General features: G+C 38.3%; 1 protein-coding gene and 1 long non-coding RNA gene across 5 annotated transcripts; one reads left to right on the top strand and one right to left on the bottom strand.

The window, feature by feature from the left end:
• Positions 1-19,624: 19,624 nt before the first annotated feature.
• On the bottom strand, positions 19,625-22,684 carry LOC135413491 (uncharacterized). The gene is made up of 3 exons (XR_010430258.1): positions 22,188-22,684; positions 20,156-20,239; positions 19,625-19,645 (listed from the first exon to the last, which is right to left on the bottom strand). It is a non-coding gene; the product is annotated as an uncharacterized LOC135413491 (long non-coding RNA).
• Positions 22,685-25,905: 3,221 nt separating this feature from the next.
• Positions 25,906-101,581, top strand: EVC2 (EvC ciliary complex subunit 2). 4 transcript variants are annotated; one of them, XM_064653254.1, is made up of 22 exons: positions 25,906-26,226; positions 29,417-29,471; positions 36,570-36,727; positions 37,273-37,338; positions 42,135-42,321; positions 44,293-44,402; positions 45,140-45,202; positions 48,685-48,819; positions 50,301-50,452; positions 59,632-59,956; positions 62,180-62,419; positions 63,967-64,142; positions 75,603-75,762; positions 77,034-77,498; positions 80,453-80,653; positions 82,162-82,281; positions 87,872-88,099; positions 90,278-90,486; positions 91,917-92,004; positions 98,559-98,752; positions 99,499-99,600; positions 100,083-101,581. In XM_064653254.1, the coding sequence occupies exons 1-22, from the start codon at positions 26,029-26,031 to the stop codon at positions 100,354-100,356; spliced, it is 3,906 nt and encodes a 1,301-aa protein (XP_064509324.1). In that variant the 5' UTR covers positions 25,906-26,028; the 3' UTR covers positions 100,357-101,581. The 4 variants fall into 4 exon arrangements, with proteins under 4 accessions (XP_064509324.1, XP_064509323.1, XP_064509322.1 ...); XM_064653253.1 differs by having other exon boundaries at positions 25,907-26,226; positions 77,037-77,498; positions 82,159-82,281; XM_064653252.1 differs by having other exon boundaries at positions 25,907-26,226; positions 82,159-82,281.
• The last annotated feature ends 22,874 nt before the right edge of the window (positions 101,582-124,455 follow it).

Here is a 124,455-nt window from a genome sequence, read left to right as displayed (position 1 = left end):
CATTTTTTCACCCTTTTATTAACAAAGGAAAAAATCAAATACTTTCTTCAACCTCACATTCATGTGTACCCATTCATAGAATATTTATTGCCTTCCCCATTGATAACTTAATAGCTTTTAATCTAAATTCCTGTGCCTTTCATTCCTGTGTCAAGTCAAATGAAACAACATTCTGGTGAACTGCTATCAGCAAAGGGGAATTACAAATGACAATAAATTGTGGTTTTATGGGTTTGAAGCTAAGACTGAGGAAAAAGAACTATCTTACCATGCACTATGTAAATCCTAGCTGTTAATTGATTTCCTTTGTGCAATCTGCATGTCTGTTTTCTTAATAATGAGCTGTTAACCACCAACCTCTTTTCATTTCTCCTTTCCTTACTGAAATATGTGGATATTTCACAAAAAAAAAAAAATGAAGAGGGAAAAGATTAAAGGTTGGTGAATATCTGGTGTGCTAAACTTGAGACAGACTTGCAAGGAGATAGCCATTATTCTTTTCAAGAGATCATGAGAAACAGAACAGGATATAATGGGGCAGGGGTGGGTGCTGTCTTTTGGCTGCTATGTAAAAGAAAGTTCTGGTAAAAACTTTGCAATCGAAAAGTTACCCAAGCCGGTATAAAACTGTTACTGCAGCACAACATCCCTTGTATGTGGGATAACTCTGCAGACTGTGTTCATGAAAATATTAGGCTGAGCCATTCAATTAGCTCTTCACAATTCTTCCTTCAGTTATGACATACTATGATAATCAAAATCATTCCTCAACATGCACTTCAAAAATTGGTTATGGAACCTGTGTCGAGACAGACTATTCACCCACTGCACGCTATTCCAATCCACTAGTGTGGCTGAAAAGTCCTACACTATCCTCCAAATATAACTCATTCATTCACTTCAGGCATCAGCAGCTTCCATTGACCTTGGTTAAATCATTTTAATTGATTTATTCATGTGTACACAAAACAAACCTACTCAATTATTCTGTGCAAACACAGTCAGCTTCCAGATCATTGAATTTTTACATATTTATTCACCAATTTGGATAATTCTTTGATGCACTGTAGCACTACAGTCTTTCATAGTGCTAGAGGGTTATATTAATCTATCTTGATGAACTCACAATCTGTTCAAAAAGGAAAAAAATATAAAAATTAAAAAGGCATAGAAATTTGAGAAGGGCTTATAAGAACATCGTGAGAGTAAGGTTAGGATCTTCTTTCACAAAGGAGTGCCACTTAAAGATGACATCTTCTCTTCTATCCTCAGGATATTCATTGGTTTCCTATTCGGTCACATCATGACCTTTTACATATATTTGAACATCACCTCTTGCATCGAGATCATCTTTCAATTTACTCATGAAACTAAGTGTGTTAGGCTAGCTGCCCTGCTTGCTTATACCAGGACAAACCAAGGTAGCTGTGGAAATGTCAAGTTGTTCTAGTGCACAACTGACAGAGGAACTCTTTATCACATAGAAGCCTTTATTGCACAGAGGACCTTGCCAGGTCCTTTTTCTTGAAGAAAACCCCAGTGCAATAGCCTTCAAATATAGCAGCCAAGGACCATGAACTAAGGGTGATGGCAAGGCACTTGGGCTTCTGTGCTTGGTTGAGTGAGTTTTTAAGGAGTGCAACCCTTGGGAATTTTGTACTGGCTGTCTTCCTAGAGGATTTATTCTGCTCTGTCTACAGTGCAAGCTTTGATACAATACTTAAATGTGGGTGGATGGTCTTGAAAGCTGATATAGAATGGAGGCACCTGTATGCTCCAAGACAGTTGCTTTGAAAGCTGCTCTTAGCAGAAGGCGTGCCTGAGAATGGGACCTTGTTCTGTAAGACCTAACTTCAGCTCACTGGATATCACACATTTCTCTAACACTGTGCTGTTACAGTACATGAACTTACTGGATATTACTCAAAATGGTCATCTGTCTGATTCAACATGGCTGTTTTTTACTTGGATATTGGTGTTTATCTTATAAATTGCAATACTGACGGACGAAATTCTTGACCATGGAAAAAACACCACCACGTTGAATTCCCCATCTGGTTTGGGTTCTGCTGCCATTAATCTGAAAAGTGTGTTGTGATCTACTCCAGTTCTGGGGGTTTCCAAGCAGAGTCAAGATGGCAATGGGTACAGAAGCAGGAACTTGTCGGGAACCAAAAATCCTGTGAGTACTGGACAATACTAGATTGTTCAGCCCAGAAGAAATATGTTATTTCTTTAATCCTTGGCCAATAGAGAGTATGAGCTACTTGGAAGAGGGGGCATATAAGATGCTATTGCTAGATCTTGGTTATGGAGAAATTGGGATTGAGATAACACTTTGCTTCCTCTCGAATTTAGGTAATTAGCTCCTACTAAACATCTCAGTTTTATTTCCCTTAAATGCAACAGCTATTTGACCTTTGTGTGTATGAAAGAATAAGTACGTTGTGCAGTTTTCCAAGGCTAATTTTCATTTGCAACAAAATAAAAAATGGACTGAACTCTTAAATCTTTAATTACTTCTAGTTCTTTCCACTCTTACTGTGTTTACAAACGTATGAATGCATCTTTTTAAAATTTCTTAAGTCTATCTTTGGATGTCTTATGGACCACAAGCTGAGGAATATTCATCCAAGTATCTGTGGAGTATGCCAGGGTGACTTCAGAGAGTTTCACTCAGTGTTTTCAGTAATATTGCTAAGCTTCCATTTCTACTGGAATAATAAAAAAGCAATAGAATAGACCACTACTACTACTGGTGAATTTGTTTTCTTGCTTTCTAACTTATTTAGTAACACACACTTGCACTCAGGCAATACGGAGATTAAGCAAACAATAGAATGTTTAACCGAATCTTTAATTTAACCTTTTCCTTGCTTGCGGTAGAACAGAAACAGCAGAGCCCAAGCCTTCCAAATGTGAGCAAGCCAAATGACTATCAGTTAAGCTTCAGGAAGCGCAGACCTTCTGGAATGACACCACTGAGCTTTGCAGTGTTTGCAGAAGCGCCCAAACCAGCTGGTTCTACAAAGACCCTGGTTCAAACCCAATGGGGACATAGGTCTTGTAGCACAGAGCTGACTTTTGCCATGTGAGGCTCGCTGGTACCTGGATGTTAGTCTAATGTCTGCTTGTTTAGGTCTCCCTGATCTGCAGTCACACCACTGCACTGCGGAGTATCTCAAATCCCTGTTGCCTTCTCACACGTATTTTGCCATCTCCACTGGTAGCAGTACCTTCTCTTTAGCAGAAACCTGGGGCAACTAAGTGAAGGGATAAAGTCCTGCTGCCCAGGGAAAGGGATCTGTTTGTCCAAGCTGCACTTCTGCTCTGAAAGTGTGATGGAGCAGAGAGAAGTAAAGGCTTTGTGTTTGTGAGATGCACCTCCTTCCCTTAACAGCAAAACTACTTCTGCTTTTATGCCCCAGGTAACAGAAAACAAGTGTAACTACTGCACTTTCCTCAGCTGTAGAAGTCAGAACAGTCCCATTTACCTAAAGTGTGGATATGCTCATCTGTATTTTCTCTTCTTTCTAGCTTCCAAGGTATATTCAAAACCAGCCTCCTCTCTTAAAATAGTCTGTAGTATTCTGTATTTAGTGCTAAGGGGAGAAATTGCAGTTGTTTTTTATGTTCAATATCACAGTAAAAATATTTTATTACAGGAAGAAAGGTGGAAATTAAGATTTGTGGACCCTCATTCAACAGATGCCAGTTGGATCACAGTACTTGCAGTTTTTCATGTCTGGCAATATTTGTTTGGGTCTAGTCATAAGAGAGCAGTTTTAATATGGAATGTAATGGTTCAGACCTGGGTGAATTGGCAGAGTTCAAGTTTGTGCAGTTCTCCTGGCAACCTGGCAATTCTAAAAAAACATAATTTACCCAAACCAATTTTTCTTTAACAGGAAAAGCGGGAAAGTAAACTTAGCTAACAGTGATGAAAGGAATAGGATTTTCAATCTGATCTTTCTGCCACTAAGACAGAATACACAATGAAGGAAACCAATACAATTTCACAAACGAGGTGGAACTGCACAGAGTAAAAAAAAGTTTGGTGTCCAGAGATTTCATGTGAATAGAGGAAGGGAGTGGAGAAGTTAGTAACTGGACAATGAACTGTGTGCAGTAATATCAGCATATGTGTTGACTTTTCTTATATTAAATAACTTTGCACAATTAATCTACTCTGATTCACTGGCATATCATTCCAAGAATACTTTTCTCTAAAGCAGTAGTTTTTTTCATATATTCTGTTTTTTGCACTATTACATAAAACAGTGTCCAAACTATTTGTTCTAAATACAGTGCCTTTTTTTTTTTAATCAATTGAATTTGAAAAAGTGCATGTGGATGAGTGCTAATTAACACTGCATGCGTATATTATCATTAGGTGATAAGGACCACAAATTTCCACAACATCCTGATCTGGTCATAATTAATCGTGACAAGGATCCTGTTGAGCTGAAAGTGATTAGTTCCAGCCTAATTAAAGGTCACTGCTGACTGCAGTTTTGGGCTTCATCAGATAGATCATGCTATCTTATTTCTTCATTACAGACAGAAAATAATTAAAGATGACGCAAAAGCATAAAGCATCATATTCTCCACATCCGTAGCAAAAAGAAGTGTTACGCTATTACTTACACTAAAGATCTATTTCAGGGAACTAACTAGAGTAAAAAATAATTCTCTGAGAGGAAAAGAGATGAAAAGACTATTTTTGGAGATGTAGTGAAGTTTACTAAGAATAGTATCATCCTACCATGATGTAGGAGAGATAATTATACTACACAAATGAAGTCTCCCTCCTGATAGTAATACCAGATGTTGTATGCCCTCAACATTATTGTAGCCTTGTCAGCCACCCAGGCAGCATGTTTTGGCAGACAATGCAGGCATTTTCTGACTAATACGAGGTTAAGAAACATGCTACTGTGGAAGATTGTCCATCTTCTGGTTTGCCAACCTAGACTCCTGGAGCTACCATGATCTTTCCTGCAATTCCCCAATCATCTCCAAGGCCTGACACTGTGTAGGGGGGTTAGAGGGTCTTCAAAATTAATTTAACAAATGACATTTATCACCAGAAGTGGCACCTTGTAGAAACTGGCAACAGCCTCGGTGCTCTCACAGTCATCCTCCTCCTCCAGTTCCCACTGTGCTCGCTGATGTTTTTCTATCAGCTCATGGTAAGCCTAAAAGAAACATAATAGGTATATTTAAATCTCTGAAAAGGTTTGCATAGCTTCTTGTGATCCTTCCCTTTCCTTCCTTGACACCCTTCCCATATATCCTGCAACAGTAATTGTTTATCTGGAACAGTGACTCAGAGGGAAACAAAACTTGCCTTACCACCTTAATTTGAGCATTCCAGTCTTGAGTATAAAACTCCTCAGCCTCAGCAATTTGGGGTTAAATAATATGGACCTATTACTGCAAAACATGTAAAATTATCTGATTGGAAACCTGCTTTACGGCGTATGAGAATCACATCACAGCTGGTACTACGAGGTGCAGAACAGCCATCAGATGTCACCATCAGACACCTGGGTTACGGCTGTATCACTGTACAGGACTTTTGCACTGGGGTTGGTCACCATGCCCCATGGTGGTTACTGAAAGGATGATCTTGGTCCTGACTTGGTCCTTGAGGGGAGTAATTTTTTTCTTCAAGTGAGGAGTGTTACTGTGAATGTGTTGGCAGGCCCATGGAAGACTGAATTTCACAGACACAGACTACCTCAACTTGTAGACTAATGAGTAGTCACGTACATAAATATTTCATATTTTGATTTAAACTGCCAAGTGTTCTCTTACACTCCCATGGTAAATATGGCTTTCTTCATTAGGTGTATCAGTAGAGCTCTTCTAAAGAGCACCACAGTGCTCACAAAGTCTTCATGCACAGATCATTCTTGCAGAGGTAGACTCGAAAATTCACACTTCTCATGGAATCGCAGTTTACGAGAGAATTTGACAAGTTAACTGCAATAACATGTATCTCCACTGTGGGTAGGCTGAGCCGGACTGGGTTACTGTAACTGGCACTTTATAGTTTGTGTGCTTCACCTCATCATTTCTGTATTCTCTGCCAGTAAAAGACAAAATTAAAATGCTCCTTTTCCAGTGGAAACATAGATGAAGCAGACAGGGACTCTAACCTTTACTGTATTATAAAAAAACCACAGCTGCAGCAATTAAATCAATACCATCCAACTTGTGTTCAGAAGAAACGGATGTGAAGAAAGTTCATTGCAAAATCCACCTTCATAATTGCCAACCACTTAAAATTCAGCAGAAAGGTCAGTTACTTCCAAGGCTGCTACCACAGTGGTGTGAGCCCCTTGATGAGGTGTGGAGGGAAAGGCAGAGAAGAAAAGTATTTTTGATGGTTAAAACTCTGGGTTTATGGTCAGGCTTTGGGATCAACTCCTTCACTGCTGAGCTGGCTGTGAAACCATGAAACACGTTTAAAATAGCTCTTCAATGCTGAGGGGATAGTTCTCACAAAATAACTAATGGACTATTTAAGTCAAACCATGGGATCTGCACGTACATACAAATTTTTCTTATTCTTTAAAGAGGTCTCTGCACTCAAGATCCCATCTGTTCTAGGACAAAAGACTCTCCCACCATGGCAGCAGAAAGGCTTACATCTTTGACTTTTATAATTTGCACACAGACATTTCATAATACTAAGACTCAACTGTGTTCTGTCCTGCACCATGAAGTGCAAATTGCCCCAACTTGCTCAGCTTGTCATAAGCAGACTGTTAGTCTACAGTTTAACTAAGTGCACTCGTTAGCTTTCTAAGGTGTACAGAACACAGCATGTCATTGTAGGGAAGAGGTCTTAATACAAAATTTCTAAGCTTTGTTGAATGAACCTGGATGTGTCTGAGACCTGTGACGTGTACAAGGAAAATACACTCACAAGGGCTCAGTGGCTACAAAAACGTGTGCTAGAATTATTTCTCTCAAGTTATAAAAAGCCAAAGATATAAAAAGTGCTCTACTGTTTTAAAGTGCCTGAAACATTTTGTTTTGAAGTGAGGTGTTGCCAGGCAGGTGTGCATACAAAACCAGTAACTGCATTATCCAATTCATACAATATAATTAAAGAACGTGGCCCTGCAGTACAAAATTGTGGTGTTAAGACAATAAATTTTGAGTTTGCTACAGCTGGAATCTGGGTCTTCTCATACAGTAATTTTATCTAAGTTATTAAATTTCACCAATATTTTAGTGCTTCTGGATGTAACCACTTTCACCTTAAATTATTTCTTTCCATGAAAATTGAGGATTGATTTGTTTCTTTAATTCTTAATAGCTTGGGTCTGCAGTTCTCAGTAGTTATAGAAGTTTTGCACTCTCAGCATTTATAGCTAAGAACTCTGATTTTGTACATTCATTCTGAACAATAACAATAGATCTCTATAGAAAATACAACCAAGAAAAGATTACACTAGCCATTGCACACCATATTAAATTATCAATTGCAAAACTTCTCTAAGGCATCTTGCCAGAGATCATAACGAGTTTTTCCTCTGCTTCTGTGAAATTTGATAGTCTTTTGAGGCTTGGTAACCTCACTCATAGAAAAGCAATTAGATCAACGCAAACTATTTTCTTCTGTAATGCAGGCTAGATACTTTCCTGCAGAGATTTTCTGTATTGAAGCAAACATATAGTACCTAAGTAAAAGATGTCTTCTACAAAACATGCAATCTTGCATTAACCCCCTTGGCATTCTCTTCCAGTGCAACAAGACCAACACTGGAGGAAAAGTCTCTAGGCAAGCAAGCCTAGGCAACAGGGGTTCTGACCCTGTCCACCTGTGCTACTGCACATAACTCTCATGAAGACTCAGAATTCCCAGTTTTATGGAACTGGGAGAAATTGGTAGTATATTTGGCCTTAAAGAACAGTGAAAACAAGCTTTTACTTGCTCACCTTGAGAAAATTATGAACATCTTCATTAAGAAAAGTTTTACTAAGGAGACTCTCTTGTTCAGCTTCCTGTCTGTGTTTAAACTCTTCCTTCTTCTTTGCACGGCACTCCAGTCGTTTCAAGATCAGGTCTTTACTTTGCTGCATACATTCTGGAACATAAACCATGAACAATTATGTACCACAACTCCACAGGGAGAAAGCAGCATCTGCTGCTGTCACACAACATAAGCTCATGGAAATCTGTTAGTGAGTGAAATAGACAAGTAATTACCATGCAGGGTTTGAAATTTGCTTCTTACCCTGATGGTCTTTTCAGATGTGAATTTTTAAGTCATTACATGGCACTTAAATCTATCAGGTTTTTGGACTGCTATCATCCTGCACTCTCCCTTTCACTGGTGCTGCTGCTTATGCTAAGGCAGCGTGTTAGTTCAAAGAAACAGATTCCCTCCTGCAGCCTCCCAAACCTCCCTCCACTGCTTCAGGAAGGTCCAGAAGTGGCTCATTACTTATTTGCAGATATGCAAATGCTGCTGCAAGGACGGGGCAGTAACATATGGTGGGGAGAAAAGGTCTAAAGCAGTGCTAGTTTAAACTAGCCTGCACTGGCATGCAGCCATACTAGGCTTCCAAAGTGATTTATTCAAGAACCTGCAGCAAAAGTTGTCAAGGTCCCTGTATGAAATACTGAAATATTGAAGTACTGTGAAATATTTGGGACTAAATTCCTTCAACTTTCATCCCCCCTATAGCTCTAAGTGATTTATATATTCATGAGACTATCTGGACCCTGGGCTGCTGAATGGAATTTGTGCTTTTGATGTTCTACCACTACTTCACGTCTCATTGCCTGTCCACCTAAGAAGAATTTTATTCATTTTCTCCACTTGCCCTGCCCCAGAGCAGTACTTCATTCCTGATACATGCAGCTAAAGGGGAATGCAAAAGAATAGTTACCTGTGTCTGCTGTTCTGCCACCACATCAAGTTACTCTGAGAAATTATTTTGTGAGGAAATAAAGGAGCACAGTACTGCAGCACCAAGCATGTTACTTATTCTCCATGCTAAGTTATTGTGCTTATCCACAGACTGAGGATGCACTGACAAAACACTTGAAAGTGCACTGAAAGTACAGGAAAGCCTGTGATAAAAATATCACCTGAATAAGAGTAGCAATGTTTTATTTTTAAACACTACTTGATTCTTTACTACTTCCTGGTTCGTTTCATAGGAGTACAGTCTTGCTGTCTTTGTGCTCTGCTTGAAAATTATAGGTACGATATTTATGAGCTCATAAGAAAAGTCAACAGAAGACTCTATTGGGAAAAATGCTGCACTTCAGATCATTTTTTTTCAAGCACATTTCATTTCTATCTAAAACAAGGAGGTTGATAATGCCCTTCTGCACAGGATGTACTAACTACAATATATAGCTATATGTAACTATAAACACCTACTTTGCATAAAACCAAGGCCCTGACAGAAGTATTTTTGCTTTGGAACAAGAGAAAATTGATAAAAAGGAGCAGAAAGCACCCACAGATTTCTCCTTATGCTTACAGAATGTTAGTGGTTGAACCTATGCAAAGACTATGAAGTAGGCATAATCAGTTTTAGAAGCAAACATCCATGAAATAAAATATATCACGATATACGTGAATTTGTGAGTATCAGCAAACTGTTCACATGGGTAACTGATGTTTTCATAGTGGAGCAGGTTTGTAGCATGGGAATTCCAATCACTTTGTATGACAAAATGACTGGCTCAGTACATGAAGGGAGAGCAGTGGATATTGGCCATCTTGACTTCAGCAAGGTTTTTGACGCAGTCTTTCATCAGATCCTCATACAGAAGAGGATGGGCAAGCAGACAGTGAGATGGACTGAAAAGTCCACCCGGAAGCCAGTGGTGTACCCCAGGTGCCAGTACTGGGTCCAATCATGCTCAGTATCTTCATTTGTGACCTGGATGAAGGAGTGCACCTTCAGCAAGCCTGCAGAGGTCAGAAAAGACAGGAGTAGTGGCTGATACACCACACATGGTTGTGCTTCCATCCACAGGGCCCTTGACAAACTGAAGAAATGGGCTGATACAAATCTCACGGAGTTCAACATGAAATACAAATCCTGCACCCGGGGGGGGGGGAACAACCTCAGGCACCAGCACATGCTGAGGACCACCCATCTGGAAAGCAGCTTGGCAGGAAAGGACCTGGGGGTTCTGGTGGACACCCGGTTGAACATAAGCCAGCAATGTGACCTTCCTGCAAAGAAAGGTCATGGTATTCTGGGCTGTATTATGCAAAACATCACCAGCAGGTGGAGGGAAGTGATCCTTCCTCTCCACTCAGCTCTGGATAAGCCACATCTGGAGTGCTCTGTCCAGTTCTGGCCTTCCCACTAAAAGAGAGACACGGAGATACTGGAGAGAGTTCAACAAAGGGATACTAACATGATGAAGGGGCTGGAGCATTTCTCCTGTGAGAGAAAGTTGAGAGAGCTAGGGCTATACAGCCTGGATAAGAGAAGGCTCAGGGGGGGATCTTAGCATGTATATAAATATTCGGAAAGAGGGTGCGAAGAAGCAGAGCCAGGCTCTTTCCTGTTATTCTCAAAGAAAGGACCAGAGGCCGTTGCCAGAAACTGAAACACAGGAGGTTCCCTCTGAACATCAGGAAACACTCTTTAATGATGAGGGTGACTGAGCACTGGAACAGGTTGCCCAGGTAGGTTGTGGACTCTCCATCCTTGGAAATGGAAGCTGTCTGGACGTGGTCCTGGGCAACCAACTGTAGCTCAGCCTGCCTGAGCAGATGGGGTGGACCACATGACCTCCAGATGTTCCTTCTAACCTGAATCACTCTGTGATGCTGTCAATTGCTGACTGTGAGATATGGCACAATTTATTGACAAGAAGTCCAAAGTGAGCACTGCACCAAGAACATACTGCAACAAGACTGTGCTCATTCTGACAATTCAGTTCACTGAACTATAACCCTAACGCCATTCAGCCACAACAATTTTCTTTAAATATGCCACAAGTAGAAGAAACGGTTCTGGAAATTGTGTGAGAGTAAATTACTTCTCACTATTTTCCTTTTTGCTGAACATTTACTATAATTTTTCATGATGCTGATGGGAGGCAATGAGCCCTGATACAGTACCTATCAGAAAAGCTGGGGGTATGTTTCTCAACATGTTGGGCATTAGGTAATATGCAAAGTGATACAGGGAGAACCTTAAATCAGTGGATCAGTCAGCTTAGATTTTAAAATTATATTTTCAGACAGGTAATGTGAAGGGGTGTAAAAGGAAGAGGAAAAGACTTAATTTTTAAAGTATTTTACTCTAACATAGTAAAAGAGAGATTTATGTGAAGAACATAAGCCTTAAAATTATCTTTTTACAAGAGTGATAGCATATGTGCTTTTTGTATCTTTTGGCTTCACATGTTAGCAGGAGATCATAGGGCAGTGTCTTGTGTTACCCACTATCACCACCAATGTCAAGTGCATAAACAGTAAATAGAGAAATATCACAAATACTTGTTACAAATGTGACTCTTCTTCAATATTCAAATTAATGAAATAAGGTATAGATTATGTGAACTGTAGATAAATTCATACTAGTACCTAGAACAAGACGTAAAAGGCTTAAAGCCAAAGTTCCCATTCCAAGCATACACCCCTCAGAATAAAACTGTTCTCAGTCAATTCATCAATACCTTTTTAAAACAGGGGCATAGGGATAAAGTCAGGATTTTTTACAATTTTTAATACAATAATGAGAACTCATACCCATATTTATTAAGTCATGAGCTCCAGTTTAAGTACTCACCATTACTGAAATGTGCCAGCTGTTCCCAGAAGGCCTTGTGCAGATCTGTTAGAAGTTCTTCCTTTTGTCGGACTGAAAGATTATTCTTTACAGTTAAATGGTCCAGAATATTTGATACAATAATTAATCTACCCTTGCACTCTTCTGGTATATAGGACTTAAGGGAATCGATCATTTTCACCATAAGCTCCCAGTCGAATAACCTTTCCTGAATGTCCTAAAACAAACATAAAGTCCTGTTTAGAAACCAAGAATCTGTCTTTGGCTGTGCTTTCCTTTCACTGAATTATTCATTCCCAAATCACACAGTAAACGGCAGAGGTTTCTCAAGACCATGTGAATAACAATCTTCATGTACTTAAATATTTCTGAATATCTTGATCAGTACAGGATAGCAGTGGGTCTATTGCGTGTTCACTTGCAAGAGCTAATCTAAAACTGTTGGTGTTTTTCATTATTTGTGGCTGTCGAGAAGACATTTAGTCATCAAAAGACAACAAGTTTGCAAAACAAACTTAAATACTCAAGGAGAAAAGGACAGAAGGGCAACATGGAAGTCCTGGACCTCTTTTCAAGGTACTATATGGCACAACAGTACAGGCCTTCATTTTGAAATGAGAGTGAGTCTTCATAATCTGCAATAGCAATTGAGCTTTTTGCAATAAAGCTCAGAGACAACTGTAGTAAGCACTCTATATCCTGAAGCAGGAATGACAGGCTCTGTACACTTACATCATTCTTTCTGTTCAGATTGACTAAATCTCTCTCAACTTTTATTTCTTTTTCTACTTTACCATTGCCCGCAAATCTTGAGATTCACTTAACAAACTTTCTACTGCAATCATCTTCTCGGTCAGATCCATCATTATCTTTGTTGTTTTGGCACTTGAGCATTTTGATTGGTCCAAAAAAGCCTGCTGGGCTTTGTCAGTCTGCTTCCAGAAAGCTTCCATCTGTGGAATATGAATCAAAAAACAACCCATGTTTCCTCATTAATCATCAGGTATTTCATTACAGCAAGAGACACATGAGTCTATGGAGATACAAGTCACTGAGACAACAGACAGCTTTCAGTATTAGTTATAGTGAACAATTTGCAAAGCAAAGAGCTTGTTTACTATATGATAATACACTTGGTGGTGAAATAAAGCCAGTAGGTCAATCCTGCCATTTTAAAATAACCTTTTAACTTGCTAAGAATTTGTTGTTAGTTCTCCACATATTGCATCTACAAAAACCTGTTATGTTTTTAGTATTAAAGAGAAAAACATAAAAGATAAACTGCAGTTTTTTTTTCTGGGAAGTTTATTTAGCTGTAGGAGCAGGCATTCCAGTCAAACAAGATTTTTTACAAAAAAGGAAAACTGAAAATTGTTACTGTTTTTCACCATCAAAGCCCTTCATAGTCAGATGCTACATAAGTACTTTATTGACTGCACTGGAATTAAGTACTTTATGCATTATCAGCAAAGTGTATCTACCCATTTTGATAGATTATTGTATGGGTAGTCTCTAGTTTTAGGCTCTGGTCCCACAAATACTTATGACTGTGGACAATTGTGAATACTCTGTGGTGTTCAACGCAATTACTAGTACACATAAAGATAAGAAAATTCATCCATAGCCAAAATTTTTATTAAGTATCCATGAGTTTTGGAAAAAAAATCACCTATGGCGTTTGTGAGTATGGCAAAAAAAACCCTTTATATTTTCAAGAGAAGACTGGATTAGTTCAAGGTCCCGATCTATACAAATCTGTGCAGAAAGAAATAACTTTCAATATGGATGAAAAGCATGTGCAGGCACAAGAGTGACAGAGCCACTCAGAGGGATGATTGCTGCTGGTGAATAAATGCCATGTTGCTCAGCAAGGTTGCCAGTGATTTTTTTATGTGATTAACTCTGGAGATCTCCGAACAATCAATTTTTCACAGAGTGAAGTTAAATTGCAAAAGAAACTTGATACAGATGTACCAACATTACCAGCACTTCCACTATGAAGTGAAAGGCTTAGAGAATCAAAAGAAAGCTGAGAAAATTCACAGTGAAGCACTTAAACACCAGACATCAAAAAATGTTAAACCCTGTCTGAAAAAGGCTCAAGGCTGAGATGATGGGCTGTTTTGTCCAGGGCTGAAGTGCCAGAGTCAATCAGAGCAGGCAGCTCACAGAGCCATCACTCTCACTAGTCAGTCTCTCATTTTCATCAGCAGTCAATTTGCTCAAACCCCAAAAACAGGAGAGAATATCTTACAGATTACTCAGTTTACTGGAAAATAATACATAGAATATTCTTAACCTCCAGTTTTGTAGGCTGAAACCTATTCCTACACAGCGAATCTACTTTAGAGAAAAAAAAAAACCTTTACTTTGAAGATCAAATGCCTGCTATCAAATGATATTTGTACATAAAAAACATGTAAATGTATTCTAATGTGCTAAGAAAAATGTTTTGCTAAAGTAAATGCATAAAACCTACTAAAACACTGCCCTGTAATTATTTTCTTAGTACTTCTTTCAACTAAAAAAATTTTATTATCTCTTATTACACTCTTAGTTTTGGGGATTGATGAAAATGAGGTGCTAGGATAAGATTCGTAAAAGTCAAGCTACACATACGCTTGAAATAAATCTTACCATCAGACAAGCAATAGACATTTCTCAGCTATAAACCCAGTGTGATAAAACAGTAGTGTTTTACAAAAAACATGAAAATGTTTTTTGTATAAAAACCATTTTTGTATGAAAAACATATTGGGACCCAGAGGGCATAGGAGATACTTTGCTGTTTTCAGTTATCATACACATATAAAATACTAACTGTGGACTAGTCAATAAAACCATTGCACTAAAGCAGTCCCCACCAAAAGAATAACATTAAAATAAAATTTTAGAAAAAAATAGAAAGTTACATTATCTATTACGTGCTCAGAATATTCCCTTTCCTTCCTTTCTAAGTCTTCTAGAGTTTGGTACTCTGAATTATGGGCTCCTGACATCTCAGTATTCTGGAGTCTAGAGTCAAGTTGTTTCTGTAATTCTTCAAAATCCTGGAGAAAATAAGCAAGTGATTTGTTAAACAGAAAAACAGACACAATTTCTAAATTTGGGAGGGAATTTGCTGAACAAGAGCATTCAGGAAGTTCTGTCTTTGGGTAATGTGCCTTCTGTAGCAAGCAGGAAAATCTCCAGATGTATGGCAGCTCTGAACTACACTTACTACACATACATGTATTTCCACCAGTACAATCAAGACTGCTGTTCATTTCCACTGAATTCAAGTTTTTGCACACTAGTCGCACTGGATTTAAGGCAGCACAGTGCTTTAAGGCAAAATGCATTCTGATATAAATTATGAGGTACAACTACAGAGATTCCTTATAGTACCTCACAGATTGTGAGACTGTACAGACAAAGTCAGTCAACAACTAGAGCTGATGAGCTGACAGACTCACGCCTAAATGTAAAATTACATCTGTATGTAAGAAAAAAAAAATCAGTACTGTAATTAGGCTGCTCTCAGCACAAACATTCAAGACTTGGATTGGCAGGGCACTGGATAACCTTACTTAAGGCCAAGCTTCCTACAGAAGGTTGGACCAGACAATCTCCAGATGTGCTTCTCAGTTCAGATTTTTCTATGACTCTAAACCGTAAAATGGAAAGTGGAACCAGTAGCTCTCCTATTTTGTGTAGTTTTGTAACACTTTTTTTCCTTCTAATAACCTTAGAAATAGTACCATGACTCCCTGAAATGCAAATTGACTGGAAGTGTATGTCTCCTAGTTGACAAGTGGCATATGGACTTTGATACAAGTATATGAAAGAAAAAAGAATATATTTTCTCTTGATGAAAGCTTTGAGCTTCATTCTGGTACTTTATTTACTGCTATTTTGTTATCAGTAATGATACATGGGAACAAACAAAGTCCTGATAATTAGAAATTATTAAATCTGAGTGAATAAGGTTCTCAATGTTCTGTTTGCCTAAATGGATTAAACTACAAAATACTTTTATCCTTAACAGATCACACACATCACTGTCCTGAACACTTCATACAACAACAAAGAGGAAATGCATATAAGGTAATGGAGAAAACCAACTAACAAGGGACTTGCTCTGCATTTCTTCAGAAATAGATTACAAATGACATTGCTGTTTAAAAGGAGCGGGTGAGATAGCCTGCTGTGGTAATAAGATTAACTCTTATTTTCTGTGGTCTTAAATATTATCAAACAAACCCACTTACATTTTCCTGAATTAAAAGGATCTTCTTGAACAAATCATCAGTAATCTTCTTCTCACGATAAAAGTCTGTGAGGTATATTTTGAGAACCTGAATAAACATCTATTTAAAAGGAAGCAAACAAAACCCAAGTTAAGTGCCTGTTCAACATTGTAAGGACAACTTTAGGATAAAATTTGTTGATTTAAATCGATCAGGGAGATTATAATGAATCATAAGTGAAATAACAGATACATCACCAGCAACTCTCCAGTATTTCCATTGTGAAAAATTCTTTGGTTTTGGCTTCAGTAAGATACTGGAAGATGGTGTTACATTCTAACAAAGACAAGGACATAATCTCCTACATCCTTGTAACTAAACTGACACATTTGAAATTGTTCTTGACTGAAGAAAATGCAGATCACTTAAAAATGAAAAGTCTATTTTTCTAAAATTTAATGAAAAACTAAACTGAAATATACTAACTATTCTAAAGATAATAAAGATTTGTTACAATGATTTTAACTGTAGTCAGCCACACGAAACATCCATCATTTTTCTATACAACCCAAAAGTAAACATCTCAAGTTCTAGTCGGCTTCTTTTACAAGAAACATATTTATTTTCCAGATGCGCACCTTTTTTTTTTAAGACTGTAATACTAGTGTATTCAAAAAGATGGTTTTGAATTTTATGAACACTGGGAACATTTTTGCTTAACCTTTTCCCCTCTTGTCTTAATCAGAGTTTCAGTGTAAAGACAATTCACTTCATCACTACCTCCTGCAGCATTTTCCAATGTGAAAACCAAAATATGTAAAATTTAACAGCCACCTGCCTGCTGCTCATATATTTGAAAACAGATGATGCAGAACTTGCCCATTTTAAACAGATAAAAACATAAATAAAAACATATTTACATATAAAAACATTTATTGAAGCCAACGTGTTGGCTGAGCAAAATCTGGAAAATATGTCATTATTTGAGCTCAGCAGAAGAGAAAACTATAAAGCAGTCACATTTTGGATCTCACTTGTAAATGTTTTGGATAGGAGTTTGGCAAGTTTTGAACACATCACCAAGATACTACATATTGTAAAAAGAAAAAAAAAAAAGAATTCAGGAAAAGACTGAAAGGATATGTTTCCTTAGACCTAAGGCTAAGAAAGACTGAAATCAGAGAAAATGGAGTGGAAAAAGAAAAAAACTATTCTCTAGACTGATTTATTTTTTCCCCTTTTTCCCTGCTACCAAAAATACAAAGCTATTTAAATATTCAGCTAAATGTCAAAGTCATTTGTGGTGGTGATTTCTAGTGGGCCAAAAAGTGTATTAAATGCTCATTTTATCAGTGTTTCTGTGATTACAGTACTGTGTTGCTACCTTACCTTCATTTACAAATTGATGATTAACTTTGAAATCAAGTTCGACCTTCACTAGTCAAGCTAAACTTCCTTCTGGAATCTGATTGCAAGTTCTCTTTCTCATCTACTGAGATGGGAATAATGCATCAGAGGAGAAACTGCTTTCCAGGTTTACTTTTATGCTTACTCCTTTGGATTGTGTAGAAATTTGTTCAGAAAATCCCACCCTTTCAAATATTCTCAGTGTCTTTAGTAAAATATATCAGAAATGACCAATATATTCAAACAGAAGTCAAGAAAAAAAGGGAGGAGAAAGCTACAGACTTTACATCCAGACTTATATTAACTGAGCTAAAACACAGCAGGAATAATGATTCTATAATTGATCATATCTAGTCACCAAAAACAATTGTCCTGAGTATCCTATGGCTTCAATTGTATATCTTTCTTTTTTTTTCTCCTTTTTTCTTGTCAGCTTTGGATAATGTGACTTGTGTAGGTAGTTATCTATGGTTTAAATAGTACCTTAATGCCTCAGTCCTACAAAATCACAACTATTGTACTTATCACAATGGCACTGATTCAGTTGAACTGAATTTTAAATTTTATTCAAAAAGCTTGAAGTCTCTGGAGTTGCAACACACAAGTATTGTCCTTATGATAAACTGATCTTTAAATAATTTACTGCCTATCTTTATGAACCTCAAATGCTGTATGTTATTCTCTGGAGTAAAGTTTAAAACCAATTTTTTATATTTGCTCTATTGGTATTTCACAGCCCAAATATATTTCATTATACTTTACTCCTTTATGAAGCTCATATATATGCAGAACAGGAGAAAAAAATAAAGACAATAACGTAGAAATGCAACTCTGCTACACTACATCCCAGCTAGCCAGTTGTTTATGCTATTTCCTAAACTGATATTCAACTAAGATATTCAAAACAAAGAGCTGTAAATGAGTTATAAGTACCTACCACATGTTTTTCTTTTCTCAGTTCAGTATCAAGATGCATGAGATCTTTTAAAATTAGACTGCAAAGGCAGAGCTTAACGTCAAAACTAAAACAAAGATTAAAAAAGTGTTAATCCAAATGATGGTTACACAGAAGGGCAACACCATACAATAGTTTCATTTAACCACTAAATTCTCCTGAAACCACCGTCCCAAAAAAGCAGTTAAGTCACTTTATTTCTACATTGTCTTCTCTTTCAGATAAAATTTCTGTATGCAAAAGTAAGCAAAACAAAGTAGTGCTTTTAACAAAGCTGGAGTTGCAGTTTCCTTTAGAAAAAGGCAAGGTAAACATAGGCACGAGTGGCTACAACAAAGGGAGTATGTGGCTTTACATTAAAACAGCTATAATAAGAGTGAACATTTTGAAAATGTTCTTCCTCACCAGTACCTTCCCCAGTCCCTGTGACATAAATATCCTTATCCTTGCTAAGGAGGATACAGACACACATGTGTTCATCCAGGGGTGCAGCTGAAAGAAAATCGGAGCTGACAGTCCATTTCGATTAGCTCTACCTGCTCAACAGTGGCACATCTGAGAAAGGAGCTGATCTCCCACAGTAAGACATGAGTGATTCCCATTAAAAGGGAGAGAACAGACCACTTGGTGCCACTCAAGGCACCTGCTGTGTGACTGGACACTGTACAGCACAGAGGACTCCATGCCCAACTCAGCACACCACCACATGTGTGAATCCAGCATAGGAACCGTAACAAAGTATCTCCTTATCCTAACAGGGATATACCTTTTACAAGACAGCTTTTGCTAAAGTTCTGATTCCCAAAATTTGAAAAAGAACAAGCTGAATTTCAACATACAGCACAATGTATTACCTTAATCTCCCCAACCACTTTTATAGGGTTATAAGCAGACAACCCTGTCTTGATGTGGTGACTGTATGCACTCAAGTTGAGCCTCAGGTTTACATCAAACTTTCAGTGACTGTCCTGAAAACCACTAGGGTATGCTAGGAAATGACCAAACACAAGGGCAAATTTACTGTTTACCTCTCACATGTCAGCACTTCAGGGAAGCTGGTCACCTTAAGGAAGGCTCGAGCCTGAAATCTGTCATCACTTGTTGTGGAATGTATTGTTGTGGAGGAACTACAGTCCTCTTTGTCTCCCTGGCTCAGGGATCCCAGGCTGCCTGATGTAGATGTCTCCACAACCTGATTAGGCAGAACTGCCTGCTTTGGATTCTCATGCAAAGATGGATTGGATGAGCCATCTGCCAAAGGCTAAAAGTCAAAGAAAATTCACAAGGTCAATTAATACAACACAATAAGGAGATAAACATCTCATCAATTTGCAGTGTTTGCTTTCAAGAGAAAAATTAAACAGTATACACAGCAAAAGTGTTTCCATATAAATTAAGATTCATCATACTGACAGATTTTTGCATTGCCCAGAAAAGCAATCTTCTGTTGTATGCTTTCTTCCTTTTAGATCCTTATGGGGGTTTTTTAAAGGCTCCTTGGACAGATCCAATTTCCATTAATGTTATGGGCAGAAAAGTCTCTTAGCTACAGTGGAAATTGACTGGACACCATGTAAAGCACTGCAGGTTTCAGGGGGAGCTGAAAGCAGTTGATGCCTTACAGAATAAATCCTGAGTCAATGGACTATAAACAAAGAAAGATCCCTATTAAGGAAATTGGCAATAAATGTTCTTCTTTGCTTGACTCTGCAATTTACTGTGATACAGAATGATTGTCATTAACTTTTACAAGTAGAATCTAAAACCTTACCCTAAATTTCTGATTGATGGGATAGATCACTTTTGCCTTTAATGCAAATGCCGTGATGTTACTGTCCAGAGGAGACTCACTGTCCTGTATGGAAAAGAACAGAAAACCATTTGGGAACAGCAGTAGATCTGGTATCTGTAAGTATTGCATGCCCCTTTTTGTTACAAAACGTAGTTCTTATTGATAACTACTTATTGATTGTTTTTTCTCTGGCAGGAGAAGTCTTCTCTTAAGACTCATTCAGAGTATGAAAACTCCATAATGGAACACTTGTCATTACCACTGCTACAAAAATGCTTTTAATCCTGAAAGCAAGAATAAGCAATAGCTGGTATTCACATGATATTTTCATTTTGTGTCATGTCTGTGTACCCCCCTTAGCAAAAACTAAAGATTTTGCATGAGACTGAAATTAGCTTAATAATAGGATAAGCTGCACAGATATCGTGGCTGTAAATTCTGTCTTTCAATTTAAATGAAGAAACAATAGATTAAGCAAACCTAGTCATCATCTTTTTCCAGGAAGAACATTTATAGTACAACCCTTAGCTGAAATCAAGAGAAAATACCAATGTTTTTTCAAAAAATTTTTTGTAGATAACAGTCTTTTTATACAATCTGCTATACCACATAGTCTGACTTTCTGCGACTCCCTTGGGATCATCAGCTTTGTATTGAGAGGTTATGTATGGCTTAATAAAAGTCTGTCTATAAGAAACAGATAAGTGAATCCAAGCACTAGGAGATTTCCTATTCTATTTTTTTTTTATTTTTTTTCAAATGAAATGAAAGAATCTGATTTGTCAAAACATAATTTTCTCTATATGGCTTTTTTTAGGAAACATCAAAGCACTAATAGAGTATAGAAATAGAAACGGGAAGAGAGAAAACAAACTATATAATTCATTAATTTTTTATCATTGCACCTTTTCATCTCCATTTCACTTATTTCCAGAAATTTTTGGATTTACTGATACATTCAAAAGCATGAGGGCAGTATGTAAAAGACTTGTTCACACTGAGCAGTCTCAGTGTTGCAGAACATACTCAGGGACAGGAGCTGACAGAGCTATTGCTCTGTGGTGGTTGAAGGCAGAGCAGCCAGACCAAAGCTGGAAAAGCCATATTGTAGAGTGCTAGAACTAATACATCCTGCTTCTCAGCAGGCATAAATAACACACAGTTACTATAATACAGTAATTATAATATTATTGCAATGTGGAAGGTCTCTGAATGAAAATATCTGTTTTTCTGAAGTACTTTAACTTAATTAAAAGCATTTTCCATCTATGCTTCTTAATGAAGTGTCAATTTGATGCTAGTAACAGCAAAAGCCTCTGAAAATTAGAACAAATGAATAGACAAAAAAAAAATGTAACTTCAGTAGTTAAGACAAATAGGTGGGAGAAAGTCCCACAAATAACAAGGTTATTTCTTAATGTGTTACAAATGAGTTAACATGTTTGGGAAATGGATACAGTTGTGAATGATCATCTTTAAAAGACTGTGATCCCATTTCAAAAGCACTGATAATATGCATAAAGATGTATAATTGCGTAAGTTCTCCCACAGGATTTACACTCCAAAGGAGAATTTGCTCACTTTTTATGCTGTACTTTAACTCAAGCAAAATGACCAACCATGGTTTGTTATCATTCCTGATCACATAACTGCAATGAAGATTAATTACCTGTCAGGATTTAAACCAACAGTAAAATGTTAACAATAACATCTATCTCCTCTTTGTTCTGAAATCAGTTTTTGTTACAAGCTAAGCAGCAGGCTCGCTGGCTTTAACTGACATTTTCTGCATGTATTTAATGTATGTATAATAGACTGAGTTAGCTGAACTGCACATTTTTTAAAAAAACCCACAACTTTTAACTTTGCCAAGAGCAGTCGGATCACCTCTGGGTCAAAGGTAGTGATCTAACAATTACATGGTAGGACTGGTTCTCCAGTTATTTTGAGATTATTAAAAAAAAAAAAAAAGTTATTTGATTTTTTCATCGAGGGTGGGTAAAGTTTATACCTTCTACTACTTTTCTTCACAAATTGTTTCTCCAATTGTCCATGAATCCCAGCTCACCACAGTGGTCTTTCAGTACTTGGATTACTTTGTTACTGCAAAAGTTTCTCTAATAGAGCTCTTCATCCAGGAAAGAATCCACTATTAACTATTGGCACTGATTCCAGTACTTAAGAACTTTTTCTTATGTCAATAGTGGTAATTTATTCCATCAGCTTTTTAAAACTAAGGATGACATACAGACAAAACCAAAGAAGCCTCTGTGCAAAAAGAACTCAGGATCTTGATTAAAATATCCAAAGAGTCCCCCAGGTGAAATGGAATTCATAAAGGTGAATGAGTGTTTTAAATGATTGCATTCATAAGCAGCGATCAACTCCTGGTCTCCATCTTATGCTTTTTTCTGAACACTTTTTAAAGTCTCAACTCCAAACCCACTAAAATTAAAGGAGTTTGGATTAGGCCCTGAATGTGCTCATTGCCACACGCAGCAAAATGGACATCCACCACCAAGAGCCAAGCTTTACCTCCAGGACCATTTCCTCTTTTGATGTATAGGGTTCTGCTCTATGTTTTGCAAATGTGTGTTCTTTTTCATCAGAGTTGAAGCTTTCCAGAAGTCTCTGGGAATCATCTTTCTGAAATTCCAAGAGAAAATACATAAAATGTAACACTGAGATCATGCAGATCCATTGGAAACATCTTTGACAGCAGCCTGGATACATTAATATCTCCACTGTGAAAATTATTTCAGTATTAGTTGAAAATTTTTGAAAAATACAATATAAAAATGAAAATTTTACATATTCAGGAAGGAATAATTAAAATTAATGAACTTCGTAATTTTTCATTCCAGAAGTAGAACTTTAATATGAAAAGTTTTCAGAGGTTGTAAACGTGTCAACTCAATCCATCTGCTCTCAAAATGTCTTACTACAGACTGTGGAGTCAACCTCACGGTCTGAGCTCAAACATCTAAATTAAAGCAAGTTAACTAAGATTGTCTATAATTGTCAGCAACGAAGACAACAACAAGTATTTTTGCTCCCCTGCTATGAGAAAAACTTCCTAAATGAAGTTTTATGTGTGAGAAAGTTCCTGTTAGGAAGAAATAATCATCAGAAAACATTCATCATCTTCCTTCCCAAAAACGCAGCCTGTATCACTGCCCTGACTTCCCAAACAAACACAGAAAGCCACTGGTAGGGATACAGACTGTCTGGGAGTTAAACCAGACAGTTTTACACATGATCCTCCCTATGCACTATATAAATCAAAAAATAATACTAATGTTGGTCAATGCCTCCAAACACAGCATTGGAAGGACTATTTTTAGTGAAGGAAAAGATGGCAACCATGCTACCTTGGTTACTTTTAAAATTATTTTCCAGGTTTTCAATGATACAGCTGCAGCTACTATACATGTCACTGTCTTACAGAAAGATTCTCCTTGAATTATTTGGCCACTTGGTATGTAAAGTAGGTCATTTTGTCAGAATACAGAGAAAAGCCCAGCCTTTGAATACATTTAATTCCTTATGACTTGCCTCTATCACCCCTCTGGAATTTAGACTGTGCAATAATTCAGAATTATATTCTTGGGTTAGCCTCTAAGATGTGGTGAACTGCAGATGCTGGTTCCTAAAAATCTCCTTATGACAAAAGAACAGCTACAGTCTCCCTCAGCAACCTTTTAAGTTATTTGTTACCATGGTAAGGTTTCTTCTTAAAAGTATCCCAGTGCATCCTGTGTGCAGATCAACAAACCAATAAGGCACTTAACTGAATGCATCCAAGTCTCACAGATTAAGGCTGAGATCTATAAAATAGTGATTAACTGGGGCTGAGAGACAAATGTTGGTGGCTTATTGTGGTGCTTAAAGCTGCTCTGTACTCCAGGTACTTGCCCTGCTCCCACTCTAAGGATAATTCAGCTGCTTGGGATGGAACATGGCATAGTCAGGCAAGCTATCCCTGCTTCCACTTTGGATAAAGAAGGCTGCAATATGGGCATTTCAGTACCTGCTATACAGCATCGGTGGGGCAGACAGTGTGAAGAAGGAACGTCCTAAGGTAACCCTGTTCAATTTGGGCAATCACACCCACTGGATACAACCTGCCCACCCTGAAATGTGCTCTGTATGCACCAGCAGGCAGTTTATTTTTCTTTCAAAATAAATAACACTCTTACAGCAGAAGCATCGATTTTAATGGCATTTAAACATCTAAATGCATCTGAAGATCCAGGCCAGAGAAAACTGACAGCTTCTATTCCCTATTGACATATATGACATAAAGGATAAAATCGTACAGGGCTGTATTTGAGTTGGTAGTGGCAGTACAATAAAGATACATCTATTAAGGCAGGGAAAATGAGCAATTGAATCAGAGAGGCTTGCACTCACACAGGATGCATTGATCCAGCATTTGAAGTGCCTCCATTAGTAGGCTAAAGTATGGCTTCAAATAGAGTTTCAAACCTCCAACTTAAAAGCAGTTGGGAGCAAGAGAATTTGTCTCCTATGTCATGTTTAATGATGATCAACACTAGCAAATACACACACAGCAGAGCGGCTATAGCTCAAAAAAGGTGTGGTGAAAAAACAAGCCAGTCCAGACCATCCACTGCTGAACCCTCTGCAGGGCTCAGAATTTCCCAGCTATGTCAGCGCCAACCATTGCTACATCCAGTCAATCCACCATGAGCTGGGACTAAATCTGATGGGAGAAAGAAGCATAAATCAATAACAACTCTCAGAAAATATATCTGCCCAGTAGTGGTTCTGTGGGTGTAGGCTGCCACTGCAATCTTTGGGTCCAAACAAACATTTTATGTAATAAAGCAACATGAACCATCCACCACATTACTTAAAACTTTAGAAAAGCAAGTATGTTATTAACAAAATCACATGCTTCAGAAAACTCTGCTGATCTGGCTTTAAACAAACCATCAGCTATGTTAGGGCTCCCTTATTTCTTAGGTATCCAAGGTGTACCCTCAGTGCAAAGTTATTGCTGTGGGTTAGTACTAATACTCCGTGCTGTGTGTAAAAGGAACCTTGGAAAAGGCAGTAAAACGCTTTCGAAATAAGATTACTGGTTCAGGGTGGGAATTACTGTTTGTTTTCAATTATCTCACAAAGCTTCTGCAACCCGGGTACATCTTCCATTACTCCCAAAAGCAACACAGCCTGGTGCACGAAGCGATGGCTGCGAGAGGCAACTTGCGGGTCACCTGTGACGGAGATACAGGCCAGCGGGGCAACACTCAGAACGCGTCAACACTTACACTGGCCTCCTTTTTGAGTCAGCCCGTTTGTTTTACAACGAATAGCAAAACTCTTTCCAGTGCAGGTGTGTCAAGAATTACGGAGCTCCCCACCTACCTAGGCGCTCCCCGGAGCACCGGGCGCAGACCGGGCAGCCCCGCCCGTCCCATGCAGCGGGCAGAGCCCGCCGGCGGCGCCTCCCGCCCTTCAAACCTTCACAAACCACTCCTGATCCTCCCAAGGCGTTCGCCCCGACTCCGGCCGGCGCCCCCTCCCGCGGGCCCCGCGTACCTGTGCCCGCCGGCGCGGCCCGAGCGCGCAGCGGCAGAGCAGGGCGGCGGCGGCGGCGCCCAGCAGCAGCCCCAGCAGCACGGCGGGAGCCAGCAGGGCGGGCAGCGCCGGCAGCGAGCCTGCCCAGAACTGCAGCCCCACGGCCCGCAGGCAGCCCCCGGCCGCCGCCATAGCACCGCGCCCGGCCCGGCCCGCAGCGGGGCGAGGGGAGGTCCCGCCGCTCGGGGCCCTCCACCGCCCGCCCCCCGCCTTCGCCGCGGTGGGAGGAGACCGATGGCGGGTGGATGCGGCGGCTGAGGCCCGGCCTGGCTCTGGGGCAGCGCCTGGGAAGTGTCCGCGGCGACGGTCCGCCCGCTGCCATGCGGTGGCCGCTGGCCGGGCTACTGCTGGCGCTGCTCCCCGGCGGCCCCGCAGTTCCCGCTCAGCTCCTGGCAGCGGCTGCCGGGCGGGGCCCGCGCCGGGAGCCCCGCGGTCGGACGGCGGTAAGCGCTGTGCCCGCGCTGTGCCCGCGGGCGGCGGAGCGGCCCCTTGGCGGGGAGGGAACGCGGGCCCCGGGAAGGGGAGGCCCCGTGTGAGGGCACGCCGAGGGTGTGCTCGGGGAACGTGTCCGGCGGAGAAGAGGCCGCTTCCCAAACACTTGAGCTGAGGACAGCGGCCCGAAAAGCTGCCTGGAGTCGGCCTGGTGGGGCAGCCGACAGGGTCTGGACTCCTCACTACGAGAAAGACAAGGAGCTGCTGGAGAAGGTCCAGCGGAGGGCCACAAACATGAGTAGGGGGCTGGAACATCTCTCTTACTAAGAGAAACTGCGGGAGCTGGGCCTGCAGAGAAGAGAAGACTGAAAGGGAGTCTCATTATTGCATGTCAATACCTCAAAGGCGGGTGCCAAGAGGATGGTGCCAGACTCTTTTTAGAGGTGCCCAGCGATAGGACGAGGAGCAGTGGCCACAAACTAAACCACAAGAAGTTTCACTTCAACATGAGGAAGAACTTCTTTACATTGAGGGTGGCAGAGCACTGGAACAGACTGCCCAGGGAGGTCTTGGAGTCTCCCTCTCTGGAGACATTCCAAACCCACCTGGTGTAACCTGCTCTAGGTGTCTGTGCCTTGGCAGGGAGGTTGGACTGGATGATCTCCAGAGGTCCATTCCTACCCTAAGAGTTCTGTCATTCTGTGCCTGTGCTTTGCTGTAATTCTGAGCAGAGGCCCTTGGTGTTTATCTAGTCACAGCAGCCCTGCCCACTGCTATCATCTCCCTATGAGGAGTACCACTGGCTTTTAGGATGCGGCTTCTATGTGTCATTCTTTCTCCTTACCTGGTTTGTGTTTGTCAAGCCATCTCAAAACATGTCAACTTAGTTTTCTTTTGCCCATGTGGAGAACACCTGAGCCTGTGCACAGTGGGGGGGTAGAGAGCATCACAAATGATAGTCTGTGGTGAGATTACAGAAAGACTAATCAACAGGAAGTAGTATTGCAGGAAAATGAAAACAAACAATATGCAAACTTATTCTGCCAGAAGAATAAATTAATGTAGAACTTGAGAATATGTCTGCTGACAGTATTACTGAATTAAATTAATTACTTTTCAAGCATGATCTGGCCCATGGAATTGGCACTGTTTGCCGATGCAGAGCGCCTCGTGGTGCCCTCTGGTTTTATGGACACACTCTGCAACAGAGTGGAAGACTTCTGCTGAATATCCAGGCTATATTTTCCAGTGCAGACTACTGAGAACTGAATGTCAGATATGACAGAAGGGAAAACAAGGAGTGCTCTTATGTGATTTGTAGTTGATGCACATGGACATACAAACACCATAGATTTTTGTGCTTCAGCTGTTGTAAAACCAAACAGGAATGAATGCCTGGAGCCTGTGGAACTTGGGAGCCATTTGTGCACTGATTTCCTAGGAAGTAGGAAATAAAGCTTGTCAGCTAGAAAGCCACATTTTCTGCGTGTCTTTATGCATGCTTAGACAACTGTCTGCTTTTGTTACAGGCTCATTTACAATGTAACTGTTGATACTTAACACACATTCATATACTGACATAATGCATGAGAATAATATTTGGTACTTATATTTAGAAACAAGATTTCATTTAATGTAAAATATTTTCATCAGTGTTTTAAACTGATGTCATTACATCACTTCAGTGTACTGATACACATTTTCTTAATGCAGATAGAGCTCTAGACTGCTCTAGAAATATCAACCTGACAAAGGTTGATCCCCTTTTAATGTGATTTCTGTTCTGCATATCCGTACGCATATATGGAAATGCATATGTATAGATATGTATCTGTCCACCACACAATTTTTTGTTTAAGCTTGCCACTGGAGTTTCCTGCTCTTTCTATGCTCTTGAGATGCTTGGCTGCTGAACTTCATGGGCATACAGACTGTTTAACCAATGAAAAGAAATCAATAATGGCATTAGAGAACTTTACCATAACTCCACTTGTGTACAAGAATTCTGGAGTGCACAGAGAACAGTATAAGGTATTTGGAAATAGCCTCTAGTGAAAAGTGCCTGGAATTTCCCAGAGCTGAGTCCCGGGACTGCTCAGAGCGTCCTGCACGTACCTCCCTGGGTTTGTTTCCGTGTCTCTTTCTCCTCTGCAAGAGTTGCCTCTGATCTGGGACATGTTTTCCAGAGCAGTGTCCACTTAAAACCCAGGGTTCCTGGTAAATCCAAATTTGTGAGATATTTTGCATTTTCTGTTATGTTGAGAGCAAGTGCCCTTTGTGAAGTGAGAAATGTCTTTGTACCAGATTAACTAAAGTTACAGCTCTAGCAATAAGCAAAGTGATGGCTTCCCTGAGCAGCCAAAAAAAGACAATTGCCCCTAACTTGCTGTACTGTAACAGTGGTGTTGACACAAGTCAGTATGTAACATTACTCTCACGCAGTGTTTGGTAGCAAACAGAACCAGCAAGTGAGGGTCACCTCACTTGGCAGAGTTGGGTCTTTGCTAATCAGCCGACATTCCAAACTCTGTGTTATCTCCTGCAAGGAAGCATTTTTGTTAAATGAAAACTTGCTTGTATGACTACTACATCTTGATCAAAACACTGGGCAGTAAGAATCCTTTATAAGCCCCAGTTTCTTTTACTGACGTTTTAGAGCTGTGATTTCTGTGGCCATCTCTGCGGTCCAGACGCAGGCAGGAGGCTGGCACAGATTGCCTCGCGAGCTGCGGTTTTTAGCGTGTGGTCCCTTTGAAAGGCTCCGTCTAGTGCTCCAGAGGAAAAATGAGTGTAATGTCAGTCGACTTGATCATCTAATATGGACACATTCCTGCTGACTCCTAGTGATCACATTTCCTCAAATATGCCTTTGAAAATGGCAAAGAAAGATTATTTAATAAGAGCACGCTAATAGCAAACCCTTGGGTTCCACAGTAGTGCAGAGGCTCAGCCTGATAATGTGACTTATAAGTACAATTTGAGCCCCAAGTGGGCCTAACCACACTGGGCAGCAGAACCTTGTACTGCTTTACAAGCTGTGGGAGACCTCTCCAGCCGAGTTGTGTCTCTTTTGGTAATTAATTTCATGCAACACGAGGCTTTGTGAGATGGGGTTCTGTGTAACTGTGAAGCATAAATTCAGCATAAAATTTAATAATATGCATTTATGAAAAGTTATTTTTTATAATTGCTCTCTTCTAGGTTGTTAAAGATAATCTGTGGCTTCAGAAAGAAATGGTATACCTAGGAATGGCAGGTATGTAACTGTTTCATCTCTCTTTTCAGCATTGTGGGAGTCCCAGCACTCACAGGGCATGGGTGTGAAAGTGAGCAGGGGACTGGAACTGTGCCCTGGTGGCCTGCTGTCATCAGTGGGACTCTTGATCTTGAGTCACAGAGGAGTGTTTGCTCAGAAGTTAGGAAGAAAGGTGCTCTAGGTTCCCTGTACAGCTGATCTAGGATGAAGCCCCTGTGAGAAGACCTTAGTTTGTACCCTGCTCTGAATAATTTTTAATTTTTGGGAGGAGCCGTTTTTCCTCTTGGAACGTAATGGTGTAGGGGAGCACCCTCTGATGTCCAGCATTCCCTGGGTTGTGAAAAACCCATATTACTTAAAGCTGATTGAGACCTTGTTCCTTTTCAGAAGCAAACTTAACCTTTGTGCATTTACTAACACTGTTGCAATACCTACTTTTGAAGCTGTTTTCAAAGACCTCTGCAATTACAATAACTAATACACTTTGTCCTAGACCAAGTTGTTAAAGTCTTATTGACATAGTGGGGCTAGAAGTATTGCTGGGATGCTTATACTCTTTACAGTGGATATCAAGTATTTTTGTCAGTGATCTCAGGTACATTGAGCATCTCCAGTGTGGTTGCCTAATCTGATTGAAATAGGGCGCTCTAATATTTAGAGAAGTCCCTTACAGCTTGGAGGGACTTCAAGTCAGCCCTTCATCTGAGGGCTGACTGCCACAGGCTCTTTGTGTAAATTTGAACAAATCAGTTGGTTTCTCTGAGTCTCTGGTCTTTCTTTTCTTCATATGTGTATTATAAATAGAGTTCTACCTCACTCAGGTGTGGTAGAGATGAGCACCCTGAAAGGTTACAACATTCTCATATAGCACATTAACAGAGCAACACAGTGTCTGCAATAAACCTCCTCATCACCACAGTTCCCCAAGAGATGATTTCATGACATGTACTTGCCAAGAAATTACACAAGAATTTGAAGCAGTCATCTAGTGAGATACCTCTAATTTCTTTGCCCTGTGCCATGGCTAATTCACAAATGAGTTTATTAATTTAAATACGAAAGCAGATAATTCAGATTTGTTGAGGTTTCTTGTTTTGGTTTTTTTTCTCCAGTATTTATTCAATGTCATCTTTGCTGTGCGCATCTTGCTTTCTGATGGGTTGCAAACCGTTCATGTACCATCCACTGAGAGAGGCAATGTGTGCAGTTTTAAATGTCAGAAGAACCTTTTGACACTAAAGAAAAAGTTGAGGATTTTGACATGCAGTACCTTTTTGTTAGTGGTTAAAATAGTGTGGCCAGCAGGACTAGGGCACCGGTGGGGCTACACCTCGAATCCTGTCTTCAGTTTTGGGCCCCTCTCAACAAGAAAGACATTGAGGTGCTGGAGCATGTCCAGAGAAAGGCAACGAAGCTGGTGAAGAGTCTAGAGAGTGAGTCTTATGAGGAGTGACTGAGGGATCTGAGGGTGTTTAGCCTGGAGAAAAGGAGCCTTAGGGGGGACCTTATTGCTCCCTACAAATGCCTGAAAGGAAGTTGTCAAGCATTGGAAAAGGCTGCCCAGGGAAGTGGTTGAGTTGCCCATGCCATCCCCTGAGGTATTTAAAAGATGTGCAGATGTGGCACTTAGGGAAGTGGTTTAGTGATGGACTTGACAGTCCTAGGTTTATGATTTTCCATGTAAGTCTTTTCCAACCTAAACGATTCTATGATTTTGTGGAACTAGCATTTTGTTAGTAGGTAAATATATATGTTAAATGAGGGGTTGCTATAAACACTGAATTATATGCTTGATTTTATAATGGAGAATTTTCCCATTCATAAACATGATTTTTTAAGCTAAGCTTGTAGTGACTTACCTAGTCAGAGTTCTAGACTCTTTACTTTTTACTGAAGAAGTTCTCGATGAAAGCAGAGAGATGGGAACTTCTGCATAAAACCTTTGTCACTGAAATTGGCAGTGTACTGAAGTGTAAAATGGTTTGTGACAGCACACTGATCTCAGTGTTACTGTTGGAAGCTTTTTCAAGTTGTTTCTGGATAAGATGAGAAAAACAATCCCAGAATATTCCCGTGATAGGGGAACACAATGGATTTTTGAGTCTGCTCTGACTTATTCAAAACAGGCCTGGAAAGTAGATTTGTTTTGTCTTGTTGATGCCCGTAGTTCCTTTGACATTGTAACAAGAAAAGCTAATGGCAACATTCAAAACTGAAATCCAGTAAATTGCTGCCTTTGCTTGTTCATTGTTGTGTGTAATTGAAAGGACTTCAAATTGGATCTTATATCCTGGATGGTTTTCAAGACAGGAGTAATTTAGAGCAACAACAAAAAAAAATACAGTAAGCAAGTATATTTAACTCCTTTCTTCTCCACTGAAATAAAGCAAGGTTGTTCAGAGTTTTGCTGATAATTTGTGGTGTTGGAAAGCAAATGAGACTGTGGAATCTGTATTGAAATATTCAGCCCTTGAGAACTATGAATTAGAATTAGTGTCTTAGTTATATTGCTTTTTTTCCTCTCAGTGTCAGGTAATTTTTAATTCTGAATCTGACATTTCACAAACTGTCAGAATCTTCACTGGTTTACTATAATTTGGCAGATTAGGATGGGCTGTAAAGGTACCAGGAGTCTTAAGGACATACTGGAGTCTTTGCTGCAAACCTATTGTACGACTATTTTAATTTTCCATGGTATCATCCTATTAAATTGCCATAGCCAAGAATAACCTTCACCTGAACTTCTATCATGATGTTGTACCTACCCTTCTAATGACAGGCTGTCTGTGCCGCAAACATGTTAAAGGACTCAGCCTGTTTAGTTCAGCGCTAAAGGCTTGTGTTGTGACAGGTCTGTGTCCTTACACAGAACTAATTTCATAGTGAAGGACAGTATAGTGACCACAAACAATTTTTCTTGGACACCCATCCTTCTACCCTCGGTCTGTGTGAACACAGACACACTGTTGCTGCATTGTCCATGCAGTAGGTGTGTTCTGTACCAGGTCTGATCCTCAGTATTTGCGCTCCCTGAGCACCAAGCAAGTGCAGTGAGAGCTGGCACTGGGGAGCTCTCCTTCCCAGGCCTGTTGCCTATGCCTTGAGTGTGGCTGCTGGATGCCAAAAATAGCAAGAGGTCACCACCCAAAGCAATAGTGCACAAAGCTGGAGTAGCAAATAACTACTTAGGGAGAACAGCAAAGAAAATTGAGCATTAAATGGCAGAGACTGTTGTGATCAATTGTGCATTTGTCATTTCACATGGTGGTGGCACTGCACATATGTGGGACTGAATGAATGCTACAGTAACATGAGTAGTAAAATGTTACACCAATCTTACAGCTGTTTCATCTATATTAATATTTATTTTCATGTTTTCATTTTGTAATTCAATACAAAGTTGACCCAGCAGTACTAGTAATTAGCTAGGAATATGCAGTTTAAGACAGGGTTCTGGCATATCTGTTTATATTGGGTTTATGTAGGATTAAATCATGGGAAAACATTTTACTAATGTGCTAATTAGAAGAAAGATAAAATATTTAACAACTTGATAGTACATTGTAAAAATGTGGAATTTTTAATTAAGAAAAACAAAACAAAATTTCTTCTTAAAGGTGGTAATATTGTCTCACATCTCAAAAGAAAGCGAAACTAAGCCTTTCTTTGATGAACTTTTTCACTTGGCATCTTTAGAGATGCTTGCAGGAAAGTCTCAGGTTGAGCCTCATGCTCTGCTAGTTTACTTGCTGGGAAATGTTTTGGCCTGAGGCGTTGTAGTCTGGGAATGCCTGGTGGGAGCTTGGCAAGCCCAGCTGAAAGGGGGCTGTGTGGGCTGTGTGTAAAGCTGAAACTGTTCCCCTGCTTTGCAGGTTTTTTTTCTAAAAGGAATAGGAATAGTTTCCATTTAGAAACTAATGAAAGTGAAGACCATGCAGCCCTGGTAATGGCTTTTCTGGAAACAGCCAGGAAAATGGCAAGGATTGAAGCTGTAAAAAGAAAAGAGTGGAAGGAACAAGGAGACCTCAGAGTCACTGTCAGAATTGGGATGCACTTCTGAAGGGGCAGTGGCACCATGGAAACTATTTGCACTTCTGAGCAGCATGGTATCCAAAAAACAGCTCATTGCTTCTTAGTCAAGTGTTAGTATTTTCCAAACTCAGATGAATTATTTGTTAAAAAAACCAAAAAATCCAGAACAGAAATCTAGAGTATATGTGAAAACCACAGAATGTGTTTTGCCTGTACTGTCCTTTCTCAAATATTCAGTGCCAGTTTTTCAAGAGTCATCAGCCATTTACAATCCATCTAGGAACTTACCTGAAAAGATGCAGCAGGTGAATTGATAAATACAATTATATTTTCTTGATATTAAGAGTATGCAGCAAGTTATGTGAAAAAGCAGTTGTATTCTTATAGGTCAGCTGTTCTAGTGACACTTAAAATATGGGGGGATCAGGAAAAAGTTATTTTATTTAACTGACAGGGAAACCAGGGTATTACAGACCATATTGTTAAAAATTAATAGGAAGGATGAGAAAAATTCTGGAGAAAGGCTGGGGCACATGTTGCTGTATGGACACGTGTCATACTGGTTAAATCTGTTTAAGCAAAACCTTCCACTGAGTGCTGGGAAGATACAAGTGGATTTGCAGAAACATCCTTGTCATCATCATCAGTTGAGGCTGCTTAAGATAATGTTAAAACCCCACAAAATCCCCAATCTCCAATTACTGATGATGGAGCAGCCAAATAACATGCCTGGAGACTTCTGCTGGGAGTTGGGTACATTATCTTGGAATTGTACATGATGACAAAGCACAACTTGAAAACAAACTCATCTGTGTAATTAGTAATCCGGAGATTTATTCAGAGTCAAGGAACATGATCAGTTAATTAAATTGATTACTGTGGACTTGATACCCTCCAGAGGGGGAGTATCAGGATTTGCTGTCACATGAGAAGTGCAGTTGAGTGTGCTGATGGAGATGGGAACAAGAACAAAAGATATTTTATGAAACAATTACCCACTTCCTGTTGGCTGACTGCCCTCATCCAAAATTCAGAAGGAAATGATCTGCTGAACAAGAAGCACTTTAAAGGTAGTAGTTGCTCAACCCAGTTCATACATTTTGCCATTTTGACTTCTAATTCTTTCAAAGCCCCACAAAGAATCTCCATGTCATTCAGGTTTTCTGTTTATTGTAAAGGAAAGTGCATTTCCTGTAGTCTGGCAAGAACAAAAAAATTGTTGCTCCACCTTCATAGGAATGGGGTGGCAATTGCAATAATATATGACACATCATATAAGAAATTATTCTTTTTCAGTGTTTGGAAATATCTATACAAACCTGCAAAGGGGCTTGATTCAGTAGTCAGAAACAGGTCTAGAGCCATTGGAGGTAGGATATAGTATGATAGTTGGATCTACTGGAGAGTGCCATGGCCAGGTGGGCTCAGATTGGTAGCTAGCAGGTCTGTACTGCATTTATAATTCAGCCCTGGTGTCATCCTGAGTGATTTGGGCTTTTGCTTAGTCTTGAAATAGAAGTATGCCATGTGTGACTATGCTGAAAAAATTCCAATCCCAAATATACACAGGCATTTGGTATTGTAATTAGACATAGTCCTGTTCTCACTGAGTTTGCCATGTTATTTTTACAGCCCCTAAATTATACCAAGTCTGTTGCATTGTTTAACAGTGGTTTAAATAAAACTTAGAGAAGTGAATTAAAACTGATCATAAAATATAAACACTAGCTTTCCCTAGCCCATATATCCACAATTTTGTCCAGTATAAACTACTCCCTCCCAAATAAAAAACAAACTATTCCAGCATGGGAAGACAGGGAGGCTCCCCAAGGTGCACTGTCCACCAGGGCTCTGTGAGCAACAGGATTGCATCTCATTCGTTATGTTAACAGAACTATTTTCAGTGATTCATGGGCATCAATGACTTAAAGGCTCCTTTTAAGGGTCCAATTCTGAATGCTCTGTGCATGCCTTTTCTATTTGCAGCTAATAGTATTTCTCTATATTGTTCTTCCAACAAAGCAGGGGCTTTTCAAAAAAATGCTGCTTCTCGTATTAATGAGATTTTAATGTCTTCAGCTTTTCATATTTCATTACTATATAGTAGACTTTTAATAGAAAAAAGTAATTTGACACAAATATTTGCTTTTCAATGAGAGTTTTTGTTCATGTTAATGTATATTGCTGATGATTAAAATATGAGATTTAAAAATAAGTAATAAATGAAAATGATTATGTAAACAGTAAAAAAGTGTCTTCTGTAAACACAGACAGATAGCTATAATTTTGAAATCTTCATGACGTTTTTATCTTAATTCAGCAGCTTTACCTTTTGACAATTTATCATATTAAATTATCAATTTTTAGTCTAAGCTCCTTTTATTGATGTCATGGGTGCTTTTACTTTAGTAGATCAAAGTGATATGATTTCAAAACTATGCCAGTTATTTTGTGTGATATCATTGACTAATTTTTCATAAAAATTTAAGAGTATAAGGTAGCATTTATATTGCTGATTACTAAATTGAGAAGCATTTGATTTGATGGCACTTCAACTGAAATGTACTTCTCAACAGAGAAGTATTTCAATTCTGAATATGTATTGGCATAGTCAATGCTTAATTGGCAGACTGTATCTTTGAAGCAGAACACCTTTAGCACTGAGGCCTCTCACATTGTAGAGTGTTTCAATTATTTATGCTTTGCTGAAAATTTCTTTGTATTGAAAATATTAAGAGTTGATTTAAGTCTGAAACCTTTTGATTCATGCATTAGACACTTTACATTTAAATGGCAAGGAGTTTTCTGTGGGGTATATGGGTGTTCCCATGGCAGGAAAGAGCTTTGTTTTAACTTCTGCTGGATTTTGAGGGGCAAATCCCATCTGATTCCTGTCTGGCCTCAATCTCTGTTGTCTCTAATGATTTTGAGTGCTTTAAGTGCTGGTCACTGCATGCACAGTCAGGTACCATGAGCCCCATCCCTGGCTGGAATCTGCACCAAAGTGGCTGCTGCACAGGAGCCAGCTTTAGCTCTAATGCTGAGTGTTACCTTGGTTTTCATCAGGGCCCTTCCCTCTGGCCATGTGGGCAAACAAAGCCCCTCACCAGCCCGTGACTTCTGCAGCCTCGGACAACCAGTGGAGCCATTCGCTGTTTGCTTTGGTACCCTCATGGACAAGGAAGATTTTGTTCAAACGGGAGTCAGATCTCAACCACCAGCTGGTCAGTAAAAGATGGTTTGCCACTTTTAATATTTGTGAAGACTGTAGCAATCCTATAAAAAGTGATTGTTGTTGCAAATTTACTATCAAATTAGTGTATTTCTGATTCTGTCTCAGGTAATTACATTCATTTGAGATGACACCAGCAACACCAACTAGTTGTGAGACTTCCAAAGAATTACTCTGACAGGCACAGCTATGTGATTGCTGCATAAATTCTGATAGACACTTGGTAAATTAAAAGGGTCTGTATAGTCTGATGAAAAGTTTGTGCATAGTGTATTTTGTTAGGGAATTTTTTGAATTTGATAGCCAAAAGATGAATATATCAATTAATATTCTAGTAGTTACTTGTGGGAATAAGTAGTTCCTAAAAATGTGCACTAGAAAAAAAGATAACTGTTGCGATAAAAAACCTCTTAAATTTGAAGGCGATTGGTACCTTTAAATTTTTTTAAAATAATTTCATTATTTACATAATTTACCTTGTGTTGCAGAATTATAGTATTTTCATACACTGTTTAGACTTTTCCCCTCTCTCCATAGCTTGAAGATGTTTCCAATATGTCAGTGTCTTCTGAATTTGGAATAACCCTTCAGAAATGTGGTGTGGTAAGTTTTCTTACATTTATCTTGTTAATTTTGTAAGAAGTTTGTACCCAAATGTCCTTTAAAAAGTGTAAACTGAATTATGCCCATGCTGAGTATTTGGGAGTGTGTGCATTTTGATGGTTAAGAAGGTCACACCCTCTGTAAGAGGCACAGTTTTGCAATGCTGATTCAAAATAGAAGTCAGTAAAATCTCTCGAGCTTTAAGGGATTTTAGACTGTGGTCAAAGTAAAAACCTCACAGTCAATTTATAAAAGTGTAAATGGACAAATCCCAGTGAACTCTAGAATAATCAGCCACAAGGCTGGGTAGAGACAGCGACAAATTTTACAGGATGAGATAAACCTTCTGAGATACTCTCCTGGCCCAGCCCTGGGTGCCCTACCTGTGTCAAGTGTGGACTTCTTTCGAAGGATGAGGCACTGAGCCCTGTGATGCTCACTGTGTCTTTGAGCATCCACCACACAGCCATAGAAAAGCCATTGTGTCATAGTCTGCATATTCAGTGGGATTCACCTATAGCACAGTATTTAATGAAAAAAAAGTTTCATTTGACTCGTGTAAATGCTTAAGAAGAGCAAAGACCTCCTTGCTATAAGAAACTTTTTAACCTTCCATTTTACTTTTACTTTATGTGGCATAAGTTGAAAGATGTACCTAAACTGTTACTTTTCCTTTCTTTTTTTTTCCCCTTTTTTTTTTACACTGAATGAAGCAAATCTGAATTTTTGTAATTACAGACAGTTCATCTTATCTATCCCTTGGAGAGAGAAAGTGCCTCCAACTTTAAGATCAATCTGAATTCAGCCACTGAGGTGCTGCATATGAGGATAGAGGATTCAGTAACCAGTACAGAAGAGGTGACATTATAACCTGCACCAGATCAATTGCATAGAGAAGAATGAATATGCATCACATCTCGTGGCACTAGTTACCTATAATGTTGTTATTGAAATGGCAGCATAACATAATTAATGAGGCTGAACAGTGAGCAATAACACAGAATATTCTGCTTTTCTGGCTGTAGATTCCCAATTTTTATACCAGAGCCTCTCAGAAAAACAGTTTGAGATAGTTGCATGTTGTTTCTTTCTGCTGTTCACAGCACAGCCTTACACAGGCTCATGAAAAATTACAAAATCCTGCTGTACAAAATCAAAGGTCATCTGTTGTAGATGCTGAGATTAGCAGGAAATATTTTTGCAGTGCTATTAGTTGTAAATTACTGAAAATGATATAATTATATGTGATTGTCTTCCACCTTCAACTGCAGTTCATTTTATTTTCCTTGGCTTACCTTGTCATATACTTCAATCCTAATTCATCTGAACAGATGCTTTTATGCTAAGAGACAGACTGGCTTATGCTGGTGTTTAGCTGTTTTAGGTGGAAAAAAGTGAATTTTGCACATTTTCCTCCTTCTACCATTTGTGCATTGGAGATTATCAATGACTCTATAATCCTTTTTTTCCCCTCCTTTTCTGTTTCTAGTTCGTTCATCTGACTTATTCCTAACAAAGATCCGTCATTCCTTTCAACTTCCATGGAAATTCCTTCCTCCTTTCTTTCTCCTGTCATGTCCGTGCTCTTTCACTCCACTCTCCCAAGTACTTAAGTGACATCTCTTGCAGCGGGTGATGACACAGATGATGCACATCAGCAGCAGAAAGAAAAGCAGAGAGTAGGTGCTTATGCATTGTGAGTGACTACCATTGGGTTTGGTCCTCTGTATGGTTGATAGCCTAACCATCTGCTCCAAAAGCAGGAAAAAAACATCTTCAGGCAAATTAGAAGAGCAACTTAAAGAAGATAGGCAGTGGTCGCTGATGCCAAAAGAAGTGGTGTATGGAGGAGTTCTTCCTAGGAGCAGTCAAACCTGAGAGCTTACCTGTTGCTTTAATCTCATCTGCTGCTTTTCAGGGGAAAAAAAAAAGTAAATTCTTTCAACCCCTTTGCAATTTAGCTTAAGTCTGACAGCCAGTCAAAAATAAAGAGTGACAACCATGTGTTTAATATTAATCAGAAATGCAACAAATGTGGTCTTTTGGCCACCTGAGGAAGATTGTGGTAGAAGATAGGCAGTATGATTGAGACTCCTCTGAAGGGTGGCTTTGTTTAACCCCTAAATTAAGAATTTTATTAAATGAAAAAATGAAGAAAAAATGCAAGATTGGTTGGAGAAAGAGAATGAACTGTGTGTGGATGTGTGCATTAAACCTCCCACTGGGGACAAGAGGACTCATGCTGCCACATACCCTCACCTGCCTGTGAATATACACATGCTTTTGTTTCTCTGTCGGTTTTACCACAGGGGTTTATCTAAATTACTATTCACATCTCCTCTCCCCAAATGTAAAGGAATACATTTGTGCTTGATTAGAAGCACAGGAAGAGACCTGGAAATCCTTATTTTTTGTCTTCAGCTCACAGAATAGCAAGGGAAAGGTATCAGAAAACAAAGGTAGGAAAAGGTTTTCCTACTTCTGCATTTCTCCAGCTTCCACTTTTGCTGGTGCATATGTTTGTCTGCAGAAGCCCATCCATGCTTACTGTGGAGCATAATACAGTATTAAGAACTTGTGCAGTTTGAACCTTGAATCTCTCGAGGTATATTTTTCTGGTTTTGTGGTTGGGTTATGGTGTCTGCTTTATGTATTTGGATCTTCTCTATGTGTCTTATGAGACTTTTTTTCTTGTTTCATTTTGTTTGTGCTTTTTAAAGCAAATTTCTAGCCTTTGTGATTGCAGATGAAAGGCTGAAATGTTGACTGCATCATGCCAGTTCAGAAACTAGGAGAGAGAGAAAATCTGCCCAAAATATATCACATTTTTAATATTTGATGATTTTAAGTCTCATAAATTTTGGGGTATAATTCATGATATATATACATATGACATTGGTAATGGTTTCCTCACAAATATAAATAAGCTTATTTTTATACATGCATGAATATATACATTTTTGTACATTGTTTGCAGCATCTAGTCCAATAAATAGTTCGGAGTTTTGCCATTTAAAAGCAAAATGCAACCTAAGCAATAATAATTTCATTAAACTGTTTCTTCTCATTGATTTGTAAGTCATTCTAAAACTGTGCTGAATTAGTATGAAATGCACAGATAAGGGATGCACAGTGAAACTGTGTGTGTCGAACCCTATGGCTGCCGTGAACTCTGGTGATTTCTGAACTCTATCACAATTCATATTTTGAGAACTCATTTCCATGGGGAGTGCTTTATTATTTTATATTTGCTGGTGTCGTTATGCAGTGTAGACTTTTCCTTAAAAGGAATGTCTAAAATGAGAAAAGTTTGGCCTGAATCATAATTTCATCAGTTAAAGAAGTGTTAATTTAGTGTTATTATTAGAAGCCTCATAAATCATCATGGCTATACTATAGGTCACCATATTATGATAGGCCTCATAAAGATTTAGACAATTCTGGTTTAATACGAGTTATGGGGTATTGTGGTTTAACCTCAGGTGGAGATGAAAATACCACACAGTTGCTCGCTCACTGCCCCACCAGCAGAATTGAGGAGAGAATCGGAAGAGTAAGAGCTGGAAAACTCATGGATTGAGATAAAGACAGTTTAGTACGGAAAGCAAAAGCCACGCACACAAGTAAAGCAAAACAAAGAATTAATTCACTGCTTCCCATGGGCAGGCAGGTGTTCAGCCATCCCCAGGAGAGCAGGGCCCCATCACACATAACAGTGACTTGGGAAGACAAACACCATCACTCCAAACATCCCTCATTGTTCCTTCTTCCCCCCAGTTCATATACTGAGCTTGATGTTGTGTGGTCTGGAATATCCCTTTGGTCAGCTGGGGTCAGCTGTCCTGGCTGTGTCCCTTCCCAACTTCCCATGCACCCACGACTTCCTTGCCAGTGTGGCAGTGTGGAATGCAGAAAATGTCTTAGCTCTTTGTAAGCCCTGCTCAGCAATAATGAAAAAATCCCTGTATTATCAACCCTGCGTTCAGCACAAGTCCAAAATGTAGCCCCATACCAGCCACTGTGAAGAAAATTAACTGTACCTCAGCTAAAACCAGCACATAGAAGAAGGCAATTTAGAAGGTGAGAGGTCAATAAGCAACTCTGCGCTCAAAGTAATTTCATTTAGAGGGTATAATTGCTCAGTAAGACTTAAGGGCATAATGGAATAAATAAATAAAATGGCATGACTGCATGTTGCTAGAGATTGGTGATCAGCCTATGACCTTCACCACTGGCTGGAAGCAGAGCCATAAACTTCCAAGTCCACTGGTGGCTCCATCTGCCCTCACATGGGAAGGGCAAGTCAAGACAGGGCGTCTTTCAGAGAGTGTGGTTGCTGTGAAGAAAAGGGAAATAGAGACCAACACTGCATGGAGAGAACGAATTTGTAGTGAGGGCAGCTTGGAAAAGAAATATCCTCATGGTACAAAAGTTAAAAGTTAAGAATTTTTCAGACTGTAGTTATAAAGATATGATCCAGTTTTGTTGTATGAGGTATCATGGGGTTACTTAGATTCTTGATTACCCTTCTGGTTCTGCATGAGCTGGGTTTCCAACTTCTGGCTTTCTGCCACTTTGTCTCCAAGCAACAGCTTGACATACCAAAGATTAAAATCTCTGTGGGAGTTTGAGATCAAACTGAGTGTAGTTTCATTTGCAGGTCACTCAGAATGCCTTTAGAAAATAAGTTTCCACGTATAATGAAGTTTTATTTGTAATCAAGAATACAAATTTTGCTGTTAGGATGCACATAAGAGCTGTTTTGCACCATTAATACTAATATTTCCTGTTTTCAGGTGGATGTTGAGCATGACCCTCAAACTGCATACATTACACTTGTGATTAATAACACCAACACATTGCTCTCAACAAATATTACGGATCTTATCCTCCTGGACAACATCACTGGTCTACACATTAAAAAAACCAGTGGGAATACAACCACAGATGGTGTACAGATTTACAGGAAAAGATTCTTGCAAGGTAAGGAAATCTGCAGGGAAGTATCCCTGACTAAACATGTGGAAGAGCATCTGTTCAAATCACAATATTTATTTATTTGTGGTGGTTTAAATTCTTTGATTATTAATAGAGGTGAAAAACTGGGAAAGGTTTTGAGCTGCAGTTTCCAATTCTGTTAACTCACAGTTTGACTCCCACCTTTGAACTGCTTCCAATCTAACAGGCACAGAAGTGGGTCCTTGTACCTGTAAAAGTTGCTGCCATCAAAATGAAAGAGTTTTTTATGACTGTATTTGTTCATTTTGGATATTTTTAAAAGCTTCTGCACAAGCCATTTTAATCATATATTGAGTCTTCTTTAGCCAAGTGTGGCAGGTCGGCTTGCTGAAATATTGAGGTGCATTGGAATTGCAAAGGGCCATGCAAGCAGGGAAGATGATTCATTAGAAATAAGGCAGCTCTTCTCAGTATCTGTTCTTTCCAAACCGAGCAAGTAATACAGAGATAAACTTGTTCCAGTCTTGATGTCAGTCTGCTTCATCTCCTTCTTCTTAAGCACAAGAACATCAAAAATTAGCAGCTTGCTTTTGATGGTAACGATATTTCTCTTGGAGCTTCAGAAGAGTTCACTGGCACCTGTTTATGATTGAAGAATCTATGGTTATGATAGTTTTATGGCAAAAGATTTCCAAATAGATAAGGGAAATGAGAAGACTTGGGGCTGCTGTCTGATTGCAAATGGGTAGCCAGGCTCCATTTTTAATAACAACAGTGTGAGTAGTGGTACTGATTACAGGGCTGGTCGTTTTGAAAATGTCACGAAATTGCTGGCTCTCAACAGAGATTCCCAAGAAACAATGGCCCCTGAGAAAGAATTAAAAAATGGCTTGCAGAGCTGATCTAGTAAGCTAAGTTGGAGCCATTATTTAATTTATTTATAATTACTGAATCTGGAACTGAAGCTAGCTTTTCCAGCCCATATACATTGTACAGATCAGCATCAAAAATAGTGCAGTGGAAGAAAATCCAGCAGAACAGATTTCTGCATAGTTTGAGGTTTGGTCATTACTGTGTTAATTCTGAATTCAGCCCATACCTTGCCACTAGGGCTGGATAGAAGGGCTATGCCTACACTGGCCTATGTATTGTTGTGCTGAATGTTAGCCATAATAATTTTTCAGTACTCCAGTGTACCATGCATCAAAATTCAGCTGAAATCTGTCTGATTTCTCTGTGGTTTCAACAGGAGGAGAACCAGCCAGTTAGTGGTTTTAATGTAGGCTCTCTGCTTTATTATAAAAAATATTTGTAAATACATCACGTTGAGTTTTAGTATCAAAAAATGATGCTTTTCAGCAGATTGCAGCATCATTTAATGTAATTTACAGATCCTGGGCCAAATTTGCTTGGGTTCTTCAAGGCAGCAGTTATTAAGGATGTTGCTGGGCTCAGCTGGCCAGGAACTGTCTACTCTGGGTGTGGGACATCTGCTGTGTCAGAAGGGAAAGCTCCAGTGCTGTCCAAAGCCTTCCCCAGGGATCTTAGAGAAATTTTCATCAGACAGCAAATCTATCCATATGCCTCCTCTCTGGACTATACTGGTGGGCTCTGGCTGCCTCCTCTGCTGAATTCCCTTGCAGTCAGTGTTCCAAGTTTATTGCAGCTTGGTTCCTAGGAGAGCACTTTTGCTGGCAAGGAAGCACAGTCTAAAAAGCTCCTCAAATGTTTTATTTATATTGAACTTTCTTTTCAAATTTGGCAAGCATCTCTAACTGCAGCTGAGCTCAGCTGAGTACTCAGCTCTTCTGAGATTGACCCCATCTTCTTGCGTGAAAGAAGACATGCAGCTGTACTGGGTTGTTTTCAAATCAGTTAGCTCCTGTTCTGTGTAAGAAAATGCAGACACAATTAGTTAGAGGCCACCACTGCACTGGCAGATGTACCTCACCTGCTTAATCTATAAGATTGGCTTTTTTTTCTCTGGTTTAACAGGTGGAGAACACTTTGTAATCAACTACTCTGCACTTCTTGATGCAAAAGAAATGTGGGATGGTAGGATCTTGACACTGCCTGCAAAACTAACTTTCAGCAGTTCATCACAGGTATTCCCTTCACAACTTTATTTTGCTCTTCACAGTTTTTGTGTAAAAAAGGTGGTTCTTGTCTACCTAACGAAATGAAGTTCTTAGGAGAAGTTCTGATTGTTTACCATGAATTTATAAATATTTTGTGATATTTATAAATATAAAAATTTATAAACATGAGTTATTCTTCACAACTTAGGAGGTCATAGACCTTCTTAAGTAAATTTGGGTTGTCTATTGTCCTGTAGCTTTTTTTCTACTTTTTATATTTCTTTATATCCTGGAAATAGGTGTCCTCCACATACTTATGTATCTATTCCTGTAGTCTATGAGAGACTGAAAGTTTTGGAGGAAAAAGTCTCCAATGTGCATGAGAGTGGTACTAGAGTAGCAGAAAGGAAGACTTCAAACAGGGAACATAAGAGTAAAAACATATGCACTGACTATGGCTCCTGTTCTGGGCATTTTCAATCAACCCAGATTTTATAGGCACAGAAAAATGTAATACTGTGTACATTGGGATATGCATCTGTGTGATGAGAAGGGGATTGTATCCCACAGAGCAGCTGCTTCCATGTGTGTTAATGTTACCCCTAAGTACACTGCATTTTCCTATCAGATTTATCTTAGCTTTATGCTTAATGAGAAGTATAGCTTATCTTCTAAGGAGAGGCTTTTCTAGAGACTCCAGGCTATTTGCCAGTGGATTCTGCTCTTCTTTTTCTTAATACAGGTAATTTTTTTATATCTCTCAGAATAAAACACATCTCGTGTCGTTGACAGCATCATTCACCATAACTGAAGAAAAAAAGACCAAGGTAAATCCTGTGATTTGGTATTATGTTGACTCTCCTGCTTATACTTCTGGACAATCTAAACTAAATCCTAGGAGCTAAGGAGGTACTGATGTACTTATGTCTCATCACTCAGCTATTGGCTGTTAATCATACACAAGTTCGGTCTTCTCAGATTTTTAAGAGGAAGAAAACAGGACTCAATATAAGGGGTCTTTTTTTGTCTTGAAACAGCAATATTTAATACAGAAAATCTAAAAATGCCATTATACTCCTTACTATGTTTTTTCATTTGAAGAATTGTACAGGCACAGAAAACTGCAGTGAGGAATATGCTCACCTGCTCCTGTGCATAGTCACCATGAGAAAGCTTTTTACCTTTACAAGAGGGTGAGGTTATCCTCCACCTCTTGAGAAGAGGTTTCTGTATGATGCTGATGCACAAGCCTGAGAAATAAAACTGCAGTAAGAGTGGCAAACTTAATGTTTGCCTTTCATTTTTTTGGAATAAGTAGTGTATCTGGAGGTTGTGCACAGGGGCTTCTTGTTCCAATATTCTCTTCTGCTGGGGATCTTTGCCTTCTCAGCTTCTATTATTGTAATAGATATATTTCCAGACTTGGCTTTCTCATAATTGAAGATCAAGTGCCCATTCTGTTAAAATGAAAGCCATAATTAAATATGATATAAAGTAAAATTATACATAAGCTAGAGAATTCATTCTTGGATAAAGATCTAGCAATATTTAAAAGGATTGGACATTTTTATAGCTAAGAATTACCCATTGAATTGCCATAAATGTATCTTTTGGAAACTCTTATTCTTAAAGGTGTAAGCCATGCAGTAGCTGACTGGCTTATAAAAATAGCTTCATGAATGGTTTTCTGTAAAGTTTGGTGTGAATTGATCTGCAGCAGTTGGTGATGTCTAAGCTAGGACTGTAAGGTACATTGGTCTCAGCCCACCATGGAAATTTCTGCAATCTGTTACAATACGTAAAACCTTTTTAGTGTGTTTGGGTTTTTTCCCAACTTGAACTTGATAGTTAGACCTCTAAAAGTTCTTAGGGACTATTCTATCAGTGGGTAAAGTTACCTCAGCTGCATTTGAAATTAGTAAATGAACAGATTTTGTAATTAAGATGTGTGGTAAAGGTGTATGGAAAATACTGTAAATTTTTGAAAAATAAAGCTCAGAAATTATGGAACGTACCATGTTTCACGTGCATAGTATTTGGCTTTGGGCTGTGGCCAAGCATAAGGTGTTTCAGAATGAAATCAGTTTGTGCAAGGAAATTAGGATTAAGTGAAAAAGGTGTGACATATTGTATTTCATTCATCTCTTCAGCTGTCAAAAATGCTCTCCATCTCAGATTTATTTATTAAAAATCACTATTTAGGCCTGTTCATGGCTATGTTGAAGCCAACACACATATGTGACTAAGTGGATACAAATTGTTGACTTTAGGGATGGAAAATAGAACTAATTACGTGGTCAAGGGAGTGCTATGTTAGGTTGGTCCCATCAGCTTTCACATGGTTTGCTTGCACACTTGGCTACTCTGTTGTTCTTTAAAGTTTTACAAACCCTGTAGATTTCTCTTTCGTGCTGCTGGAAGAAAGTAACTGGTTGCCTGTGACAAGGTAATTTTGTGGGTTATGAAAAAAATATGAGTGTTGCTCATCTGAGTGTCTGTGCCATATGTCTTCCTCTAGTGCTTCAGGGGCTGTGAGTTCCGTGTGCCTCTGCCCTTGGCTGGGTGGGTTTGATGCTGAATGGGAAGCTGCAGAGAAAAGGGCAAAGGGAAGTTCTCCCATCTGAGCATGTTGCATAGGATAGCTGACAATTACTTTGATCTGATTTTTGTGAGGCTTGCTTCCCTCAGAATCATGCAGAGCAGTCGGAGCACAGCAGTTTTTGAAAGAAACTTGGGCCTGTAATGCTTCTTCCCACTATTAGGATGGCTTTAGAAGTTAGCTTAGGGAATAGCTTTTGAGGCTTACTGGTGTGTCAGTGGTCTGAAGGTTGACCTGCAGGGCCAACACTGGTCCTGCCTTGAGCTGAGACTCTGGCACCTGCCCTGCAGCTTCCTCTATGGTGCTTTCAGATGGCATTAAGCACCAGCTGTGTTCTCCTCCTGGACTTTACAGCCCCCACAATGACATGGACTGTCCTTCCAGAGCCCATGTTCTTTAAGTATAAAAACCCAAACTATATAAAGAAACTTAAGCATACTTCTGTCAGTTAGAGCAATTTTTGATTCTGAGTGTACAATACTGTGAAGTAAACTGTGAATCTTCTTGGAGCTGTGAAACAGTAGGCTGTATTAATGTTTGATGTTCTTGATACTGACATCATTGCCTAATTCAGCTAAAAACCTGTTGAAATCAATGAGTGCTGAGCAGCTGTACCAGCTTTAAGAAGCTGAACCTGTGAAACAAAGTCTGACATGAAGCAGTTCCTGTCAGTTAGAGATAAGACAGATTATCAGTGTACAAAAACATCAGAAAAAGAAAAAATAGGCAGTAAAGGATAAAATTTGCTATTAAATTGGAATAAACCTTTCTTAAATTGTAGACCATATTTGATTATTGCTTCCTATGCAGAATTACCACTGATTCCATGGAATACTGTCAGATTTCTGCTCCAAGAGATGACCCACCCATCTTTCAAGCAACATGTAAATTATTTACAGTTCCTAGCCCCAGCAGAGTAATTAGGCTTTAGTGAAACATTATACTAATAGCTGTGCTATGTTTTTCATCCAGAGATCTCATAGAACTAAACAAACACTAAATTAACTTTTGCTACATGGAGCATGAAGTAAAAATTAATTTTTAATGCAATTCAATTTAAAGATTAAGTTAAGAGCTAAAGTAAAGGCCTACAAAGCTGTTATCTGACTCACTGTTCCAGTACTCCTGCTACTCTTTTCTGACTCAGGCTAATGCAGAAACTGCAAGGGTGCATATAAATTGGGTGGGTTTGTGAACTGCCAGTTACATGTTTATCTTGAACTCATATTGGTACTTTTTCCCTGTGGTCAGTTTTATTGAATCAAGAAATGGCCATTAGTTAAAGGTAACCAGCATCTGACTGACTTTCAGAGCCTCTGAGCAACATCAAATGACATTAATTTCAAAAAGACTTAGAAGAGTTTGGTGACTTTGGAAACAGGCTATTAAGTATTGGACACCCGAAAGTCACAGCACATAAAATTTGATCTGTGGGAGTTTTGTTGCTTTGAGTTACACGGGAATTTGGAATGTAACAAACCATGCTAACTTTGAAACCTGTGGAAAATACATTTTTGCTTGAAAATATTCATTCAAATGTAGTGATTAGATAACATAATGCTGAGAAACCCTGAAGTTGTGTGAAGCCATTTAAAAATAATTTACTATGTTTCTTACAGTTATAATCTTGGAATTAGTTATGATCTGATTTTATATGTATTTAAAAGGTACTTTTAATGTAGTTTTTATGATATGGTCTTTTAATTTCAGATTATGTACAGCCATGCCATCACTGCTTCAGGGTTCTTCATCGCTTTTTTCATTTCCCTTGTATTGACATGTGCTGTTTTTCTCATCATTTACCGAACCCAAATATTAAAATGGAGTTTCTGTAGTAAAAACCAGGTGAGTCATACTGTCTGTGAGGGTTTATTTAATTTTTTTCATCAATCATATCTGATGATATAACTTGCTAGCTAAAACAGATTGTCTGAAGAGTTTTTTAAGATAAATAAAAAGCCACCAAGTGGTGGATTTGCTTCACAGGTAATGTAGTCTCTACAACCTGTATTCTTTAGCACAATCAGATTTAGAGGTGAGTGTAAGAATGATAACCTGATCAAAACAACTGCTGTCAGTACTTGGGTGTTGGTTCTAGATTGCAGGGAGATTACCCTTTGGCTATTAACTTCCTTTCATTTCCTTTCCTTCTCTCTATCCCTCAAAATTAGAGGCACAATGTCTCTGGGTTATAAACAGTTGCCAAGGGGGTAGACAACTTGCCTTGAGCATAGCAGAATTGGGTACAATTTTTTTTCTATTTTTATTATCAGGAATAGAGATTTGAATTTTGGTTTCTTAGTTCGTTGGATGTGCTTTAATCTCTTGAGTGATTAAGCAAAACAGACAGGTTTGGAGATGGAGCATTTTCAGTGTTCTTTATCCAAGCTCTGCCTGTTTGGAGAAAGTATTTCAGTACATCCTGGAACAGAGAGCAAAAATACAGAATCTGATAAATATTAATCAAGTTGGCCCAAATCCAGCCCTTGCTTCTATTAATTATTTTTGTATTTATGTAAAGTAGAGCAACTTCAATGGGAGGGAGCTAGAGACCTCAGTCAGAATATTACCATGATGGGAGCAGTCCTCTAAGGCAGGTGTGCTGAGAGGTTTGAACCCCTCATCTGCCCAGACAGTGGTGGATCTCTCATCCCTCTGGACTGACCAGAGTAGCTCACAAATCACTTGAAGCCTTATTTTCTGTGGTTGAAAGTTACACCGTCAATGTTTTATTTATGATATGTCTGAAAAGTTAATCTCTTAAAATGAAAAGGATGTGACTTCCTTCATTTTACAGAAGAAACTGTGATAATGAAGTAGTAAAAAAAGTCCGGCTTGGTCCTAGCAGCAGATATTTTTAGTGGGGTTTTTGTATAGTAATTTTATTAACCCTCAATCTGAAGGGCATCTCTGCGAACTGAGTCATGTTATGCACAGAATTAGTTTTTCATGCTGTTCACTCACAACGCTGTAATCTTACCATATATAATTTGTGTATCACAGCAATTTTTAAAAAAATTACCCAAGGAAGTTCATAGTGGAAGGTAACTTCCTAGACAACTTTCATAAGTGTTCTGTGTTCTCCATTCGTTTCTTCACTTGTATTCCAGATCAGTTATATACTAAAAAAGATCAGCCTAAAACAAAAGTCGTATATTTGATTTCAGATACATATCTGAGTTGCACAACCTCTTTACACCTTCTCCAGCTCTACAGTTTGATGATAAGTAGTAACCTTCTCACCCATAGATAAACTGCAACAAAATTAGATCAATTACTCATTATAATTTTTTTTCCTACTTTCTCTTTTTTTGTTGTTTTTTTAGGAGATACAGCATGAACTCAGCCAAAATCACAAACTGGAGCATTCTCAGTTTAATTCAGGTGATCTCTTCAGTGAAGATATAATTATGAATGACCAAATCATCGATATTCTGTCCTTTGAAGAACCTGGCAATATGCTTCAGGCTTTAGAAGAGTAAGAATTCACTGCTATTACATCATATTTATTACATTTATCATCAGTCAAATCTTTGATTTGATTAACTGCTCTTTATTGTTTTTTTATAGTGTCTGTTTACACATATTGCTGCAGTACCTTAGGCTTTTGAACTGTTTTAAACAACCATCTGTGGGAACTGAAAATTATTATATTCATATTGCTTAACCTGTAGAAGTCACAATTCCATCTAGGCCTTAGACATGCAAGACTTCCAATCCAAATGAACATCTAGTTTTGTCTCTGTGGTTCACTAAGTAGAGGGAAACCTTTCTGTGTACAAAGAAATGTTGAAAGGTTGTGTTCTACTCTTGCTGAGCACATTCTGCTTTCAAACAGATGGCTTTTGTCCTAGAAAGGAGAGCCCCTGCTGGGTGTCTGCATTACTGTTCAGCAGCGTATTTTGGAAGTACCTGGAGTCTAAGGTGTGACAGTTCGTAGTGCTGCCAGAAAGACACCACGTACCTGTAATCAGTGGGACCACTTGGTAGAGCAGAGAAACTCTCTTGATATTGCTGAAAGGCCAGTTAGGGCTGTTTGACTTTAGCTGCTGTTAAAGATCATCTGTTCTTCAGCTGAATTTGATAAAAAGGTCTAGTGTGAGGACAAGTGGATGTTGTTTATTCAGTATTACCATTAGCTCCTGGTAAGTGTGTGAAAGGCAGTATTATGCAACTATAAAATCTGTAGAAGCTGAAAAATTACAGGACTATGGATGTAATTTTGTTTCTTAAAGGGTAACTAACAGCATTATTATTTCCTGTCTTTTCTTGATAATTGGGTACTTACCTCTGTAAATTGCACATTGGTCCTTGCTTTTATAGCAACTCAGGCTTTGAGAAGACTTATCCTGAAAATCATTATGTGAATATTAAGTAGAATAGGATCAAATACTTTTTAAAGTCACTTTAGTATTAATTTATTTCAGGGATAGTTAGGATCTATCTAGGTTAAAAAAAAAAAGCTGGACTATATTCAGATACATTATAGATTAGAAAGGTAAATATTCTCGCAAACCTTTGGATAGGTTTATTTTTATAACAGAATTATTTTTATACCTATAAAACAGGATTCATATCTTAGGTATGTCCAGAGGCTAAAGTTTTTTAATATTCTTATGAAGCTTGTGCATATGTATCTTTCTTCCTTTTCTTTCCTCACAGTTTCTGTTTTCTTTACCTCTGAGTATGCAGAACATTGCAGTGAATAAAGTAGTTACTCATTAGCAAACACTCACTAACCTTCTTCACCTTCTGAACTATCTTCTCCTTCTTCCAGGATGAGAATAGTAGATAGACCACAAAGGTATTCAGAGTTGCAATGATTCCTGCTGTGAAAGGTGATTGAAATGGTGATAGACATTGTTGTGAATGGCTCAGATCAGCCCCTACTGGTCAGTAGTGGGTGCTTTCTAATTCTGTTTAGATTATCTCATTTAATGTAATTTTAAACCAGACCTTCTGTTTCACTCATTGTTACACAGATGCACTTACTGCATTTTTATCTATTCTTTCCCCCTTTTTATTGGCACTCATTGAATATGTGTGTTTAATTACTCCAAACCCATTCCGCTCCTCTCTTACTCCTGGTGCAGTTTATCTGACTGAGAGAGGATCTCTGTAATGTGAATGCCTACACCAGGTTGCCCTGAGTTCCCTGTTTTATTCAGGAGTGTAAAAGAGCACTTGTAGGGTTTGATTATTCTCACCCCTAAACAGACTTCCAGAAATTAGTTGTATGGCTGTTGCATCCACTGACCCAAATGCCTGGAGCCTGGGCTGATTAGCTCAGCTATAGGGGACTGGAGGTGGGTGAGATGAATACCAGTCCTGCAGGCTGGTTGGCCAAAAAGGCTGGAACAGTACTTTAGTGCCTATATTAGAGACATGCAATATTTTTTTGCTTATAATACACTCCTTGTTTTATCTCTCGTTAACACTTTGATATTTAGCTTTGGATGTTTCCTCATCTAATAGTGCTGGTTCCTTATTCATTCTGCAAGTTGGGGCAAAGCAGTCCATTAATTTCTGATCTGTATTACTTAAAAATTTCATTTTAGTGTTGTACTTCTAAACCGTCATACATTATCTAAGTTTTTAGCTGATTCCAAAGACAAATGTAAAATATTGTATGGTGCCTTAGGAGCTCCTATGACAGTGATGTAGGCTAAAACTAGAATGAAGTAATTCTTCTTATCACTGAATTGCCTGCTTTAAGGATAGTAATTTTTAAAACATAATGGGAAAAAGAAAAATGGTGCATTTTTAAGTTATCAATGGATAATTGCAGTGAATTTGAATGAATTCTGTGCTTTAATGAAATACCGTCATTTTACTAGTTGTGGTCACAATCAGTTTACATTAGTGACAATAGTGACAATTGTGACAATAGTGACAATTGTGACAAAATGTCACAATTTTGTTTACATTAGTGACATCCAATAAAATATTTGGGTTTTCAGTAAGGAACAAGGAATGAGGTTTGTTTTGTCTCATAGGAATGGCAGTATACTGAGAATAAAAACTGAGCCTGTATTTTGAGCGTATTTTTTTAAAGTCATATATATGCCAATATTTTAGCATCGTAATACTTTTTTTAAATTATTTTGGGAAGCAAGAATATAGGGGCTTTTGTTAGGGAGATTTTGATTAGGTATTTTCAGCCAACAAACATCATCTTGCTTGTATGCTAGCTTGGTAATTCCTTCTGCATGTTTTGGTGCAGATATGTTTCATTTTTGTCTACATAACACACATATAAGCTTGCTGACATAATTGATACATTCTTTTGAAATTGCACTGTCATTGTAAACATGGTTGGAATCATACTGGTACAAACGAGATAAATACTCAGAAAAGTAAGAGCCACAGGATGTTTTTGTGTTCTTTGCAACATAAAGCTGTGTCATCTTTTAAGAAGTGACAGTGCCAAATCATTTAGCAGATACTCGGGAGCATGTGTTCAATATTTATGGACAGGGACAGCTTTGGAGTGTAGACAGTTTGTGGTGTCAGGAGGATTGGCTAGAGAACAAAACATACTTTTCGTGTTTCATAAGGAAGCTTCCTGGTTACTGATTTTGTGAGTTTTGTCTTAATAAGGCATGTTCTGGATGAACATTATGCAGCAAAATAACTTGGCTTTTATTCTCAGTAGGTTCCTTGCTGTGTATATTACTGAATATCGGCCCATGGGCAATGAATGCTAATGAGGGGAAGCTGTATGATTTGAATATTTGACGTGCACACTAGATGATCATGTTCCAAAATGTTGTGTGTCTCTTTTTCTGTATGTCTAGAACAGAATATGAAGAGAGTTGAGCAATTGGGGTTTGTGTCTGATGTGATGAGGTTTGACCATGTTCATAGTCTCACAAGATATAGATATGTTAAAGGCAACTTAATTTCTTTAAATGGCTTTCCACTGCTACGACTTTTCTTTTTAATCTTCATTTTCTACAGCTATGCTTTCTTTAGTTTGTCAGAGCTCTAGCTGAACTTGAACCCCTCTTTGCTGATATACAATATGTACTGCCAATTATATTGGGAAATGAGTAAGTAATATGTGTACATTGCAGCTGATTTTTTCTTGTGGTAGAGGACATTGAGGCCAGCGTACGAGAGAACAGGACCGTATTGTCTCCAGGGAGCCTTGACAGAAAAATAAAAACAATTTACTACTATATTAGAAGTTCACTTTTACTTTCAAAATGTAAATTTCTTACTGTTCATGTCAATTTGATTTTCTATGGAGCAAATGTGATTTTTTTTAACCCTAGATTCAAATGGAAAGTAAGAATCATAGAATGTTAAGAAGTTGGAAGGGACCTTAAAGATCATTTAGTCCCAATCCCCTGCCATAGGCAGGGTCACCTCCCACTAGACCAGGTTGCTCAAGGCCTTATCCAACCTGAAGTTGAACCGTGTCAGAGTTGGGGTATAAATGATTATATTCTCATAGCAGCTAGACTTGAATATTCCTACACAGAAAATGGTGAGAAAGCGTTACACTCACTATAAGTAAGAAAAAATTGAGGTGCTAAATTTCCGTTTTTGTAACTTTGAAAAAGTGTAATTAAAATTTTGGAATTTTAGAAGGGAGAGCATATTTAGTAATCTGTTTTTGTGAAATGTGTACAATGCGGGAATACACCTATACATAATAATCACATTGATATACAATAAGATGCAGTGAATGCACATGGTATAAACTCCAAATCCTGCATTTGTACTTCTGTGTTATGAATGCTGTTATAAACTTGACGAGTGTGTAAACTATACTTTTTTTTCCATCAGAGAAGCTCAAATGCTTAATATGTGATAAGAGCCTATAGGACAGGGGAACTGAAGAAAGCAAGTAATTTGAAATTAATGAATACTTATCTTTTTTCATCCTAAAAAGTAATTTTTTGTGGATGTTGGCTAACTCTGAAGTGTTCAGAATTACATGGGTCGTTTCTGCTGTCCACCCAAAACAATTAGTTTTATCCAGAAAAGAGTCTCCTTTTGAGAACTGTGCTGTGAGTGATGCTTTATTCCATATAATTTTGAAAGAATACTCACCCTGTCTGAGTACATCAGAAGAATCTGAGTAGATCACAGCAAAGTTGGAAGCTCCTCAGGCATTAATGCATAATGCATATAGCCATATTTATTTATGCTTTTGTTAGTATCCAGGCTGAAGTCGGTGCTTTTGACATCAGTGGTAAAATGCATGATGACTTCACTGGAAGCAGGACTGGAGTGTTTCTTACACTCTCTTGGTGTAGTCGTTTTTCAGTGGATGCCACTGAGCTGGAGGCACTTTGTCTGTCTGTCCATCCTTCCCTGTTTGCATTCCTCTCTCCATGAGGAATTGGTGCAGCTGCTGCACCTAGGGGCTCTGAGTCACTGCTGCAGTGGGAACATCCACAAATGGCCCTAAATTACATGCTTTTTGATAGCATGTGTGTTACGAAGCAATGCTTTTGCAGAAACTGCTACCTCGGAGCTCGAGTCTCCTCTGGATACTGTTGTAATACATATGCTACTAATTGGCAGATGAGAGATGAGCTTTCCTAAAATGACAGGTTTTTGTTTTGGTGACAAAATGTTTCTCTCCCTTTTAGACTACAGAAAGTTGTGTCACAGTAGTTTCTTATCTTTGTGAAGTCAGAATTAGTTTTAAAAATGTGTTTGAAAGCCATTAGTTATTTTTAGGACTGTTAAATTCAGCAGCTGTTAATTCTCCTGTTTAAAAATTCCCTCTGTGGACCTGTAATTTGAATAATAAGACTTAAAGACACAATTACTTGGTCGTTAATGAGAGGTTTCCTTTTTTTGTAGTGTGTTGTGATTTGGGGTTTTTATAAATTAACTCTATTTGCTTTCCTGACCCTAGCTGCTTTCCTGTATTCTTTTATTAGGTCTGTGAAGGACATCTGTTGCATGGGCACTCTCTCTGCTTCTCTGTGTTTGGTAACTGGGATTCTCCCCTTCTGGGTCTTCTCTGACAGATCTGTATATCCTCTTCCTCTTCACGTGAGTGAAAAATCTTTACACTTACTGTTTGCAGTTTCATTTTCTATGTGTCTGTTCACCTTCCCTCGCCCCACCTTTCCTCCCTTTTGTGCCACCTACCTTATATATTGTCCTTATCCTTTTTCTGCATGCTTTGTCCAACAGGAGCTTTGATCTTTTTCATCAATAGGTTGCCATCAGTTACGAGTGCTTCATTAGCTTTCATGTTTCTATGATGCTGAATATGCTCAGGAAGTGAGGTGAGACCTTTTAAACATCAGTTGCTTTAACAAGCACAGTGCAGAGCATTTAAAGCAACTTATTAAATGTACCTCGGCTTGAGGAGACACAAAGTGTCAGGATAGAATTTTTTTTCTACATGTCACGAAACATTGCACATTTAATCTGGATGATTGTAAACGTTGTTCTTCTGGTGGACTTGAATTAAACCAAATTAAAGCATTTGGTTTAATATATGTACTTGATTCCTGTGTTGTAGTGACTGCTGGTGTCTAAGACACCAAGACTTCCTGATGCAGTGTGTTAGACCTGCCCTCAGCCTCTCGGTTCTGAGTAAGAGCTTGAGGCAAGGTTTCTGGTGCATGTGATGAGCTTGTCTCACTCCTGCTGTGTGGAGATCACAAACCAGAAGCAAAGCACATCACATGGAAGGTAGATTTCAAGTGTTTTTTTAAAGAGACACAACTTTTCTTCAACTACCACTGAAAAAGGTCTGGCTGCCGTCTTCCAGGATGTGACCTGGGAGAGCTGTGATTTCTAATTACTTTTCTCCATGCTGTTACCCCTGGATTGGTGGAACAATTCATGTGCTTCTTCTCTTTCATTGCCTTCTTTGCAGATGTACTGTCAGGAAAATGAAGGGTGAGAGTTGCAGGTTATACTGACATGAGCTTTATTACTCTCTTGCTGACACACCAGCATCAGATGAACTACCCCTATTGCTCCTCCTGCATTTTGCATCATATGGAGTAACTTGGGTACTGTAGTTTTTGTGGGTGAGAGAGAGCACAGGAATCTTGCTCAAAATGAAATCAGGTTGAGTCTATAATGACTTGCAGTAAATAAGAAGAAATTCTGTGGGAAGACTGAGGGAAAGATAATAGGAAATGCTGTGATGATTTTGGCTTTTATTGTTGGGATTACTGCTGAAGAAGACTGAAAAAGTAACAATTAAGGAGATGGCTGAAGAATGGCTTAATCTTTTTTAAAGCATGCTTTAAAAAAACCCTGTATTTGTGATAAGGAATAAACGATATGTCATGAACTATATATCAGTGTGGTAGAGCTGTGAAGTGTTGCTTTATAGGGAGAAAGAGAATTCAGTCTTTCACATCTCAGTAAGAAAGGGTTAGTAGCTACTGGGACCACCAGCTGTCAGTGCGTGCATGAAGAACAGAAAAACAATGACTAAGGAACTTGTTATTCCACCAAACAAAAAGAGTTGGAGGTTGAAACTAATCAAATTCAAGCAAAGGATGAGGTTACCATTTTCAGGTCTTAGAGAATTTATCTAGTGGAACAATTAATTAAAGTGTTGTTTAGTTCTCTGTTAGGGGATGGTTGAAAACCAGGATGAGATATTTCTCACAGAAAACAGATACGCTTCAATTAAATCAGAGCTGCTGAACTTAAAGCAGGAAAATAAATCTATGGCTTAGATTTTACAGGCTAGTCATGAATTGGTGAATCTCTGAAGCAAAGCCTTCTATCACTGCCTGACAGTCGTTAGGGAAATGTTATAGCATAAAGCTCCCATTTTCTGAATCCTTGTTTTTATTTAAATGCATTTGCACAACACTGAAACACTTTATTTTTTCAAGTTGTCGTAAACAAATAGCTTGGTAGTACCTGACTGTGTCAGCAAAAGTCCTAGGACTATAAATAAAATGACTTAAAATACACATCTGCACTGCCCATTTAAAGTACTTGCTGTGATGATTCATCATCCTGTCACCTGTCCTCTGTGGCTGCCCTACTGTCCTGGAGTGAGAAGGACTCTCCCTTAGCAGAGGGAGCAGATCAGCACCCTGGGACACTTGACCATGAACGTAGGTGAATGCCACCCAAGAAGGCTGTGTACCTTCAGGTGGTGTGCTGCAATATCCATCTGTACACAGCACAAAGAAGCTGGATGGTTGTGTTGTCTTGGGGACATTAGAGCAAATATTAGCTCTTACAGGATCTTCAGATAACTATGAAGAAAGTTTCAGGTGCATGAAATTTCAATTGCAGGGATTCCTGCTCCTGTATGGAAGGAAGAGGGGGTAAAATGGAGGAGGTTTTGTAGCTGCAACCAACCAGCCCTGCAGCAGATCACTAAGACGAGTATGGCTATCACTAGTGTGTTTCTGTGCTTTTGAAAGACTGCAGCAGTCTGTTTGTGATAGATTATCACAACTTAAGCCAATGTCTCCTAAATACTTCAAGTGTTTGAGTCATTGTAAGAAAACAATTCCATCCCATTGATTTCTAGATGGGGAAAATACATCTGTTGTGTTAACAGAGGGGAAATGATAGTAATATTTCACTGATTTGGTTAAACTTTATTTGCTTAGATAAGGAAAGGAAAGTTCAAAAAAAAAGGTGAAGTCTTTCTAGCTTTTCATGCTTTGATATATATCATTCTGAATGTGGTAGCATTCTACCCTCTTGCAAATCTTGCCAAGATATTTACTATGGATTTGAAATTTATTCCAAGATTTGTTTGTGGAAAAATTAGACCAATAATTTAGCCTAGGTGAAAAAATGAATGGGTTTAAGATCTTAAAAGTGTATTTTGTAGGTCACAAACAAATTCATGTGTATGTAATCCACACAGAGAAGCATACAGTGCTGTGTGGTCATGTAATTTGACATATTCGGGTAAAACCCACCTAATTTTCCAATGTTAGATTGATTTCAGAATAGGCAAATATATAGAATTTAGAGTAGTTACATAGTATATGAAATTAGAATAATTATAATTCCAATTTAATTCTAAAATAAATGAGAATGTATTCATGTGCAACATGACATTTATTGCATTTTGTAAACGCCCTTGTATTTCCATCTGGTTTTAATCTCTTTTCTAGAACTCTGTTAATGTTCATGAGAGACAGATATCAGCTATTTTAATTTATTTGTATCAGCACAGAATCAAAACTTTCCCCTCTTCCCTGCAGAGAAGGGAATACACCAGCACAGAATGTGAAACAGTGATGTATCAATGTAGTTGATACATCAGTGAGTTTAGAGCTGTTTTACAGTCAGTGAAATTTGTAGTCTATTCAGACACCTACTTCTGCTTCCCAACAAAGATGGTGGGGTTTGTTTTGGTTTGGTTTTTTGGAGAGGGGACATTTCTATTGGCTTTTATCTGAGTGAATGTTTTGAGTTCTATTAAAGACAAGCTTCTTCTGTCTGAAATGGAAATGCAAGGATGGACATATTTGATTAAAGTTGCTGTGGTAGAAGTTGACTCACCCTGCTTTTTGATGAATGATTACTATCAAGATTAGTAAACTTATATGCTGTAATATTCCTGCACTTTTCTGACTGCCATTTCATTACCCAGTATCAAATGACTCTGGATATCCTTGTTTTCTGATAGAAATTTCCTGTAATCTGTGATTCCTTATGGTCCCGATTACCTTTCTACAGCTTGGAGGTTGCCAGCCTGACACGGGCAGATGCTGATCTGGAGGCACAACGAACACAGATATGTAAAGAAGTGATTAGTATGATGTTGAAGAACATGGTCTTAAGTCACAACCTCTTTCCTCATGTGGAGAAGAAGATAAGTTCTATTTTCAAAAAGCGGTTTCTTGCAATGGAGAAAGAGATTCAAGAGGAGTATGAAAGGAAGATGGTGGCTTTAACAGCTGAATGTAATCTGGAAACCAAGAAGAAGATGGAAGCTCAATGCCAGAAAGCAAGAGCTGCAAACGAAGAGGCTGAGGAATTAATGAAGAAAATTAATGAAAAGGTAAATCTGGTATAAGATCAAGATAGTTTGCATGATATGTAGTTTTCTGTAGATGGTTTATCTTTTAGACTAGAATGGCTGAGTAAAGACAAAGATCTACAATTTAAATATGTTCAAAAATTCAGATGTCATAATTAGAGTAGTTGTTATTAAGAAATTGTATTTTACTTCACCAGGAAATTAATTTATCTCAAGAGAATCTGTGACACCTGAAAACAAAGGGTTGACATTGTTTTTTTTATAATCACTTAAACAGTTGCAAAGTGGTGTATTTTTATTTACTGCATTTTACTGCAGCAGCTCCTGAGATCCCCAGTCAGACACTGTGTAAAGTATTTTGCACATTCAGAGCAAAACGAACTCCCTGCATCATAAACCTTACAATCTAGGTAAAAAGCTTCCAATATTTATGTTCTTATTTTGAAGAAAATGAGAATATAAGCACAACCAAAGGCTGATATCCCTCCAAACTGAGTGAAGACAAACAGAACAATCTGTGTTTTAGGCAGAGCAGGGAGTGGACTTCTCTTGGAAATAACCTCTGGATAAGAGATAAGTAATTTAAGTGGGATATCACATACCCATAATTGGTAAGAACTTTTATGATAATTCATTATGGCAGTTTTGACAAAAGAAAGTTTTTGGTGAGTGTGACCCATCAAAGGTATTCCAGTATGTTGAGGCTCTCAGGAGGAACTGTGTTTTATCAGGATGTTGCATGGAGAAAATTGATGACACAAAGCTAATGAGCCAGTTGAATTTCTTTGACATTTCAAGCTGAATTTTAAATTGTGACTGTAGGGAGCTTTCAATACCTGTAAGATATGCATAGCCTGAACTAGAGCTTCTAGAAACTCAAAAGAAATGGCAAGGAAGAAATACTTGTGGACATCTTAAGGATGAGGTGAATTGTATTGTGCAGAAGACTTTTTCCTTCTGTTGGTATAGAAGGTGTCTAGGCTAGATGTCTAGTGCTTAGATTGACCTCACTGAGCTAAATCCTCCTTTACAGAGAGAGGGGCCTGACTGAAACTCAATATGTGAACTCATACTAAATATGCTTTCAGCAACGTGGCTTTTCTTTGTATGAAATGAATTGATGTTGGGTCATTCTGGTTTGTACTGGAAATCCTGAATGGTGGGAATCAAGCAAACAATTAAGGCCAATCCAGTCCTGGTGCTGATCCATTTACCATATACCAACATATACTTTTCTGTCTGTGAAAGGACTTGGTTTTTTACTTGCCATGGCACATGGTCCAACATGACATTCTGGAGCACCAGGGTTGGCTCACACCTGTGCTCCTGGGCAGCAGGTGTATCCTGACATCCAAGACATGGCAGTGAAAAACAGCTGGAGCAATAACCTCCTCCCCTTCTCAGCCAAAACACAGAATTTATATTCTTTGCCTTTTTGATTAATTATTTGCTGCCTGCAGTGTGTCTCTCAGTGAGAGTGAGGTGCAAAAGAAAGTTCTCCTCGAGATAATTGGTATGAAATTTAGAACAGGAATAACATAGCAAATGTTGTGTAGCTCTGCTGGCGTACGAAGCATTCTATGCTCTGGGGTACATATATGTTTTGATTCTGTAATGACTTTATGCCATCTGAGATTAAAACTATGAATAAGTCTTACTGGAGAACTATGAGAAAGTATTTCTGCCAAGGAAGCTTTTAAATTAATTGCCATTCTGTTCCATTGTTGTAACTCTAAAATGATGCTCTTGGATTAATTTGTAGAAAGCTATAGTTAAAGTAGGTCACCAATAATAAGAACTTCTAGATATTTGTAGTAGATAGTTTTTTCCTAATTTATATTATTTTTAAAATTACACATTGTTATTTCATTGTTTTGCCTTATATGAATCTATTCAATTTTAATAGGATTTCCAAATTGATGAAACCTAAGAAATTTATTTCATATATATATAGTCTTTGTCGTGAATTTCGTGCCATTTTATGTAATTTATCTTAAATAAAGCTTCTGAATTCTAAAAAGACTTCATTATGCCTTGGATAGTCTCTGGATTATTGACTGGCAGCTGTACAACCCTGTCATTCCAAACAGGTGAAAACTGTGGAAAGTGTACACTGATTTAATATCAGCCTTCATTTAAACCTGAATTCATAAAAGATATATGAGGTAGTAGCACTGATATATTTTAAAATATGTTGAATTCTGAAAATCACTTCAGGTATATTTATTTTTCTCTTCTCTGCAGCCTGCTGTAGAATACAGAAATCTTCTGGATAGACTTCACAGACTGGACCAGGACCACCTGAAGAGGTTCCTTCTGGTAAAACAGGAGGAATATTTTGCGAAGGCTTATAGACAGCTGGCTGTTACCCAGAGAAAGGAGCTCCATACTATCTTCTTTGCACAGATAACAAATGCAACTTTAAAGGGAGAATTGAAGTTGGAAGCAGCTAAAACATTAGTGGAAGGTTACTCTAAAATACAGGTAATAGGATGGTAACTCCATTCCCAACCTAATGACAGAATACAAACGTACAGTAAGTTTTGAGAAATTTTTCACGATAGATGTTGTCACTTTTATAGCTAGCTTTCTTAGAAAGTATTTTAAAAATTATAATGCCTTCATTATGCACATCTAGACATCTACACAACTGTATGTTGAGGCATATGCACATTTTCAAAGCTCCCTAGGCATCAAGTGCTGTTATATTCTTCAGAAGATGTACTGAGCCCCCCAGTTCAAATATGTAGATTATTGAAACTGTGGTATGTCTGAAGTACTATACTTTTGTCCTTAGAAGGATTGAGTATCTCTAGTTTACATGTTCTAGGGATGCCAATGAAGAGTATGTTCAGGTCTTTAGTTTTGCTGTCAGTTACATTTTAAGCCTCTTGCAACAAAACAGCTGGAATTCTTTCCTCTAGGGTTTTGTTTGTTGTTTTTTTTACTCCATTTATGTTTAAAGTTAGTGCTCTAGATGACAAAAATTCTGGAAATTTTTCTTCTGGCTGCTTCTCAAGGAAGAGTGTGATTGTTGTGGTCCTAGAGGTTGAGGATGGAGGTTAAAAAGAAATGTTTGAAAAGTAGATGTCAAAACGTGTAAGACCCACTCCTAAAACCTGATGCACAATCTCAGTAGAGAGAAGCATATGGGCCATTGTCAGGGGTAGTTGCAGGAAGCAAAAGATAGTTGAGCAGCCAGCTCAGAGAGGTAGAGCAAGTGAAAAAGTTTTTACCATGTTTTGGCTGCTCAGATGTGGGTCACGTAACTATCAGACTTAAATCTTGGATGTTCGATGCTAGCAGAATGTCTGCTACAGAGCACTGTGTGCCTAACTCTGGTCTCTGCCAGACCCATTTGTAGGTGTCTTTGTCTAAACCTCTCCTGTTCCCCACTGTTGGAAGGAGGAACTTGTAAGAAGCTAGCCTGCGTGCAGCAGGCTTGGCTTTCTCTATGCTGTACTGGACATGTGTGGAAGAATTATCACTGGCTTTGAAGTCAAGTCAGGCACCTTTGTAAATGTTACCCTTTATTTATATAATCGTTTGGTACATTGTAAAGAAAAAAGAGAGGAAAAAGAGAAAGAAGGACACATGCCACTTACTGGTGTTACTGAACAATTGCTGTGTTCAGGTCCCAATTCAAGACCTTTCAGCCTGTGATAGCTGTAAGCAGGAACAGTGCTACTAACAGTTGTAGGGCTTACATGTGTATTTAATTGTGGATAGCTGATCAAATGACCTGTTAACAAAGGGGACTCGAGGTGCACTAACTATTCAGGAGAGTACACACAGTATTAAGATAATCAGGCCAAAAGCTCAGCACATTATTTATTTTGCTTTGTTAAGATAACTGTAATCATTTGACATGATCATTAGAGTTAAGTTGATATAAGCTTATTGGTTTTCACTCGTAAGAATTTTTTAACTTTGCCCTTGTTAATGAACAAATCTGGTCTGATACTCACAGGTGTTAGCTGAAATTAGCATTACATCTATTTAAATATATTTTTTCACATTTTTTCCTGTAGGGAGACATTGAAGAGCTAATGGATTTTTTGCAAGCTAGCAGGAAATACCATCTAAATAGAAGATTTTCTTACAGAGAGTATCTTATAAGTAAGATACAATTAAGGCATTCTCATGTCTCTGCTCTTATAAATGCAGCAGCAACCCAGATATCAAGTCTCCTTAATAAGATGGAAAGGTAAATAATTGTTTTCTTGTCAGCCATCTGACTACGTTATCTCACAGACAATAGAATACTCTTCAAAAGTCTTTCTTCTGTGTTACCTAACAGGGAAGTTACATAAAAATGTTACCTTTGTAACTGATGACTTTGTTAATATTCCATCAGTCACTAAGGTGAGATTTTGTTGTTATTGATTTTGTACAGCACAGAGATGAATTGTTGGATACATGTGTAGTGCTTGTTTGTGATACTGAGTTCAGTTGGAACCAGACTCATGTAAGGTTCTCAATGTCTTTATACATCCATTATTTGTGTAAATAGTCAACAGCATGTGAAAAATCGTACCAGGGTCCATCGCAACATGTACCAGACCTTTTGTCTGGGTTCTTTATGCATGAATATATGGATTAATAGAAAAGAACAGTTTTGATTCACTTGTCATTGAATACGTTTGAGGAGCTGGATGTACAGTGTCAAGCTGGAAAGTGTGAATATTTCCTGAAGACAGTTGACTAAGTTTATAAATAATGTGATGGGAGGATTTTGACTAGCAGAGTACACCTGTTGCAGGGAATTAAGAAGTAAAGGTCAGGTAAGTAAAAAGTAGACCTGGAAAAGGACTCAATTTATTTGAGATATCATACCAGATCCAGGCTGATTGAGTACTCTGTGAGAGGATACTCATAGCCAAGGTGGAGAGAGAGAAGTGGTGACTTACCAGACACACAGACACATAGTTTTTTTAAGTTATGTGGGAATGTGGAGCACTGAGACAGACGTCATGCTGCTACCCAGAGAACTGTGGCATATGTTAGTTTGGCATACAGAGAGATTACTGAGGAGCATGCCAGGGAAGTAAAATATGTTAGTGTACAGGAAAACAATGTAACACTGCTGCTGTTGATCCTGTGCATGCAGCTTTATTTATATATTTTAGATGTCTATATTGATGTCAGTCACTGACACTATGTGAAATGTGCAATAAGAGAACAAGGTAAACATCGGTCTTTTTGCAGTGTGTTTTTTCTTTCATAATGTTAATTAAATTCAAAAGTAATTTAATATTAGGAGGCAGGAAGTTTCTTAAAGATTACAAAGATTACATCTGTTGATGTGATGAAGTAATTTATCTGGGCTTTTTTATAACTTTTCCTTGCTTTTTTTTTTTGACTGTCCTGTGTGCTGCCTCTTTGGAATCATACACTAAGTTTAGCCTGAATCACCCTGGCTTTAGCCTCAAGATTCATTGATTGGAGAGAGGTTTTTCAATATGCTTGCACTGCTTTGCCTGTTATGCCAAGATCTGCAGCTGTGTGGCTCAAAGACAAAAATAAATGTCTTAGCATAGGATATATAATTCAGGTACATCTTTCGCAGAGAGTTTCCTTCCATCAGTTCATGCCTGTCTTTGGAATTGTATTACGAGAAATGGTCTGAGATGTTGTCACAGATGTTTTGGTTATGTGGACAGCTTTTGTGAGAAAGTCACCTGTGTGGCCATTGCAATGAACAACTGGGACTTCTCAAGCTGGAAAAAGAGGTTTCACCCATTGTTATTGCACCTAACAGTCACAGACCAGATCAACTATAAAACAGAGAGGAAAGGCATAGAATTAGTAATCCAAGACCTTGTGGATCTCATGCCCAAAAATGTACCAAAAAACTCTGCAAACCCCCCCAAACTACCGAGAAACTTCCAAAAGCAGCAAGAATCATTACCAAGATGAAAAATTTAATTTTTCTAGCACTCTCCTGTTAAACCCTCAAAGTATGCAATGCTTGTCATACTCTGTGGACAAAGGAAACATGTCCATAGCTGGAGATAGCATTTGTAGAGAAGCAGTCCCATTTGACTTTCTGAGGCTAGAAATAGTTATTTTCCTGTAACTTCCCGCACCTCCTGCAGCAGTAATTCCTTTCAGACAGATGTTGGCCAAACTCTTATAATTCATTCTTTAGATGTTGAGATTATAAAACTCTGAATTTAGTATTTCAATTTATGTGCTAGTCTTTTATTTTCTACAGGCAAACTGAAATATCCCAGTATGAACCTTATTTATAAATATGTTACCTAGGCTTGTATTTCTGTTTATAATTATAATGTGATTTGGGGAATGTTTAAAAATTGGAGCACTAAAATTTGAGCAGCAAGAGAAGTCTGGACTGAACGACTGGTACTTTAAATTTGTATCCATAATATTCTCTTATGTTTCAGTTTATCATTGAACCTGCTTGTCTGTAGATACAGGTCTATCTTAATCTATTTTATCCAGCTTTAATAGAGTGGCTTAAATGGTTATAAATGGAATTTTAAAATGCAGAACTTTGTATGGAGAAGAGGAACTTAGAAAATATTTAGATATAGATATAATTAGATATACCACAGATAGATCCAGTGATAAACCAGCAGAAAAATATTGAGGGGCGAATTTTTTTTTTTAAATGGAGCTTAATCGTGTGTTTAAAATTTATCAGATAGCAAGGCAATTTCAAATTACCATGGAAAGGATTCTGTGTGGCCAGAATTGAATGTTATAAAAAGCTAAATAAACCCAAACCAATTCTAGGGAGGCTTGTGAACATTTTAAATGAAATAGAGCAGCCAGAGTTTTCAAGCTGGGCTTTCTAAATACAGTATTTGAATAAAATATCCCATTTTTCAGGATTAGCTGTTGAGTACTCAGTGTCTTTTGAAAATCAAGTCTGGACTGCAGTGACAAAAGGCAGAAAAGGATGTTTTAAAATATAATCCATGACTGTAGATTTGAGGATGTCTAACTAGGCTCTTTATGTTTTTTTCTTAAAGAATAATGGGCAAAAGGGCAATACTTGAGGCAGTGTTTATCCTGGCTTGTTTCTACTGTCAACAGAGATGCAAGATTCTTGATGTTTTTAAACTACAGCATCTGTAAACCTGTTGTATCACTCCTGTGCCAGTATCTGCTCGTTCACAAGAAAATTTATTTCTTCTTCAGTCTCTTAAAAGTTCAGTCCGGTTCTTGTGACTTGCTAGGCACAAACAATTGCAAGCTCCTTTTAAGTTTCTCCCAAAAATTAAATTTTTATAAGACCTCAAGAATTTCTTGTGTATTGTGTTTCTAAAGTGGTCAACAGACTCTTAAAAGATTGAAGCAAAGCATCTTGCGCTGGTCTTGTTCTTCTGAATAATCTCCATTTATATGGACCTTGTCCATATAAAGTAGTTACCCAACAGTGTCCTACTGGAGCTTTCGGAAAGTCGGTGTTGGAAAGTGAATGCCTCGAGGAATAATGCATCAATATGAAGTTTTATAATAATCTCTTAAAACCTTTTCTGCTTGTAGCACTTCGTAATGTAGGGCATTTATTGCCCTGAATTATTTACATAAATGCTGATCCAGGCACTGGCAAGATGCCTGTTCAGCAGGTGAAATTCTGAAGTAGCTGCAGTAGCATGGGCACAGTCTTGCAAGTTCTCTCTGTGTAGTTTCTGTATAGTGTTGTGATTCTGCATCCAGGTACATTCAGGCTGATACAACTTTTCTGCTTCATAACTATCTCCTTTTTGCTTTAGTGATGCTCTCGTGACTTCTCTAGCTTTCATAAAACAGTCTTCCTTTGCTGGGGTCCAGTGTCCCTTAGGTAGTTCTCTGTAGCATCAAGTACAAAGTCCTGCTTTAGTGCCCTCGCTCCATATTGTCTCCGTAATTCGCTTGGTTTTGTTCATTATGGAGAAGTCAATCATCTGCCTCTGATTGACCTATGATACTGCTGCTGTTGGCTACACACTTCATCTCTGTCCCTTCCTTGGTGCTCACTGAATTTGGGAGGATCTCCCTGTAAACATCCTTGTCATTACAGCAGTATTTTCCTTCATTAAAATTCTCCTTGTTCAAAGACATTAGACATGTGCCTGCACATTTCTTCAGTGATTAAATGTCTGGTATGCTGAGACCAAGCTTTTTATCATACCATCTATACTGTCTCATTATCTTTCTCCTCTCTTTTTCTTTTGCATTTCTCTTCAGGGTCCTTTGAGAACAGGACATCTTTTATTCCTAATAGTGTAATTGTTTTTATATTGTATTTATATGAAATCAGTAATGAAGGTCGCTTGCCAGGATCGAGCCTTCTAGGAATTATTGTAATACTGATTAATATAAGTTGGCACATAAACTGACATAGATTTTGATGGTGGGATCCTGCATTACCTACAGTTTGAGCTGTGGACATACTGGATCTCTACATAAATCAGCAACCTGAAACTGAAGACTGGCTTTTTTAACTCATCCTAAAAATAGGTAGCTATATATCATCTTCCTATCATTCTGTGTTGCATGACTTGTCCTAAACTTTCATTTGCTGGGTGGTTCCAGCACATCCATCTTTTTCTATTGCAGACTCTTTTCACTGCTCTGGACAAGGACTTTAATTGGATGCAGCAAACATAGGTTTATTTCAATATCTTGGTTATTATCTTTCCTCACCATAATTAATCTACTTTTTATTCACATATCTTTTGCCTTGGGCTTGATCAAAAAGAACAGGTGTTGCGGACGACGGGAAAGTATCACACGATCACAGTATTGATCATGACTAATCCAACTTTATTGCTGTAAGCTCCATGCTTATAAAGGTTAATAATTAGGCTCATTAATATTCCAAATACAAGCTCATCATTGGCTCCTAATTACCTACGTTATATTTGCGCAAATGCTGCCTCTTTCTCATGGCTATAGTTACTTTATTTACTATTTGCTACTTTCTCTACCTTTCCCATCCTGTTGCTCTAATTTTTCTATCACGTATGCAGTTTCTTAAACAATACAGCTTCACAGCAGACAATGCAGCCTTGCAGTTTCTTAGACAAAGCAGTTTCACAAACACACTAATCAGTGACCTTCTAATAGTTTTCTTGCTTTAGCGTGAGACCAGCGGTATAGAATCTTTAATGTGTCCTCTCTCTACCAACCAGGTTTCTGCAATATCTTCTACACTTCCCCCGCTCTGTTTAGACAATGTTAAAAACACGTCACTCATTGCCTTTGTTAGCATGCTTTGAATGCATTTAAAAGCACAAGGAACAATGCATAAAGCAGCTAGCAGTATTAGTAAAAGCGAAATTGCTTGTTTAGTGATCTCCGCAAGCCATGGTCCTAAACCTAATTTTGCTAGCCATCCCCTAATGGGATCTTTTTGAACTTCAAAGTCATTCAGGTGACTTTGCATTTCTCTGAGTTTCTGGTAGATGGACTGAGAGTGATCAGAGAGATTCATACAACACATGCCTTCAAATTCTTCACATCCATGCCCCTGAGCCAGCAATAGAAAATCTATGGCTGCTCTGTTTTGTAAAACAGCATGCCTTATTTCATCAGAGTCATGAGCCAATTCTCCCAGAATTTTCGAAGTTCTATTCATTTGATCTCTTGCCCAACAAGCTGTTCTTTGGACAAGAACCAGGCTCTTTTTTGCTCCAACGGGGGCAAATATGGATGCAAAGAAATTTGCTGTAGGGACATTGTGCAGTCTACTGGTAATTATGGGACATGTCAGTCCTAATAATGCTTCTTGAAGACCCTCATTAGTACATAGGTACCAATCAAGATCATTTTTCTGCATTGGTAATCGTATACGTGCAGGCTCTTGAGCATCAATTTGTAACACACGCTCTCGACCCTTTTTTATCAGGGTTGCCAACATTTCAATTTTTTGTAAAAGTGTTTTAGGCTGTTGTATGCTAGTTGATAACCATTCTAAAACCCCTATATCCTCCCCCGTTTCTGTTTGTGATTGTGTAATAGCACCTAAAATGTATCGTTTGTCAGCCCAAAAGGTAAGTTCTAAAGGTAATTTCCATTGTCTTCTCCGAACACGGCCCTGAGTGACACAATCTAAAATTTGTTGGAGTATGAGTTGTTGGTGCTTTGTGACAGTAATTTTGGTTGTTGGGTCTGTTCCTTTTAATAGGGGTCGCAATTCAGCTAAAAGGTCAGCAGGGATTCCCACAACAGGGCGTAACCACTGTAAATCCCCAAGAAGTTTTTGTGCATCATTCACAGTGCGCAATTTTGATTGAAATACCAATTTCTGTGGGATAACAGCATGTCGAGAGATAGTCCACCCCAAATATCTCCATGGTTCTGTCGTTTGAATTTTTTCATCTGCTATTATTAACTTATATTGTTCCAAATGTCTGCGAATTATTTGTATTTGTTCGGGTACAAACTCCTCAGGCTGGCAAAACAAAATATCATCCATATAGTGATAGATTATGCAGTCAGGCCATCTTCTTCGCAAGGCTTGTAAGGCAGTATCCACATATAGTTGACACAAAGTTGGACTGTTCCTCATCCCTTGTGGTAATACTGTCCATTCAAATCGTTGGTCAGGTCTTTCTCTGTTAATAGCAGGTAATGTAAAAGCAAAACGTTTAGTATCCCGAGGGTGCAATTGAATTGTAAAGAAACAATCCTTTAAGTCCACAATCAGTAAGGACCAATCCATGGGAAGCATTGCAGGATTTGGTAGTCCAGGCTGTAAAGCCCCCATGGCTTCCATTTGTGAGTTAACTGCTCTTAGATCATGCAATAATCGATATTTTCCAGACTTTTTCTTTATTACAAATATAGGTGTATTCCAGGGACTAGTAGAAAGTTTTAAGTGTCCTTGATCAATTTGTTCTTGTATTAATTCATGAGCAGCTTCCAAGCTTTCCCGTTTTAAAGGCCATTGTTTAACCCATACTGGAGTATCAACAATCCAAGTAATAGGAATTGGGAAAGACCAAGCAATGGCTATTCCCCCAAAGGGTAATCATTGGAGAGTTTCATCCCAATTTGTGTCAAAACATCTCTCCCGATTAAGCATTGTACTGTTGGTGGAAGCTGCACAACAGACAGGACAGCACTGGCCACACGACCTTCCACCTCGATGTTCACAGTAGGAGTCCGCATAGCAATTGAGGCACCCCCAATGCCAGTCACAGTTGTAGTAGCAGGTTGCAGAGGCCAGTGTCTAGGCCAACAATGAGGAGCTATTATACTGGAATCAGCTCCTGAATCTAGTAAAGCATCCAGTGTTTTTGTTTGATCTTTCCATATAATTGTAACTTTATGTTTTGGCCTCTCACTTAAATCCAGTGTCAGTAAGGTAAGTCCTCTTGTAGAACCAAATCCACGATCTCCACGTTGCATCAGTTGTTGGTCGTTGGTTAAAGGTTTTGCTAACTGTGGCAGGGGTATTAATTGAGCAATACGTTGTCCTTTAGGAGTCTTTAAAGGTGGAAAAATAGTATATGCCATAACCATTATCTGTCCAGTGTAGTCAGCATCAATTAATCCAGGCAGCACAAATAATCCAGCAAGGCTAGCCGACGATCTGCGAGTTTCCTGAACGGCTCCGACAAACAGAAGTGTTGTGGGTGGAGTTCTGACACTGCTGGCACCAAATTCCTGTTGCTCGGCACTCCCTTCTGAAGTGTCCAGTAGCTCCGCATCGATAACACTTTGATCGAGCTTTTCCATCTGTGGAGTTATTAGCCTTTCCCTGGAGGGGTGCAAGAGCTGCTAACACTTGAATTTGGGAATTTTGAGCCTGTTCTTTAAGCTCCTTAACTAAGTCCTGAGTCTGTTCTTTAAGCCCTTTAGTAAAATCCTGAATAGCATTGACTAAAAATGCATTCTCTCCTGTTGGTATTTGCAATACTTTGTCTAATAATTCTTCTACAGTCCAATAAGGACCCAATGTATTTATTACTTGTTTAACCATTGAGTTAGCATTTTGCAAAACACACTGCTTTAGCATGGTTCCCTTCATATAATCTGGGACCCCAGCTTTTGTGATAGCAGCTGTTAACTTATCAACATATTCACCAAAAGATTCATTCCTTCCCTGTTTTAAGCTCATATATAATGGCACTCCCCCTGGCTCCTTGACCCTATTTAATGCTTTCCTTACAAGGTCCATGGCTTCTCTAATTTTATCTGCCCCAATGTGTACTTGTGCTTCGGTTCGTGAATATGGACCTGTTCCCATTAGTTCGTCTGCTGTAACGCCGTGTAAAGGATCCCCCGGTTGCCTGATCACAGCAACACTTTCATTAACATATGCTTGCCAATAAGCATTAAACAAAAGTTGCTGATGTTCTGTAAGTATCATTCTCGAAATGGAACGGAGATCTGAGGGTAGTAAAAGTTGAGTGGCCCAGAAATAATCTAACATTTGTTTAACAGGTTCTCCATGCAAACCAAATTCACTTACAGTGCTCCGCAGTTGTGCCAAAAGTTTCCAATCTAATGGAGTTATAGTGGCATTTAGCCCTCCCCCTGGCATTTGATTATAAATAACTGGAAATGCCATGCCCTCTGCCCCCTGCAATTCTTCTGACAGGCAATGTTTAGCAATCGCTGCCCATGTATCTCTCCTCTCCTTGGCTATGGCCCCCGCCGGGTCAGTGCTTGCCCCAGGGACAGGCATCACAGCATCTAAAGCAGGAGGAGGGGGTGCTGGTGGCTCCAGCAATGGATCAGCGTTATTGCTTAAAGGTTCTGCAGGGGCAGGAGGGTCAGGAGGGGTTGCAGAAGGGGGAGCCGTATTTTCATTAGGAGGGGGGGCAGACGGCTGTGCTGGGAGCATAACTGATTGAAATGCAGGGGGGGTCGGGGAAATAGAGAACCAATCTCTGTTATGTCGCTGTATACCTCGAGCTTGCTCAGCAGCTCGTTTCTCTGCCTCATGTTGTAACAATGTATCATTCACAACTTTCCAAAACTTTCCCAGCTTTTTTGCAACTTTATCCTCTTCTAGAATGGCCTCACATATTTTATCTCCAAACTTTCGCCACTCTTCTAAAGAATGCACGGTATGCGGGTTGATAAAACACCCTTTTGCATACCCAAAAGCAAGCAATCCTGGTAATTCCTTTTTTAAATCTATATCTTTAATACCCTTTTTCTGCAAAAATTCAGAAAATAAACTATATGCTGCTTCCCTTTCCATTTTTTACCTATTTTTAGCGCGCTCTTGCAGCCTCCAGGGTCCGGCAGCACGTACGGTGGAACTCGTCCCAAGTGACGCTTTAAGGATCCGAAGTTGCAGTTGCCCACTTTTTGATCCGGGTCCGAAGTCGCAAATTCTGCCGACTTTTTGACCAGTTCCAGGTCCAAGTCACTCCTCAATTTGACTTTTTGACCAGCCTTCGCTGCTAAGGCTCCGACACTATGCCATCCCAACCGTGGATTCCCCCGTTTCTTTAAATTATCACGTCGGGGGTCACCATTTGTTGCGGACGACGGGAAAGTATCACACGATCACAGTATTGATCATGACTAATCCAACTTTATTGCTGTAAGCTCCATGCTTATAAAGGTTAATAATTAGGCTCATTAATATTCCAAATACAAGCTCATCATTGGCTCCTAATTACCTACGTTATATTTGCGCAAATGCTGCCTCTTTCTCATGGCTATAGTTACTTTATTTACTATTTGCTACTTTCTCTACCTTTCCCATCCTGTTGCTCTAATTTTTCTATCACGTATGCAGTTTCTTAAACAATACAGCTTCACAGCAGACAATGCAGCCTTGCAGTTTCTTAGACAAAGCAGTTTCACAAACACACTAATCAGTGACCTTCTAATAGTTTTCTTGCTTTAGCGTGAGACCAGCGGTATAGAATCTTTAATGTGTCCTCTCTCTACCAACCAGGTTTCTGCAATATCTTCTACAAACAGGCAAGACTTAGAGTTTCCAAATATGCACTAGAAACTTGGGGCAGTTGGTTTGGAGTTTTTTGTCATAATGCTGAATTGGACCCTCAGATTAGCTCAGCTGGGTAGAGCATGGTGCTAAAATGCCAAGGTCACAAGTTTGATCCCTGTACAGGCTGTCCACTTAGGAGCTGGACTTGATAATCCTTGTGGGTCCCTTCCAACTCAGAATATTCTGATTCTGTAATTTTAACATAGATTAGTTTCAAGACAAAAATTACTTGGCCGAGAACGATGCATGATGGATTGCTCTCGAGGTACTGAGAGGTATTTTAATCCTCTTTGGTGAAGATTAAAGAAATGCAGTAGATAGACTTTGGAAAAGCTTTGCAAAAGGAGGCTCTCTCTGGTTGACATAACTGTGTGATAAAGTTTATCTGAGTTTCTATCCAGTGCATACATTATATAGGGGATGATATTTTGTGGCTTTCTCAAATAGTTGTAGATGCTTGAGCAGTAGTCAGAGAGGTGTGAATTGTGGAATCTGGCCACCATGGTTATAGTGCAGTGGCTGCAAAAAAAGCCAATACATTAATCTTCTGCTTTATTTTAGCTTTTATTTTGAGGATTTTAGTTGGAATTAAGCTGTCACAGTATTAATAAATCCTAATAAACCAAAATGAGACTGTCCTTTCTGGAGAGGGGCTTGCTTACCATATTTAGGTGCAACTATAATTTATGCATTGGTTCAGGTATCACACTGGAATGGAACCTTGAAAGCTCTGAATCCTAGCTCTGTGTAATGTTCATGTCTTTGGAAAAATGGGGATTGGATAAGTAAACTAGAAGGTATTTGGGTAACATTCAGCTTCAGGTCAGGAATTGGTGCTTTCAACTCAAACTTCCATGTTGACCTTTCAAATACCACATTTTGGAAGTCCACTATAGAAATCATAACTTACAAATGTCCAACAGCCTGGTCTGAATTAAGATGTTCTTTTATTTTTTTCTGTTAAATAAGAAAGATTTGAGGAATTCCTAGTGTAAAAATAATAGCAGATAAGTTCTGAAATTCAGTTTGAGTTTGTGGAGAGGGAGATTTTTCTAACTGTTGGAGGCACCATTGGGATCGTGTTTTCTCTTTAAGTACTGTAGGAACTGGAGGTAGACCATAGCCTTGAACTTCCATTTGAAAGCACTGCAGGCCCAAGACTGACAGTTTGCTCTTTCAGATTATTGTATTTTGCTATTATTTTGAAATTTTTATAATTTTTCTGATATAAATATATTAGGAAATATGAAAGTAATATTTTTGTGGATACTTTTACAATTTTTTTTTATTTGATTACTTACTTTAAAAAGGAAATTGTTTTTAATGAGCAGAAGGAGTTATAAAAGGCATCTAAAATTGCATTAAATGCATTCAGGCATTAAATGAACAATTGATATATCAATAATATATAAAGTTTAAAATATCTCATTTGAATGTCATGTTACTAACTGATATGTAATTGATTTTGCACTTGCCTTCCCTTCCTTTCCTTCTTCCTGTTTCTTCTTCATACACCTTTCATTCTGTCTTCACAAACTGCCTCAGTTCTACACTCACCTCTGAGGTTGTCCTGTTATCCACTTGCTTGTTTGAACGTCACAGGTGTCACTGCTAAAGAAACAAAGATCCTTCTGTGTGTCTCCTTTGTTGAGCTTTATTATGGTACTAATTGTCTCAGATATCCTTTTGCTCTTAAGAATTTGGGATAACAGGCTTCAAACACTGTTATTACAGAGCAGGTCACCTACCTGAAAGTCATTTGGGAATGCTGCTGGACCGAGCTGAGACTGAAATTAATTTTGTTAAACAGAAATTTGATCATGATTTAAAACAAGAAAAGCAAAAGCTTCGGCAGAAACTCATTACCAAGCGAAGGCGGGAAATGCTGCAAAAGGTAATTGTTTTCAGTGTATTTTTTTTCATAGGGCTTATAATGAATTAAAAATTGAATTAATTTAAAAATAAAATGTAGTTCTTAAGGGTCAGCACTGCCAGGAACATGATTAACAATAAGTGTCCATTTGTTGTAGCTGTGTACCACCATGTACTGTATTAATTATGCAGTAATGACTAGCTGTTCTTATAGAAAAACCTGCAAGAAAGTAACTTATCTTCAGCTTATCTGGAGAAACTTCTGAAGCCCCTCTGCTTAGTCTAACCTGTCTGTAATGTGCAGAGAGCCAAAAGCCAACTGAGGTTCTGGAGTTGGTTAGGGAGAGGACTCACATGACAGTCACTATTTTCTGTGTGTTTCCTGGCTATGTGTGACCTGAATGACTTCTACAGGACAGTTAAAATTCAGATACAAAACAAAACTATTTAAAAGATGCTCTGCCTGTGGTTGCTTGTGGTAGGACTCATATCATGTCACCTCAGCCATCTAAAAATCTTAATGTAAATTCATAATGTAAGATGACTTGAAGCTGTTGAAAAAGGGAATTGTTGTCCAAAAGTATATTGCAAAGTTATCCAGAGTTATCTTTCTCTGCTTAAAAGATATAGAAAAAAACTATCTTGGATTAAGTGATATATTTTATAGATGATCAAAATAAGGTGAGATTGATTTTACCTTTTGTAGGATATGTGTTTTAATGTTTTATGCTCTTTAACAGAAATCAGTGTGAGCAGAGACAGGAGGTATGATGATAGAGACGTCATTTTTTGTATTTATTCTCAGAGTAGATAGCTTTGGCTTAGCTTTCCAGTGAAATTGTTGCATGTTGCAAATGGAGAAAATAGAAAACAACAAAACTTTTTTCCTCTTTTTTTTTGAAGTTTTTTTCCTTCCTTGCTATTTGATCCAGATTGACTTCTGGAATGCTGCCATATCACTGAAGTTCATCTAGCTGAGATTCTATCAAGCCACATGATCATGCATTTGTATAGTTGTTAGCCCTTCTATCTAGCAACAGTCCATATTATCACAGGCCTCTGTTGGCCTTGGTATCTAACAATGATCTGAAGTATCACACAATGATCTGCTAGATGCACACAAAGCTATCATGTTGAGGGCTGTCATGTTTTCACTCTGGACAGTGAAAAGGAGTTTCGAGAACAAGGAAAAGCAAAAGGGTGAAATTTTGTGTCGCTATGAAATTCATAGTTAAATTAGAATTTGAGATGTACCTTCTGTTTTCTTGTTTCCCCCTTTGGCAAATCAATCAGCAGAAAGAGCATCAGAAGGAGCAGCTGTCATTTGGAGACCCCTTCAAAACTACTAATGACATCACTCACTACCTGAGACACTGGAAAGATCTTCTGAGTGGTCACACCATTGAATTTGAAGAACTTATTGAAAAGCTTGACAATGAGGCCAGTGAAGAACTGAAAGAGCTTCTATTTAGCCTAACAGAAAAAGCCATTGAAGAGTTTAAACGTGTTCAGTGTGGAGTGTTTGTGCAAGAATTGGTCAAACTCAATGTGCCAAAGTTGTTCCTGCTAGAAACTGTGGAGGAGCATAAAAAAGAGATGGCTGTTAAACATGAACAGCTTGAAAGGGAAGAACATGACAAGAGCATGGCTGCTGAAGAGCTGCTTCAGTTCACCAGGCAAAAGCTAAGCCAAGAACTGGAAACAGGCATTTCGGAACAAAAAAAATTAAGGAGCTGGGAACAATCAGTATTCATGCAAGTATCTCTCTACACTCTTTTCTTAGTTACTATTGCAAATAGAAAAGAACTGGGAGTTTTCACACCTGTTGAGTTATAATTCCTAATCATCAGTTCTCTGTCGGGCACTTTGGAATTGATTTTTTTTTTTTTCCAGGCACTCAGCCCTTGCAGCCCCAGTGGGTGAGCACTGTAGTGGAAATCCCAGGAAACAACTGTTTCGAAACTAAAAATGTAGAGTGAAAGTTTTATACTTCTGTTCATTCCTTGTGAGGTTTCAGTTGCACATCTTTCGTTATTATTCTCAGTCTGTTCTCAGAGGTCCCATACTTTGGAAATGCCAATTAGTACGTCAGACCTAATTAGCCCCATGTTCAATTTCAATATATTCCTTCTAGCCACAAGTCAGGCCTTACTCATTGGCCTCATTTTAAGCTTTGCCATACTATTTCCACATATTCCCTAAGTGCACAGTCCAGCAGCCTACCTCCCCAGCCCATGGGCTCCATGCATCGCTCCGGGCTGCTCTGGCCTGCTGACTGGGTGTCCCTGGCACCAAGCCCTGAGCCAGAGAGGCATCATGGCACGGGCAGTGTTGCAGAGTGGTTTTCTGGCCCCAGGAAATGTTATGAGCTATTGCTGCCTGCTACAATGTGACCCTGGGGAGGTGGGAAGGCCTTGCCACCGTTGGAAGACCTTGCGCAGGGAGAGACAGTGGCTGTGGCTGAGAGGGGTCATGCCTCTCAGACTGGGCAGTGAGGTGCCTGAGAGACTGGTGCTGCTTGTCAACATTTATTCTTAGCTTTCAAGTACATTTATGACTAGTTGTTATATTGCCTGCGTATTTACAGTACTACATTTCCTGTACAGTGTCTGTTTAATAACAGACATTGATAGAGATACAGGAACATGAAAAAATAAAATTGCAGCTTTAGGGGAAGCAAATGGAACAGGAAAACGTATAATAGGCTGTGTGCCCCTAAAGAAAACATACCAGGCATAAGATTGAGCAGGGAGGGGGAAAAAAAAAGGAAAAAAGAGGAACTAGTAAAGGTTTCTCCTTCATAACTCTTGTTTAAAACAAAATAGATTTTTCTGGCCAATTTTGTCCAGACACCATCTTTGTAAGTTTTCCTGCCACACAATGAGAATCATATCACAAGTGTGTAAGAAGAAACTTTACCAATTACATTTGCTTTGTTAAAGAAAAAAAATCCCTTTTTGTCTTGTTTTGGTACTAATTCCAAGGGCTTTGTATTTCTTTCTGCATTTTAAATACTTTCCTATAAGTCATTTATATGTATTTTCTATCTTGTCTTAATATCTCTTGTCCATATTGCTGAGAGCAGGCCTGCAGGAGTAGGGAAGTAGATTGTATAACCCAGAAAGACTTTCCTATTTCTAACATAGAATTCCATGGTAATTGTGTTCCAACCTGCAGTGGACCTGTTGTATTTTTTAGCTTCTATCTTTATTTGAAGCAACAGTAAGCTGTTTGGGTTTTTTCAGTAAAATACTAGAAAATATATACAAAAATTGCATCAACAACTGTCCTATCAAAAGCTCCTTAAATCTGTCACTGTCTTTGTTCAGTCCGTTGTCTGTCAGTTATGGGTTTTTGATGACAGATGCCAGCACTCATGTTTATGTTCTCATCTGCTATCTAGTTTTCACAAAGAATTGTTTTGATGATAGCTTTTCATTTTTGTTGCTTATGAAAGAGACAATGAGTTAGTCCAAAATATTTATGAAGATCGTTAATGCTTCAAGTCCTTTTTAAATATAGACATGAAAAAATGTATTTGCTGTATTTTATTTTATATCTCTGTCTATGTATCTGTGTATATGGATTTATAGCATAGATTTTCTTCCATGAGTCTAAGACAGCATGAGAAATTATTAAGTACACTGTAGATGGTTGTTTGGAGTAATCTTGTCTTAAAGTAAGTAATTTTTTGAACGGAAAAGCTTCATGCAGTAAGGATTTAACTGTACTCTGCTAAATCAATAGACAGAAATAAGGATTTCTAAACTCAAATATTTTAGTGAAATGATGAGGTAGTACAAGTCTGTGATATATTGAATAAAAGCATCAGTACTAATGAAACATACAGTATATTTTTCATTGAAAACTACTTCTTAAAAAACATGCTGTTCATGCTTTAAATGCAAACAATTTTATTTTTTTTTAATAGAGAAAGTTTCCAAACAAAAAAAATGCTATTTTTTATGAAATATTCTTAAGGAAATATTTTCTCACAAGGTAAGATGAATGTAGTCTAAGGTTAGTCACAACTAAGCATGCCTTATTTTTAAGTCAACTTCAGCTTGACCTGATGATGAGTTCCCCAGAGTTCCATGTTGAGAAACCTTCCTTCTACAAAATGGAAACTTTGAGTCAATCAAGTTGCTGCTAAAATATCTTCTGTGTTGTTCAGACTGCAAAGAGCCTTTTTACAAATAACAGCTGGAACCCTTGTGACTTGGTGATGGGAGGGATGACATATGTGTTTATGATAAAGAGAGACTTTTTTATTTTATTTTTTTTCCCTACTCTGTAGCTGTGACTGCTAAGTGCTGGGAAACAGCACAGGGAGACTTTATGGGAAGTTTTTGTCTTTATTTCAGCCAAAGTTCAGGGATTGTATTGTCTGAAGAGGTGGAAGGATTCTGTGCAAAAGAAATGTGCTAAAAATACTAATTTATTGTTTAAATATTCAGAAACTGTTTTCCCTTGAAAATGAAGTTTTACAGTCAAGGAAGTTCTGTATGCAGAATTTAAAGTATCCCCAAGGATAGTTTGAACATGCTGAGCAGCTCAGTGCTATGCGTGGAATCACTAACTGATATGTGAAATAGACAAAAAAAGGATAGTCTCTGCCATGGAAAGTATTTGTGTGTGTGTCTCTTACATTTTTTGCAATATTGCCTGTATCACTGAACAACAGATGGCTCTTTTTTTTTTTTAACAGGCAGCTTCTAAGTTTACCCCTCTCGCTATCGGAGGAGGAATTGCTTAGAATGAGGCAAGAGTTGCACTGCTGCTTCTCTCAGGTGGACAGCAGCTTGGCTTGGCCCAAGATAAGAGCAAGAACCTTGCTTCAGACTTTTGAGATGGAGCAGAGGGACACAGAAATGCTGAAAGTCGATCAGAATTTAGCAATGACCAGTAAACAGGTGGGAATGATGTGGAATCGTTGTGGGGATGTGCAAGGGGTTCATGGGTGTACCTGTGGGTTGTCGGCATTGGCTGTAGATGTGGGTCCATAACTTCATAGATGTGACAGCAGTGCGCAATTTCCCTGTCTGCATGGATCAGTGGAACTCAATGAGAACTGTTTAGGCAGGAGTTTTTGTCACATACATCTGTGTATTTCTGTTACTTTTGTGTCCTTCAGCTTTCTCAAGAAGAAGGCATAGTTATAAAGAGGCAGTTGGGTGGCCAGAAGGGACAGTGTCTCTGAGGAGAGTGCACTGAAATGCCAAAGATTTGAGTGCTGCTAAGCCTGACTGCATATTAGAGACAAGCTGGGTTCTTGACAGCCCAGACTGATATTTCAGTGGCATCCTCTACAAGTTACTAAATTTGGCACTAAATCAAGGAAAGATTTTAGGAGTTTCTGAAAGGCAATGTTCTACATTGTCTTGCCTGTTTAGGAAGGTAATGTTCCTGAATTAGCTGGTCTTTCTTGGCAAGAATTTAGGCATGATTTCTGTTTCTTCTTTCCAAAAGAGTTGAGCGTATACAAAGGGTTTGGTTTTTTCCACATCTAGATGTGTAAAAGATGAGGCATGCTCACTCAAAGTTAGAGAAACATTTCCAACAAGGAGTCTGTCTGCCTATCAAATCTAGCACTTTTTAAAAGAATTCTATTTGGGATGTTTAGTTCCTTTAGTAAAATGTAAAAGCTGTGGAATCATAAATGATTTTCAGTTCTTATAAAGTAGGGGTAAAGAAAATGTTTCCTGTATGAATTGTATCAGATACTATCTTAAAAAGGAGGACTTGCCCTTGCTTTCTTTTGATTCAGTTATGTTTTCTAAATATGTAAACTACTTTGTGTTAATTATACTAGGAATTAGCCTAGTTCAAAACCTTAATGATTTCTGAAGTGCTAAAGAAGGGAAATGACTTTGCAAAGCCTTATAGTTGAACAGATGTTATCATTTCCCCAAGAGTACCTAAACTTAGTTGGTATTCTTGTAAAGAAGCATAAAGGTCAAGAATAATTTGATTACATGGAACAGTGCCTCTTAATATTATCACGGTTCATTTGTGATTCATAGACTGTGTGTTGAAAACAATGTAGTTCTTAAATTAATATTCTTTGTTCATTTTTAACTGTGCTGGGAAGACAACATATCTGTCAAAATCTTCTCTTATTATCACTGCTAAAGCTTTTTTAAAATCAAATTCATATGCTACCAGTTTTCATGGAAAGGATGAATATATAATTCTACTTGAAAGAAATTTTTAAAAAATTCCCAACGTTGTCTGAATGTCTAAAAGGAGTCTTCTGAATGAATAGGCAGCACCTTCATTTCAGAAATACTTTGAAAGTCATCTTTGTCAAGTATTTCATTAATTGGTGGATGTGCCAATAATAGCAAGTCATAATCTTAATGTTAGCATCCTCATATATCTCTTACAAATAAAGCATTTTGTGCTTATCTTCTTACAGCAGCATTCTAAAATGGGAAAAACAGGATCCAGGAATAGAAATAAGTTAGATATTCTGAAGAAATCTTTACAGGCCAAAATTTTAATTTATGAAGACTTGGTGAAAGATGAAAATTTGAATAAGGTAAGTACAAACCTTTTCTGGACTGAAGTCAAAACATAGATCTTTAGTAATTAAAGAATGAAAGTTTTCTATCAGTGTGAATAAAAACTAGATAAAAAAAGGCATGAGTTCTAGTGGCATGATGCATCTCCCTACTTTTGCCTGCATTTATCAAGATGTTGTATTTCAAGTTTAATAGTTTTTGCTTTGTTTTAATTTTTGCATCTTAGTCACAGAACTGATGCCATGTCTCACCCTGTTTTCTCACAATGGTTCTGGGGCTTGGTGTATGCAGGATTGCAAGACTCCCCTGGATCCCATGGTTTTCTTAGTCAGGTTTTCAAAACAGGGGCAGTACTTCACTGCATACTTTAGCTGCACAACACTGAGTTCTTGGACATCTGCTAATGCTGCTGAAAAACCAGAAATGGATTCTTAGATCCAAAAACCTTTTGGATAGGGGCTGAATTTATTTGTACAGAGCTAATTGGAAGGAAGTCTTGAATCTAGTGGGTACCTTATAAAGACTCACAGCCCCAGTCTGAAATTAATCCTTAAAAAATGAGTGGGGCTGATGCTAAAATGGGATTTTTGGAGGCTTTTTCCTTCTCTGACAGCAGATGTTCCGTGGGGGTTTATTTGTGTTATTTAACCTTTCTCTCCTTCTCTTTCCCACGTCTAAAATGTGGGTAATACTAGTTTTGTATATTGCAGTGATAACTGTGTTAGACATAGGTGGTGCACAGCTGTGAGAACTGTGCAGAACAAGAGATGTCATTAGTAGTTAAAGTTGGTATATAAAAAATAGCTTCACAAGTGATTGCAATATCGATTTGACTAACAATTTGAACAAAAATCTGTTTATATACATCTTTCCTATGCTTTTCATACTTATATCCTGAGAAATGAAAAATACCAGGTCAACATGTTAATTCAGAAATAATTTCACTTTTATTTGAGAGCAACACATTGTTAGTACTGGTTGCAAAGGATAAAAGCAAATATTTAGCTAGTCCAGCACCCAGTCTTTCAAAGTGAAAGCAGGTGTTTTGGCAAGATTGCAACAAGGGGGCAAGTGTGTTCTAGCATTCTTTGATAGTTTAATAACTGTGGTCCAAGAATGTCCTAATTCTTTAGTGGAGGCATTTAAACTTTTTTTTACTTCAATACCTAATACCCTGATCTCCAAAATTTAGGGGTTTTTAGGTACTGTTACTTGAAAGTGCAACAGATAATGGGCTAAACTCTTATGTTAAAAAAAGTACTAAATACTTCTTTGGTGTGAATATTACGTTGCATTTTTATTGGAATCTTGTTTTAAAATTGGAAAGTTAGCTTCTCTAAGCCTTATTGTTTCAGTTTTATATGCACCATCTGGCACATGTATTATTGTTCTAATTGTGTGACTGCATGTTAGTTATGAAAAGCCAAATCCTCTGTGCTTTTACCAATAAGGAAGCTAAACTATCATTAAAGAAAACCATTAGTTCACCCATTATCATTAGAACACAGAAGTATTGCAGTAAACCTTAGGTTGATCACAGAAGTAGAGTTTCTTTCTTTTGTCTGTTGCAATCTGTTACCTTATTCCTCATTTATCTTACACTTCTACATTTTACTTTAATATGAAGACTTTTATTATCTCACTCAAAACTGCCCACCTGAAGTTGCATGGCCAGTTCAAGGCAGGGAAGAAGGATGATGGACCAACACAGCTCTGCTGTGTTTCTTCACCGTCACTGCTGCAGACTTCACACAGTGTAATGGATTCTGTCTCTCTGCAGGATGGCTGTTAAATGGTTCCCAGCTAATGCTTATGAAAACAGCAGCAGAATGTGTCTTGTAATATGGTAAAATAGGCATGACAGAGAAGAACAATCTAGACAGGAGACAGTGAGCTGGGAGGCCATGGCAAGAAGTTTGAAGCCCAATCTTGGATTATCATTGACCTCGCTGTGAAAATCTTCAAAAGCAGACTGCCTACTTCTTCTGTATTTCATAGATTTGAGCTGTCTTGTGGTTGAGGAAGTAGCTGTTCCTTTCTGAAACAGCAGTTACCTATCTCAGAAGAAACACAGGGGCCAAAATGCTGACATTCTTTAGCCTATTTTCACTGCTGGGCTGAAAAAAAAAACCCAGTTGATAATACTTGTGTGAGAAATGTCTTTGGGGTTGCAGGTAATCAAGTAGATATTCAGATTTTTTTTTTATTTGTAATATTTGGGACTGAGGCAACACTAGTTAGTAATTAGGCTGAGCTAAATAAGGAATTTAGAGGTCAGTGCTTTCAAGCAGTGGACTAATCATAGTGCGTTTACAGCATTGCCAATTTGGAATCAGGAGGAAATATTCAGACCTACAGGAGAGGATTTGTCATAACTGAGGTAGTTTGACACTCTAATAATATATCAAATAGTAAAGAGTCAAACAGTATTTTACAGTCTTGTGTTCAGTATAATACAAAGTTCAAATCTGGCCAGTGACTATTAGTTTCTAATTTAGTTTGTAATCAATATTTGATCCGGTTTCTACTGAAATCACCTTCTATGTCACACTGAATTCAGGTCTACTTGCAAGCTTTGGATTTCACAAATATGTTTCTGTTTTCAGAGCTGTGATTTCAGAGCTGACAAGAGGCAGAAAGAAACTTCTGTGAGTGAGGAGTAAATAGTACTACCAGTTGAGTAATGCAGCATTTTGTTTGTTTAAGAGCAGTTAATTTATTATATAATGTTGAATAGATGCTGAATGATAATGCTGAACATCATTCCTATAGAATCATAGAATAATTTGAGTTGGAAGGGACTTTCAAAGGCTATCTAGTCCAACCCCCCTGCAATTACCAGAGACATCTTCCACTAGACCAGCTTGCTCAGAGCCCTGTCCAGCCTGACCTTGAACGTTTCCAGGGATGGGGCATCTCCTACCTCCCTGGACAACATCTGCCAGTGTTTCGTCACCTTCATTGTAAAATATTTCTTTCTTTCGTTGTAAAATATTTAATATTAATTTAATTAATATTAATTTACTATACATATTAATACATACATAAACTCTTGTAGAATGTTTCTAACTATTGTAAAATATTTCTTCCTTATCTTTAGTCTAAGTCTACCCTCTTTCGATGTAAAACAATTACTATTGCAACAGATCCCACTAAAAATTTTATACCCATCTTTCTCCCTGAAGTACTGAAAGGTTGTGGTAAGGTGTCCTCAGAGCCTTCTCTTCTCTAGGCTGAACAACCTCAGCTCTCTCAGCCTGTCTTCACAGGAGAGGTGTTCCATCCCTTGTATTTTGGACATACTTGATGTAAGGCTTCATACTTAGTAATATGCAAATACTATCTATTTTTGCAGTTTGGACCATAAATCTTAGGATTCATGGAATATACTGAACATACCATATACACTGTCTGTTATTTGATAAAAGTGTAAGTGTTTCTGTCATCAGTGGCATCGCTTCTGCCTTTGAATTCAACTGCAATTAAAATATACATTCTTGTGTCTCCTTCTAAGTGAACTTGAGTTGTCAAACTGCATTTCCATCATTATTCATTTTAATGAGTTCAAACTTACACTAAAGGTGATAACTCATTTACTCATTCATGTATTCGTTATTCATTCATCTATCTCCAGATTTCATACATGTATAAATCATTTAAAATCCTTGTGTCTGAAACTGAGCCTCCTGTGAAGAAAGAAGCAAACTGTAAATTCAGTTGTGTGCACACACCTGTCAAAACATTACTGTCATTTTTTTACTCTATATTTTTGAAGGTTTTATAGCGCATCCAGTTTCTAAACCACAAAGGCAGCCTTCAGATATTACTTAATAATTTTGTGGCATATAAAACAAGTCATACCTCAAGCATTTGTTTTCTCTTTTCTTGAGATACTGTAAAATTATGTATATGCTGGCAGGCAGTACCTTAGACATGTAAAAAAAGGTTGATTCCTCAGTGTATGCATGTTGTCATGACTCAGTCATGCTAGTAGTGTTGTAATAATTTCTGTTAGTTAAGAAGTTGTTCTAATGTATTGAATAGGGAACATAACATATACTCTAAAGCATTAGTCCTTTTGAAAATGGACCTACTTATTCCTAATCAGGTAAGCCTGTTTGATTATTTTCTTCCCATTTCTTGTATAGATGCTATTGTAATGCAAATCATAATATAAATTATTAGTCTCTTGCAGCAAAAATTTTAGTTGTTTTCATCCATCATTTTCCAGCTTTTAAATAATCATCTGTAGGATGATTGCTTACTCTTGATTTGTAATTGACCTAATTCAAATTAGTAGGAAATATTTCCTGAAGGTACCTTCTATCTCTTCCATTCAAGGATGTTCCGGATGATGCAGTCTAGACGTTGGAGAAAATCACATGAGCAGGAGAATATCACAAGCATATTTGGTTCCAAATCACATCTTAAATTTACCTCTGTTTGCTGGATAATAGAATTTGTATGATACACAGTCACTCTTAGCAGGTCTCTTATCAATAAAATTTCCAGAGAAAATTCATGAGCATCATGTTACGTATTTATCAACTTTGGTATCTAAAAACTTGATGGAATTATCCTTAAAGTCTCCTTTAAAGCTAATCATCTAGTAACTACAGTGGTAGGGGATCAAGGGTCGGACTTGATGATCTCGGAGGTCCTTTCCAACCTGGCTAATTCTATGATTCTGTAAATAGAGTCAATAATATATAATTGTGATTAACATGAATAGGAAGCTAATAAGGTTTTTAATGTCTCTAGTACCTATCATTTCTATTTGTGCAAGGATATTCTGAGGGGCAAAATCAGGTCTTGTGCCAATGGGAAGTCATACAGTGTCTAAAGACTACTACTGTTGACCTTTCTGTGTTATAGTTCACACCTGCAGGGCAGTGTGGAGAGTTCATTGATCACACTGCATTTGATTGTGTGCTTGCATGTGCTGGGCTTGAATAGTTTCTGTGGATGTCCCATTAGATGTGTGGCAGCAACATAGGTACTGACTTAAATCACTTTAATTTAATCCTGTTTGTTGTTGAATCAATCCTGTTTTAATCTGTTTTGAAATACATTACCAGTACTCTTTTGATTTATGGTTTATCTTTGTTTTATATAAGGGCATTTTTGGTTATTTGCTCAAAGAGTAGTAAGTCAGATATCATTGGTCAGTGTTAACTGACACTTGCCAATTTGGAACTAAATAGAGTCTTTCTAGAAGTTCATATTTTTTTCTAAACAGAAGGATTTTATCCTCCTGTTTAATCAATGGCATAGGTAAGCATAGGTTTATTTGTATTTTTAGTTTTGCCTTTTATTATAATAAAAATTATATAGACCCACTCTTTTGGGTTAGTATTTAATATTAAAATTTTGACTATCCAAAAACAAAGCCTGATCTCTTTACAGTATTTGACCTTACTGTATTTTTTTTTATTGATCACAATAATAGCTTGGAATTGAATGTGAAAAGCACTTCTTCAAACATTATAACATTGATTTCTTTGCTGCTTTAATCCTGTTTGTTAATTACAGAATAGTAAAATCATAAGTGTGCATGTAAGGTTTTCTGTTAATCTTTCTATCTTTTGTGTTTTGATATTTTTTTAGATTAAGAATGAGTTGCAGCTTGAAAAAGAGCGTCACCTGCGCAATCTGGAAAATAAACTTGGAGAGTATATTGCTTCTTTAGCCTTTCAAAAGACTGTTAAAAAATCCAAAATGCTGGAGCTTTATACTACTATCATAAATGTGCAAGCTATGCTCTTTGAACAACTGAGCACATCAAAAACCCTGTCAAAATTGGAATGTATTCAGATTTTAGAAGCACATAATCCTGTAAGTAATGAAGTAATGTAGTTGTTAAAAGAAAAAAGATCCCATTAGGAAAAAACAACTATTACAGTATCTTATTTTGATTTTGATTTAACTGCTGGTTTGCAGCTTTTAGTGGCCCAGCCTTTAATTTCTGTGATGATGTGCACTTTCATGTGTTTAGTAAAAGACATAAAGAGGAGGAAAGTCTTAGAGCCAGGGAAGATTGTGGATTATTATTATTTATTTTTACTGTAATTGCGTGCAGTCAGGAGGAGTAGTATTTTGATGACTAATTAATGTTTTATTTATTGCAAGGAAGACAGTTGAGAAGTGATGGTGAGTCGTGACTGGTATAGTAGATTGTTGTGACTGCATTACAAAATTGTTCATGTTAAAGTGCTATCCATACATAAAACCTATAACCACATTATATGCTTCAATCTTCAAGTTTTTAGAGATTATATATACAGCCTTCTACCTGTCTATCTCCATCCAAGCACACTCATGCAGTTTAAATAGTGGAAACTTTGGAAGGACTTCTTCCCTTTGCCATATTTATTACATGCCTGATATGTGCCAATTTTTTAATCCTTTTTTAATACTTCAGTGCTCTGTATTCATAAGGACTTTTTTTTCTACATCTGCTATTTGAAACCATCCAAGTGAGGCTTGGGAGAGCATTGGAGTAGAACAAACAAAATGGGTTTTGAGAAGAAAAACCTCTTTGCTAGAGGGCATCATTAGACAGCTATTGCTGTGAAAATTCCTGGTTAAATTTTAATGTGGTCATCTCCACGGAGTATCCCATAGAGTGGCAGTCAGAATGCTTATATGCCTCCAGTTTTGCTTAAATTTGTATTAAATCTGTAGGAAGCACTGAAAGTTGTACATAGATGGAGTATTTTTGCCTTTTATGCAGTAAGTGTGAGGGGACTGTTCAGAGATGTTGCTTTTAGCTTCTCTGTCCTTGAACAGGGGAAGAAAAAGGATTGAAGGAGGGGCAGAAGAGAGACCTAGAGTAGCTAATGCTGGATTCTTTATCAAATGGGCAAGAACTGAACTAAGCCCTAATTTTATTTTTTTTTCAGGGGTGTGGAGGGAATGATGGTTTTTTAGACAATTGTTTACAGTCCTTGTTAGGCTTGGTTTAGAGGGACTGTTTCCTGGTGATGAAACTTCTCTCTCTTGCTGTGTTATTGCCCAACTCCTTGGTCCCACTAACTGGCAAATTTAATCACCTGTTGCTTTAAAACAAATATATCAGATTACGCAGGATTCCTGAATGATGATGACATCAGTGATAGTTTTTGCCAATCAGTGCAACAAACATACCTGGCTATATGTGAATTGGCTTCATCCCCTTACAGAAAACTCAGGGTTGGTGTTAGGAGAGTGGGTTTAAGCACCAGTGTCAAATCCTGGGAGCAGACACTTACTTAGAGTTGGGATGCTCCAATGAATCTGTAGTGTGAATACAACTGATGAGGCAGAGGAATAGATTCAGCAATTTTCTCTAAGGTACAGGTTAGGAAGTGGGGCACTGAGATAGTAAGTGACGTAAAGCTTGAGGTGAGACAACAGTGTCATTGGAAAACAGGGATATGAATCCTTCCTTTGTATGTCTAGTTTGACTCTTTGACCAGAGAGAGATCCTTAGCAGGAGGGATCCAGTCCAGTCTATTTTAACCCTTTCATTTTCAGAGCACTGTATTTTAATCCTCACCTTAGCACACTAAATGTGAATTACTGTCTTTTAACTTCAAATCTCTTTGATATTAGCTGTTAATTCGGTATAACTAAAACTAGTCAGTCCGAATTTTTCAAGCTGTTTCAGTGGTTTTGTGCAGTTTATAAATTCTAATGGTGCCATTCCCTAGTTTGGATCTCAGCCATGATGGTACTATACTTTCTAGATGTCCTCTATAGCAGAAGGTTTCAGAGAGCATTGACTTTTAACACCATGAAAAATGAGTCATATTTTTCATCATTGTTCTGATATTCATAATGTGCCAGTCATGTTTACTGAAGCTCTTCAGTGAATTGGAAAGTGTAATGACTGCAACTGGCTGGGTAGAATGAGAAATGAATAAAGTAATATCAGAAAGTCTGATACCATCATCTTTTTTCTTCACTTCAAATGAAATTTGTTCTTTCAAGTTAAATTATAACTTTTTATCATCATGCCTTTTCAACCTCTAGGAGATTGAAGAACTCGACAGGAAGCTGGAGTATGAGATGTTACATAAGGACTCAGCACAACAGCATCTAATCAGTAGGCAGAGGTGGATTCTGGATGGTTTGGGACTTTCAAGTGAAGCTGTGGAAACAAATGCGGAAAGACACGTGACAGTTTTGCTAAGGCAGGCCATGAATAAGTGTAGGCAATTTATAAATCTGTACCAGCAAAGGTAAGTTCTTTGGTCTCAGGTTTTACTGTGTTGCTGCAGTCCTTATAGACCATAAGATATTATAAAGAAACAGCAGGCTAAATGTTCTGCTATGCTGGGGAGAGCCTGTATATCTATGTTTGAACACTGCTGCCTTGTGCTGTGGCTCAGAGCATAACTGAGGAGTCTTGGGAATATTGAAATAAGAAACATGAATTAATAATAACTTAGTAACATATAGATTGTGCTGTGTTGCATGGCAATCACCATTTTTTACAGGCATAGTGGAAAAATAATGATACTCCTTAGCAGCAAGGAGGTAAAGAATTTTAATCCAGTTGCTTTGTCTCCCAAGGAGATAGATAGGGACTTCTGAGAAACCTGATCTGCTGGGGTCAGAGGGGGTAGCTGAGACAATTTAAATTGAATTTCCGTCTCCACTGTCACACTGTAGACTGAATTCCTTGTCACACAATTATTTTTGATGGGATATATAAACTCCTCTTCAGCAGCATGCTCAATTTCACTTTTCCCTGGCCAGTTTTTAAGTAAAGATATCCGTGACAAATAAAATGCTTCTTGGGAGATATATAGAAATATCTGTCTTGTCAGGAAGGTTGCCTAACAAGAATGGATGATAATGTGCAAAACTGCAGCCTATTGTATTACATTCATTAGGGTTACAGGAGGTAGAAATGACATTTCCATGTGTATTGTACAGTATTAAAAGCCTACCACGTTTCAAGCTTCACGTAAGATCCTCAAAGGGCTCCTTACATTAGAAAAGAGTGTTTTCCATGAAACAATTGTTATAGTAAAAATGACTATGATAGTACTAAGTCTGTTTTAACTCTGAAAAGGCTGAAGCTCTGCTCAGTGTACATTAAGAACTTTCCTGTTGCAGAAGTAAAGAGTCACTAGCAGAGCAGATAGATCTCTGCAGTAGTACCCACAAGCCAGTAACCTATCAGTGAAACCTTCAAAGAAACTGCAATTAGTTTTTACCTGAAAACTTATGGGAAGTTACTTTTGTACATGTACAGGTTTGTATATGGTGGCATCATGATTTGGTCTAGAAACAAAAAAATCAGTAGTGAGGAAGTTAACTGTTTAATATTATATTTCAGCAACAAAAAGTTCCACAACTTGCCATAAAGTGTGGTGATGAAACTTAAAGAGGAGGATAGGGGCAGGTTGAATAACATCACTTTGGAGCAATTCCAGATTTGAATTGTGTGCCAGAGCATAGCCTTAGATTCTGCTCTGATGTTTGCTTGGTGGTTCAGGGAAGAAGAGGGTAGAGGTTGGCATATTTTATGAGTTATGCTGCTCACACAGCTTGGCTGACAGAGAGATACGCTTCCCGAATGGATGGCTTTCAGATATTGTTTCCTATAATACAGTCATTGCGCCTGGGAAGATTTCAATGTTAATTCTGTCTTTCACTTCAGCTTGAGAGATGAGCAATGGAATTGTGTGGTGCTTGAAAATCTCCTGGAAAATATAGAATTGGATGCATTTTTGGCAATTTATAGTCAGGTAAGCGTGAAATTGAACAAAGCTTCAAAGTTTAAATTACAGCTGTATCTGGAAATCAGCTTTTCTTCTTTGTTGGGAACTATTACAGGTGTATTTGGAGTTACTATCTACTAGTAGTTGTTGCCAGTTTGCAGCCTGTATTGTCAGTCACTTCAGTTAATTCTGACCTACTTTCAGCCTTTTGAATTTTACTGATTTGTACTTCCATTTGTTCATTTAGAAATCCTTTCAGAGGGTTGTCCTGTTGCATTTCATTCTGCAGAGAACTGAAGTGCCTGATTTTCTGGTTGACAGACAGATTTACTGTCTGATTTTCATGTAATTATACCAGGGTTTTGTTTAGGTTTTAATGAGTGTTAGGAGTGATTTGCATTGATTATGTTTCAAAATTAAATGATAAAAGGACTGCTAGTTAAATTTTTTAGTATCATTACTTGTACTTGTTTTCAAAAAGAGCATCTCATCTCATCTTCAGGTAATTTACTGTCTGTTGGCTGCTTGTCAGTCCTACAAAAGGCCTTAACAATGAATCACTTGATTGACCCCAATCAGGCCTTGGTTGAGATATGTTTTCATCAGAAAAGAGACTCAGTGGTACAGCTTTTTGTATCCAAGTATCTTGCCTCCCAGGGACGAATGTAGTCACAGTCCCCTGTATCAAAAATTGGGAGCTTCAGAGAGCAGCATGTCAAGGAAGGACCACCTTACTCTAAGGATCTCTCAGCTTTTCCTGTATCTTTGTTTCTGCTCAGTTTTCTGAATTCTTTATTCTCTCTTGAGATCAATGTCCATTTGAGGTCGGGTAGTCTCATGAAGAATTGGAGTGAGACTACTGTATATTATATCTGTGTTAGGAGATTTACCTGGAAGGTAGCACGTTTTCAGATCCTTACTCTGATTTGGGTAGAGGATTTGCATCAAGATGATCTAAAACTCCCAGGAGCATGATAATAATTTCACTCTCTACCTCTTGTGGGTACTCTTGGACTCAACTCAGAGCAGAGTCCTTCTGTGAGCCTTGCTGGAAGAGGCTTAACTCTGCATACCTGTCAGTCTGATGGCTAAGGTGCTGTGCTGGAAAGGAAGATCTTACTTTCTGCTAATTAATTAAATCAGACAGAGTGAAAATTCATACCCCATCTTAACACTTTTCCATCCAAAACCTCTTTTAGTGGATCTAGTAGAGTGTAACATTTAAAGGTGTTTGCTGAGGAGGTCATGACCAGTATTGCCCCCCTCCCAGTTTTAAATCCAAGCCATGTGTACCCTAAGAGTGTATTGTTGGTTTTTTACTATTATTTTCCTCTTTGATTTCCTGCTGAGCCTCCTGTTGCAACTGTTTTTTTCAAATCAGTTTGCTACCCTGTTGGCCTTGACACTTGGTATATTGTAAGCAGATGTGGCTGTCAGGAGCTGCTGAATTCTGTCCCAGCCTTCAGTTCCTTCTCACTGTTTTCTGCCATGGCCTGCTGCACATAGAGATGTTTTATTGGGACTTCACAGAAATAGCATCCTGCTGACACTGCTAAAAATTTCTGCTGCAGGCTTTTGTGGGGTTGTTATGATGTAAATATTCACATTATAGTGAGTTTTAATCTGATTATTTCATTATAACATTTAACTTTGTATGTATTCATTCAGTTGTGGAATCGTGGTGTGGGCAGTGACAGTTTTTCAGAGATGCTATTAAATGAGGCTTTATTTGCCCATTTGTACTTGCTCAAGGTTTCAGGTTTTGTTCTTTGGTTGGTTGGTTTTGGTTGGTTGGTTTTGGTTTTTTTTTTTAATAAAACAGGTAAGGAGTTAACAGGTTTTGAAAGGTCATTTGGACTTTGCTGATTTTTCACTGCACTACTATGATTTAAGTAGTCAGTCTTGGTGGGCCAAGTCTTGTATATTCTTTTTATACTCATGGAGGCTTTCAGATTTCCTTTCAGGTAGTTGTAGAGAGCAATAAGTTCCCCTCAGAGCCTTCTTTTATTCCATCTAAACAACCCCAGCTCCCTCAGCTGATCGTCATAAGGCTTGTGTTCCATTCCCTTCACCAGCTCCATTGACCTTCTTTGGACTCTCTCCAGCACTTCAGTGTCTTTCTTCTCATGAGGGGGACAAAAAGCATTCAAGGTCCTTTTCTGCTGGGCGTCTTTCCAGACCCTTCCTCCAACCTGGAGCACTGCCTGGGGTTGTTGTCACCCAAGGGCAGGACGTGGCTCTTGGCCTTGTTGAACCTCATATAATTGGCCTTGGCCCATTGATCAAGCCTGTCCAGATCCCTCTGCAGAGCCTTCCTGCCCTCCAGCAGATCGACACTCCTACCCAGCTTGGTGTCATCTGCGAACTGACAGAGGGTGCACTCAGTCCCCTTGTCCACATCATTGGTAAAGATATTAAACAGGACTTGCCCCAGTACTGAGCCCTGGGGGACACCACTGGTGACCAGCCACCAGCTGGATTTAACTCCATTCACCACCACTCTCTGGGCCTGGACATCTGACCGTTTTTACCCAGTGAAGAGTGCACCTGTCCAAGCCACGAGCAGCCAGTTTCTCCAGGAGAATGCTGTGGGAAGTGCTGTCAAAGACTTTAGTAAGGTCCAGGTAGACACATCCACAGCCTTTCCCTCATCCACTAAGTGGGTCTCCTGGTCATAGAAGGAGATCAAGTTGGTCAAGCAGGACCCACCTTTCATGAATCCATGTTGGCTGTGCCTGATCCCCTGGTTGTCCTGCAAGTGCTGTGTGATGTCACGCAAGATGATCTTTTCCGTGACCTTCCCCAGCACTGAGGTCAGGCTGACAGGGCTGTAGTTCTCCAGATCCTCCCTCCAACCCTTCTGGGCTGATGGGTGTCACGTTTGGTGACCTCCAGTCAACTGGGACCCCTCCAGTTATCCAGGACTGCTGGTAGATGATGGAATATGCCTCAGTGAGCACTTGCGTCAGTTTGCTCGGTCCCCTTGGGTGGATCTCATCTGGCCCCATAGGTTTAGGGGTGTCTTAAGTGGCACAGCACATCATTGACCATTTCTCCTTGGATTATAATTTGTCTTCCCATCACGCTTGTTAAGTTTCTTTGATGCAGGTATATTGTGAAAGAGCTTCTCAACAACGTGGCATGTATTCTGCAAATTGAGAGTTTAAAATCATTGTTTTGCAGATTACATATGCATGCAAACAGAATATGTCATAATTTTCACAGTACCCAGTCATCTTCACATGTAGCAGGTGAACAATGACCCTTAATAATTATAGATCTTGACAGGTTGAAGGCAGAGATTTAAAAGCATTGCTGTCACCTCACTGCACTTGAAAAACTGGATGCACTGCTCAGTGTATGCTTGGGGTACTGTGCTTTATGTTTTGTTCATAAGATGCCCTGAAGAAATAATTTATTTGTGAAAATATGCATTAAATATACCATTGGGGAGTTGTGTTTATATTTATTAAGTGTAACCCAGAGATATCCTGCGTCATACTTTATTGAAATTCCATAAAACCTATACATGTTTATCTTGCAGATATATAAAACAAAATTTCTGTTCTCAGCAAGTATAATAGTATAATAACTCCAACTGTAATTCCAAACCTGACTGCTCCTAATTCAACTGTAAAGAAATACATCCTTAGTAGAATATTAATTTATTAATGCTCACAGTGTAACACATTCCTACTTTTGGATGTGCTTATCCTGTGAGCTGATATTGGAAATTGATTTTTAAATCTTTTTTCCCCCTGTTTTCTTGCAATTTAAAGAACACATTACATTGGCAATTATTAGGAAACTATCTTTCTTTAAAGAGGATTTTCTACTTTAGACTACTGCAAAAGAGACAGAACTGTGAACAGAGCCCTCTCTGAAAAAAACAGGGAAGTTTTGCTTTCGTACACTTCATGTTTCAGCTTACATCCATATCAAGGCAGATCTAGGTCAATAATGTATTTGCTTGAATGCAAGTGAGTTCAGGATCATAAGCCTCTGGCTGAGATGTTACTTTTGAATAAACTCATAGCTATAGCCCCAGGTACACTGGTTGCATTTTAGATACAACAGATGATGCAGGCAGACTGTCATGTGGAAACAGCACAGGAAGCTTGAAACACAGCATGGTTCAAGTTCATTGATTCTTGCATTAGTTGTTTAATTACACATTGCTCAATCCAAATACTTAAAAGCAATTCTGCTGTTTGTAAACTACAATTCATTCCTGGGTTTATTTTGTCTGAATTCAGAGAATACAGATGAGTCTGTTGGTGGCACAAGTAGCACTTGAATCCATTTGATATTACAAAAAAGTGAGTTCCTGGTCTCTGTGGTATTTTACGTGAAGAATCAAACTCATCTCACGCTGGAGGGCTTTTGGTCTGACTAATGTGACCATTCCTGTGTTTGGATGCACATTCACTTCTTGCCATTTCTGCAAGCTGGTCTGGGTCACTGTGAGCGTCTGAAAGTGCGCTCAGTGCTGGTGCACGTTCAGACACCGGCTCTCCCTTTGCTGTATGCTGGACACGTGTGCCACTTTTGGGATTGTTGACAGCATTGTGGCACCTTGCAGAATTGCTTAATTTTTAATTCTGCTGTGTTAGAAAAGTATTAAGGGTTGCTCATCAGTCCAAATCATACTTGGTGCAGAAAGGTAAGGGTCAGAGAAAAGAGGAAACTGGTAAGAGGAAAGAAGTACTAAAGTCATGATGTTTCGATCATCCATGTATAAATTACTGAGTTAAAGATCCCGAGACCATTTAGCCAAAAAGAGCAGAATAGGTCACAGAGGTCTGTCATGTTTATTTGCACTTAATGTTGTTTTTTTGCAAGTTTCTAGAAGAACAGTTTTTAAAGACCAAAAGTCCAGCACACTCTGTATACAGCTACAGAAATTAGGTGTCAGTAGGTGATCTTATTTACATTCCTCTCCAGAGAAGAATCAAATAATTTCTTTCCCTGATTAGCCTGAGCAGACATGTCTTCAGTGTCCAACTTTGGTTCATGTTAAGGCTGAAAATACTGGACGTTTTAACAACTGCACCAATTTACTTATCTCTCATCAGTCTTAGGATTTTGTCTTGTTAATTCTGTGTGATCTCAGTGGTTTCCATGGAAAACCTGTAACAGCACTGAAGAGCCCAAGAAATTTTGCAAAGTGGCTAGTTTTCCTACCTTTTGGAGAGGAGTTCTCTGCTTGGAGAATGATTATGGGAAAAGGAAGTTTATTGATTTCTTTATTTTGTATGGCCATCTAAATGTTGGTTAAGACTGCCTAGCTGGTGATGCTTTATTCCTTTCAAAGAATAAGATTCACTTAATATAGGGATCTCCTAGGTGCATTCACTCCTCTGAAAACTTGTCATGCAAAAAAGATGCAGGGTTTAAACATTTGCTGTGACATTTTGAATCCACTGTGGACAAAGAAATGGGCTGTCTTCCTGTATGTGGGACCTTGTGGGTTTTCTGTGTGACATTTGTAGTCATCTCCTCCATCAATGCTTATAGGAGGGTCTGCAGAGCGGTGATGACTCGGCTGTTGTGATTCATCTTGAGTGTTTGGCATGTCTTACCCAACTTCAGCTACCTGAGATATGTATATGGTTTGAACAGACCACAGCAGCTTTTTTTTTTTCTGTCATTCTTTGAGACATTTAACTTGCTTTAATTTACTCTACTCTTTTCTTTCCATGTAGTTCTCAATATAGTGTAGACTTTTCATGTTTGATACACGTGAGAGATCTGCAGAAACAGCCGGGGGGACACATTATTTTTGACAACAGAGCAGAAAATAGCAATGGGATTTTGGTGTTTGGAGGGGGGCAGGAAATGGGGGTGGCTGAGCATCTAGGGAACAACTAAATTTGAACTCGGTCTATTTGAACATTATATGAATGAATATGCATTACTACTGACCTTTGGGCCAAAAAAGAGAGGACATTTGGAAATAAAAAAACACCACCAAAACAAAAACAGATATTTCCTTTACCTCTTAACAAATGTTACAAACTGTTCTCTGAGCTTATCACAGAATCTGGTGTTGAGAGAAGCTGAACAATTAAGTGATCAACCATAACAACATGTAAATGTTATCATTGGGTTTTATAGAGTATTTTTCCCCTCTTAATTTTACAGACCAAGGAATGCCATATTGCTTCCTCACTATCTTGAAAGGATTTCTTTATGACAGTAGAATCCATAAATTAACTAAGCCTTAGATGTTAAAATATGGTTGCATTGTGACTTTTCAGACTGAAGAGCATTGAGTACATGCCCTAAGCAGATATGGCAAAATCAACTGGTTATTTAATATTTACATTGCCTATATCCCAAATGAAATGGAAAACTGTGATATACATGGATCGGATACATGTGGGTAGAAACAGTGAACATGGCACTGTGATCAGTTAACACCAAAACTGTCACTACTAAAATGATTTTCAGTGATATTTTTTGTTTCTATAATCAATTTATTCATTATTATAATCAATAGTTATTTAATGATAGTAGTTAAAATTGGATAACATTTATTTTCAATGCTAAATTTATCTGTCTTCTTATTAATCCTCCAGGAGCTCCGTCTGGCAGGTTATTTAGCTAAAGTGACAAGGGTGCCTATGGGGATGTTGCACAGGGTCCTGAATTGGTTGCTGCCCTCCAGCTCACAAAGCGAGGTTCTTTCTGTCCTCGATTCCATCAATAAATATTCAGATGGTGTTGTTGATAGTGACAGTAATGCAGATGAATCTGGCAGCTGTAAGAAAAGGTAAGTGTGATGCTTTCTGGTAGACCATTGCAAGACAAGGTTACTGCTTTGCATGTACTTGTATTTGCTGGACGAGGAGATTGACAGCAATAGAGAAAATCACAGGTGCCTAAGTTTCCTCTTGAAGTATTTTGTGGGGTAAAAGTACTTTGAAACTACTACCTTATTTTGTGTAATATTTTAACTATAAGAAATTGATTGATTGATAAAAAGTTAATAAATCTTACAAGTTCATTAATTAAACAGTTTTAGATAGATTTATAGATCTTGTTCTGATAATTTTCTTTCTGTTGACTGAACTGGAGTTTGTTAAAATATTTTCCATCTGCTTTTTGTATTTATAATATTCATAGGACACCGGTTTTTATGTGTCTGTAGCTCCTAAAGATATAGAGGTCCTGCTTTCTAGCAGTGGAAGTTTCAACCTTGTGGATGCCTGTCCCTTTGTAGTTCATTACTGAAGTCCTAAGTGGTCACTTTTTTCCCTTTACTCAGAGAGACTGAGTCCTCTAGTTGGCAGATGTGGGTTGTCAAGGAGCAGATAAGGGTCCTTGGGACCATGCCCTGAGGTGTGATCTTAGCTGATTTAAATGATGTGTCAGGGCAGCAAAAATACTTGAGCGCTCTTACTGGCTGTATCTGTGGTATTACTGTCGTGGGTTTGGAAGCTAAAGTCAGAAAGGGGAGAAAAATGTGTATATTTTGGGATTTGCTGCTGGGAATTTTTTTCTTTCCTTCTGCTTCAGGAAGAACCAAGAGTTGTGGCAAGCACGGGAGAAAAAAGTAAGGCAAGATCTGATAAACAGAAGTTTAGAAAAGATCCCTTCTCTAAAAAACAGGAAAGACAGGTAAGGAGAAAACTGGAAGAAACATATATGGGCTTTTTGGTTTACAGTTTATTTAATTTCCAAAGATTCTTCTTACAACTATTAGAAATCAGAAAATGAGTTCATAAATATGCATTTTCTAACACTGGTCTGCTGTTTGGTGCTTGTGTTTCCTACATGTTTACACATAATATGCAAGTGTAGTAAATACCTCAAAAGATTTTTCTGTACATATCCACAAAATTCTCACATTTTTCATATACACTTCTCATCTTCCCTATGTTTATTTATTATTAGGTTAGCTTTCCTTTTGCAATTTTTTATCTCATAAAATGATATGTAAATTACTGGGGATTGGAATGAAAATTACAATTCTTTGTGTTGAAATATGATTTTCTTTAGCTTCCAGAGTCACCACTTCTATGTTAGGATATGATATGGGCATTTATGCTTTTTTTACCCCAGTTCTCATTTTTCAATTAAATTTTCTTTCATTAATGTAGTTGGATAAAGAAGAAGCAATGTGGTCTTTTGGAAAAAGCAACATTCGTTCATCTTGGATATTCACCTACACATCCTCCTATGGAACAGTCTGATCCACCTCTTTCTGTGAACACGGCAACTAACGAAGCCATCGAGTTGTTAGATACGGGGGAGAAGATAGTTTTGTTCCGTGAGCCAAGTGATCCAATACTTGCTTTGCATAATTCTCCAAGGAAAAAGAAAAAGAACTTTCTTAATTCTAAAAAGGCTGCTCGTGCAAACATGGACTTATGAGGGCAACTTTCATTTTGAGTATCAATTAGGAAAGAGGCAGTTATTTAAAATTCAGTAAAATAATGAGAAAGAATGAAGTGTGTGGTTCAGATAACATGTGTTGTTTTAATCTGATTGGTCTGGCATTGGAAATAGCTGTAATTTTAGAGTGGCACAGTTAGTGATGTTCATTGTGCATTTTTTAATTCTTGTCAGCATTTGATGCACTAGATGAAATATGGGTGTTTTATGAGGCACATTCTGGCAGGCAGGACTCAGTGATCCTTCAGTACATTTTGGTCATTTTTGCACTGATTTTACTGTAGCTATATTTTCATAATTTATATAGAAATGTTATTTATTATATAACAGGTACTGATTTACTATTCTTGTATTTATATACTTTTGTAATGAGCTGCAGTGTAGCAGATGACATGAAGAGATTAAGTGGATGAACTACAAGCCCTCTGTTCTCTGATTTTATGTTATTCTAGCTAATTTGCTGTTTAATATTGTGTTCTTAATAGGCCTGGAATGTTACTTTTGCAGTCTCTGTTCTACAGTGATAGCTGGTAGTCCAGATTTTCAGCATTTACTTATGTACTTAGCCTTATATCCTGGAGTAACTTCAGCTTTTTCACTGTTGTTTCTAAACTTAACTTCAGTTGAACTGTGAATGTGGCTACAGCTCAAAGCTGTGTTAAAAATTTACAACCTGTTGCAGTCTTTTTCTTAGTGCACCAGTATCACCACATTTCCTTAGCAGAAAAGGGGAAAATGTAAATGGGCAGGTAATGTCTTCAAAAGTTTTTATGATTGCAATGCTGCCAATTGTCACAATTTGGGTGGGTATTTTTGAAGTTCTTATTCCTGAATTTCCCTAAATTGATGAGAATATCTTTTTATATTTCAAAAAGAGTTAATTTTTAAACCTTTCTGGTTGAATGAAAGAAGCCTGTAAGTATAAACCCTAAAAAGAAGAACAGGAAAATGCTAATTAAAAGAACCACATATATTTGTTAATATTTCATGATATTCAAGCTTGTTTTGATTTTTTTTAAAACTGTATTTGAGTGCTATTCTCTGAGGGTACCATGATCATATATTCTATAATTTTTCATATACAGATCTTCTGTGTCTTTGTATTAATAGGATACCATATCATTTTAAAAATTAAGATGTTATAAAGTTTATGTGTCTGCAGTTGACATCTATTCCAAGTGGAATAAACCATTTTTTTCCCCCACTTCTGTGTCAAGTTTAAATATTCATCCCACAGTAAACAACAATTAGTGTTTCCTATCAGTATTAGCATTAGAAAATGAATGCAGTAATTAAACTGATAATTCTAATTATTTTTTGATTGCATTCTTCAGTTTTTCCATAGAAGTCTTTGCTGTCACAGAAGGATGAGTCTGTCAAGGTTGTGGGATTTCAGTTGCTGTATTTTAATGTGTCCAGTATATCATCCCCAAGGCATGGATAGTTAAAGAGTAGGGTCTGTACTGCCTTGGAGGCAGATCAGAGCTGTATAGGAGGAGCCTCAGGTGTTTCAGAAAGAGGTTTGGTCCTATGCAAGAAAAGAACATTAGGATAACCTGGGCTGTGCTCATGGCTACAAGGAGCACTTGAAAGCTTAAGTATCTTCTCTTGAATGTGAGTCTCTTCCAAGAGTTCTTTGCAAGCCCAAACTCTACACTGTTATAATATAAAAGGGAAATGACAGTACTCGTCACAGATGAGACATTGTGGCCAATAGCTTTAATCAGTTACAATAACACAATGCAACATCTGAATATTGATTGCAGTATCAATTTATTATCCTTACTATATAATCTGTATGTGTAATGCTAGAAAGCTGATTTGTAACTCTCTCACACCTCATCACAAATTTGAAGCAGCTCAGTGATTGTAACTGTTGTAGCAGGCAGAGTCATGCCGTGCTATGAGTCACTTTGATATCGTGCAGTTCATATTCAAAGAAATGTCCAGCTGTTAACGTCTCTTGTGCCTTGTGAAAGAAGTACTAGCTAGGAAATAACCACTTCAGTGAATAGTTTACTTAGTTCAGCTTTGAGTTATTGAGAGGCATAGGAGGGCCAGCTGTTTTGTGTGCAGTTTTTTTGTGTGTGCCATAGGTAGTAGCATCCTTATTTCACAGTTAAAGTCTTCCAAGGCATATGTGTGCTGGAAAAGCCATTCAGATTAACCCCATTTGGCTTCACTGTCATCAATAAAATAAGTAACGCAAGGCCAGATTCTTCAGAATTTGAAACTTTATCCACATGGTCCAAGTCATTCTTCATTCTCACTGAATTAACATAAAAAAGGGAGACTTTATAGTCTCACTGAACTTCCTATTTTAAACAGATATAGCTAAATTGAAATAAATATCTGGTAAGGGGGCTAGTATCATGCTTATTGCATTTCAAGGAAATGCATCACTTGTTTAGCAACACTTCCTGTTGGTTTCTACCTGGCTAGATAATGCATTTGGCTGAAGTTTAAAGTACTGGAAGTGAAGAACTCTCAAATAATTATGTTCCCCTGGAAGTTCATTGCTTCTCCTCTTGTCCCTGGCAATTGACAATATACTCCCATCTCCACTGCACTGTTGTGTCCCCTCAACCTGAAGCCATTGGCTGAGGAGCCAAACCATGCAAAGAGCAAGCAAAAATAACTGTCTTTGGGCAATGATGCTTTAATCCACACAGTAAAAACTGACTTACTGGCTATAGTGTATTTTATTGAAGCAATTATTCTCCATGCTGGACTAATAAACTGTAGCTTTGTGTTATCATTGTTTCAACGTGCGATTTAATAATGTTAGCCTACAGCCTGTACCCACTGGACAGCACATCCCTTGTGCCCAGGGTTTAGGATTTTCAGGAGGCTTAGTTGTGCACAAGCTCCTTGGCATTATTATTAACCCACCTTTCTGCCCATGGTGAGGTCCCTCGTGAAGGACCACACAGTGCTTGTCAAAGTAGAGGTGTGCATTTGTAGGGGACAAAATGCTAGTGCCATATAAAGACTCAGACACTTATTTTAAGATGCTTTGGTCCTTTTAAGATTAAATGGGAATTTAATGGAATGTTTAAAACTGTCAAGGTCCTTGGTGCCCAGAGATTAAAACAGAGTCAGTATCCATATGCATCTGGACTTCTGCAACTGTGTGCAGTGGGGTAAGAAATTATTCACCAGATTTTCTGCGGTGTCATATTATGATCCTGTTGTTCATGTTGCGTGCTGTAGTTTCCTCATGAATGCATTCACTGAAGTCTAATTAATTTGAGTAATGAAGTTCTTTGCTACATTCCTTAATAGAGGTTGAAACAAAAATCAGTGTCATAGATAATATCATGAAGCCTGCATAGTTCCTTTTAGAAAAAATAAGATTTTAAAAGACATTTTATTCTCCTTGCTGTATTTCAGGCTTGGGATATCAAAAATAACGATACTGGATTAGCATGCAAGACATGTTCCTCATTCTGTCAAGCTTTTATTTAAAAGATTTAATTTTAAAGTTTTGGAGGCTTTTTTAATAAAAAAGGTCCCATGTGGTGAAAAACATCTTGGAGAAGATGTACACAGAACATTGTTCTTCTGTGATTGAGCTGGAAGTGCTTCTATGAAGTGAGTTGAGATTTCCTACCCTAAGTTTATGTTTCATTTCTCTGACCTCAGTATTATTATTAATTTGTTATAAAGTAGAATATACATGCTAAGCCTAATGAAGAATAATTAATACCAAGAGTGAATGACTTGATATTCTGGTACAGACTAGCAATAGTGTGTCAAAGTCAATCTATTGTAAACAGAAGTGAAAATACATATATGGACCTGGCAGTCTACTACAGAAAAACATAAAGATGGAAGTAAAAGAGTTGACACTTTTTTGGAATTAATTGCTATGTTTAATAGGTAATTTTTATCTTCACTGATTGCTATAATTGTTTTGGGTTTAGATTAATTTTTAAAGTGACAATGTCTCTTTAATAAGGTTAATTCTGCAAAATGCTTGTCTGCCTCATTTGAACTTAGGGAACTCATGCTGCTTTCTTTCATTATCTTATATTTACCCAGCTGTTATTTTAACACCTTAATTTCTTATGGGGAATGTTAAGTTTCTATGGTGTAACCTTTGTACAACCCAGTGCCAATAATTGCACTGCTTTTTGTCAACAGCTCTGGCTTCCCAAGAGATTGACAGTGGGATTTTCAAAGCACCAAGTGCCAAGTCTGCTCACTCAGTGGACTTGTTGGCCCCGTTCCCTCTCTGCCAACATGTTTCACTGCTGCGCTGATGTACCTGGTGCAGCCATAGGTGTATCAGCATATAAAGCTTATTTTCCATACTGAATTATAAAAGCTATATTGTCACAGGCTGTTGAGAACTGTGTGAGAGTTAATATGAACACTGGTACCAGCTGTGCAAGTGAGGAATATTATCCTCCTGTCTGAGTGCTACAAAGAGGAACCAGCCTTTTCCACCTTCTGTTTCTCCACTCTAGTTCTCTCCCGCAAAATGGCAGGCAAAGGCCGACAGCTCAGGGCTTCAGTGCTGTCTTTCCACTTGTTTCCTTGTTAGTCACAGGGAGCAAGGCAGGGAAAGTCAGACTCCACACTTGTGAGAGAGTGTGCTCACCATTTGCCTTTCTGTTGCAGACAAGCTGTGATAGAAATTTAATTTTAATCTCTTTAATATATTTAATGAAAACTGGTAATGCCCGGTTCTGTATTTGAGCAGTCTGTGCTTGTTGGTATATAAACACACTCGTTTTTTTGCCCACCTCAGCTGTGTCAAGAAGCTTGAGTCACATTGACTGAAAGCAATTTATTCTCTCCAAGATTCAGAGATTCCTCTGGAAAGCAGGAGACAGACATTTGGTTATATATGGAGGGAAGTAAATTATAATTTGAAAAAGTCAACTTCTTTGGAGCATCATCTTCAACTGTGCCAGAGAAGCTACCTCAGAAAAGAGGCTGTGTATTTTCAACCACTTTTGTTCGAAAGAAGATAGCTGAATAAGAAAATAAATTAAAACCTATAAGTGGCAGGTATCATTCCAAACCAAAATAGCACTCAGAATCTGAGGGCAGAAATTGGTAAATTTGAGCATTGGTGTTAGAATTTAGTCCTTGATATCGTGTAGTTGAGAATGACATCTGGTTGCAATATGTGGATAGTTTCATAGTTATTCAACTGAGCAAAAATATCCCTTTGCAGTGTTTCAGAAGGAGTAAAATGTTACTTTCAGGAGTATGAATTGAAAGGCCATTATGAAATATATTGAGTGGATAGATGTGCAATGTCTGTATTAATTGGGATAAATGTATAATTGTTTGTCATATTTTTCCAGTATATTTTTGTTCTACTTTTGGCTTGACCATCACTAGTAATTAAATCTGGTCATGTCTGCCAACAGATTTTTATTCATTTGCTGTTGACTGCTGGTAATTCATCACTCTAAAATTACCATCTTAGTCCTTGCTTTGTCCTATCCTAAACCTCCCTTTTTTCCAGGAGAATTAATGTGTTAGAGATTGTTATGTTCCCTGACTGGTTCAAACCCTGCACACAACTTTCAAGAAAATATGTAGCATGCCATGTTTTAAAAAATTCAAATGAAACCCAAACAAACCAGGATTACTAGAGAATTTATCAGTATAACTTATGTGGCTTTATAAAGAGATGCAAGCCTTCAAACAAGTCCTAGAATAATGCAACTCTTTCTTTTCATAGGAGAGAAGAGGAAAAGCCACATCTCACAAATTCAATTGATATAAATTCACAATTCTGTTTAGTAACTTTTTACCTTATTTATATATAAGAAGCCAGCATGCTCTTACCATGATTGTCTTTTTGAAAGGATATGGTACTTTTTGTAGAATATGTTCTTGGTTGCATAGATACTGGAACAAATGAAGTCCTGGATTCCATGGAGGACCAGCTCAGAGCTGAAACTGTGGGGTTCTCCTAGTGTGAGGAGAATGGCTCTGTGCAGTACCTACAGGACACAACAGCGAAGGCTGTTGTGTCCTAGAAACTCTGTGTTCCCAGTTGAAGAAGATAATCTTGGGGGGGGAGGGAAATTACTTTTTTATTTTTAATGATGTCTTTTAGATATATTCCAGTTGAAGAAGATAATCTTGGGGGGGGAGGGAAATTACTTTTTTATTTTTAATGATGTCTTTTAGATATATTAAATATATAAATACAGGCTTACTTTTCAATCTCATTCTAACTTCTGAACACAGTCCCGGTTACATCAGTGCTAAGAAGCTGCTTGTAGCCTTGGGTCTTTATCTTCAGTGCCTGCAAACCCAAATAGTCATTCTGTATCCATTGAGGACATGAATTGTCTGATACAACACCCTCAGGAAGAACCTGGAATGAATTGATTCCCTGCAGGTCAGCTCCTACCATACCCTCCAGACTCTCTGCCTTGTTGAGAGCCAAAAACCTAAAGAAAGCTCTAGGCTTTTTTTGTCAGCTCCTTTCAGCCAGGTTTAGTTTTCTGTCATGAGTGAGTTAAACACAGAAGCCTGCATGAATCCCAGTGGTGGATGAGTGAAGATCTGGGAACTGAGGCCCCAGTGCACTTTATTTCTCTTGTGAATAGAACAGCAAGTGAAAAATCATACTAGCAGTGGAATAAGGCAGTTCACAGTCAGCTGTTGAATATGCAACATGCTCCTTCATGGGAATTGACTCCTGAATAGCACTACAGTGAGGGAAAGGGGATTTGTGATCTGTCTCCTCCAAAGCAGGCACAGAAAAGCTGCAGGGTCAGCAGATTTCCTGTGGGCTTTTGATGCAAAGTAGGAAGCTGTAGCACTAATGGTGCATGTGCTGAAAAAGATCTTTAAATACATTTTGTATGTTACTGTCAAGAGTGAAGTTAATTTCTTATACCAAGCCCAGACTATGAAAGGAATACAATGGGGTTATGAAAATACTTTATTCTGAGTGTAGCTGCATTGCTGCCTTTGTGTCTATGTTTGAGAGGTTTTCTTCCTAATTGCAGTGTATGAAGAGAGCACTTCTAGTGGCATTTTGAAATAATATTTGCCAAGGACATGTGATAAGAAAATTATGATATGAAAAACTCTATAAACTTTGGGGAGAAAAAAAGCCCTGCAGAAGTGACTGGGCATCTTCCTGGCTCCTCCAATTTTCATGCATATGAATAGTTCCTTAAATGCAATGATACTATTTACATGAATAAAGATGTCAGGGTTTGGTTAATACAACCCCTGTACACGGTGATTCAGTGTCATATCACTCTAGAGAGTAATTCAGTGTGGCACAAAATCCTGGCAGCATGTTCTGGCTGTCAAAGCGCGCTCTGTGCACAAGGTACGTGCTGCAATTTGTTTTGCTTTATTTTGGCCATCTAAATGTCACGGTGTCTAACTGAAGCTAAATGTCATGGCTTTCCCCATAACTGAGAGACAGGTCCAGGCACTACCCTAGGATTGTTTCTCCTCTTGGACTTTTTTGCTGTGTGTGACTTCTGCAAAGCAGAGGTACATTTTCATTGCCCACCTCAGAACCTCTTTGCAGAAAAGATACTGAGTTCTAGACATCATGGTTAGGAGGGTGAACAACTGCATTTTATTAGACTAACAGTGTATTTGGGCAAAGCAGAGGAGCTTTACAGCTATTAAGTCTTTTTTCAAACAAAACCAGAACTTTTCAGCTCTTGGCTGCATTTGCTGTGGGAACAACTTCAAACAAATATGTGATTTGAGCTGGTCAATGTTTCTAATGAAGGAATGTCTTTCATTTCAAAACCAAACTCATTTAACACATGTTAAACAAAAATGAAAATAAAAGTATTTAGGCTGGTTTTTTTTACCCTTTCCATTTTCCTCTTTTGCTCAATTCTTTTAAATAACTGAAAATCTTTTCCCCTTTCCCTTGAATTTATTTAAATAGGCCTTTTTTTACTAGAGGCAAAATATATTACAAAATATTTGGATAAAAGAGTTTTTCATTTTAAACCAGTTCTTAAAGGCTAAATCCACGCTCTTATGACCTTATATTAGTGCTAATAATAGGGTATGTATTTAAGGATCCATCATCCAAAATGTGATTTTCAATGAATTCTTCTCTGCTACATTCTAACTCTTAAAGACACCTACATTTCAGAAGCCTTGAACTTTTATTTTCCACGGTTACCTAAATTTTAATTAGCAATTATGTGCCAGTAGTCCTAAAGTAGTCCAGTCTAAATGGGACCACATAGCTTGATGTCTGATTGATCCTAAAACATGTTTATGATCTAGAAATTAGATAGGAGTGGCTCAGTGGAGGCTCTACAGCTGTGTGCTGCTCCCAGACTAGCATATCATATGTAATCACTTTTGGGACTGGGCTCACAGGGGGTTAGCTGACTGACACAGATCACGCTTGCTAGAGGAATCAAGATGTACAGGTACTCTTTTAATTAAGAGTTGGAGTTTTTTCTTTCTAATGCCTTCCTAATGAGTGATCAGGGCTTACAAGATAAGATTGTTTTTTTAAACAAGATATTTTAATGTCATCCTCCATAAACAGTCCTAGAAATCATATGAAGATTCAAATTGATAGTCCTTTCCTGTGTGTATGAATGGAGGTACTGTAAGCTTGGAAGCAGAGGTATTCTCTCACATCAGGCTGAGTTATGATACTGTTATTGCCAGAGATGTAGCCTTTACACTGTCTAAATTCTCCAAAATCTTAAATATAGTTGTCTGAAGTCTGAAGATCCAATAATTCAAATGTCTTCAGTTCAGTGGCTGGAGAAATGTGAGGCAATGCAGTCATCCGGGCTCAGCATTGGACTTGTTTGGGACATTTGGAGCAGACAATCTGAAGGGAAGATGAGTAACTCCTTTGCTCTTTACCTGCTGATATTAAGCAATGCTTAAGACTATCATTTTATAACCATCATTACAAGATTTTTGAAGACATGAAAGATTTCTGGCAAACAGTTAAATTTTGGCACTGTCACACTGAGAAATATGTCTTTGCTGAAAGTAATTAACTTATTGTTACCAGTTTTCATGCCCAAAAGCTCTTACTTCTCCATTTTGTATGCGTGAGGACTGGGGCTGAGCCCAGGGGGAAGTTAGGTACAGACACATTAGGAGACCGAAGGATATTATGATGCCAATATACTCAGGATGTTGCCATGTTCAGCTGTAGCTCCCTGTGCTGTGGAGAGTCTCGGTTTTATTGCTTATAGATTACGTTAATCAAAATGAACACCAGCAAATCTTTAGACTCCTTTCATGACAGTTAATATCTGCAGAGCCCACAAGGCTATCTTGGAGATAGATTTGCCTGGGAGTGCACAGCTCTGTTGCTGACTTAAGAAATCTGCTCCTTCTGGTTGAGGATGATTCCACTGTGCACAGAAGCTGCTGCTGCAGTGGGCTGAAATGCAAGTAATTTACTCATGTACCATGCAATTGAATTGCAAAAAACTAAAAGTGTTAATTATATCAGTACCAAGAGGAAATGTTATGGTTTGGGTTTTTTTCTTAGTTCTTCCTGATGCTTGATTAAATAACCAGTAAGCTGAAAATTTCACTTGGAGCCAGATCTTGAGCACAAACCCATTGATGTTAACATATGTATCCTAATTGATACCCCTTGAAGCTCTGTTGATGATTCATATGTTTCTGCTACGTTGTTGGGGTTTTTTTAAACTTCTCTTTTGCTTTAGCATAAACATATAAACACTAGAAATAAATGCATACTTACTGTATTTTAACTGGAAGCAAATCCTTAGACCTGAAATCCATCTCTGCTCTATTCATCCTTGTATACCCTCCCACTGACTAGGGAATTTTCATTCCATTTGATTCTCACCGCTGCTAAAATGAATAACTCTAACTACTCCTTTGCATTCAGACTGTCTGGTAACACTGAGCAGCCTTGCATGGTGTAGAGAATTGCAGGTGGAATGACAACTACCAGTCTGATGCCACACACTGTGGGCATGCTCATCAAAGCCTACTTTACATCTCTTCCTTTTACTTACTTTGAGTGATTTTTATTATTTTAAAAAACAGTTCTCTGTGTTTCAGCATGTTTTGCTTAAACATTGTAAAGAAGTGTCGCTACTACCATTTAAAAGAGGGGGAAATGAAGCACAGAATGAATAGATTTAAGGAAAAGGGAGCGTGGTTCTTTCCAGCAGGTGCTACCACGTGGCATTCATGCCATGAACATCGATTGTGGGCAGATAATGCCATCCCTTCCCAATGAGGGGTGAAGAATAGCTGATGCTCTTTCACAAGTGCCCTAAACATGAAGGCCTATGAGAGCAATTGAGGAAAAAGGCAGCAATAAGTACTTCTTGAGCATGCAACAATTTGAATGAGGGACTGACAGTCTTTCACTTCAAACAACAGAGAGCTGTCATTAAAAAGAACATCTTTATTACTGACAGAAATAATTTCAGTTATTTCTTGAGGATACTGTGCATTTTAAAAGCGCTTTAGTTTCAATGCCATTGTGAAGGTAATCTCTTTAAAAAAAATATGATTGCAAAGTAGTTAGTGTGGAATTAAGGGCTATCCAGCCAATTCTACCACTACTGTTTCAGTGAAATGTGTATGGAGAGAGGGGGATGGGATGCCAATTTCTTTTCAGTGAATAGAAATCTGTTCATGTTGTCATGAGCTTAAATGAATATAGTGTCGGATCTAAAATTCAGAAGCATGGATAGACTCATCAGGAAGGGTTGCAATCCATGTGCAGAGAGTATAAAAGCTTTAAAAATATGTGTGTGGATACAGCCCATCTGAATCTCTGTTTCAGGTGGCAGTTCCTGAATACCAATGAATGTCCTGGCCTAGCAGAGTAAGCACTGAGGCAGGAGTAAGCACTGGGTTTGGAGTTACTGCTTATGTTGTCTTGGATTAGTCAGTTCATGTTTTATCTGAAGTGCTAATGTTATTAATAGCATGAAATAATGATATTTAAATTACTACAGTCATAAGTGTTGATCGTAGTTGATAGGAAAATAGCTATTCTGGTTGGTATTTGTCTTGAATAAAATTTTGATTTGTTTCCACAAAGATTCAAAAAACTAGCATTTTGCTCAAACTTCAAGTGTTTTGATTAGAAAGAGATCTGCTTGCACCCCTGAGACTGCCACTGAGGGCTGTATTCCTTGTCCTGTGTTGTGTGCAGGGCTCACTAACTTGGCAATGGGGGAAGGCACTTGCTTTAGCATTTGAATTGCATTTCAGACCCTGACTGCTGGGCTATGCATATCACCAAAGGGAGGTATAAGGGGTTACTGAGAAGACTTATAAAGGCTTAAAAACCCAAGCTGGCCAAAGTACGAGTCCTTATTCTATAAATGATTTTGCAAGCAGTATACAGTTCTGAACTTCTCAGAAAAAAAAAAAAAAAAAGCCTACTCCTACTGCTAAGATCAAAAGTTACCTGGAAGACAACATGGAAAAGAAATCAAGCTTTGATTTAGGCTTAACTAATAGACAAATTGAGAAAACCAATTGTTCCCTGTCTCAGTTTCTTCCCTTGGTCTGTAATCTATCAGGTCATGTGAAGAAGATGGGTGGACTGACAGGAGTGAGCCAATCTCGGGAAGCTATTTGGTGATCTCCACTGTATTACATCCCCACATCAACCTTTTGTAGTGATGACTGAAACAGGGAGAGTATATCTGAGGCTGTGCCTGCCATGACCTGTATGCTGGCCCAACCTCTAGGATTCTGCTTACCTGTATTGTCCCTCTTCCATGTCCTGTCCCTTCCCTGCTCTGGTCCCTGGGTGCAGGGAGGGAGGGAGGGAGGGAGGAAGGGAGGCAGGCAGGAAGGAAGGAAGGAAGGAAGGGAGGAAGGAAGGAAGGAAAAGAAAGAGAAGAACTAAAAGAGAAAAAGCCCAGGTATCTTTAGCAACAGCAAAAACAGAGAGGCAGAAAATGGAGTTCTCTATGTAGTGCTCCCCTAGTCTGAGATTTACCAGGTCTAGACAAGAACTGAGCATATCTGTTAATTTTTTGTCTGCTCCCATTTTGTCTTTTGGGAAGTAAAAGCAGCCTCAAAGAGCAGCGACAATTCCAGTTCCTCTCTTTTCCCCAAAGAGACAGCTAAATACTTTAATGTCCTTAAAAAGACTGACAAATAAATGCAATTTTTCATTTAACAAAATTCCTCTCTACAGGCAAAGGAAAAGAGGTAAACAGCATTGTTAAATTTAATTTCACTTTGGCTTTTGCTTTTCAAATGCTTTAACAGTTTTCTTCTCCTCCTTTATATCTTTAAGAGAGGGTTAAAAAGATTTACTGGAGGCTGTTGCTATGGTGCTCCTATCAAGGTGTCTGAATTCGTTTCTCTGAACCTTGCTTAGTACTTGTACATGTTTACAGCTTTGTATGTCTGGATCTGTTTGCTCTATCAAAATTAAAACGGTGCACCCCAGCTGGTGGAGAATGTGTGCTTGTTTTCGCCTTGAGAAGATGCAGAATAAATGCAATGTGAAAGAAAGGTCTGCAGGCCGTTTTATAATAATTCTCAAGTATTTTTTTAAACTCAGAACATGCATGTGTGGAGAGACATGAGAGCTGCTATACTTAGCAATGTTTGCAAATCAGGGGACACATTATTTAGGTTATTTTAATAGCTTTTCAAAATATTACAACGGAACAGGCAGTCGTTGCCAGCTGACATTAAGAAGAGATATTCCTGGATGATGTCATCATTGGAACTTTTTAGTAGGGGAATAAAAAAAGAAAAAAACCCTCCACAGTGAGAATTATCTGTGCCATAGTTCCCTGCTGCTAACATCTTTTTTTTAATGCTGATTTAAGTTTTTGTGATGCAGACATGACACAGGCTTTTTGCTCTAAGGGATCAGATGGTCTCCAGTCCTTCCTCTGGACAGAGGGCAGAGGAGAACTCTTAGAAATTCACAGCCCTTCGCACAGCTTGCACCTAAGCCCTGAGCAGAGGCAAGAGGCTGAGCTCCAAGCCCAGCCTTTGTCCTGAGGAGCTGGCCATGCTGCTGAGCTCCACCGAGGACAGGATTGGCCCTTCCCTCTGCAAACATTGCACCCTCCAAAATCTCTCCTGTCCTTGTGCACACTAGTGCCTGCACACACACCATGGCACTTGTGTCCTCCTGAAGACATAGCAGAAGATGGGTAGCTTTTCCAAACACACCATTGGGTCAGGGCTCCAATTAGCATTACTGAACTCCAGAGGAATTTAAACAGAGAAGTCAATTATGAAATATTGTGCAATTAGACTGCAGTCTATATCATTTAACTGTAGCAGATACCTTCTATTAAACTGTTCATGTTGGAGTTGAAGCATGTTTCAATCCAAAGGCGCTAATTATTCTGATTGAAAGGTACTACTTTTTCTATAGGATGTGCTGAACTGCACTAATACATGAGTGAACACAAAATGAACTACAAGAGCTTGTGTTTCTGGTGGCTATACTGCTTTTTCTTTGTAGTTCTCTATTATTCCTCCATCTGTGAGCTGATGGCTGTGTCATTTGTTTAGTTAGTACCATCAGTGGGTTTGGGTTGTATATTTGTTATCCTCCCTCCTGAGGTAAACCTGATACCTGGAGAAGTACAACTCAACGGGGATTGTGTGAGATGTTGTTCTGATGTAACATGACAGCACTTTTGTCTGTGACATGGAAATTTTCATCACTGGATAATCGTGCTTGTTCTAAAATACAGGCTGTCTCCTTTGATTAATTAAAAAAAAAAATGTCCTTATTTCAAAGAAGAGGATGCCTTCATAAATGTGGGCTTCTGTATTAGAGGAAGAAGAGTAGAACACCGGTCAGTGGGAATGAAGGTCTCTGCTGAAACTCCTGGCCTTGGTAGTCCAGCCTAAGCATATCACCATGAATGGTCTTTGGTACCAGGTGTGGTTTAGGTCCTGGCAACAAGAAAGTGTGTGTGTGTGTGTCCTGGAAAATTTGTTCTGAAAAGCTTTAACTGGTCCATCTGGAAGTCTTTTGAAGTCAGTGTCATGTTCCCAGTATTCCACATGATAATGCCAAGGCAAAGCCAAGAACTGGAAAAGCAGATATCAGCCTTTCCCAGTTTCCAACTATTTTAGCTGTCTGACATTTAGATGTGTTTTCTGTGTTTTCAGTGGGTTTATCTTTCATTTATTTCTCTACCCTAGTACCCTTGTAATGTTAGCACTTGCAGCATTTTTGCAGTGAGATCCACAGGTCTATTTCCTAAGTAGCACATAATTTTGTTTGTTTTATATAAATAGGAGTTGACATAGGACATAAATAAGTGTGCCAAGTTGCTTCAAAGTGACTCTTTTCTGCAGTCTGTCCATCTTTAACTCCTGTTCTGGCCAGAGCTGCCCTCTTGGAGCCACATTTTTCCTCAGCACACATGGTGATCAAAGGAAGAGGTCTGAATATGAATCTTAGCACTGCATGACATCACTTGGAGTTCACACATCTACCCTTACCTGTCTTATTTCTAAGCTGTCTGTGTTTACATGCTTACTGTACAATAGTTGTACAGTTGAAAAGAGAAGTAAAAATTTCCCATTTTTTAGTAAATAATACGAAAATGTCACTTTGAAAAACACCTCCTCACATATTGGTGACTGACGGTACAAGCTTTATCTTGCTGTAGTTTGTTTTCATACACTGCTTATCACTACACTGTCTAAACCTCTCACAATGCATCATCACAACTGCTTTCTAGGGAAGGATCATTTTTCTTGTATGGAGGAAGAGCTGAGGCTTTAGAGGTCTGGTTTAGCACCTGGGAAAGCTGATGACAAACCTGTTTGCTAAAGGTCAAACCAGGAGTCTGTGGCAGAGCTGAGAACAGAGTAACAGCTCAGTACTTAAACTCCCAGACCATTTTTCTCCCTCTTTTTCAATATCTCTCCAGGTTTTTTTGAGTGTTTTCACTTGTCAAAATTCACTCATTCATCTACATCTCTAGGATGATATATTATTAAAATATTTTGGCACCTGATATGTAAGTTCGGCTTAGTATTTGCAATCAGTTAGAAAGTGCAGTTTCCAAAATGATAGATCAGTGGGTGAAGGAGCAGTGATTCATTTTCTGTGGGGATATAATGCATTGGTAATATCAGACTGTTATTTTCTTTTCTTGAAGTCGGGCTAATACAGTAAGCTGCTGTATTTTGCAACTGCTTATATCTCCTAAGTTCATTACAGGTTTTCTCCATTGATAAGTAATCCCCTAATAATCTGTTTTTCCGTGACAACATGAAATTACATTGAAACTCAATGTAAAATTGAGTTTTATGTGTGACCAAGAAATGTCATATAGTAGCTGTCCTCTCATTCTTATTTTTAACTCTTATTTTGGATGGAGCTTTGAGCAACCTCCTGATCTAGTTGAAGATGTTGCAGGGGGCTTGGGCTAGATGAACTTTAAAGGTCCCTTCTAAGGCAAGTTATTCCATGATTCTATGATTTTGGTTTTGAAAATAGCAGAGAAAGTTATATTCTCAAGATGCTTATTTTGGCTTATTTTCTCTGCAGAGCAATCAACTTATTTTGTCTAGGATACTGAATGAGATGTCATTTTTAAAATGTCATGATATTCCCCCCAAATAGCCTGCAAGACCACTGTGAATTTATTTATTTATTTATTCCCCCCTCCCGATTCAATTGAATAATCAATTGTTGTATTTATATTTAGTGATAAAAATTTTAGTAGCATAGACATATTTCTGAATTCCTTTTAAAAACTGGATACAGTTTCAGAGGAGTGCAAATGATGCGGGATGTGAGCAAGGATGATGGATTCCTGGAAGAACATTGCTAAAACAGTCAAGAGAAATACTCAGAACTAGGAACAATAGCAATCCTGGACAGTAGAGCAGTTCTTGCTGTTAAATGGGACTGTGGATTTAGATGATATTACCTATGTATTTTCAAATGAGTGTAAGAGTAGGACAGAACTAATTCAATCCAAACTACATTTATGGCAATTTTTTGTGCTAAAATCCAGGCAGAGTGAATCCTGAACAAAAATTGTTCTAATGAAGAAAATCAGTGTTTACCAAGAATTACTGCCTTCTGAAATGCGACAGATCACAGACATTGCCTGAAATGTAATAGTGAAACAAAGATCCTGATTCCAGATTTCCTAATGACATTGAGAGGCTTTTCATTCAATTCAGAGAATTTGGGGTCTGGTCAACAATTATCCTTTCTAAACACATTTTGTCAACCAGCCTGGCACAGATGGGTCTCCTAACTGCTACCACTGTTCTTGGAGAGATGCTGGCCCCTGTGTTTATATAACTCAGCCATAGCAACTGCCAACAACTGAACCACAATGGTTTTGTATTTTCCAATCTCATAGTAAATTAGCACTGAATTCTTTTGCCATTAAATCATGCAACCCACTACAGATATTTACTATTAAACTGCAAAACTGTTCACTAATCAATCAATTGCATAAAAGCCTCAAACAGAGCAAATAAATTGTTCAGCTGAAGCTATTAGAAAATCTATTACAGCGGGAAATTAATTTCAGTACTTCAATTAATTTAATTATGTGAGTAATTCATGGAGTTTAGGCTTATTTTAAAACACTGATCTGAGGATTGAATCTCTAGGTCCATATATTTTATTTCCATCATTCTTTACTTTTTCCAGGTCTTCAAATTCCAAATTTATTTTCATGGTAAGTCTCATTTAGCTTTGAGACAGACTACAAAGTGTAAGTCTTGCATAAATTATTTTTCTGTTTATCCCATATAGGCTTAAGTTCTTGGGCTGAACAATCAAGATTTTTCTGATTTGCCCTATAACTAAAAGTTAATTTTTCACTTCTTTTTTTCTAAGGTCCCCATAAAATAGGTCATGGCTGAAACAGAGTGTCATTTAACAGCAAGCTATTCTTGGAGGATCAAATAGGAACAGTGACAAACTTCCAGATGAACACGCCCCCAGACAGAATGGTTGGCATCCTAAATTTTCCCCTCTTAGCATTTAACATGTTGATAACAGGAACTATGTTCTCTGTCAGTTCAGCTTGGGCTGAGGCTGCATTCATCTAAGTAATGTGGCAGATTTGAGTGGCCTCTCTAGCAGATACTTTACAGAAAAAAAAATACAATAAAATACCAGCTTTTGGTGCGTAAATAACTAATGAGGTTTTGGGAAATGAGATGTTTCTAACCTTCTTTTTATTACATTCTAGGGATGTTTTCTGCAGTCGAAAAAAAATGTGCATCTTAAATACTTGAAGTACTGCTGAGCTCCTCCCATGCCCACTCTGAATAAAGGGTTTCACTGATTACTCAGTCTAATACTAGACCTTTTCCCCATGTTTGTTGTAGTGTTTTGTGTAACACACCTCCTGAAATTGTATTACAACACAAGCTATTACAGTCATCACTTAGCTGAGAAGGAGCTTGAAGGAGTGAAATGCAGAAAATGAGCCTATTTTTTTCAGAAGTGTAGGTGCTTGTGGACCTGTGGACTGTTGCTAACATGGCTAAGCAATAAGTTGAATCTCAGCACACTAAATGCATTAAAAAATTTTAAACAAGTTGGAGTTTTGTAACTATTGAGAAACAAGTTAGAAATATCTCTAACCATAGTTTACATTCTATGGGATATCCTTTTATTTCAATTACATTGTGTTTTAATTGTGAAACGATCTGCAGAAAAGTATTTAGCTTTGTCTCAGTTTGATTTTTCTCATTCCCAAAAGAAAAAAGACAAAGTTTCTCTTTGTCAAAAAGAATTAAAAATTATGAAAATTATTTTTTTTAAAAAGTATAAATTAACTTATTTTCTGAGAAATTTTGATTTCTGTGCCTGCCATTATTCTTCTATATTTTCTGAGCAATAGTATGCTTAGAATTTCCACTGAAATGGTGACATTTAATTCAAAGCCATAGGCTACTGCACATTTCTATAGCTGGTTTTCACTCCCACCTTTTCATCTCTATATACAGTAAAAAAAAAGATTGTGAATTTTATTTCTAGGAAATAAAATATTAATACAGAATTAATATCAGCACAGTCTGTGTAAGGATGAATATTATTAGAATATGACACATTTACCTAAATTTCAAGAACAATTGGGATAGCTAGACACCTCCCATTCCAAGAAATTTTTATAGAAGATGCAATAAAAAATATAATTACCTTCTCTGAGGGACTCCACCCCCAGTGCCGACATTGACTCTTGGTTCTTCTCGAGGGTGAAATCCTGGTTCAATGGGAATCAGTGGTAAAACTTTCATGGATTTCAAAAGTATTGCAATTTCCTCTACAACTTTATATTATTTCTTTTGATGTAAACACCAAAAGATCTTCAATGATGCTGAATTTTAATTCTACATAAAGATAGCATTACCAGTAGAATGTATTAAATTCCTGTTGACCCTAATAAGCTAGGAGAAAAAGTCAACAGCATCACAGCAATTGTTTGGAAGGAGTCAGGGAGGAAAAATGTGGAGACACATAACAAAACTGATAACATTAAAATGGTAAGATTTTAAAAGGGAGAATCAAAAATAGTAAACACAATGACTTGACATAAACAGTACAGGAGAATAAAATATTATTTGTCATCGCTTTCAGCTTCCATTCAAGCACCCTAGATGAAAGCCAAAGACTACAAATACTGCCTAATCTAGGCAAGCCCAAAAGCCTTAAGAGTATGTGGAAGAACTTGAGAGTTGTGTCCATGTGCACTGTAAGCCTACATATCTGAGAGTTTAATACACCATCAGTTTCCTTTGTTGAGCTTAGCAGGAATGTGTGATTGAGACAAAACATGCTATGCTATCTTAAATTATGACTCCAATCAAATACTAAAAATAGAAAACTACTTCTCAATAATTAACCTTTTCCAAAGAGCTTAAAAGTTCCTTTGTAGCTCAATTTCCAAGTGACACTTACTGTAACTGAACACAGGACAAGAATGAATGCATGGAAACTGAGGAAATTAGAACAATTCATTATCAGGCACACAGGTAAGAAAGTGTTATTATCTTGGCTTACAGTGATAGTGTAATGTCAGAATAAAACATTAGTGAACAGATCCAAGATGCCTGGTTTTGCAGAGACATTCTGCCTGATTCCCTGGGCAGAAGTGGGGCAGCATAAACTGGGGAAGGACACTCCCCATCCCAGGCAGCATGCGTGCTTGTTGGGACCAGCATCAGCCCACAGACCAGAGGAGGAACTCCTGGGTCTCATCTAGGCTTTGATTCTTTTAACCTCCTGGACTGAAGTCCCTACACTGTTTTTTTTTTTTTTTGGTTTTGTTGTTTTTGTTTTGTTTTTTTTTATGAAGGGTCAGCTCATTTTTTCATTTCAAGCCAGAGCCCAGGTGAAGGGTTTGGTTTTATTCCTACCCTCAGCTTTTCCTTATCATTTGCCTCAAAGCATTTATGTGCAATATCTGCTGCATGCTGCTAGACGTGTTTGGGTGCTTGCTGGTGGGGCTCCTGTTACAAGCAACCACGTTGTGTTCAGAAACAAGGATCTTTAGTTCTTGCTCCTGAAGTGCAAGTCAGAATCCCAAATGAGATATTAAAATTATCTGGTCATGCACTTAAACCTTCAATCTCCACTGGCGCCTTGGCAGTGCCCAGGAGTCTTTCCTCTGTTGTGGATTACTTTCCATGTGAATGTCTCACCTTTGATAAAGATGTACAATAAAACAATGTGAAAAGGTGCAATAGCTCTTCAGAAAAGGAATCAAAATTAGAGGGAGACAGGTACTGAATGCTTGCATAAAATACAAGTCTGTAAGAAGGTAATCTTAACATAGATGTACTTAAAAGACTACCAATACTTATCCATTAAATCTCATGAAATCACCATAATGGAAGATTAGAAAAGTGGGGTTTCTTTCACTTCCCATCCTGCTGAATCCAGACATTGATTGAGACCAAAAATCCTGCACTCCTGCTTTACTTAGGGCCTGATGGCATCAGCCAGCATAGTGCTCATTTCCTGGTAGATCAAAGCTGGGTGCCTGATTCCTTCTCTGAGCTGCCTGCGCAGCCACTTCTCCCTGAGCAGGAGGCACGGCAACAGCCTATCCCTGTGGTTAAGTGGGTGCTGATTACTCAGCGGAAAATTGCTCCAAATCACTGTCTATCAACTGCTCATTTTCACAAGACACAGGACTGTCTGTGGTGTTTTGCAAGTGTAGTTTTGTTGTTACATCTTCCGCCTTGTGAGGGACCCAGGGCTCCGCTCGTGCCTGCAGTTTCCCTTTCCCATCACTATATTTTAAAGAGGTGGAATGTTGTTCTGTTGCAGAGTACCAAAGTCCCATGGCATTTGCAGCCTGGGAATTGCTAGCTTTTATAAATGGTTTCTGTTGGGTTTTTTGAGACCGGACACTGACTCTTGAAATAATACATGATCCTAAACAAATAAAAGAAAAACTAGGAACATTCAGTCTTGACAGCAAATGGAATTAAAGATGAGCAAGCCCAATTTCTTTTCTACTTTTTTTATATTAAAAACTAATGTGTATTCATGAAATTTCTCAAGTAGTCCATCCACACTGTGTAACGTGAGCAATGAATACCTTCAACAGGATTCTTTCAGGCTCTGATTGCCTCAGGATCCTGTGCATAGGTGTTTCTCATTCAGGGTCTGTAGCACTGGGCTGCAAGTAGGCAAGAGCTTGTGTTTCTACCACGCAGGTGAGACCTTTCCTTTTAAAACCTTTCTTCCAAGGTGAAGATGGTTCTTCCCTTTCAACAACTCAGTGACCAGGAATCTCACATAAAGTGGGGAGAAATCCTTGTTCAGTGCTCTTCTCTGCCTGAACACTGTCCAATCCAATATTAAAGGAAAGGCCATTAAGCATAGCCAGAGGAAAATTTTCTCTGTGGATGCATTTGACAGGACTCTTGTTGAAGCCCCACCACTGATAAACAAATGAGAAGAGAGGATGTTGACATTGGAAAGGGACTTTACCACATCCTGCTTCCATCTAAAATCAAAAAATCTTTGTTGCTATAAATCTGGGATGCTGCTTTTCTCATTACTTGGGTAATAGCAACACTGGCCATTATTGCTGGCCATTATTGCTGGCCATTAAACAATCCCCTGTAGAAGAGACAAAATCTTTCTGAAAAATACTGCTGGTCTTTAAAGAAAAGAAAATCAGAAGTTTTCCACTGAGTCTGCTAAATTGCCTTTGGACTTTGAACCTGTTTTTGTGGGCTCTCATGCTGATCCTCCTTTTCCTGGCACTCTAACTTTCCCCTGGTTTTCCATAACCATATCTTAATAATGTTTTTGTGTGAAAATAACTAGATCTGTCAAGAACCCAGAAAACCAGTACTCTCCTTTTTCTTTGAGCTGGTAGAAGAGAGCTTTTTCTGTCAGATAATGAAGATTTGCAGAAATCCAGTTTCCAAGGGAGGAGCCTTTCCTGCCAGCCTGTGCCCCAACTTCCTGAGTCCTGGCAGTTCATACGTGTCAGCTTTACTGCCCTCCAGTTTTGGAGCCACCGAAAGCCTCTGCTGTGAGAGTGCTTCAGTTGTTTCAAAGTGAACAAATGCACCTTCAGCTCCTGATATAATGCTTTTGGAAAAATATGTTCATGGGGGCTGGTGAGCTCTAATCATCCAGCACCTCATTTGCACTCATGTTTCCTCTGCAAGCCTGAAAGAACTGGCTCTGTTGCACAGACTGCTGCTCCCAGTAGTTGTATTTTCCCTATTTCTCTTTATTTCTCCATGGGCAACTACAGAGGGATGAGATGTGCTTTGCTGGAAGATTCACAGCATTTTCTAACACCAGGGGACAGTAGAAAATCGAGGCTCTTAAAGGAAATATGGCACATTGGGCACTAACTCTTCCATCCATTCCTCAAGAATCTGCTTTGCCCTGGTCTTTTAGATCCATTTGCACCCCAGGTCCCCCCCTGCCCTTGCTCGTTGTGTTTTTCCTCTCCTTACTTATTCACCCTGCTGCCTCCTCCTGGCCAAGCTCTGACAGTCCTAGGCTCCATATCTCTTGGCTGTCTGAACTTTAATCTCCAGACCAAGCTCCTTGCTCAGACTGTAGCCTCTTTCCTTCTTTTTCTCTTACTCTTTTCTCAGACTCAGCTTTTCAGCCCAGTCATTTTCATTTCTGCTTTACCACCAGCACCTTTGCTCCTTCTCCTCCACAGGTACTGCTCCAGCTCCCTCAGTTCACAAACCACCACAATAGCACTGAGTGAACGGTCTACCAAGGAAGGTTTTGATATCTTTTATAATTTTGGGTTTAGGTTTCTTAGCGTTCTAATAAATTTGATGCAAAATGCTAGTGGGTCTTGTCATCACAGAGAGGATCCAAGCACTCTGTGACCTGTGTCCTTCTCCCCAGTCTACTTGGTTTTAATTGGGTACAAAACATATCACAGGGATGGGATAATCTGGGGTCCTGAGAGCAGCTTGTGGATGAGGCTGTAAAGAACTTGGCCTTGATTTCACTCGAATCTTTAGACAGTGTGAACTGGGGGTTGTGCTCAGGTGCCATGTGTGTTAGATTGTGCCTTTGCAAAGAAGCCCAAACTGTGTGCTGTGATGATTTCTTTCCATCAGATTGCAGAGCTGGGGACACCAGGTGAGAAAGCTGTTAGAGATGTAGGCAGATTATTTAAAGGTAAGTATAGCAAAATACAGTTCTCTATCTTCCTTCTCAGTAAGAAGTGAATGGACAAAGCTATATCTCTTGAAAATAAATCAACTCGAGCCATATACCAGACTTGGATAGAATATCAATCATTGATTGGTTAAAATATGAAGTGGTAGGCAAGGGACCAAAACTACTTCCCGTGTAAATGATGGTTTTCTATATATCTGTTCATATTTAGTTTGTCTATGCATTTGTTCATGTTTAGTGGAAAGTAAAAGGCTTGAATTTTTCATTGCTGGCCATCTTTCCTTTAGATGTACTTTGGGGAGGGACTCTTCCTTTTCGAGCAGACACTGATGGCTATTTAACAGGGTTAATATCAGTCAAGAAAATTACCATCAGCATATCAGAAGAAAACATTTTCATAGATTTCCGTTCAGTGGCTTTTACCTTTTACCTTGAAAGTAGAAGAAAGTACTTCAGCTGACACTTGCTTTTATGTTGCTGCTTTGATCTTCCAATGGAAATGGATCTATAATAGCACTAGTAGCCTCCATTGCATCCTTTACATTGAAGAGACCTTTTCAGGTAACATCATTTCTTGATAAAAGAAAAAGGATGTAGTGCTCCTTATTTTGTGCTTACTGCACATTCCTCTCTTTCCACTACATTTTGTTGATGGACTGCCTTACAGGCTGGCTGAATGGTGTTCACTTTTTTAGCCTTATGAGCCCCATGTTGCCCTGTGATACATACCTCTGTTCTTTTGGCAAAAAAAAAAATTCTGCATTAGTGTTAATGGAGGCTTGCCAAATGCATTTTGTGTTACAAATTTTTTTTCTAACTCACCCCATCCACTATGCCATATTTTTCATGCAACAGAAGGGATCATTAAATGTAGTTGTGTTTTGAATAATATAAATTCAAAACCAAGCCTCATTTCTAGTATGTCTTATAATCAGGATATAGTTGTTTTTAAATGTACTTTCATAAAATGGTTGGACTTACCTAAAAAAAATATTTGCCATCTAAGAAAATGTTTGTCATCTAGTGAAAGACAAAATCAAAAACATACAGGCATTAAGGTTTGCTGAAGCAAATAATTTTCTTCTAACTGATGTGGAAAAAAATGCCTGAAATACATCAAAGCTAACACTGAAATAGAATTCATTCTCATTTTAAAAAGATGGAACCGAGAAGCATTCCAGTCTCTCAGGATTCTGAGTTACAATTTGAACACTTACATATGAATACTGATTAGAGAACAGTAACTTTTTGTCCTGTAGCTGATCTTGAGAGCAAGTAATATAGATGTGGTACTTGAACAGCATGTATTTAGAGCTTTTTTCCCTAATTTTATGTCAAGTGTACTGTGTGCATTGTGCTCTTCTTAACAGTCCTCTGTATAAGGAAATCTTGTTTTCTTTCATAGCATTGCAGTACCCTCCCCCCCCCCCCCCCCCAGATTGAAGCTTTGTAAAATGGTCATGTTAATC

This window comes from Pseudopipra pipra, chromosome 4 (assembly GCF_036250125.1).
Source record: "Pseudopipra pipra isolate bDixPip1 chromosome 4, bDixPip1.hap1, whole genome shotgun sequence".
Lineage (NCBI taxonomy): Eukaryota > Metazoa > Chordata > Aves > Passeriformes > Pipridae > Pseudopipra > Pseudopipra pipra.
This window is presented reverse-complemented; position numbering and strand designations above follow the sequence as displayed.

Coding starts and splice junctions, on each gene's coding strand:
- EVC2 (XM_064653252.1), top strand. CDS start 26,029: ATGCGGCGGCTGAGGCCCGGCCTGGCTCTGGGGCAGCGCCTGGGAAGT. Junction 29,472..36,569: donor GGTATACCTAGGAATGGCAG/GTATGTAACTGT, acceptor GGTTTTCATCAG/GGCCCTTCCCTCTGGCCATG. Junction 99,601..100,082: donor CTAAAAAACAGGAAAGACAG/GTAAGGAGAAAA, acceptor TCATTAATGTAG/TTGGATAAAGAAGAAGCAAT.